The 139,215-nt window shown below is 48.3% G+C and overlaps 3 protein-coding genes across 6 annotated transcripts in view; 1 reads left to right on the top strand and 2 right to left on the bottom strand.

The window, feature by feature from the left end:
• THOC5 (THO complex 5) overlaps positions 1–12,774 on the bottom strand; it is a 35,786-nt gene extending 23,012 nt beyond the window's left edge. The window contains exons 1-8 of the mRNA XM_044920872.1: positions 12,719–12,774; positions 11,463–11,578; positions 9,850–9,981; positions 7,771–7,914; positions 6,741–6,854; positions 6,501–6,598; positions 4,097–4,243; positions 2,573–2,687 (exon numbers count right to left, since the gene is read on the bottom strand). Of these exons, the coding sequence (XP_044776807.1) occupies positions 2,573–2,687; positions 4,097–4,243; positions 6,501–6,598; positions 6,741–6,854; positions 7,771–7,914; positions 9,850–9,945 (714 nt within the window). The 5' untranslated portion in view covers positions 9,946–9,981; positions 11,463–11,578; positions 12,719–12,774. The remainder of the gene's footprint in view (positions 1–2,572; positions 2,688–4,096; positions 4,244–6,500; positions 6,599–6,740; positions 6,855–7,770; positions 7,915–9,849; positions 9,982–11,462; positions 11,579–12,718) is intronic.
• An 803-nt stretch (positions 12,775–13,577) lies between these two features.
• On the bottom strand, positions 13,578–28,164 carry NIPSNAP1 (nipsnap homolog 1). 2 transcript variants are annotated; one of them, XM_021703487.1, is made up of 10 exons: positions 28,042–28,164; positions 20,749–20,876; positions 20,509–20,554; positions 20,152–20,246; positions 18,377–18,447; positions 18,089–18,229; positions 17,742–17,773; positions 17,284–17,378; positions 16,047–16,130; positions 13,578–14,760 (listed from the first exon to the last, which is right to left on the bottom strand). In XM_021703487.1, the coding sequence occupies exons 1-10, from the start codon at positions 28,131–28,133 to the stop codon at positions 14,696–14,698; spliced, it is 849 nt and encodes a 282-aa protein (XP_021559162.1). In that variant the 5' UTR covers positions 28,134–28,164; the 3' UTR covers positions 13,578–14,695. The 2 variants fall into 2 exon arrangements, with proteins under 2 accessions (XP_021559162.1, XP_021559163.1); XM_021703488.1 differs by having other exon boundaries at positions 28,096–28,133.
• A 13,181-nt stretch (positions 28,165–41,345) lies between these two features.
• Positions 41,346–118,605, top strand: NF2 (NF2, moesin-ezrin-radixin like (MERLIN) tumor suppressor). 3 transcript variants are annotated; one of them, XM_021703615.1, is made up of 17 exons: positions 41,346–41,924; positions 66,807–66,932; positions 68,854–68,976; positions 70,976–71,059; positions 79,980–80,048; positions 80,894–80,976; positions 83,077–83,152; positions 86,797–86,931; positions 90,677–90,751; positions 93,551–93,664; positions 96,182–96,304; positions 97,033–97,250; positions 98,625–98,730; positions 101,632–101,759; positions 103,455–103,620; positions 105,240–105,284; positions 115,818–118,605. In XM_021703615.1, the coding sequence occupies exons 1-16, from the start codon at positions 41,811–41,813 to the stop codon at positions 105,273–105,275; spliced, it is 1,776 nt and encodes a 591-aa protein (XP_021559290.1). In that variant the 5' UTR covers positions 41,346–41,810; the 3' UTR covers positions 105,276–105,284; positions 115,818–118,605. The 3 variants fall into 3 exon arrangements, 2 of the variants coding, with proteins under 2 accessions (XP_021559290.1, XP_021559289.1); XM_021703614.1 differs by lacking the exon at positions 105,240–105,284; XR_006541216.1 differs by lacking the exons at positions 96,182–96,304; positions 97,033–97,250; positions 103,455–103,620; positions 105,240–105,284; positions 115,818–118,605 and having other exon boundaries at positions 101,632–101,717.
• The last annotated feature ends 20,610 nt before the right edge of the window (positions 118,606–139,215 follow it).

The raw sequence follows: 139,215 nt of genomic DNA, 5'->3' as shown, positions 1-139,215 counted from the left end.
AAAAAAAAAAAAAAAAAAGAACTTTCATATGGTGCTAGGGGAATTTTGTAAATCAATGCAATCATTTTAGAAAACTGTTTCAGTATGTGCCAAAACTAAATATATGCCTAGCATACTCTACAACCCAGCAATTTCATTCCTAGGAATATATTCAACAGAAATATGTATACAAAGGCACCAAAGGACAAAGAATGCTCATAGCAGCATTATTCATTAGCCCCAAACTAGAACCCACAATCAAATACTAAGTATCAATGAAAACAAATGAACTCCTGGTGTTCATGACAATACAGACAAATCTCACAATGTTAAGCAAAAGAAGCCAGACTCAAGTGTATATGATTCCGTTTGTGTAAATTCAAAAACGGGCCAAACTAACTTATGATGTTAGAAGTCAAGATAATGGTTACAGGGTGGGGTGGGAGGATACAGTGACTGGAAGGGGAAATAAAATTGCTTCTAAAAAATCAATACTGTTATTTTTCTTGATTTGGGTGCAAGTTACAGAGATGTGTTTACTCAGTGAATAATCACTGAGCTATACACTTATGAACTGTATGCTTTTCTATACATTATTCTTTTAAGTGTAATATATGTGCATTGTTTTAAAAAGTTGTATTCGGGGCGCCTGGGTGGCTCAGTCAGTTAAGTATTCAACTCTTGATCTCAGCTCAGGTCTTGATCTCAGGGTCATGAGTTCAAGACCTGCACTGGGCTCCACGCTGAGTGTGGCGCCTGCTTAAAAAAAAAAAAGTTGTATTCAAGTTTTTGTTGTTGTTGTTGTTGTTGTTTTTAAGATTTTATTTACTTATTTGAGAGAGAGAATGAGAGACAGAGAGCACGAGAGGGAAGAGGGTCAGAGGGAGAAGCAGACCCCCCGCTGAGCAGGGAGCCTGATGTGGGCCTCGATCCCGGGACTCCAGGATCATGACCTGAGCCGAAGGCAGTCGCTTAACCAACTGAGCCACCCAGGCGCCCTATTCAAGTTTATAAAGCAAAAACTCCCAGGGCTCAATTGGTAGAATATGTGACTCTTGATCTCGGGGTCAATGCCCCACAATGGGCGTAGACTACTTTAAAAACAAAACAAACCTCCCAGTCCCCAAACCCCAAAGTAATTGTTAAAGATTTGGTATTAATAGTAACTCTTCCAAGCATACACTGGACTCACACATGTATATATTCATATGGATACTTTATAAACAAAGGTATACAATGAAATAGTACTTTATGTCCTACAACGGGCACTGTTTTGTTTAATTATATGATAAATCTTTATTCTGTCCAATTATTTTATCAGTGTAATGATGTTCTGTATTTCCAATACAGCCGTAAGGCTGTGCCGTACAAGAATTTATTTAACCTGTACCCTACTTAGGCATGTTTAGAGAGACTGCAGTTAATAGGAAAAATTAAGGCGTGCCTGGGTGGCTCAGTCCATTAAGCGTCCAACTCTTGATTTGGGCTCAGGTCATGATCTCAGGGTCGTGAGATCGAGCCCTGCATTGGGCTCTGCACTGGGAGTAGAGCCTGGGTGTCTCCCTCCATCTGCTCCTCTTCCCACACTCTCTCTCTCAGATAAATAAACAAACAAAATCTTAAAAAAAAAAAACAACAGGAAAAATTAAGTACAACCCAAACTTTTAGCTTGTTTTCTTTCTGTCCTATTATGAAGTGCTACTGAGAATATTTGTTAACAGTTCTAATTCTATGCCTAGAGTTAAAGGGAGGAAATGTAGATCTTGCCAAATCCTAGAAAAGGGAATTTTTGATTTCTCTAGGGTCCTTTTGCAAAGTTCCTCCATGTTAACCATTTACTCTACTACATAAAACTATGAAAATTTAGAGGGCTGCCTGGTTGGCTCAGCTGGTAGAGCATGTGACTCTTGATCTCAGGGTCTTGAGTTCATGCCCCATGTTGGGCATAGTGTTTACTTAAAAAAAAAAACAAAACACAAAGCCTTAAAAAAAAAACAAAACCATAAGGATTTAGAGCAAATCTGGCCTCACAAATAAAAATCAGATCACCTACACAGAAAGACATTACATTTACATTACATTGTAAAGTGGGGACTTTTCCTCTGAAGGTACCGAACAGCTTTCAAATACGAGTGAAGTTCTCTTCAGAGAGAGTACATCTGCTGAACATCTGCCCCCAAGGTGCAGTCAGGGAGTCTAACAGACATCCACAGAAGCAGGCTTAGATGTCTGGAGGCTGTGGGGCTGGTGGAAACCATTCTGGGAGTAAATTAAACCTAGAGTTTGCAAAACTATTTTACCTGGAAGAAGCTCTGGGAGAAAAAGAAAACATCCCAGGTAAATGTGTGTCTATGTTCCTGAGCCCACACGGCAGCATCTCTTCCACCCAGGACACAATCTTACCGTACTGGCTGGGTAGAAACTGCTAACAGGACAATCCTTGCACTGGGCTCTGACACCCACTAGGGTAACACACCTGGCAAAACCCAAAGGGATACATGGCTGCTGGAGGCCTCAAGTCAGCAAGGTCTCACTGGGTGCTGAAGGCAAAGCAAAAGGCCAATGTTGGGGAGTATATGGGGGAGAGTCTCACCTGCATGATGCTATTGAGGCGAGGCTGGAGGCTGCTTAGGTACTCCTTCTTCACCTCAATCTCCTTAAGGATCTTCTCCTTGTTGGACAGGCACTCCCGGTACTTCTCTGCCAGCCTATTGGGAAAGGAGAGACCACTGTCACTCGAAGCTCCTCAGAGATCTCCCAACACACCTACTGTCACAATCCACCTAATGACAGCAGTCATGATTAACTAATGTTTACCTAGTACTTACTATGTGTCAAGCACTTGGAGAACTCTTTATAAGCATTATTGCATTTAATGCTTATAAAAATCCTGGAAGATAGGGACTCTTCTTTTCCCCAAAGGAAGAAACGAAGGCTTAAGGAGGTAGGTAACTTGCCCAAGGTCATCCAGCTAAAAGCAAGTACAGAGCTGGGCTTTGAATCCATGCCTGTCCGGCTCCAGAGGCTCTGCTCATTAACCACTAGGGAATATCTGTGTCATTTCCTGTTCCCTTTCTTACCTCTAAGGTCTAGAGCCAAAACTTTCACAAACATGTGAACCTAGCAACTATAGTACCCAAATGAGGCCCACAGACTGGCCTGAGTGGGACAGGTGGTGATGGATTCTGGACCACAGGAATACAACACTCATGGCTTAGCCTGTGCCAAGGCAAGCCATGTACTGGACAGGGGAGTGATGGGCCAGCCCCATCTGCTAACAACCTGACACCAATTCCATAAGCACCACACTTAGTGCTTATTAAATTCATAACATGGACCAAAGGCATAGAATACATTCTATAACAGGAAAAAAAAAAGGAATAAAAACACCTGCTTCTCCAGTGGAAAACAGAGCAAATGTGTCAACCAAAAGCCCTAGAATTAGTACGAAAACGTACCAATATGGGGAAGAAAGTCACTATAACGAAAGGAATGCAGCCATGAAAGATCCAGTATGAAAAATACACTACCCCCTTAAAAAGATCTAGATTAAATTACACAGTATAGATGTTCTACTTACAATTAATAAATAAAAGATCTTTATTAGTATGGAAAATTTTTATATGTAAAGGTGCTCCTTGAAGCATAAAATATGATAGCAAAAAAGTGATAACTAAAAGTCCAATCCAACAGAGGAAAGATTACGTGAATTGTAATTTGTCTATACACAGGAATGTCGTGCAGAACCTTCTAAAATAATGTCTGCAAACCTTTAAAGTACCACAGGGACAGTCTTAGAGGCAGAGGAAAAAGTAAAAGAAAAAAATTAAATTTACAATACAAAAGGTATTTAGGTCTCAGGTGTTAAAATTTTAAAGAAAAAGTTACTCCAATTTTCTTTTAACAGCCATAAGCAATTCGAGCCCCACCCATAATGCTGTTGGTCAAGTTTGAATTATCAGGTGTGAATTAATCACAAAATGGGATTTGGTCTTAAACCATTCTACTGGTTTCAGAACTTTGCTGTATGATTGTGGGTCGTGCACGACAAAGCACTGTCCTCATGGTTAAAGGTCTGTGTCTGCACAGGCTAACAAGGTCAGGAAAGATACACAACCTTTTCCGCTGTTCCAGCTCCCAGTCCAGACGTGCAAGGGTTTGCTGGTGAGGGTCTCCCATGGTGACTTCAGCCTTGCTAATATCTGGAGGAGCCTCCTTATAAAATTCCTCTAAACTGACCAGATCAATTTCTTCATGCTTTGACCTACAGGGAAAAACTAGATGTCAAGTTGCTGTTCTCAGGATCCCAAACCGTGGATTAAGTGGGCCCACAGTTCCCTCCATGTATGCTTACTTAGCCCTGCTCTACAACTACCCAGGAACCTGGAATCCAGTCTTCTCAGCAAATGCTCATTAGTAAATGTTTCATTTTGAAGAGAGGTAGTTGGTGACATACCACAGGATCCTTATCGATGGTATCCAACCTTTTTATCCATGAATTAGCTGAAGACCTGGAAGGGATGCTTTTCAAATTTACAGATGTCTCAAATTTATAGATGTCTCCAAGCTTAGCAAAAGAGGTAACTGAAAAAGTCAATAAAAACACTACAGTCTAGACCTAGGCTGCCAGGTTGAAACCAAGAATTGGAAACAGGAAAAAAAAGTAACGTCTGCACGGAACTTCAAAATATTAACTGCATGAGCATGGGATGGGGAAAAGCCAGCATAATGGTCTAGAGGCTTCATCTGTTGAATACATAGTGACTCCCAAGAAAAGGAACCCGATTCTTTTTCCTGTGTTAACATAGTAGTGCACAAGTTGTGGACAAATGATGGTAATAACAGCAGCTACCAGGTATTAAGTGCCTACTGTATGCCAGCCTCACCTCACTTATTTCTCACGATAACTCACCAAATGGGGATTTCTATCTCCATATCTCAAATGAGATGGAGACTTCCACAGTTGAGGAACTTGCCCAAGGTCACACAGCTAGTGAGTGGCAGAGCTGGGATTTGAATCCAGGCTGTCTGACCAGGGCCAAGGGTGGTCACCCGCCTCTCCATAGGCCAGGGTTCTATTGTATTCTGCATTTGTCAGCTTTCATCTGAGTGATGGTTATAGCTTGGGGCATCACTTCTTTTGTTTTTAATACCTTTTTATTTTTAAGTAGTTTAAGATACACAGGAACTTTCAGAAATAGTACTTAGAGTTTATTTCCTCTGTGTATCCTTCCCCTCGGTTCCTCCAGTGATAGTATCTACACATAGTACATTGTCAAAACCAGGAAACTGACAATGACACAATGCTATTAACTCAGGTACAAACCTGATACAGATCTCACCTCTATTAGTATTTAACTATTATGACATGATGAATTTGTAAAGCAGATAAAGATACCTCTCAAAAATCAGCATAATTATCAAAAATACACCAGACTCAATGACTGATATACCCCTCTCATCCCAAGTTTATTACAAATAAAACCTGCCTCGGGGGCCTGGGTGGCTCAAACAGCTAAGCGTCTGCCTTCAGCTCGGGTCATGATCTCAAGGTCCTGGAATCAAGTTCCGCATCGGGCTCCTTGATCAGCAGGGAGTCTGCTTCTCCCTCTTCCTCTGCTCCTCCCCCCACCGCCCCACTCGTGCGTGTTCTCTCTTTTTTTTAAGATTTTATTTATTTATTTGACAGAGAGAGAGCGCACCAGTAGGCAGAGCAGCAGGCAGAGGGAAAGGGAGAAAGCAGGCTCTCCGCTGAGCAGGGAGACCGACTCGGGGCTCGATCCCAGGACCCTGGGACCATGACCTGAGCCGAAGGCAGCTGCTTAACCGACTAAGCCACCCAGGCGCCCCTCTCTCTCAATCTCTCTCAAAAACAAAACAAAAGAAAAAACAAAACCAAAAACCAAACAACAACAACAAAACACCTGCCTCTTCTCAGTCTGCACAAGTAGGTCTTACCAAGCAAGAATACATTCCCTTCTCTTTTTCTGTCTACTTCTTTCTTCCTTCTCATCTCTCAGCTTGGATTTGCTAAGAGGCATTACATTTTAAGATGGACACTGAAAAACTACAGTTTGTTCACCCAAAGGCAGCTAAGTGGCAAGAAGTTCAGCTTCCAAAGAATAAAATCCAGTTGCAAAAATGAATGGCTGCAACTTCAGAGAGGAAAAACTGGGCCAAAAGGTTAAGATTTGACTGGAAGGGAATTGCTCCCATGCAAGGTGCCCAGGAATCAAACTGGTAATGTAAAGGCCCTTGCTAGAGAAAAACTGCTTTTGACCAGGTGCAGAGCTCAAAATTTAAAGAAGTCAGACAGGCTTCTGAGGTTCTTTGTGTAGCCTGAAAACACTGCTTCCAATTCTCCCACTCCAAGTGATCTATTCACTTTCATCCCAGATCCTGCAGTCTCCAAGCCCATCTGATTTTTTTTTTTTTTTTAGGAGCCTAACTCACACTGAACTATGTAGGAAAAAGCAGTCAGCAACACACTATTTTGCCAAAGGCTGTTCTCTAAAACTCACTTAAACTCCAGACATTTGGTGATCTCTTTCTGCAGGTGCATCACCTCATACAACAGGTTCTGCAGCTGCAGGTGATAGGCGTCTACTTTTTGCTTGGCCTGAAAGGAGGACAAGGTCAGAGGTGAGTGGGGCAAGTCAGGTCAGACAGAGCAAAAGCAAATGCAGGGAAGAGGTAAAGGGGATTAAGAAGGGAATGTGGGGAAGAGTTGGAGAAGGAGGATTAAACTTCTCAATTTCTACCTCATGGGTCTGATCTCTTCCTTTCTTCAACCTGATGTGGGCTAATCGATTAAGCTTCTTTAGAGTCATGAAATGCACACAGCTCTGGATCCTCCGATCTTCTATCTCAACTGCCTGCAGGCAAAGAAAACCGGTAAAGATCTTGTCAACAGGTGCTGGCTCAGCTTCCTTCAGCCCCTCACTGCTGACCCATCCCCAACCACAACCAAAAACAAATACTGGAAGGAGCTCAGAACCAAGAGACATGTCAGTGGGAAATGGAAGAATGACTGTATAAGGAAAATGCTTACAGTTCCCAGGCAAAAAAAAAAAAAAAAAAAAAAATTTCTACTTGGATTGAAGTAACAGGGATTGAAGATGGAGCAAGTGCAGCCAATGCACAATTAATATCTGTCCCTACGTACTGTATACAGAGATCCTAACGATAGCAACACCCTGCCATACAATTAGACCTCTGTGAATAACATTACAGAATGACTTAAATGAAAATGGCAGAATTACAGCTGTAAAGCTTGGCTACAGTAAAATACAATGGAATAATCATAACAATATTGGACAGTATAAGCACAAATAAGTGAGATTCTTGGAAATATATAGGTTTTGTTTTTAGTCACTGTTTAGTTCCTTTGTCCCAAAGTCTGGTTCATTCATTTAAAGTTAATAAGTTCATTTCTGGTCTCTATGACATACTTGTACATGTTCATCCTTAAAACAACAAAGGAATTTACACGTATCATCATTTCTCAAAACCTAGCAAAATGCCTAGCATGTAATATCAGTTAGATGAATTATCAAATTACAGTTATGAGAAAAATTGTCCTGTACTTTTGTTACTGTAATTGGTGGTTGGGTGGTGATGACATGTTCCCATAGGTTAATGGGCACATCTCTGGAGCTCCCAGACTCCAACCACCTGATCATGGCTAGGACAGAAGACCAAGATGAGGAAGGGCTCTGATGGGTACAAAACAAGTCCATCCATGCAAACCCACCAGGTTCGTGTCTGCCCAATCCCAGTCCCACTCCTTACCACATCCTTGCCTCCTCTGCTCTTCAGGTCCTGGATCTCAGCCATGAGCCTCTGTAACTCCTGGCATGTGTACTTGTACAGTTCATAGTCTCTGCCAGGGTCCCGCAGGTCCACTTCAGCCTCCTCACTGTAGTATTTACCTTCCTGTGGAGGCAAGGATACAGGCTTTGGGTGGGGAATAAGAGTCTCCCTGTTGGGACCAGGGACACTGGGCTGAAATCAGTAACAATGAAACCCCAAATCAGGTCTCTAAAAAATCTGGTCCTCAAATCAAATGTTTTTCTTCTTTTCAAAATGGAAAAGAATTCATTCCTCTTTTCTTCTTTCTAATTATAAAGTAATGAATGCTTGGTGTCAGAGACTCAGAACATAGAAGTATCAAAAACAAAATGAAAAGTTGCCTGTAATCTCACCTCCCATCCTGAAATAACTATTTTTAATACTGTGGATAAACACAAATTTTATTTTTAAACAAAATGGGATCATACTGTCCATGCTAATTTTTGCAATTTCTCATCCCAATAAATTTAAAAACCCATCACAATGGCTACATGATAACCCACTACATCAATGAACCAGGATTCATTTAACTAAATTCCTACTGATGAGTGTTTAGATGGTCAAATCAAGCTTTAGCAGAGGCTAAAATATCGTAATTGGTCACTTAGCCTTTGGAGTGAACGGAACACATTTCTTGACGAGAGAGTCCACTATAGTTAATAATACTGCATTGCATATTTAAAAGTCGCTAAGATAGTAGGTCTCAAAAGTTATAACAGGGGTGCCTGAGTGGCTCAGTGAGTTAAGTGTCCAACTCCTGATTTCAGCTCAGGTCTTAATCTCAGGGTTGTGAGTTCAAGCCCCATGTCAGGCTCCATACTAGGCGTGGAGCCTACTTAATTAAAAAAAAATAAAGTTCTTATCAGAGGAAATAAAAATTTTAACTACACACGGGGATGGATGCTAACGAGATTTTTGTGGTGATCATTTCACAATATATACAGATACCAAATGTTGTGCACCTTAAATTAATATAACGTTGTATGTCAATTATATCCCAATAAAAAAAGAACCAGTGCCTGCAATGTGTAAGATTTTTTGTTAATCTAGATTTCCTAAATCTGAGGAAAACATCATTTTCTACTTAAATTTAAGCTCTTATGTTTCTCTATTCTAGCTTTTTTCTTTTCTTTTTAAAGATTTTATTTATTTATTTGACAGAGAGAGGTGGCAAGAGCAGGAACACAAGCAGGGGGAGTGGGAGAGGGAGAAGGAGGCCTCCCACAGAGCAGGGAGCCCAATGCGGGGCTCGATCCCAGGACCCTGGGATCATGACCTGAGCCAAAGGCAGACGCTTAACAACTAAGCCACCCAGGCGCCCCTCTTTTCTAGCTTTAAAAAAAAAAAAAAAAGTAGGGTGCTTGGGTAGCTCAGTCAGTTAAGCATCTGCCTTCGGCTCAGGTCATGATCCCCAGGTCCTGGGACAGAGCCCTGAATCAGGGAGCCTGCTTCTCCCTCTCCTTCTGCCCCTCCCCTCATTTGTGCTTGCTCTCTCTCAAATAAATAAATAAAATCTTAAAAATAAATAAATAAAAAATAAAGTAACCAAATAATTAAGTCATCAATTAGCTTGACAGATTCAAGAACAGAGAAACAGTAAAAGGAAGAACCTGCTGACCACATGAGCTCTCAGGCCACAGAAGAAATTCTGTGGGGATGTCGTTCTGATACTATCTCAGTAGCAGACCAGGGATGCCACATCTCCAATCACTGGTGGTGTGCTGCAGATATTGGCTTCTTCTGACCATCAGGAAAAATGGAGACCTACACCATACTAGAACACAGTCTCTATTCAGGCACTATTTATGTCTAATATAGGCTTGTTGGTTCTTGGGATGCTGCAGCTAAACCAGATGTAAATACTCAGGTTTGTAGAACCAAGGGAAGTCCAGGCACCTGGTCAAGCAGAGGCCACCTGGGAGGTTGTCCCTGTGACCCTCAGCTGCTGCAAACTCACAGTTAGGTGCTTGGTCAAGAGCTGTAATTTCTCAGCAATGTGGCAGCCCTGGCTGATCTCACCTGCTCTGTGTCAGAACGGTTACGCTTCCCTTCAGCTGGAGCTCCATCACTTCGGATCACTTTGGGCTTCCGTTTTTTGCTTGATTCTGATGACATGGTTGTTTGGTGAGGTCAGGAGGAAAAAGCAGAGACCTGTTAAGAGGAGGAAACTTTTAAGATTTTTCAGAGTTGGGGGCGCCTGGGTGGTTCAGTCGGTTAAGTGTTGGCCTTCGGCTCAGGTCATGATCCCAGGGTCCTGGGATCGAGACCCACATGGGGCTCCCTGTTCTGTGGGGAGACTGCTTCTCCCTCTCCCAGTCCCCTTGCTTGTGTTCCCTCTCTCACTGTGTCTCTCTCTGTCAAATAGACAAAATCTTTAAAAAAAAAAAAAAGATTTTTCAGAGTTGGAATTGGGAGATGTTCCTGGAGTCAGAATACTGAAGTCTAATTAGTAGTTCTGGCCACTTATACCCTTGTTAACTCAAAAAAAATGTCACTCAACCCTCTAAAGCCTCATTTTAATCCTCTGTAAAAGTGGGGAGGGGTGCCTGGGTGTCCCAGTCAGTTAAGCCGCTGCCTTCGGCTCCGGTCATGATCCCATGATCCCAGGGTCCTGGGATCCAGCCCCTTGTTGGGCTCCCTGCTCAGCGAGGACACTGCTTCTCCCTCTCCCCCTTGCTCATACTCTCTCCCTCTCTCTCAAATGAATAAAATCTTTAAAAAAAATAAAAAAATAAAAAGAGGGAATGAGGCGCCTGGGTGGCTCATTGGTTAAGTGGCTGACTCTTGATCTCAGCCAGGTCTTGATCTCAGGGTTGTGAGTTCAAGCCCTGCATCGGGCTCTGTGCTAGGTGTGGAGCCTGCTCAAGATTCTCTCTCCCTCTGCTCTGCCACACCCCACCCCCCACCCCGCGCACCGTGAGCACACTCTCCAAGGAGGGAATCAGCCCTCAGCCTGTCAAAAAAAAACTCATCTTTTCCAGCTCCACCTCCTTTAAAGGCACCACAACCACATCCCTGACTAAACTAAGCCTAGCATATATACCCGTTCCCAATATTATTGATTGATCACTGCATGCTGGACCTGATCTAAGCACTTTAAGGGTATGTTCTCACTAGATCCTTATCAGAAACCTTCCAGATAAGAACAAGTACCATTTTATGGATGAGAACATTGAGGTTCAGAAAGGTGAATGAGGTGCCGAAGGTCACAGAGAATATGCTAAAGCTTGGGTCCATCTGATGCCACATCAGTGCTCTTGACAACTACATTATTGTGACACCAGTGTGTCTTGCTACCATCTCACTTGGCAATGCCATCAACTCTTTGGTTGGTCCTAAAATTTAAAAGAATAGAACCTACATTTCATGGGACTCGAGTCACAAAGCATCCTCCCTCTGCTACCTCTCCTGGTTGTCACCACAGCCCTGAGGTGGACAGCACTACCCCCTCACCACAACAAATCTGTCACCAACAATTACTGAAGGAACTAACAGCTCATGGTAGTGAGTCAGAGAAGTCCTGAGTTGGAGTCTCCACTCTACTATTTTACTGCTATGAATCCTGGGACAAGTTGCTTCACTGTTCTCTGGGCCTGCTTCCTCACAGATCAAATGAGAATAACAGTCCCTACCTCAGGGGTTGCTGTGGACATTGACACAGGAGGCACTCCACTGGTGAAGGTGATGGAGATGACCTAGGACTGGGGCTTTAGATGGTACATGGATGATCTGAAATAATGTTGAACACCTAAGGAGAGAGTTAATCCCCTTTCAATTCTTTTTAGAAACTTCTGATTGCTTCAAGGAGAACATCTCATTTCCCTAGTTTGTCTTTAACATCTGTGAACACCAGTGTTCCTTTGTTAACAAAAGGACTCTGGGGCGCCTGGGTGGCTCAGTTGGTTGAGCGACTGCCTTCGGCTCAGGTCATGATCCTGGAGTCCCGGGATCGAGTCCCGCATCGGGCTCCCTGCTGGGCGGGGAGCCTGCTTCTCCCTCTGACCCTCCTCCCTCTCGTGCTCTCTGTCTCTCATTCTCTCTCTCTCAAATAAATAAATAAAATCTTTTAAAAAAAAAAAAAAAAAGACTCTGTCTCAGAGCCTTAGACAATGAAATCTAGCCAGAATTAAGAATGTTTTCATGTTAAATATATTAGTTCTTATCACTATCTTCTACATAGGACAAGTCTCCATTCAGGGGAGAGACTTAAAATTTTCTCTTAAAGAAAATTTACGTTTAAGAAGTAAAAGATGACTCGATTAAAAACCTTTAGCAAAGGGGCGCCTGGGTGGCTCAGTTATTAAGCATCTGCCTTTGGCTCAGGTCATGATCCCAGAGTCCTGGGATCAAGCCGCATCCGGCTCCCTGCTCCACGGGAAGCCTGCTTCTCCCTCTCCCACTCCCCCTGCTTGTGTTCCCTCTCTCGCTGTGTCTCTCTCTGTCAAATAAATAAATAAAATCTTAAAAAAAAAAAAAAACCTTTAGCAAAGTCTTAAACAGTAAATTGGGTACAACCCACAGAGTTGGGACGCGAAAGGCTGAAATGTGGGAAATCCTGACTTCGGAAACCCAGTAAAGACAGCCTGGCACACTGGCACACGTAAGCACACAATAAATGTGAGCTATTATCACCACCACCTTCGACATCGACATCATCGTCGTCACCTAGAGGCTACCATGTGGGACCCGACGCTGCTGCAGCCAACATCATTTTCACCTGAAGAGACTGAGCGCGCGGCGCCGAGCGGCTGGGGACCCCGGAGAGTGAGCACGGAGAACTCGGGTCGGCCCCCAGCCTGGGGACGCCCTCCCGGAGGTCTGCACCTCGGTCCCCGAGCGCCCAGCCCTGCCCCTCCGACCAGCCCCGCTGTCCCGGCGCCCTCCTCACCGCTCCGACCCCGAACCGGTCGCGGCAACCTAGCCACTTCCGGCGGCGGGGAGACGTATTCCCGCACACCATAGAGAAGCGGAAGGAAAGAGCGGCTGGCCGGAAGCGAGGCGCGGAGGCCGGAAGCGAAGCGAAGAGGTCGGGGATGGCAGCGGGCGCGTGGGGCCAAGTGGCGACTGGGCGGCGAGGGAGCAGCGGCCGCGGCTCTGGGGTTGTCAGGGCGAGAACCAGCAGCCAACACCCTCACGCTGCCCTCCAAAACCAGGAAACTGAGGCTGCAAGGGCCGATTCTTTGCCTCGTTTACTCTTTCCTCAGCGCCTAAAGCAACGTCCAGCCGCTAGTAGGCGCTCTATTAATAGTTGAAGGAGTGTCATATGCCCAAGATAACACGAGAGCGTGGTAGTGTCAAGATTCGAACCCCTGTGGATTTGCCTTCATAACTTCTATATTTAACCATTGTCTTATTCACCCAAACATCCCACACTAGTGAGGGCAGCAAGTCAGGGAAGGCATTAATTCCCTTACGCTTGTTTTTTCCACGGATGCATCAACAGTTTCCCCATTTGCCTAGGGCAGAGTCACAACTCTAATGCAGCATTTGACAGCCTCAGGTGTTTTCTACCCCTGGTACGAATTCTACAGAGTTCAGGACTTTTGGTGTAAATTCTACTTATCTGGAGGTAGAAACACTGATGTCCTGAATGCCTTCTGCCATGGGGGAAGGCCCTCCCTGATTATAGCTCAGGGAACACAATACAGGGCAGGGGAAGTAAATCAGCAAGGTGGAACTAGGAAACTGGCCCTGCCTCTAGCACCTGCCTAAGTTCCTCACAGATGAAGAAAAAACATCATGATTTATAGTAAATATTTAATTGGTTCCATTAGTGAGTCCAGCACAAGTTTTCCTCAAAGGGAGATAGAATCAAGCCACCTAGAGGTTCATGAGGTGTAGAGATCACCCAGGAGGCTACCAAAGTCACTGACCCCAATCCACATACCCAGTGGCCCAGTAGAATGGGGGTTGGGCTGATAGAATATGAAGAGAGAAAAGGAATGCAGGGTGAGGGAAATACAGGCCGTGGCCCTTTACTTCGCCTGCAGGAATGAAATAGAAAGGGCAGGAGATTCTCCCTACACAGAAGGGCTGAAACTGAACAGTCAAGGTCTCAATATCATGTAGGGAGAAAGAGATGAGCCTCTTTCCAACTGTCTTGTATTAAGAACCCCTTCCCAGGTGGTCTTCTATAACCTCTGTTCTTTATTCCTGATTCCATATTCCAAATTCTGCAGTTCAAATCCAAGTTCTGAATTCTGTTCTACCTTCTAGGTTCATGTCCCATTCTGTGACCCAGATCCTTCCCAGCTCCCATCCCTTTTCCCAGCCTTTCTAAGTGGAATATGTAGGACTTCACTCTGTGCTAACTTGAAGGTTTTCCCCTTTTCTTCTTGAGGCAGTTTTAGGCTTTTCCCTGACAGGAGGGACTTGGCTCAGGAGGGACTTGGCTCAGACGATCCAGCAAGTGGGTGGCCCAGTGGAGACCAGGGAATTCCAGAGAGCCAGGCCTGGTCTGACCTCCTCCCTTCCCACCTCCTCTCTAACCACTTGACACACTACCTTTTGTACAACTAAAGCTAAACAGAGGGCTTCCATGGTGGTAACTGGGGACTGGTGGCCTTGAGATGAGGAATCTCAGGGGAAATGTGAGAAGACATAAAAGGCTGCTGTTCTTCATTCAGAGAAATTAAAAACTGCTTCTGGCACAGGGGAAGGGGTGAGCGGGGAAGGTGGGAAGGGTCTGGGCAGGGCTGCAAGTCCTCAGAACCCTGTCATCCTTCAGCTTCCCCTTGTCTGAGCTGAGCACGAACCCCCAGAGTCCTCCCAGATCCAAGAGAAAACAAAGACAGCAGGACTGGAAGCTCCTCTGTCCATGGCTGCCCTGAGGGAGAAGGGGAAGGGGGCAGGGGCAGAGGCAGCATCACTGGAGAGGCGAGATCTTCAATGGGATCATGATCCGAGACTCCATGTGTCGCACCAGTGGGACTGTGGAAAGAGAGGCAGAGGTCACAGAGGGTGCAGAGGCAAGCCAACCCCACAAGTGGACTTTGGAGGAGGAGGAGGCCTGGGATGCTGAGACAGGGAAAGCCCCACTGCCCTCCTGGAATGGAAAGCACCCAACTGTGGCTTAAGAGGGGACTTTTTTTATTTTCATAATGATATATCTATGTTCCTGTGATGTGAAAGAACAAGTAGCATAGCAAAAAGTGACTTCACAGATAATAATGCTTAGGGCTAGGTGTAGAAGAAAGTAGGGGGATTTAAAGAAAAATATCAAGAAAATAATTATAGCCCTAGTATACCGGTAGGACAAAAGCTATGAGGGTGTCCTCAAGTGGCTAAGATTTGAAAAACACTGATTTAGTTCAAATGATTCATTTTACAGATAGGGAGACTGCAGCCCATAGGAGGTCAGCCCAAGGTCACCCAGGAGGTCAGCCACTTTGCTCTTGCTCAGAGATGTTCAAACATTATTATGCATACAAATTACCTACAGTTCTTGTTAAAGTGCAGATTCTGATTCAGCAGATGGGGGCGGGAGTTGAGATTTGGCATTTCTAACGAGCTTCCAGGAGATCCTGATACGATCATTCAATATCACACTTTCAAGAGTGAGGCTCCCGCTAACTCCTTCAGGAAGCGCATTCTCCCCCACATCAGCTGGTAAGTGTGGACACTTAACTGTAAGCTCCTCAAGGGGAGGGAAAGGCTCCTGTTCATTCTGTGGCCCCTAGCCACCCACCCACTGCAGTCCCTGGCACACAGCGAGGGCTCGCTCAATCAACACCTGTTGACTCCAAGTGGTTCTCAGGGGTCCCAGCAATGTGGCAAACACAGAGAACAAAAAACTTCCTCAAAAAATTTGCTGTGTGCTTCCTCTGTGCCAGTCTGGGTGAAGCACTTTTCCTAACTTAGCTCCTAGAATCTTCCTTCCAGCCCTCTGAGGGAGGCACTATCACTGTCACCATCTTACAGATGAGGAAACAGCCTCGCCGTGGTGAAGAACCATGCCTGAGGTCACAGTGCATAGGGACCATCTGTGTTTTCATCTGTGTTTTCATCTCCTGGAGCACTCACCTAGACCACTGCTTAGATCACGTGGAGTGTGCCACCAGGACAGAACCCCACTCACTGTCTTAAAAGTAAGTTCCCCATCACTGGAGGTAATCGAGTGAGACTTGACCTCCTTGCAAAGGGGATTCCATCCTCACATTGGGCTCTTGGCAGATGACCTCCAAGGGCTAGGCTGACCCCCTAGAGGAAGCACTCACCTGTGTAGTAGACGTTTTCGTCCCAGCCCCTCTTCCTCCAGGCAGCATTTCGAGTTTCTTCCCGAGACTGTAGGTCCTTATAGGCTGTGGGAAAGGCATTGGCTCATTCCGTGGGAACAGAGGATCTGATCCTATACCTAGCACAGGGCCCTCCTGTCATTGCCCCAAACCCTGTCCTGCTGTCTCTTCCCAATGTCTCGAACTGTTTAGCAAACACTGTCTGCTTTGACAATCTCATCCCATTAGTACATTTGTTGACAACTCCCAACTTTCTATTTCCAGCCCAGAACTCTCCCTTGGGCTCCACACCCATGTATCCGGTGCCCACTTCATGTCTCCACTTGGATGTGTCAGCATCTCAAATGCAACATTTCCAAGGGCCAAAATTACACTCCTGACCCCTTCAACCTGCTCTGCCTAGGGTCTCAGTAAGAGACACACAGCTGCTCAAGCAAGAATCTGGAGTTCTCCTCTCCCTGCCTCACCCCACACAGACAATTCATCCACAAGGCCCACTGGCCACCTCCAGACTAATGAATCTATCTGTGGCCTTTTCAGCATCCTCACTGCCACCACGTTAGGCCAGGCTACCATCCTCCTGAACTCATCTGCCGGAACTAGTTTAACCATCTCCTGATGCCTCACTTCCTCTCTTGCTCCCCTACAAAGCACCCTCGGCAAAGCACATGGCAACCAGAGGAATCCTACTGGAACACAAATCAGGTCATGTCATGCTGCTTAAAATGCTGCATCAGTCTACCGTTGCATTTAGGATAAATCCCAATCCCACAGCCTGCAAGGCCCAGCCTGATCTGATATGTCCCTGTCTCCTCCCGCTCTTCACTCTCCACACTGGCCTCCTCTGCACTCTTCAAAGGCCTTTTCCCCACCGCAGGACCTTTGCACATGTTGTACCCTCTACTTAGAATGCCCTTCCCTGGCAATTCACAAGCTGGCTCTTTCTCATCCTTTAGCTTAGTTAACATTTTACCTCCTCAGAGAGGCCTTCTTTGTCTATCCAAGCCATTCCCATGTGTTTCTTTATCATTTTTTCCCTGCCTCTTTATTATTTGTAATAATTGGAAATAATGTTTTTGTGTTAGTTTATGTCGGAGGTAGTATCTCTCCCTGCTAGAACGTAAACTCCAGGAGGGCACTAATGTATTCACACTATCTATAAAGAGTGACAGTGGGGAAAGGGGACTAGCAGAGGGGCCTTGGAGGGTCCCCAGCCTACCCCAGAGGTGATGCACAACGTAGAGCTCTCCTATCTGCGAGAAGAAGCCGCCCACTGCCTCCTGGTTCTCTTGCCGGTACTTGATGGCCCGAGCCCTAGGGATGGCAAGAAGAGCGTGGAACAAGCCCAGGACCAGTGCAAAAGGCCCTCTGTGGTGTCCCCAGGCTGATTTCTCAGCCACACCTCAAGGGAGGAGCCAGAGGTAGGACCCTCAGCTCTCAGAGATGGTCAGGGAAGGGGGTGACAGAGATACAGCCAGGGGCTGGGTATTCTACTACTAGGGGAGGCTTCACAATCCTCTAGGAGATCCTCACCTCCTAGCTGGATCCTTCTCCTGGATCCATGAGGGGCAGAGGATGCCAGGCTCCCTGCCATATGGCCCTGGGAAAGGTGGCATGCCAGGGAACTAGGCAGGGCAGGTAGGCAGGGTCCCCCCAACCCCTGGCACCGCCACTCACCAGTTGTTCCCCCACTCAATCATGGTTCCTGGCTGAAAGAGAACCAGAGGAAAGAATGGAAATGAGCCCCCATCTCAGATTCCAATGTCACAGCTAGGTGGAGATGGGAAACTGTCCTGTCTCCCCAGCCCCAGGGGCCACTTGGCCTCACTCAGGGGCCCTAACTCATACCTGGGTGTGCATGGGTGCACACGTTCTGAGCCCATAGGCAGGGAGAGGCCAGAAGCCCCAGTCTAGGTGCTGGGGCACAGGATCCCCTCCCGTCCCCCCATGTCAGGGTATCTGTAAAGCAACACCACAGCAGGGAAAGCGGGGGGGCAGGCAGGCAACCAGTGAGGGGGAGGCACCTTGAGCTTGTATGTCCTCAGCTCATAGATGTTGGGGCCTGCTCTGGGCTGTGGCTCGTTCCAGAAGCTGAACTCAAGGAGCATCTGGTTTCTCCTGGACAGCAGCATCTGGCTCCGCTCCTTTCGGAACTCCAGGTACTCCTGTGGGCACGGCAGTCTGGGCATAGTGGCCATGAAGAGCCCTCCACCCTAGCACTGTGTCCCCATGGGGGAGTGGTAGCAGCTCCCCGCATAGGGCTGAGCTAGAGCCAATGTTCAGAGAGGTTTGTGGAGCAGATACTGACATACCTTATTGCTTTTGAGCTTGTTCATGCAGTCCATGAGGGCTGGGTAGCCGCCTGAGAATCGCCACAGGTGTACTGTTGTGTGGGGGAGAAAATGGGAGGTACAGGTCAAAGGGCTGCTGGGACTCTGCCCTGCTTTCCCCAAGGCTGGCTAAGGGTATAGGAAATGGGGCAGTCTCCAGCTGGGTCCCCTTAGCATCAGGACTCTCTGAGTTCCCTTTGCCTTGGTGGGGGGTAGCGCTGGGCAGGGGATAACCCCAGACACAAGCCCAGGAGGCCTAGGTTTGAGCTCCAGGTCTGCCAGGTGGCCTTTGACCCCCTCCAGGCCTCAATGTCCTCAACTTGAAAACGGGAATAATAATTGCACCTAACCTTCCTTAAATAGCACAAGAGGATCAGACGTGTCCTTGTATCCAAAGCACATGAGCACACATGAGCACCAGGCTTATAACGGATAGGCTGGACAAAAGGAGAGTAGGTCTGATAGGCTAAAATGGAATATTCTAAGACAGTGAACTAAAAAAAAAAAAAAAAAAACAAGGACCAGAACAGCATGCACAGTGTGCTAGCACATCTGTTTAAGGGTATGGGGACATATCCAGAGATGCTGGGCTATGTACCATCTCTCAATGGAGACCCAAGAGATTGTGACAGGAGATGCCTCTGGGGCAGAGAACTGAGGCCTGGGGCTCTGGGGCAGAAGGGAGGCTTGCTTTTCACTGAAAACTCTTTGTACTGTTTGAATTTTTTATCATAGCCCCTATGCTGGGTCAAATGGTGTCCCCCTTCCCCCAAAGTTCATGCCTACCCAGAACCTCAGAATAGGACCTTATTTGGAAATAGGGTCTTCACAGATGCTATCAAGCTCAGATGCCATCATACTGGGTGGGCCCAAAATTCAACGACTGGTGTCCTCATATGAAGAGGGAGATGTGGACACAGACACCAAGAGGACACCATGTGAAGACAGAGGCACACAGGGAGAACGCTCTGTGACAACAGAGGCAGAGATGAGAGGGATGCATCTACAAGCCCAGGAAAGTCAAGGATTTCCAGCAACTGCCAGAAGCTGGAAAAGGCAAGATAACATTCTACCCTAGAGTCTTTGGAGACAGCATGGCCCTGCCAACACCTAGATTTCAGGCTCCTGGGCTCCAGAACTTGAGAGAATCGATCTCTGTTGTTTTAGCAGTTGGCACTTTGTTATGGCAGTCCCAGTAAAATACTGCTCCTTCCAATAATAAAGGTGGAAGAGAAGAAAGGAAACAGTCTTGCCAACCCTGGGAGCATGGCTGGGATTGAGGGAGGAAGGTTTCCAAAGGGTAAGTCAGGCAGGCTAGAGCTGAGGGCAGTTGGCTGACCAGCAATTTGGAAGCTCAGACTTTTGATCTTTCCCATCCTCAGCCTATTCCTCACCTGCCTTCTGACTCCATCTGTGCCTTGATTTTCCTATCTGCAAAATGGTCTGACCCTCGAGTTTAAAGGCCTCTTTCCCAAGGGAAACAGCAAAAATACTGTATGGATGGAAGTCTACCAAGACCAGGAATGCTGGCCAGTAGAAAAGGGATAAATCTCATACTGAGGACCAAGAGGGAAAAGTTACAGGCAGGGTATCCCAGGCCCTCAAGAAGAAAGAGCAGCAGAGTGAGCCGATGAAGACTCCATTTAGAAAGATCCCTCTGAGTGCCGCTGGAGAGAGGGAGAGGAGGGTGGCCAGGCATGAGGGATGCCAGAGACCTGGGCTGGGTGGCAATGGCACTGGGGAGGTGGGCACCTCACCTGCCTGGTCCTGCTCCCCGTACCATGTGTTCCAGTTGCCCACGAGCGAGCAGGGGTAGTCTTCATCCAGGTGCAGTTTGGGTAGCACAGCCTCCCTGGGGTGGGGGGGAGGGGGACAGAGAGACGGGGGAGGGCTCACACCAGCCACCAGGGCCCCTGAGATAAGGGTTCCAACTCAGGCCCTCAGGGCTGGGCTTCAGTCTCCCCATCTCTAAGATGCAGAGGCTGGACAATTCATCCTTAGGACTTTTGGCTCTGAAATCTACATCTCCCAGATTTCTGCAAGGAGAACGAGGCTGGGATGGAGTCTCGCACCCAAGCAGGGGATGGGATAAGCAGATGGAGGAGGATGCTCACGTCAGGCTGTTGTAGGCATCCAGACACTCAGGCTTCACATTGTGAACTGCAATAGAGGAAAGAGAGTGGGAAGTGAAGCAAAGGGTGTGTGTATCTGTGGGAAGCTGGGATGGGGGGTCATCCCACAGGGCCAGGGCTCCCAGGACAGCTCAGGATGTCCCAGCCCCTCTCATGTCCCAGCTGAAGCCTCGCAGGCCCCCAGAGGCTCCGGGAGGGCAGGCTGGCTCAGAAGCCACTCACACTGGATCTTGTAGAGGTTGCTGGTTTCCTTCTTGGATAGCAGGGTGGAGTGGGCATCCTTCCGGGGATCCACCTTGTGCACAAAGAGGGAGCGGAACCAGCTACCTTCATTGTCCTTGGAATAGAAGCTGCAGGGCAGAGGAATTCAGGAGGACAAAAAGAGGTGGGGATAGCCCTGGCTCTTCCATCTGCTCAGCTATCCTGCTCCCCCGTCCCTCAGATATCCTGATGACCCACATCTCTAGGAAAGGGGCCATGGAATCCAGTGGCGGCTCCAGAGTGTAAAACATCACTGGAGCCAGCTGAGCAGACCTGGTCCCTTTTCGAGATCATGGCTGCCCAGTCTTTTTCTTGTAGCTTTGCAGGGCCTTGGGAGGCCGGGAGAAGCAGCCCCACCTCCCACCTCTCTCCAGCCTCCCTGCCTCTACTTATCCCCCTTCCAACGGGCTCTTTGCGGCACACATCTGCTCCACTTGGGGCATATATCTGCAGCCCTCTGCCAAGAGGATCAACCCCAAACCCACCTTGCCTGATGTCCAAAACCCCTAACAGCCCAACTTATCTTGCCAGCCTCCTTGTTGTCCCCTCCACCCAACCTGTGTACCCTACTCTCCAGATCTGCTCCTCCCCGAACATACCAGGCTCTTTTCCTCAGTGCTTTATTTGCAATTTCTGTCTCCTCTGACAGAAGCCTATACTCATCGTCTTCTCCAGTGCTCACACTACACTTGGTCTGTGCCCCTTCCCAGCCCCCACAAATGTAAAGCCAAAGAAAAATAGGGGCGCCTGGGTGGCTCAGTCGTTACGCGTCTGCCTTCGGCTCAGGTCATGATCCCAGGGTCCTGGGATTGAGCCCCGCATCGGGCTCCCTGCTCCATGGGAAGACTGCTCCTCCCTCTCCCACTCCCCGTTTGTGTTCCCTCTCTCACTGTGTCTCTCTGTCAAATAAATAAATAAAATCTTTAAAAAAAAAAAAGCCAGGGCGCCTGGGTGGCTCAGTTGGTTAAGCGACTGCCTTCGGCTCAGGTCATGATCCTGGAGTCCCTGGATCGAGTCCCGCGTCGGGCTCCCTGCTCGGCAGGGAGTCTGCTTCTCCCTCTGACCCTCCTCCCTCTCATGCTCTCTGTATCTCATTCTCTCTGTCTCAAATAAATAAATAAAATCTTTTAAAAAAAAATTAAAAAAATAAAATAAATAAAAAAATAAAAAATAAATTAAAAAAAAAAAGCCAAAGAAAAATAAACTTTGTCCTTGAGGAAGTCATAGTCCACTGGAAGAAGCAGGCTTTGGAACATAATTGTAGCCAGAGGTATTTGGGAGAGCCTAGGTGAGCAAGCCTTTGGCAGTCTGGGCAAACTCTCCAGAGGAGGTGATCTGACCAGTCTCTGAATCTCCAGGGCTGATTTAGCAGATCAAAGCAGATAGAAGGGGTGAAAAGGCATACAAGGCAAGATTCATTCATCCAGGCAACACTTAATTGACAAATATCCACCCTGTGAACCTGGATAAGGTGGAAAGAAGAAAGAAAGAAAAGAAAGGAAAGGAAAAGAAAGGAAAGGGAAAAGAAGGAAGGAAGAAAGGAAGAAAGAGAGAGAAAAAAAGAAAGAAAAAGAAAGAAAGAAAGAAAGGAAGGAAGGAAGAAAGAAAAGAAATTCTGTTCAGAGCAGGGGACCTGCCACCAGGTCCTGCCAGACCTAACTATACTTCCCACGCAAGGTCCCAGCAGGGGCGGGGCTTATTTTTAGGCTGCCAGAGGCTATAAATCTTCTTGCTTAGCAGCAGGGATACAATTTGTAGTCAGGCTTCTAGCCAGGATACAATTTCTAGCCAGGGAGCCTGGCAGTGGGGTCCTTAAATGCCAGCAAGCCCTCTCCCTTTTCAATCCTTTTCTATGACTAAAATAAAAATAATTGTCTTGCAAATCAAAGTATTATTTTTTTTCCAAAATATGGAGCAGCCCACTAGGACTGATGAAACTAAATAAAAGCATCTTAAAGTAGTAAAACATTTGTATGACCACAGAGAAAGATGAGTAAAGATTTATCCCAAACCTAATACTGCTAATCTGGGAGAGGGGAGAGGGAGATGGTTAAGTTTTTATTTATTCACTATAGTTTTTTTGTAAAGCTAAAAAAAAAATTGTTTTAAGTGTTTCTGAATTCATAGGCTTTCTGTCATTATGCATGTATTTGTTTCACTAACAAACCTAAAAGACGACTATCATCAGATCATCAGTGTGGTTCTATGAAATTTGGTGACCAGAATAAGGGAGCTTCGCTATAGATACTTCAGCTGAGGACATCCTCTGTGTCAGGGATCCATGATCAGCTTTTCAGAAGAATGATCCTGCTGCATCTATGTAGTGTTGATAACTATTAGTATCTCCATTTTTGAGATAAAATAGTCAGGAGTTTTAAGGAACCTGCCCAAGGTCACATAGTAAATCAGGGGCAGAGCTGAGGCAAGAACCAACCCAGATGGCTCAGTCGCTGGGCGTCTGCCTTCGGCTCGGGTCATGATCCCAGGGTCCTGGGATCGAGCCCCGCATCGGGCTCCCTGCGCATTGGGCTCCCTGCTCGGCGGGAAGCCTGCTTCTCCCTCTCCCACTCCCCCTGCTTGTGTTCCCTCTCTCACTGTGTCTCTCTCTGTCGAATAAATAAATAAAATCTTAAAAAAAAAAAAGAAAAGAAGAAAGAACCAACCCAGAGTTCTTTCCTCCGAAGCCAGCCCCCGCCTCGGGTTTGAGCACTGACTTGGGGGAGCATCAGACACATACTGGGAAGAACCAGGTGTTTCAACAAAGCCACTGGCAGAGAGATTTGACCTTTGGTTTGAATGTAGAGGGGATGCTTCTCTTGAAAGGGGTAGTGGCAGGGAAAACAGTGGCTCCTACTTACTGTCAGCCAAGACCTTTGTGCTCCAGGACTGGGCTTTGAGTAATTTATTAACATCAGTACTGACCAAGATAAAGAGCCAGGAGGCCAGCCCTTGGAGAGAGAGTGGGGGGCTAGAATGCTCTCCACTCCGGGGGAATGGCAGGGGGATCCAGGAGCTCTGATGGGCTCCCATCTCTTCTCCCCACTCTCTAATCTTTCATGCCTACAGGCCTCAGTTTCCCCATGTGTCAAACGAGCAAGCTGGAGTATAACCTATCTCTAAAGATCTTTTCTCCAGGTAAAACCCAAGATAAGACCTGTCCAAAATCCCAGGTCAGGGTCTGAACTCCAAGCCAGTGTCCATAGGCTCACATTCTCACGAACTCAAATTTCACTTTCACAGTGAAATCACAACATTCTCCTACCCTTGAACTCCCCAACCCCTCTCACCCTGTCCTCTATTTTTCCGTAGCTCCTCCTCCCACATTATACCTTGTTTTTTTCTTTGATTATGTGCCTTGTTTATTGTCTCCCCACTAGAAGTAGCCCCACAGGGATAGGGATCTTGTCTGCCCCTTGTATCCCAGGGCCTAGAACAGTGCTGGGCACCTAGCACGTGCTCAGTCTGCATCTGGGAAATAAATGGGGCAGGGGGGAAAAGCTAAGACAGAGCAGCTTAAAGACAATAAAAGCTGGAAGGTAAGAAATTAGAGAAAGGGTGGCTCAGAGTGTGGATGCAGGGCTCAGGACCCCTTACGCTCCCCACTATCAGCAGCAGAATTAGTGCTTAAGAGCACAGATTCTAGATGAATCCAGGTTCTGATCTCAGCTCAGCTTCATCTCTCTGAGACTTATATTCCTTATCTATAAAATAGGGGCATTGGGATGGGTCTTCTAGAGAAAGGGCCTGACATGGAGCAGCCCACTAGGACTGATGAAATTAAATAAAAGCATCTTAAAGTAGTAAAACATTTGTATGACCACAGAGAAAGATGAGTAAAGATTTATCCCAAACCTAATACTGCTAACCTGGGAGAGGGGAGAGGGAGATGGTTAAGTTTTTATTTATTCACTATAGTTTTTTTTGTAAAGCTAAAAAAAAATGTGGAAGGGGCTAAACTGGTCCATCTGGGACCAGTTTGCTAGGCCCACCCCCAGAATTTCTGCTGCCATAGGTCTAGGATGGGGCCTGAGAATTTCTCAGGTGACATTAATGCTGTGGGTTCCAGAACCACTGGGATAGTGAATCCTGGCTCTGGCTTGGCAAAGTACATGAGAGCTAGAGGAATATTAGCTAATATCACTGTTCCTACCAAACTTCCTAACTGATCTCCCGGCTCCTACTCTTTCCCCACTTTTCCTAATCTGCCCACCCATCTTTGTAAAGCACCATTTTGGTGATGCTATTGCTCTGCTCAAAAGTCTTCTATGGCTCCGCATTGTGTACAAAACGAAGGCTGGATGTCTCCACTTGGAATTCTAGCTCTCATGGACTTTGCCAAGCCAGAGCCAGGATTCACTATCCCAGTGGTTCTGAAACCCACAGCATTAATGTCACCTGAGAAATTCTCAGGCCCCATCCTAGACCTATGGCAGCAGAAATTCTGGGGGTGGGCCTAGCAATCTGGGTTTTAACAAGCCCACCACAGGATTCTGATTCCTGCTCAAGTTTAAGAATCACTGCTCTAGAGCAGTCCCCAATTTCTTTCCTTTTTTTTTTTCTTCATGTCATCTCAGGAATGCCAAAGATTCTGGTATCTCAACTATATTAAGAATGCCTCTTGGGCCTAGAAAAACACAATGCAGCTTTGTCCAATCTATGGGAAGGAGCTGCCCCAGATGGACCAGTTTAGCCCCTTCCACAAAAACACCTCTCACATTTCCCCATCAGCCTTCTCATAGTTTTCATCTGTCTTGTCTCCCCAGCCACATGGGAAGTCATTAGCCAATGTCCTCCCATCCCCCCATGGTACACAGCACAGTGCTTTTGGCATGGGAGTTGCTCAACAAATATTTGTCCCGGATGAGAACTTTTCAGTAGATGGCACATTTGCACTCTCGATAAGAGTCAACAGTCTGATGCCCCCTCCCCAACATGAAATTGCTCCAGAATGTTCTCTAGATTTATATGCTAGGAAGCTCAGCTCTATGCACATTCTGAAATACACTTCTGTTTTGAGTTGGCTGACTACAGAAAGGGACCATGTTTCTGCTTACTGTTCCAGAAGTGTATATTGAGAAGACACACAAGGAGAAATAAAAGAACTGGAGTTCTGGAGTGCCTGGCTGGCTCAGTCGATAGAGCATGTGACTCTTGATCTCAGGGTCGTGAGTTCAAGCCCCATGCTGGGCATAGAGCTTACTTAATAATAATAAAAATAAAAGAACTAAAGTTCTGTTAACAGGATTACCAGTGCAACAGTAACAACTGCTATTTATTGAGCAATTACTATGTGCTAAGAACTAATCCTCACAATATGTTTTTGAGAAAAATGAGGCTCAGAGGTTTTTCATGCCTTATTCAAGGATGGTTAATTAATGGCCAAGAGGATTCCAATCCACATCCATCTGACTTCAAAGCCCACACTCTGTCTCTACCCCAGCAGCCGCCAAACCTCAGAGGTCAGAAAGGCTGCTGCCTGCCCCTCTAGTGACTCGAGAGAGATATGGGATGGGCTAAAGGTCAACAGGTGGGGATGTTCCCAGGTACCTAAAGAGAGATCAGGGCATAAGTAACTATGAAGCAGTTCTTGAGTGACTTGATAAGTATTAATCCAAGTGCCCTCACAGCAATCCTACAAAAACGCCCAGCAGGGATTATCATCCCCACTTTACAGAAAAGGAAACCAAGGTTCACAAAGGTTCAGCGCCTCATCCAAGTGAGTTAAGTGAGGAGCATCAGGTGGCCTCTATGTCCCATGCTCCTTTTGTGGCCTCTGGATATTTGCCACAGAAATGGCTCTACCACCTACTGATTCTGTTACCGTGGGGAAGTGAGGTCTCACCCCCAGCCTCAATTTTCTCATCTGGAAAACAAGGGGCTCATAGAAGATGATCTCCCCAAGGCCATTTCAGCCCTGATATTATAAGGGGTTTATGCAGAAATTGTCTGAATGAGGGCAACATCTGTTGCATGTTCACCAGGGGCTAGAAGCCTCACATACGAGATGTGGCCTTTTAACCCTCAACAACTCTAGGAGATACATACTATTTTATCATTCTTATTTTATAAATGAGGAATCTGATACTTCAAGAGTCCAAATGACTTGCCCAAGGTCACCCCACTAAGAAAGTCTGAGTTAGATTTGCCGGTGCCAACAAACTCCAGGGTCTTTTCATGATAGGAGGGTTCTCCCCAATTATTGGGCAGTCGGGGTGGGGGCACATGTCTGGCTCCTCTTTCCCAACGGCCCAAGAGCCTCGCTGCACAGTGCTCTGGGCTCCCATGGCAAGGTCAAACAGAACTCCGCAGCTTCATGCCTGGGCTGCTGGACAGGAGGGCCCCCTGCTTCCTTTCCACAGGTGGGGAGACAGGTGTCTTACTTCATTAGCAGTATGTTCTTGAGCATACTGTCCTGAACCCTGTGGTAAGGGCTGGATTAACAGAAAAATGATGCGACATGCTAGTCGGGGAGACAGGCAAGTGTGTCTAGAGGGTGATGAGGAGATGGGTAAAGTAGAGGGCCCTGGAGACGGAGGAGGGAGGGGCCTCCCAGGCCTGGTCAGGGAAGCAAAGCCCTGCCTCAGTCCAGAGCAGCGCCCCAAAAAAGCCCAGGCTGAGTGCCTGGCCAAGCCAGCCTCCGCCTCTCAGGAGGCCACCAGTTGTGGTGCAAAGAGCACCGGTTGTCAGGAGAACTGTGTCCAGACCCAATGCCACCTCGAGACACCAAAGGGAGTGACCTTGGGCAACTCCCATCCCTTCCCAGGCCTCCTTTGTCCCACTTGCACTGTTCAGGATTGGGGCACAAAAGATCTCTGCAGCCATGGTCTTTGGGGGTCCCGCACTGCTCCCCGTATCTCTTCCACCCAGAACTTCCCAAGGGAGGAGCTGCCTCTCCTAGAAGCCCCCAGTGGGTGCTATTTCACAATCATCCCAAAGGCCTAAAGAAGGAGCCACTCCTGCCCTCTGCCCCGTTCCCACTCTCCAGGGCCCAGGACATGCCCCTCTCATTCACCCCATCTTTCATTCTGTGCCCAGAGCCAAGTACCCACTAGGACAAAGACCCTACGCATATCTTACCATCTCTCCCGTTCTTTGCCGAGAGCTCCTCCCCAGGCCTAGATCTTGCCCCCGCCTCTAACCCATAGATTCCAAGCCGGAGTATGCGCATCCCCAGACCCAGACCCAGACCCTGGCCCTCGCACCCGCACGCCCCGCGCGCGCGCGCCGCTCCCCCACCCTCGGCCCGGCTCTCACCGCGCAGCAGCCGCAATGTCCCCGGCGCCGGGCCTTGGGCCCCCCAGCAGCCGCCGCGCCGCCGCAGAGATGCTGCACAGCCGCGTAGCCATGTTGGAGCGGCGCAGGTTGGAGAAAGGTCCCGCCCCCGAACCCGGCGGCGGGGCGGGGCGTGAGTAAGCTCCACGCCCCGCCCCACCCGGCTGGCCCGCCTCCTTCCGCAAGCATTCAGGTGGGCGTTGCCGCCCGGCATCCCCCAATTCCACAAAGGCTGAGCGGAAGACAGTTTCCTGTCCTCAGAGTCCCTGCAGCTCCGGTACTCACTTGCTCTGTCACCTTGACCAAGGCTTTTGCCCACTCTGGGCCCCAGTGTCCACCTCGGTAAAATGGGAGCGTCGAACATTGATACTAGGGTTCTTAATTGGGCACTCAAGATTAGTTGGCAGAGGGTCAGTCAGTAGGCCCCCTGAAATTGTGCTTTTTTCTGGGGAGGAAGGATCCACAGGCAGTATTTAGCACATTATCAAAGGAACAAACCCCTAACAATTGAATACAGTTGGACCAGGCTCTGGGCCACCAGTACATTTCCTCTCCATCTCCTTTTCTATCTTTATACCGTTTTACCATCTCTACCTGGGCATCCTGGGCCCCATGCCTTCTCCTGGCCCTGCCCTGACTCCTTTGCCTACCTTCCAAACTAATCCCCTCTCAGTCCACAATCCCCCACGTCACAGACCTCAGCAAGAGCAGGGAGTTTGCAGATTCCATGAGGGGCCCAGGTCCCTGGGTGCATGCATAGATACTTGCATGCACACCCCCAAAGGAATATCCACCCACTGACCACTGACCGGTGGCCCCCTCCTGGTATGCTTAGCAGGGGGGAGTGGAGGGTAGGCATTAATTTTGTTAATCCTTCAGCAAATACTGAGTCAGCCTGGCTATCACCTGTGTTAAGCTCTGAGACATTAAAGGTGGACAGGACAAGCCCCCAGCCCTTTTGGGACTTGAGGTCTGGTAAGGGAGACAAAATCAAATCAACACTGACTTTGAGCCCTTTCAGACAGATGCTTTAGGCTGCTCTCCCCTCACTTCTCCTGCCTGATACATTAAATATTTACTGAATAAGTGAAAAATGTACACAAAAGTATTTTGCCAATTACAGTGCAGACTATGAAGAAATATGGGGAGGTGTGAGGACTTACAATGGGTGGGGAAGAGAAAAAGGGAGATCCTATATACACTTGAGGGTCAGTAATGACTTCTGTAAGGAAGTAAAGCTTGCATTATGATTTTTTTCCCTCTGTTTTCTAAAGGAAAATGTATTATATGTGTGATTTATTTAAAAAGGAAACTCTATCCTCATGATAAATGGAAAACCTGGATCAATTGTCGTAAATAGGCAGAACCATCAAAATAAATGTGGTGGACACAACACTGTGGCCACTGCCTTGCAGCTAAGGCAGAAGGCTGTGAGCCTGAGGCCTGCTCTCTGTGTTAACAAAGAAGAGCACAAGGGGCACCTGGGTGGCTCAGTTGGTTAAGTGTCTGCCTTTGGCTCAGGTCATGATCCAGGGTCCTGGGATCGTGCCCCGCATCGGGCTCTCTGCTCAGCAGAGAGCCTGCTTCTCTCTCTGCCTCTGCCTGCCATTCCCCTGGCTTGTGTAAGTGCTCTCTCTCTCTCTGCCAAATAAATAAATAAAATCTTAAAAAAAAAAAAAAGAAGAAAACAAAGAAGAGAAAGGCAAGGGGAACCTTAGGCAGAGAAAGCAATGTGTGCCTAGTATGTGAGAAGGCAGCCAGGAAGAAACAGGTTAGAAATGTTTAGCATAATCAAAGCTGTTGAGGCAGCTTCTCAGTACAAAGAATACCTCTCCAACAATGGAGCAGGCAGCCTTGGTGACCTGTGACTGAATTATGCCAACAGAGGCTGCAGAACAATACACTGACCATGTGGTAGAGGGCATTTGGTAATGAAACCATGGGAAGCCAGAACCTGTGGACTGGCTTATTTATTTATTTATTTATTTATTTATTTATTTATTTATTTATTTATTTATTTAATCTCTACACCCAATGTGGGGATCAAACTCACAAACCCAAGATCAAGAGTCCATGCTCTTCCAACTGAGCAAGCCAGGTGCCCCACCAAGCTGACATTCTGATGGCAGCATTGTGGGAGACCCTGAGCCAGAACCAGTCCAGTTAACTATTCACTCCTGAATTTCTGACCCATTTGGAACCATGTGAGATAATGATTGTTTATTGTTTCAAACTGCTAGATTTTGAGGGTAATTCTAGGAAGGGGCTGGCCCTCCTAGTCTAGGGTGAGCATCTTCACCAAATTCCAGATGTTTCTGGCCACCTCTGCTGGGAAAAGGAGGGAGGGCTGACCTGCAGCCTCCTCGGGCTGACATTTCCAAGAGGGTTTCCCCATCTCCACCCACTTAAGTGGGGCAAGAGGATAACACTGGGTGGTTCCAGGAGCATGCTCCCACCCCTGACCAGGAGAGATGGGAGATGGATCTTCTTCCCCATGTCATATGAACCACAGTGTGGCAGCTTACTGCAAGTGCAGCTTCGAGACCCCAAACCCAACCCTAGCTAGGGTGACCAACTCATTCCAGTTTACCCTAGACTTTCCCAGTTTTTGCACTGGAAGACCTCCCTATTCAAGAAACCCATCTATCCCAGGGAAACCAGGAGATTTGGTCATCCTAAATGTGGCCCTGTCCCTCTCCTCACAACACATACCCACTTCATCGCAGAATCTTTTCCTTGCTTAACTAACTCCACTTACCTTGCTTGAAGGAGTAGGGCACAGGGGCTCTCTTTGTGGCATTCAGTGACATGCAATCCTGGTTAACTGAGCATCTGGTATGAGTGTGTCCCTGACCCATGGACTGTGCATTCTGGGCAGCAAACCAGGTAGATGTTGGACAACAATTCTACAAATAAGGAATTAGACCATTTCCAATTACTCTGGAGTAAATTACCCTCAGAATCTAGCAGTTTGAAACAACAAACAATTATTATCTCACATGGTTCCAAATGGGTCAGAAATTCAGGAGTGAATAGTTAACTGGACTGGTTCTGGCTCAGGGTCTCCCACAATGCTGCCATCAGGATGTCAGCTTGGTGGGGCACCTGGCTTGCTCAGTTGGAAGAGCATGGACTCTTGATCTTGGGTTTGTGAGTTTGATCCCCACATTGGGTATAGAGATTATTTAAATAAGTAAATAAACTAATATATATATATATTTATCTATATATTTATTAAAATAGATATTTATCAATATATATATGTCAGCTTGGGCTGTGGTCATCTGAAGGCTTGAGTGGGGCTGTGGGATCTGCTTCCAAGTACGTTGCTCACACACCTGGCAAGTGAGTGCTGGTTGTTGGCCAGGGGCCTCAGTTCCTTCTCCATGGACTTCTCCAGGCATTGCTTGGGTGTCTTTACCACATAGCAGCGGGCTTCCCCCAAACCAAGTGATCCAAGGGAGAGTAAAGTGGAAACTTCAAGGACTCTTGTGACCTTGGAAGTCACACTTTGTCATTTCTGCATGTCCCATGGGTTACGCATGTCAGCCCTGCTCAGCGTGGGAGGGGGCTTTGCAAGGGTGTAAATACCAAGATTCGACAGTCATGGGGGCCACCTGGGAGGATGGCTACCATGATTAGGTTTTGTACTAGGCCCAGCTTAATTATTGGGATTGGACTTAGCATTCCAAACCATCTTCTGTGAGCAGGCCTCCCCAGCATCATTGTCTTCTGTCCGAAGATCTCTCCCTCCCCTTCCTCTCTGAGCTCCCTTCCTGCCCACCACTGAGTCTGTGACCACTCTTTCTCCCAGACTGTCCATCCCTCCCCTTTCTGCAGAGAGCTGACCCATCTCTTCTCCTTTCCCAAAGTTGCCTGCACAGCATTCACCTTCATAACTCATGGCCAAGGCCTGCTGCCCAATCTGTGAAATGAAATGAGAGGAGCCAGGGACAAAGACAAATGGGCAGAGCCAGGTGGAGAGGAACAGGCAGGTTCATAAGTGTAAAATATGAACAAACCTGCCATCATCTATTCTCTGGGACAAATACATCATCACCAAATGGGCTGCAGAAGAGCAAAGAGACAAATTACCCAGCTGTGACAGTGTCGCCTGTTCCTTATTGATCGGCTTTTATGCTCAGGCCCAACCCCTCTCTGAGAAATGCATCCCCTAGCTTCTTGAGACCCCAAACAAGAGGGACAGGGACAAGGAAGCTTTTATGTTTCAGCTAGGGCACGAGCCACACTGCCAAGTTCCAGCCATTCTGTAGTAGGCATCATCTGCAGATATGAATTATGTGACTCTGACACAGTACACAAAAATGTTAACAAAATGCCACTCCATGTGTAAACTGGAATTCACACAAATGCCAGAAAAAGAAAACATTTTTACTCCTTAGGTGTTGAACAACTTCAAAGCCACCAGGGATAGAATGAATGAAAAACTGTTTATGCGGGCGCCTGGGTGGCTCAGTTGGTTAGGCGACTGCCTTCAGCTCAGGTCATGATCCTGGAGTCCCGGGATCGAGTCCCGCATCGGGCTCCCTGCTCGGCAGGGAGTCTGCTTCTCCCTCTCCCGCTCCCCCCTCTTGTGCTCTTTCTCTCTCTCACTCTCTCTCTCAAATAAATAAATAAAATCTTAAAAAAAAAAACAAAAACAAAACTGTTTATGCTCCTGCCACACGGTGGCACCACTTCAGTGGGGAAAGCAAATGACCACCTTCTGCGTCATTATGGAGCAAATCACACTGTTGTTAACGTGCTTTGGACCCTAGCAACTGCTTTTTGTGCCCATTAAGCTGTTACTTTGACACTAACTGTCATTACAAACCACTTTAAAAAGCTATAACAACATCATTCAAACATTTACCAAGTAGAGATACTAGTGCTGAAAAACACACCCCAAATCAATACCTTTGGAGTAGATACCGGATGTGATAAAACAGTACAAAGAAGACTGAATCACCTCCTCGAGAGGTGGTGCTGTTAATTTAGAAGAGTCCCCACAGGTAGAGGTAATGCTGCAAAGATACAAAGCAGCATCAAAAGCAAAAATACAGTAAGACGGTTGTAGATTTATGAGCTGTGCAAGCCCATTCCATCACCTACTTTACATTCATTCCTGGGGGAAAACTGGTCTTGGAATATGAAGTTTTGAATCATGTGAAGTTTATAGAAGGCATCCTTCCTGAAAAATGTGACTTTCCTGGACCTCCCTGGCTATACTGGCATAAATGATGCTCCTCGAGCCTGCTCTTGGAAGGGAATTCTTACGGGTTGAATTGTGTCCTGTGAAGTTATAGAAAAGTATATATTTCATCTGTTCCTGGCACAAAGCTCCTAGAACCCGTGTTATTTCCTAAGTGATAAGAGTGCTACCAGCACCTTTTGTTCAAATATTTGGCCTTTGACCCTAGTTCCTGACGCAGAGCTCTTTAAATCCCTTGGAATTTCCAGGGTGATAGGAACATCTTTTGTTCTAATGAGGCAATGCCTTTTGTGGGATCCTGGATGGGGTGGGTCATCAGAAAGATGAAGCCATCATTAGAAGCTTGGAACTTTGAGCCCCAACCCCCTTCCTCCTGGAAGGGGAGAGGGACTGGGGGTTGACTTAATGACCAATCATGCCTACTTACAAGATGAAGCTGCCATAAAAATTCCAAAAGTAGTGGGTTCGGAGAGCTTCCAGGTTGGTGAACATATCCATATGTTTGGAAAGTGGTGTATCCCCAACTACATGGAAGCAGAAATTCTTGCTCCCTAGATCCTTCCTGACTTTGTCCTATATTCCTCTTCATTTTGCTGTTCATCTGTATCCTTTATTATATAATAAAACAGCTCAAGTGTTCCTCTGAATTCTGCAAGCCATTCTAACAAATTACCAAGTCTAAGGAGGAGGTCACAGGAACCGCAATTTGTAGCCAGTAAGTTAGAAGTACAGATGACAACCAGGACTTATGATTGGTGTCTGAAGGAGGAGTAGTCTCATGGGACTGTGTCCTTAACCTGTAGGGTCTGCACTAACTCTAGTTAGTGTCAGAATTGAATTGAATTGTAGGCCATCCAGCTGGTGTCCCAGAGAATTGTTTGGTGTGAAAAAGCCCCAGATACGGTGTCAGAAGCATAGAGAGTGTGACAGTAAAGAAGAAACAGAAGAGTGTTTTGCCCATTCTTGTCTCCTAAATAGGAGAGACTGAAGTCCCAATCCCAGTCCCTCAGAATGTGACCTTATTTGGAAATAAGGTCTTTACAAGGGTAATCAGGTTAAAATGAGGTCATTAGGGTGGGTCCCAATCCAACAAGACCAGTGTCGCATAGAAAAGGGAAATCTGGCACAGGACAGGCATGCACAGAGAGAAGACGATGTGCAAGGAGAAGCTGTGTACAGGCTGGAGTGATGTCGCCACCAGCCAGTGAACATCTGGGGACACTGGGAGCTGGAAGAGGCGAAGAAGGAGCCTCCCCTCCAGGATTCAGAGGGAGCTGGGCCCTGCTGACTTCTGGATCTTGGACTTCTAGACTCCAGAGCTGTGAGACAATACATTTCTGTTGTTCCAAGCCACCTGGTTTGTGTTATTTTGTTGCAGCAGCTCTAGGAAGCTAATACATACTGTTAGCTTGAGATTCGAAAGTATCTACCGCAGTGAGGAACACAGAAACAGCATCAAAGGCCAGTTAAGCAAGATTATAAATTTTAGGCCAGAAAACAGTCATTTGTCAGTACCTGCTGTAGACAAAGGCAAGTTTGCTACTGGCAGTACGCTATCATTGGAAGACTATGGGCCCAGAGCTAGAAACCTGGCTGGTCTCTCTGTTAGGCTGTGTGGCTTTGGCCAATAAGTTAGCTTTGGGTACTTCAGTTGTCTTAACTGTCTCATGGGCATAATAACCTATTTAACCATGAGAACTCAATGAGAATGCATGGGTACAGAAATGATCACTCAGTAAAAGTGCAATAAATGTGTGCTTTGAGGTTTTGCTACTTGCAATCCCATTTTCTATTCTTCCATTTTAAGTGATGATAAAATGGAGGTCCAGAGATGATAAAAAACCTTTTCAAGGCCACACAGCACCTTAGACATAAAGGGTGCTCAATAAATATCAATTCTTATTTTTAAAAGGGCTCTTAAACACGTCAAAGCATTTATTATTAATGCCCATTTTTACAGATGAGGTAACTGAAGCTCAGAGAAGCTAAGTTGCCCAAGGTCACAGAAAAGTAGAAATTCCAACTCAGGTCTGCCTGCCTCTCTAACAGCACAAGGGACATCCTGGGAAAATCCAAAGATCTTCAGTTCCAGGCCTAAAGAGAGCAGGATGAGTACTAGTGATTTCCTAAGCTGTTCTCTATTCCTTTCCCGCTCTTATTTCAGATAGGAGTTGTTCCCTGCAGGCTGCCTGCCTTCAGGTTCAGTGCCTCAGGATGGCACCTTGGAACACTGGTTCCTGGCCATGGCCTCAGAAGTCTTAGGTCCCAGATCACCTGGGCCAGGTGACCAAGAAAGGCCAGAACCTCTTAGTTTGCTCAGTTTCTTTTTAAAAAAAATATTAAATTAAATTATTTATTTATTTATTAAAAAAATATTTTATTTAAATCTCCATTCTTCGTGTGTGTGTGTGTGTGTGTGTTTTAAGATTTTATTTATCCACTTGACAGAGAGAGACACAGTGAGAGAGGGAACACAGCAGGGAGAGTGGGAGAGGGAGAAGCAGGCTTCCCGCTGAGCAGGGAGCCCGATGTGGGGCTTGATCCCAGGACCCTGGGATCATGACCTGAGCCGAAGGCAGACACTTAATGACGGAGCCACCCCGGTGCCCCTATTTTTTTATTTTTTAATTTTTATTTTTAAAAATATTTTAATTTATTTAACAGAGATAGAGAGCACAAGTAGGCAGAGTAGCAGACAGAGGGAGAGGGAGAAGCAGGCTCTCCGCCGAGCAGGGAGCCCGATGTGGGGCTCGATCCCAGGACCCTGGGATCATGACTTGAGCCGAAGGCAGCCACTTAACTGACTGAGCCACCCAGGTGCCCCTATTTTTTTATTTTGAAATAAAACATTTCATTAAATTTTGTTTGTTTCTCTCTGCCCATATTGATTTTCTACTGCTGTATTTACAAATTACCACACATTTAGTGGTAATTACATTTTTTATCTGACAGTGTTCATGGGTCTGGAATCCAGGCATGGCTTAGCGTGATCTTCTGTGCAGGGTTTCACAAGGCTGCAATCAAATTGTCAGCCATTCCATGGTTCTCCCCTGGAGCTCAGGATCCTTCTTCCTAGCTTACTCGGTTGTTGGCAGAACTAAGCTCCTTGTGGTTGTGGGACTGAAGTCCTTGTTTTCTTGCTAGCTGTCAGATGGGACCACTCTCCACTCCCTGAGGCCACCCAGAGTTCCTTGCTATGAGGTCCTATAAGCAGCTCACAGCATGGATGTTTGCTTTTTTTCCAGGTCAAGAGGAACTCATGTCTCATACTTCCTTTATCTTTGAACCCTAAATCTCCTTTTTTTTTTTTTTAAGATTTTATCCATTCATTTGACAGAGACACAGTGAGAGAGGGAACACAAGCAGGGGGAGTGGGAGAGGGAGAAGCAGGCTTCCCGACGAGCAAGGAGCCCGATGCGGGGCTTGATCCCAAGACCCTGGGACCATGACCTGAGCCGAAGGCAGACGCTTAACGACTGAGCCACCCAGGTGCCCCCCTAAATCTCCTTTTAAGAGTCCACCTGAGGGGCGCCTGAGTGGCTCAGTCAGTTAAGTGTCCGACTCTTGATTTCGGCTCAGGTCATAATCTCAGGGTCATGGAATTGAGCTCCGCATGGAGACCCTCATCGGGCTCTGTGCTCAGTGCACAGTCTACTTGTCCCTCTCCGTCTGCCCCCCCCCCCCCCCCCCTCCGTTTTCTCTCTTTTGAATAAAAAAAGAAGAGTTCACCTGGCACTATATTGTACACCTGAAACTAATATAACACTATATGTTAACTATACTGGAATTAAAAACAAAAAAAAAGAGTTCACCTGATTAGTTCCGTATCCTCCTGGGATAATCTCTCTTTTGATGAATACAACTGATTAAGGCGTTTCATCTGCAAAAATCCCCTTTGCCGTATAAAGCAACATAATCACAGGAATAATATCCCATCATATCCATGGGTCTTGCCCATGGCCAAGGGGGAGGATTGTACAAGTCTGTAGATCAATGGGGGACATTTTATTTTTTACTTTTTAAAAAAATTTTTAATTTTTTTTAAAGATTTTATTTATTTATTTGAGTGAGAGAGCTAGAGAGAGCATGAACAGGGGGAGGGGCAGAGGGAGAGGGAGAAGCAGACTGCCCACTGAGCAGGGAGCCTGACTCTGGGCTCAGCCCCAGGGTCCTGAGATCATGACCTGAGCTGAAGGCAGACACTTAACGACTGAGCTACCCATGGGGGACATTTTAGAATTATGCCCACCACACTGCTTATCTGCACTTTCTATTTCTTTTTTGTAACGCATAGGATTACTTATGAGATAAGGAAAACACAATGAACGTTATTTAAAAAATAAAAAGCAAACCAGTCTCCCATGAGAAATATAAATGCTAGAGTTAAGAGATATTTCTCTTGTGAGTCTTCATAGAAAGGATGCTGTGTGTATCTCTGTCAGCTAAATCTCTACTAAAGACAGAGTTCCACAGGGCTGTTTCTTATAACACCCTTGTGCAGGACACTGGCTTCATGCCAAATACAGTAAAAGTAGTTCCAGAAACAACAAAGTCCAATTTTTGGCAGACAGGTTATAATCTAGCATTCACATGCAGTATCTGGTATGAGTTGATTCAGTCTTGGTGATGAGATGATTTAATGTGGGGCTTACCATATGCTTTGGAGGAGTCTTTTCATGAACCTTCTAAAATTTTGTGCATGTGTATGTGTGTGTATTCCTTTGTGGAGAAAGTCCACTGGTTTCATCAGATTCTTGATAGTGTTTTTTTTTTTTTTTTAAGATTTTATTTATTTATTTGAGACAGAGAGAATGAGAGACAGAGAGCATGAGAGGGAGGAGGGTCAGAGGGAGAAGCAGACTCCCTGCCGAGCAGGGAGCCCGATGCGGGACTCGATCCCAGGACTCCAGGATCATGACCTGAGCCGAAGGCAGTCGCTTAACCAACTGAGCCACCCAGGCGCCCCTTGATAGAGTGTTTTTGACTTAAAAAAAAAAAAATCCACAAAAGCAGTTAAAGAATCATTGCCCTAGGGGCACCTTGGTGGCATAGTCAGTTAAGCACCCACTCTTGGTTTTAGCTCAGGTCGTGATCTTAGGGTTAGCTCAGCATGGAATCTGCTTGAGATTCTCTCTCCCTCTTCCTCTACCCCTCCCACTTGTACTCTCTCCCTCTCTTTCAAATAAATAAATAAATCCTTAAAAAAAAAGAATAATTGCTCTAAGAAGGATTTCTTTAGCTGGGCACTATTGATACTTTGGGCTGCATAATTCTTTGTTGTGGGAGGTTGTCTTGTGCATTGTGAGATGTTTAACAGCATCCTCAGCCTTTACCATGGAGTACAGGAACATCCCCTACTTGTGACAACCAAAAAAAATCTTTGGATATTGCCAAATGTCTCCTGGAGGGAAGGGACCTCACTTTGAGAGCCACTGATCTTCAGGAAGAATGGAGGAACAAAATGTAACTAAGGTGAAATCTAGATAAAAAACATGCTGGATGCAAATTTCATCTCTTCCGGTTATGATCTTGGGTAAATTACCTTCTTTCAGCCTTAGCCAGTTTCCTCATGTGTAAACTGGGGATATAGTACCTACCAAGTAGGGTTTTGATAAAGATCAAAAGAAATAAAGCATGCAAAGCCCTTTGCAGAGTACCTTATATGGTAAGCACATAATATATTGTAGCTATTCATACTGTTTCCATAGGTGAGACCATTCAGTATTTCCTCGTGTCCTTTATTTCTTCATTCAACAAGTATTTACTAACTGGTGTCTGTGTGTCCAGAACTTTCTTTTTTTTTGATATTTTTTTATGTAATTTCTAACCCCAACTTGGGGCTTGAACTCAGGACCCCGAGATCAAAAGTCACATGCTCCACCCACTGAGCCAGCCAGGGGCCCCTTAATTATTTAAAAAAATATATATATATTTTTAAGTACACTCTACCTCCCAATGTGGGGTTCGAACTCACAACCCCAAGATCAAGAGTTATATGCTCAGGGCGCCTGGGTGGCTTGGTTGGTTAAGCATCTACCATCAGCTCAAGTCATGACCCTGGAGTCCCAGGATCTGCCTCGCATCAGGCTCCCTGCTCAGCGGGGAGTCTGCTTCTCCCTTTGCCCCTTACCTCACTTGTGCTCTCTCTCTCCTCTCTCAAATAAATAAATAAAATCTTAAAAAAAAAAAAAAAAGAGTTGCATGCTCTGCTGACTGAGCCAGTCAGGAACCCCCAGATCTTTCTTAATGAGCTCTGCTTGAATTATTCCTTCTCAAGCCCTTATCTGGTAGGTACTATCATCATTTGTGTTTGTTTTTTATGAATGGCACTTTTAATGCCAGCATAATATTCCATTACATCTATTTTTAGTCCTCGTCCAGGCCTCCCTTCTGAGATCCAGACCCATATATCTACGTGTGTGTCTCCCCAAGAATGTTTAAATTTGGCATCTTTGGCCAATTAGCCCAGTGCCTAGCACCTAGTAAGCCTTCCATAAAAAGGAGCTATTACTGGCCATCAATGTCATTTTTACCCCCACTGTCTGATCTACAGCCTTTTCTACTCCTCAGTAGGATCCCAGAATCACTTATTTTTTGTCAGAAGTCCTGGCCCTGGTTTAAAGCCCTGATTTGTTGTCCCTGTGGGGGGCCCTTAGGAGAATACACCCTGATTCTCCCACCTACGGGGAAGAACTGAAGCAATTAAAATGAAGACATTCTCACTCCAAGCCCACACTACCCTGAACAATCATTTTGGTGGGGAGAATTTGCTAGCAGTCAGTAGACAGGATATAAAGTTCCCCCACAGCAGCTTTGCTGGGTGGGCCAGCATATGCTGGTGATTCATGGCACCACAGGGGCCTGTGGAGATCTAGATTTATACTATGGTATAGTTACAGCAACAGTGTCTGCTGAGTGCTCCAGAATGACAGTTCGTGGTTTGGGAGGGCTACACAGGGAGCAACTTGGCAGCCACACTTAGGGAAGCAGGGCAGTGAAATGGTAATGCCAGCAAGCTCTGGGTGGGATAAATCTGTGTGTTTTGAGTCCCATCTTTGCTTCTCGCTATCTACGTAGTAGTAGGTGGCTCTCTCCTGCTGAGCTTCTCATTTTTCCCATCTGTAGGGGAGGTGATGGCTAACGATGGTTAACGTTTAAGGACTGCTTACTCTTCAGTCAAAACAGAGGAAATTGTCTCTACTCAACCATTAAGAGTTATTTAAAAGTAGGATTTATTTTTTAAATACAGAAAGCTATATACTCCCCCACCTCACAACACATCCACTATAGCTTGATGACACTTAAAAAATAAAGAAAAAACATACATGGTTTGAAAATGGAAGTCAGAGTACAAAATGAGAAAAGCTTTCATTTTTCGACCATTTTTTTACCTACAAAAACAGCAATTTCATAGGATTCAATTTAGTATGTGCCAGCCACCGTTCTAAAGCTTTATATGTATTAACTTCCTTAAATTCTTCAACAACCCCACGAGGTAGGTACAATTATTATCCTTCCTTGGTAATAATACAATTTCTCCCCAAGAGAAGCAGAAGGATCTGGAGGAGAGCGCCGGCAACCTAAGCAGCCTCCACGTGATTTAAAGTTTGAAAAACACAGAGGTCAGTATATGCAATTAAGTGTCAAGGAGGATTATCCGCCGGGTGTCCGAACACCTGGGGCGCCACACCTCGGCGCGTATTTGGCCCGAAGCTCAGTCCCCCACTGACCCACCCGCAACTGGGTACCAGCCTCTAGGTGGTTCCCCGGAGGAGCGCCGGGTTCCGATTCCTCAACCAGTCTTGCTAGAGTAAGGCGTACTCCATGCGAACAAAAGCGTTTGGAGTCACTGCCGCTTTGGCCACTCAACGCCGAGCCCAGGCCCACGTCTCCAATCACAGCGGAACTTCCAATTGGTGGTGTCTTTCTGAAGTAGGGCGGAGGGAGGGAAAAGTCCTGCCTCCCTAGGGGTTCTTAGCCAATGGCAGAGTCCGGGCGGCAGCCGCCGGTTCGGTTGCGCGGTGTGTGATGATCTGGGGGCCTGAGGGCGGGGCGGGGAGCAGGCCGGGGTCTGTGGGGAGGGGACGATTCCCGCGGGCGCGCGGAGAGAGGACGGTGACAGCCACGCGCGCACGTGCGCGCCTGGCTGCAGCGCGGCCCCGAGACCTCCATCGGCCGCTGAGAGGCGCGCGGGGGCTGGGCCGCTGCCGTCGAGGGGCCCCGTCCCGGGGCGTCCCCGGCGTCCCCAGCGTCCCCGGCCCGAGTCCCTGAGCACCGGGCCGAGCCCACCCCGTCGGTCCTGGCTAGTGTTTCGTCCCCGTGGCCGTAAGGGCCCGTCCCCCAACTCCCCTTTACGCTCCCGGGGCAGGGTCCTCACGGCCCATGCTGGCCGCTGGGGGCCTGCGCCGACCAGAGAGCTCCCAGGCCGGCCAGTTGGCTACCATGGTGGCCCTGAGGCCTGTGCGGCTCCTCCAGGGGGGCTAACAGGTCCAGAGCGCAGGCCTCGGGGCGCGAGGGTCCCGGGCCTGAGCCCCGCGCCATGGCCGGGGCCATCGCTTCCCGTATGAGCTTCAGCTCGCTCAAGAGGAAGCAGCCCAAGACGTTCACCGTGCGGATCGTCACCATGGACGCCGAGATGGAGTTCAACTGCGAGGTAACCGGCTGGCAGCCCCGACGGGCTGTGGCAAGGGGGAGCCGGGCGGAATCCGTTGGAATCCCCGCTCTCCGGGTCCTGCTGTGGGTCGGGCACCAACTGGGGCGCCCCTGCCGCGGTGACAGTCAAGGTGGAAGCTTGAGGGATTCAGCTTCTACCGTCCCTGAGTATAGACAGAGCCGACCAGAACCGGAAGGAGCCATCTAGGCCCAAATCCTCATGTTAAAGATAATTGCTGCCCTTTCTTCATAGGGCTTTTGGGTTTGGAAGCACTTCCTGAAGGTTTTCATTCATTGTTACTGCAAAAGGCTGGAAGCATCCGTGGTGGCGAATTCTGCTTTTCAGTGTCAGGCTCTATGGGCTTTTTTTTTTTTTTTTTTTTCTTTATTAGATAGTATTATGTGCCCCAGGTATTAAAAGTTGCATCTTGTATATTGGAAAGGCTATACTTCCTTCCCTTTTCCAAAAGCTTTCATTTTCTGGAAGAAAAGCCTTTAAAGAAAGAGTTAATACTAATACTTACTTTTCATGCAGTTTACATCATGATGATAACAGTTATTATTTGTTGAATATATTCTAAGTGTCAGATGCTCATGCATTTAATTCTCACAACTACCCAATGAGGTAGGTACCCCAAACCATATATCAAGTAAGTGGCAAAGTGGAGTTTTAAGTCAAGCTTTTAGCCAAAATAGTACTGCCTCTCAAGTAATTTAAGTCCTTGCTAGTCCAAAGTGTGGTCTGTGAAACAGCAGCATTGGGAGCAGTGACCTAAGTCAGGGGTTGACAAACTTTTTCTGTAAAGGGCCACATAGTAAATATTTTCAGCTTTGCAGGCCATAGGATCTCTGTTACAACCACTTAGCTCTTCAGCTCAACTATTATAGCACAAAAGCAGCCTTAGGATTCACTGCCAGCATGACAGCGTGAGGAGTGTCATTGACTGTGCTCGCCTGTAAGGCTGGTGAAAATTACTTCAAAAAACTCTTAACTATTTAAACCCTCTGGAAATGGTCCCAAGGGCAAACATTCATCGAATGAATAAACATCCATTCAAGAAAATCTGTGAAAATTTGCTAAGAAAGACAAGTCTATAGTATTTGAATTAAGGCTACTACCTCCCTCCGCACTTCCAACTCCCCAAGGTGGAGATTCCACTCCAGACTGCTGCAAGCCAGAACACAGGGCTCCCTCTACCCCTAGCTCCCTGTCAGACTACTTTCTTCCCAGGAGGAGCAGGACGTCAGTGTTTCTTATCCTGTCTCAAGCCTACTTGTTGCTGAGACAGTCCCAGGTGTGTATAGTTGAAATACTGAGTCTTCCTTCTTCTATCCAGCTCCTACTCACAAAATGGGAGCTGTGCCTTGGGTATGGCACACTGAGACTACTGGGGCCCCAGTTGCTCTCGTCCCAGACACAGCTTATGCAACGGTGGTTCCATGCCAGAGGAGGCAAACTGAGAAAATCCCAGGCTGGTGTCCCCTGCCCGCCACCCCCCCCCCCCCCCCCCCTTCCACCAAGGACTCAGAGATTTTACCTGGAGGGAGAAGGCGGCTTTAAAACCTGTAGCTCCTGCTCTCTTCCCAAAGGCAGTTAATTCATTTGTAACAAAATGTGAAGTTTATGCCTAAGGGAACTTTTAAAAACTGGAGGATTTGGTGAAGGGCAATTGGGAGGAGATTATGAATTTAATGAAGATATAGCCTAAATTGTAGGCCAGCTAGTTGGCAGGAGAGAATCAAAGATAAAGACGGCTGGGAAGAGCCCTCATGGGATTGAATAAACTGTTCCCTCAAAAGAGCCACCTCTGATTGGATTATTTTGTAGAGCACGTTATGCCCCAGGCATGGTTGAAAATAATAGAACAGTAAAACACAGTTAATGGAGTTTAACAGCTGGGTGTGATCAGGGGAAGAGAAAGAGCCCTCCTACTAAAACCACTGTCAATCCAGGATGACTGTGGCCATAACCAAATTTGTGCCTCTCTGAGGAACAACATCATAGGCCTTAACACTGTGTGAAGGAAATAGATTTCACTAAAACATTCCAGCCCATCACTAAATAAACAAGCAAATACCAATAACAAGCCCTGGGCTGGGGTGGGGAGAACCAATCCGGTATCTATATTATTTAGATAATGTATTACCAAAAATGTCCAGTTTCCAGCAAAAAATTATGAGGCATGTGGGGCGCCTGGGTGGCTCAGTTGTTAAGCATCTGCCTTTGGCTCAGGTCATGATCCCAGGGTCCTGGGATCGAGCCCCACATCGGGCTCCCTGCTCAGCAGGAAGCCTGCTTCTCCCTCTCCCACTCCCCCTTCTTGTGTTCTCTCTCTCACTGTCTCTCTCTCTGTCAAATAAATAAATAAAATCTTAAAAAAAAAATTATGAGGCATGTAAAGAAACAGGGAAATGACCCATCCGATGGAAAAAAGGCTAGCAGTAGAAATTGCCTATGAGAGCGACCAGATGTCAGATTTAGCAGAAAAGGTTTCAAATAGCCATTACAAATACGTTCACAGAACTAAAGGAAAACATGATTAAAGAATGAAGGTATAATGACATTTTCACATCAAGTAGAGAAGATCAGTAAAGAGATAGGAATTATAGAAAAGAACAGAATGAAAATCCTGGAATTGGAAAGTACCATAACTGAAATAAATTCACTAGAGTGGCTCAGAGTAGATTCAAACCGGCAGAATAAAGAATTAGCCTGCTTGAAGATACAATAATAGAAATGATGCAAGCTGAAGAATAGAAAGAAAAAAACAATGAAGAAAAATGTACAGAGCCTCAGAAAAATATGGGAAATCATTAAGTGTACAGGTGTAATGGGAATACCAGGAGAGGAGAGAGAAAAAATATTTAAAAAAAATAGTAGCTGAGGGCGCCTGGGTGGCTCAGTTGGTTAAGCGACTGCCTTCGGCTCAGGTCATGATCCTGGAGTCCCTGGATCGAGTTCCGCATCGGGCTCCCTGCTCGGCAGGGAGTCTGCTTCTCCCTCTGACCCTCCCCCCTCTCATGTGCTCTCTCTCTCATTCTCTCTCTCAAATAAATAAATAAAATCTTTAAATAAAAAAAAATAGTAGCTGAAACTTTCTGGATTTGTTGAAAAACAATAGCCTGGATATTCAGGAAGCTCAATAAACTTCAAGGAGGATAAATACAAAGAGATCCACAAATAGAAACAGTAAAAATGCTGAAAGTCGAAGACAAGGAGAAAATCTTGAAAGCTGCAAGAGAAAAAGGACTTATACAAGGAAACTCCAATAAGATTAACAGCTGTCTTCTCTGCAGAAACTGTGAAGGCCAGAGGCTGTGGGATAACATACTAAGTGCTCAAAGAAAAAACTTGTCAATTAAGAATCCTGTATCCAGCACAGCTGGGTATTTCAAAGTGGCTATTTCAAATATGAAGGTGAAATAAAGACTTTCCCAGGTACATGCAAATTGGAGATGTTGTTCAAAGACCTGCCTTACAAGAAATACTAAAGAAAGTTCTTCAGGCCGAAAGCAAATGGCCTCAGACAGTAATCAAATCTACATGAAAAAAAAAAAGAGCACTGGGAAAGGTAATTATACAATTATAAAAGACAGAAATGAGTATTTTTCTCTTCTTATAACTGATTTAAAAAGCAATTGTATAAAATAACGTATATAATGTACTGTTGGGCCTATAACATACAAACGTAATGTATGTGTAGTATACTTGCCAATAACAGCACAAAGGAGGTGGATGGAAGCAAAGCTGTAATGGGCTGAGGAAATGACCACAGGTGGTAAAGTAATAACAACAATGTATTGTTGGGTTTGTAATTTTAATATATATGTATATAGTATATATATAATTTTGATATATAAAATAGTCTACAAAAAAGGTGGAAAGGGAAAGGATATGTGGGTATATATAGATATAGGATCTCTCTATATATAGATATATAGGATGTATGTATCACTGGAATTAAGCTAGTGTAAATCTGAAGCTAATTCTGATACGATTATCTGGTAAACCCTAGAGCAACCACTAAAAAAATTCCCCAAAACACTTAAAAAGTATGATGAAGAAATCATTAAATAAATGTAAATGCCTCATTAGAAAATATTCACCCAATGTAAAAACAAGTAGTAAAGGAGGAATGGAGAAACAAAAAAGACATGAAGCACATAGAAAAAAAAGTAAAATGACAGTTGTACACCAAATAATTAGATAAATTAAATGAGATGGACAAATTCCTGGAAAGACACCAACTACCAAAATTGACTCAAGAAGAAACAGACAATCTGAACAGACCTATAACCAGTAAAGAGATTAAATCAGTAATAAAAATACCCTCAAAGAAATGTCTAGGCTCTACATACCAGAGGCCCAAATGGCTTTACTACTGAATTCTACTAAACATTTCAAAAACAATTAATACTAATTCTTCACATAATCTTCCAAAAGAATAGGAGAGGAGGGAACACTTCCCAACTCATTTTATGAGGCTGGCATTACCCTGATACCACAACCAAACAAAACTATCACAAGAAAACTAGAGACTAAGATCTCTTATGAATATGGAAGCAAAACAGGGTGCCTGGCTGGCTCAGTTGGTAGGTCATGTGACTCTTGATCTCAGAGTTGTGAGTTCCAGACCCATACTGGGTATAGAGATTACTTAAAAAAACATGGAAGCAAAAATACTTATTTTTTTTAAATTTTATTTATTTGAGAGAGAGCGAAAGAGAAAGAGCACGAGCTGGGCAGGGGGCATAGGGAGAAGCAGACTCCCTGCTGAGCAGGGAGCCCAACATGGGACTGTGGGACTCAATCCCAGAACCCTGGGATCTCAACCTGAGCCAAAGGCAGATGCTTAACCGACTGAGCCATCCAGGTGCCCCTATCTTGCCCCTTCTATTTAACAATGTGCTAGAAGTTCTAGCCAGGACAATTAGGCAAGAAAATGAAATAAAAGGCGTTCATATTGGAAAGGAAGAAATAAAAAGAAATATATCCTGTGTTTGCAACTTTTCAGTAAATTTAAAATTACTTCAAAATATAAAATCTTGAAAAAAATAAAGGAGGGGTGGCACCTGCTGGCTCAGTCAGTGGAGCATTTGACTCTTGATCTTGGGGTTGTGAGTTCAAGGTCCATGTTGGTTATAGAGATTATCTAAAAATAAAATCTTTTTAAAAGATTTTATTTATTCATTTGAAACAGATAGAGCGTGAGCAGGGGGAGAGGCAGAGGGAGAGGGAGAAGCAGACTCCCCACTGAGCAGGGAGCCTGATGTGGGGCTCTATCCCAGGACCCTGGGATCATGACCTGAGCTGAAGGCAGACACCTAACTGACTGAGTGACCCAGGTGCCCCGAATTGTGCACTTTAAATAGGTGAATTTTAAGGTATGTGAATTATATCTCAGGCTATGTTAAGGAAGATGCAGCCTTTGATGAAATGGGAACAAAAGACATGACTTTGTTCCAATAAAACTGTGAACATTGAAATTTGAATGTCATACAATTTTTAGAAGTGATGAAATGTTATTTAAAAATTGATATTTAAGGGGCGCCTGGATGGCTCAGTCGGTTAAGCATCTGCCTTTGGCCCAGATCATGATCCCAGGGTCCTGGGATCCAGCCCCAAGTTGGGCTCCCTGCTCAGCTGGGAGTCTGCTTCTCCCTCTCCTTCTGCCTGCTCCCCATGCTTGTGCTGTCTCTCTCTTTCTCTCTCTCTCTCGCTCTTTCTCTTTTTTTTTTTTTTAAAGATTTTATTTATTTATTTGAGACAGAGAGAATGAGAGACAGAGAGCATGAGAGGGAGGAAGGTCAGAGGGAGAAGCAGACTCCCCGCTGAGCAGGGATCCCGTTGCGGGACTCGATCCCGGGACTCCAGGATCATGACCTGAGCCGAAGGCAGTCGCCCAACCAACTGAGCCACCCAGGTGCCCTCTCTCGCTCTTTCTCAAATAAATAAAATCTTGAAAAAAAAATTAAAAAATAAAAAACTTAAAATTTACATTTAAAAATGGAAAAATTACTCTCTCAGATCGCACAATAATAAGGGGTGAATTAGGTTTGTATTGTGGGCCGTAGTTCGCTGATCCCCTATCAAAGTTATTTATGTATGTATGTATGTATGTATTTATTCTTAAGGTAATCTCTATACCCAATGTGGGGCTCAAACTCATAACCCTGAGATCAAGACTGAGCCAGCCAGGTGCCTGCCCTGATCTAAGTTTTTCTATTTGGTAAATGTTGTGAGAGATTATGAGAGACTGACTGGTACGTAGAGGGATTTTGTATGAGATTTCTTCAGCCATAATTCTACCATGAAAATCTCTTCTTTTACTTTAAACAGACCCCAGACCTAAAGAAGATGTACAATATAATCAGCTATAGCAGGGTTTCTCAACCTTGGCACTATTGACATTTTGGCTGGATAATTCTTTGTTAGGGTGGGGGCTGGCCGGCCTATTGTAGGATGTTTAGAGGCATCTCTGGACTCTATTCATTAGATGCCAATAGCGCCTCCCCACCTTCCCAGTTGAGACAACCAAAAATGTCTTCAGACGTTGTCAAGTGTCCCTGGGGGGGGAAGCACCCTTCCTTCTCCCCCTCTCCCTGCCACCGTATTGAGAACCTGATTTATAGAAGAAGATAAGAGTAGTGATATTCAGAGAGGCAGAATGGTATAGCATAGAGTCTGTCAAACTTCAATGTGTCGGTAAATGACCTAGGATCTTGATCAAATGAGAATTCTGCTTCTGTTTTCTATGGTAGGACTGAGAATTCTGCATTTCTAACACATTCTCAAATCTCAAATGATGTCAGTGCTGCTGGTTCAGGGACCCCACTTTGAGTAGCAAAGCATTAGTAGAAAGTGCATAGGCTTTGAAATAAAATAGACCTGGGCTTGAATTCCAGCTAACTTTACTTCTGGCTTGGATAAGATACCTAAGTTCTTCGGACCTCAGTTTCCACATCAGTAAAATGGAACTAATAATACCCTGCAAGGTTTTATTTATTTTTTTTATTTACTTATTTATTTGGCCCTGCAAGGTTTTATAAGGATTCATGGAATACATAGTGCCAGGCAGAAAGGAAGAACTAGAAGGAGCTATAGTTGGCCTAAAGTAGGAGGCTCAGGTCACCATGGTTACTGCCCTGTTGTGATTTGTCAAGCCGTTGCATTTCATTGACTTTTCAGTGTAAATACCTATTTGTAAACGAGTATGTTCAAATAATCTGTTAAAAAAGTAATCGTTTTTGGGGCGCCTGGGTGGCTCAGTTGGTTAAGCGACTGCCTTCGGCTCAGGTCATGATCCTGGAGTCCTGGGATCGAGTCCCGCATTGGGCTCCCTGCTCGGCAGGGAGTCTGCTTCTCCCTCTGACCCTCCCCCCTCTCATGTGCTCTCTCTCATTCTCTCTCTCTCAAATAAATAAATAAAATCTTAAAAAAAAAAAAGTAATAGTTTGATTTATGATGATAGAGCTCTGAGAAACTATCAGTTTTTCTTGCTTTTTTATGTTGTACATTAACTGAGAAAGGTGCTAATGCAAGGAGATGGCGATGCATTTTGAAAAAAAAAAGAGGAAGAAAAAAAGGAGAGTTGGTACTTGAGGAATTCTTGACTTTTTTGAGGTTAAAGGTAGGTGGTCCAAGGGCTCAATTTCAGAATGAGTGGTAGTTAACATATGAATCATGTTACCTTATGCTAATAAGTTCAGGCCGTTTTGCTGCAGAGATGGGGAATAAATCTCTTTCTTGCACTACTTGCTGCATTGCACAATTGGCTTGCTGTTTCAGAGGATTTTTCCACTTGAAAGATTTGATATTTGTCATTTTGAGAAAGTGGGTGCTGAACGTAATTTGCCAGGAGGCTAAACGGTTATGTTATTTCTTGGCTGGAATTTTACTCTAATAATTCAATCTATCGGTGAGAAGAGCGAAATATGAAAAATTTCTCAAAATTGAGTTGTGAGAGATTCAAATACCATCTTATATTGGAAACAAAGCCTCCTTCTGTTGATTGACATCCCAAATGTTTTCACATGCCCAAGTGGGATTATGATTGGGTTAAACACCAATATTACAGATCATTCCAACATACAAGTGGACATAAAGTAGAACCTTTTGAAAGGGGAAAACAGAAAGAATGACCCTGGTGTTTTCAGTAAGATGTTACAACCCAGACACCTCAAGATTTAGGCAAATGCCTCCCTTCTAGGATGCACAGTTCCAGAGGGCGGTGGTGGTTTTTCATTGCTAGTTGTATATGGTAATGGGACTCTATATGAGGGCACTGAGAAACTTCTTTTCTTATTTCAGAAGAAAGATTGTTTCTGCCTTATCTTTGGGTTCTCCCATGGGGTTTAAGCAGTGCCCGTTGATGGCCTGGGTCTGCAGATCTAGGACGTGGGCAGTCCGGTGAATGCTGGATGCAGTTGTGCTGGTGAAGGGAGAAGGAAGCAGGGCATATATTGGCTAGTGCTGCCATCTGCTGGCCCCCATGTCTGCTCTTTTGTAGGAGGAAGGATTAGGGAGGAACAGTTACTGTGTGCCAGGTACCATGCTAAATGCTTTAAATGTACTATCTTATTCGGTACTTAACAGAGACTCATTCACTTATTCACTCAACAGGTATTTACTGAGGACCCACGTGGACCTAGCAGCGATCAAGACGTACTTAGGATGGAGGTCTTGTCATTGGCTTCATTTTCAGAGTGGGAATTGGAGGCTCCAGCAGGGTACATAGCCTGCTTAAAGTCCCGCCATTGTCTATTCTGAAAGAGAAAGAAGAGGACAGGGACTGTTAGACAGTGGGAGAATCTCAATAATGACCAATGAGGCTAGCAGTTGCTTATTTGAACCTCACAATGAGGCTTTCAAGTCAGTTGGAGAGGTCTTAGCTCAAGTTCCAGTTTACTGTCTGGGCTCTGAAGCAGCACAGCCTAGAGGTTATGAGAGTCTTGGGAGAGCTTGGTCTTGGGAGCTTGATCCCTGGCTCTGCCCTAACCAGCTCAGTGACCTTAGACAGGTTCCTTAATCCTCTTCAGGTGCCTGTTTTCTCATCTGTAAAATGGGGAGTGTAATAATTCTTCCTGCAAGGGGTTGTTACAGGGATTAAAACTGAGTCATTATTGGTAAAGTACTTAGACTAGCATCTGACACGGGTAAGTTCCACGTACAGGTTGTTACATAAAAGGAAGTAAATCCAGGGCCTCTCATCATTTGGCTCCCTTTTCCAGGCTCTCCTGCACTTCCTCACTTTCCCTTTTTGCTCTGGGTCTGTTGTCCTGGTTGCTCTTCCTGGAAACTACCAAGTTCTTTTCATACTGTTGTGCCTTTGCATAGAATGCCTTTCTCACTTGTCTGTTGGCACAGATGTTCTCATTCTCTGTCTAGGCTCTGCTCAAGTGTTCCCCTCTCTTTGTGCCCAAGACTACCACATAGCTACCAAGTGATAGGGCTGAGATTCAAACCCAGGTCATCTGTCTTCCAGCCTGGCTCTCTTTCTGTTAAGCTATGCTACCCACGTGGGAAGCTCCAAGTAGAAAAAAGGAAAGAAACAGAAACCTGGAGAGAAATTTGGTACTTGGTAAACTACAAAAAGAAAGTAGAAATAAGAGATCTTACAAAGAACTTCCTAACTCAGCCATTTGTCTATGGCATTATTTTATTTATTGCATTTGGTGTAAGATACCATTTCAAAACCATTTTGTGAACTTGCTAGTGGGCTTAAATTTTGGCTGGTGTATGATGTGACTGATGACCTCTGATGCATTGCCTCGGTGTCTAGTTTGCCTTTGAATCAAATGGACATTTTCCATAAGTGAATCCTTTTCACTTGCCATGATCCTACTTGGAATTCCTTGCCTTTGGCTTAAAATGAAGCTTATTTTGCAACAGTTAAGTATTTTCTAGTTGCATATTTAATAAGCTTTGTGTTCTGAATATTCTTCCCTATATTCAGCCTGATATTCTCTTAATATTTGGTGTGTCCACATAAATAGCAATTGATTAACCTCTCTATTCTGCGGCCTTTTCGTGTACTTTGAAAAGTTAGTGATCTAACTTCTTTGAAATCCACCTCCTTTTCCATCCCCTGTCCCCCCTGCAGTTCAGGTTTGGAACAGCCAATATTTAAGGCATTAGAGCACACAGAAAGATGTTTAAGAGGGAAGGTCCCAGATTTCCAGGATGCTCATAATCTGGTTAGAGAAATAGGATATACATGAAAAGATAATGCAAAGGAGTCTGTCTATCTGTATCTATCTAGCAGTCTATCTATATCAAATGAGGGTGTGTTCCTGTTGAGAGAGAGAGAGGGAAAAACCATGCAGTGGGGTGAATGGGGAACACCTGCCTCCAGGATTTAAAGGCAGGTTTGTGTCCACAGATGAAGGGGAAGAGTGTTCCTGTCAGTGGATCAATGGACGTGGCCTGAGCAAAGGCAGTGGATGGGAATCCTGTGGTTTGAGAAGGGAGAGAGAGATGTGTTTGAATTCACAGGTTCAGGACAGATACTGGAGGCCTTTGAAGGCCAGATTAAGGAGCTTGTATTCATCAAATGCAGTGGGGAGCTTTGAGGTTGGTTATTAGGAGAGTAATTTAAAGTGGTCTCCATGCAGAATGATTTGAAATGTGTGGGAGTGGGGTTTGGAAGAGTTTGGAAACAAGGAGCCCGATTAGAAGACAACCATTCTCAGGGGCCTGGGTGGCTCAGTTGTTAAGCGTCTGCCTTCGGCTCAGGTCATGATCCCAGGGTCCTGGGGTTGAGCCCCACATCGGGCTCCCTGCTTGGCGGGAAGCCTGCTTCTCCCTCTCCCACTCCCCCTGTGTTCCCTCTCTCGCTGTGTCTCTCTCTGTCAAATAAATAAATAAATAAAATCTTAACCACTCTCGGCCAGGTATCTTGCCTAAATTTGAATTAGTTGGGGCCTGGGACAAAACTAGACTGAATCCAAAGGCCTGGGCAGTAGGAGGATGAGGCCAGGGATCAGGGTCTTCTGTGACAAAGAATGAGCAGGGAACTACTAGGCCCAAGATTCAGGAGGTACCAAGGTCTAGAGCCAGTCCTCAGGCCGCAAGGCCAGCCAAGCAGCAGTTTGGGTCAAGCCTGGCCAGCATTGGGCTCAGGAGGTCAGCGCACTTTCCTGTGTCTGGTCCAGGTGTATAGTCAGGGTGTTACTTGTATAAAACCATTGAGAGCCCTGAGCTGGTGTTTGAACAACCCCTGGCTTCTAGGCAGAGCTCCTCTGTGTGATCTTGGGCATGTCTCTTCTTTCCCCCCCTTCAGGCCTTAGTTCTTAGTCTGAAAAATGAGAGGAAAGAACTTGATTTCAAAGGCCCTTTGCATTAACATCCTATTTTAGGTGATCTGCGCAGAAGAAGCTCATTGCACAACTCCCCCTTTCATATTTCCTTCTTAGGTAAGAAACCATCTCAGGATTTGAGCTTTTAGGTGTGAAAAAAATCTGCTCGAGGACAGGAAGGATATTGCTTAGGGAACAAGAGCTGGTACCCCGGTAGAAGGGGTAAGTTGGTGTGGGTGAAAGTCCTACCGCTGCCACCTGTGGCCTGAGTGATCTTGGACTTACTTCTCGAAGCCTCAGTTGCCACATCTATAAAATAAGGAGAATAATAGTATTTTTCATATAGAATTGTTTTAAGGTGTGAATGAAGTGGACCTTTAATGGGCACTTAGCCCAGGGCCTAACCCTAGTGAGCACTTGGTAAATACTATCTTCTCATGTTATCATGAGATGGGAGTATGGGAGTAAAGCAGAAGGGTCTCATGCTAGAAGGCACTATGAATTTTCTTCTTTAATCATCTTCGTTTTCGGGCGCCTGGGTGGCTCAGTTGGTTAAGCGACTGCCTTCGGCTCAGGTCATGATCCTGGAGTCCCTGGATCGAGTCCCGCATCTGGCTCCCTGCTCGGCAGGGAGCCTGCTTCTGCCTCTGACCCTCCCCCCTCTCATGTGCTCTCTCTCTCTCTCATTCTCTCTGTCTCAAATAAATAAATAAAATCTTAAAAAAAAAAAAATCATCTTCGTTTTCTTTGATTCCTCTTCAGTTTATCCATGCCTTTGCAATTGTAGGCTCTTGGACTCTCTAGTTAGTCTAAATATAATGAGCTGTATCTTACACCATATTTCTGTTTAAGGATCTTCTTTGTAATTGATGTCTGTTTAGCTTGATGTCCACTGTGACAGCAGGATTTTCTTCTGAGTTCTGCCATTTTCATTCCCTATTTTTTTGTCCCCAGTGTGTCATTTTTCTCTTTTCTTTGTTTTTGATGGCTTCTCCCAATTATTCATGCTAGTTTTGCATTCTTGTCCAAGAACATTTTTGGTGCTTGTTTATTTTTAATTTTAGAAGTTAAAGGCATTTGAGGTCTTAAAAACCCAGAATTGAGTTTTCTCAGAGCTGCTAATCTTTTTAGCCAGCTGGTGTTGAGGCTTCTCTGGTTTGTTACAGGATGATGTGTTCCATCCTCCTGTCTGTGCTTTGTCTAATTTAGATTCTAAATCCACATGTTTTAGTACATTTTTAGCACGTAAAAATTTATTACCAAACTAGTGCTGACCTCAGGTGAAAAAAATCTCGAATCAAATCTTCAGTCACTAGAGTGTACTCAAGGTGTTTAGAAATCACTCCAGCCGCCACTAGGTGGGGTCAGAGCACATCATTTCTAAAGGCACTGGGTCCTTTTCCTCTTCCAGCCCTCACTACCGTTCGACTTTTTGCTTCTTTGCCAAATTTGGACTGAGCGTTGGAAAATTCACAAAAGTTCTCTTTTAGGGAGTTACGTTACTTATGGTTTCTCGGTCCACCTTGCCAGTTTTAATCTCCTGGTTTTAGTTGTTTTGATAATTTGACTTTCAGATAAAACTTAAAACTGAAGCCCAGAGTCATTACTAAACTTATCTGAACTGATCTGGAGTTTTAAATTCAGCAACAGTGTCTTTATCTAGTGTATTGACTGGAGATTGACTGGAGATTAAATCAGTCTCATAAATATGTTAAAGAAACCTACAACCCACAGTAGTTCTCATCCATCTGCAGACATGTTTACCAGCCCTGTGCACTCATACCTAATCCTTCCAGTGTTGTTAAACCAGTGTCATCATCACTGATGACTATGAAACTGAATTAAAAGGTCAGGCTAGAAACAGAACCCTAATGTTTATTTCATTCCAGGCTAGAGTTGGGGTTCTTCATAAGCTGGTTTGCATGAATGGAGTAATGCTCTAGCTCTGTTTTGCTGGGAATTTTTTTGAAACAATGTGCTTTTAAATACAAACTAATTTTTGTGATGTCCAGGGCAGGAGGGGTTAATCAATTGCATAATACTTAGTCATGGGTTGTATTTCGGTCTGCTAGTTACCTCATATTTAGACATTTAAAATTTAGCTCTCTGTCTACCTGCACTGAATTTACAATTGTTTCCTATTTGTAGCTCTCTGTGGAATTATTATTTCAACATTTGTGATTATTATTTGCTGAATATCAACAGTGTGCTAGGTGCTAAAGAAGATTATTTCTCAGCAACATTACAATGACCACTTTTGTTACATTAGAGAGTTTATTATTAATACAGTCAGCTCCTGATTATTGGGAGTAAGGAACACAGTAGCAGTAGCAGGACCTGAGTAAGGAAGAAGCAGGTAGAAAGCACACATAAATTAGATGTTAAGTGTTATTTACATGCCTGAAAATCATTTTAAGATACAGAATGGAATGTTAAAGGATTAAAAGAAAATTATTGGGGCGCCTGGGTGGCTCAGTCGGTTAAGCGTCTGCCTTCGGCTCGGGTCATGTCCTGGGATCCAGCCCCACATCAGGCTCCCTGCTCAGCGGGGAATCTGCTTCTCCCTCTCCCCCTCCCCCTGCTTTTGCTTTCTCTCTCACTTGCTCTCTCTCTCTCAAATAAATGAATAAAATCTTAAAAGAGAAAGTTATTATAGCAGTAGAAAAAGTGCTACATGGCTTATACAAAACCATCTCAAGCTCATAGACTCAGAGGGTGTTAATCCTCAAAGACCACTTGATGATTGTGGAAGCTGAGACCCAGAGAGGTTAAGTGACTTTCCCAACACAGCAGGTTTGGGTGTTTTATAGCTATTTGACAAGGCTATGATTGCTCTCATGTTGTGAGCTAAATTCCAAAGACAGAGATTGTCTTCTTTGCTTTGGGGGACTGTATTGCTTTTATAGCTTCATAACTGTATGGTTTCTTTTTGCTCTGTCATCTGTCAGCTGACTTTGAAACGCCTCATCTTTTTTCATAGCATCATAAAATCGGGGCCTTGCACGGGGCATAAGAGATTGACAGAAGAAGAAACCGAGGCCCAGTGGAGTTGTGTGGCTCACTCAGGGTTATATATAGGCTTGTGTGTGCAGTAGAGGGAGGGAGTTTAGGATCCAGATCCCCTCTCTGGATTCACTGCTCTCTCCACTGTGGCAGAAAACATGCCAGAAGCTACAAAAATAAGGACTTCTTTTTTCCCCCTAGAAAACTATCATTCATTTAGTTTTGAAAGACTGAGTTTAAAACCTCCATTTTGTGGCTTCCTGAGGTGTTGTGATTTGTTTCTTACCAGTTTCTTTTGTTCTGTGGAAGTTTTTCTTGGTTGGTTCCCTGAGATTTGGATTTCCTTGCCAAGGAATTTTTAGAGAGAAGAAATCAGTGTGTGTCACCAAAGGGGGAAAATACATACCTTAAGACCCAATTATGCAATTAGAATTTTAATACGGACTGTCATATATTCTTGCTTCTTCATTGCAATCGTTACTTAGACGACTAGAATCTACCCAGAATCCTCATCTGGTCATCATCATCATCATCATCATCATCACCATCAACATCATCAGCCAACCAGAAGCACTTACAGAGTGGCCACAGGTTATGCAGCACCTGCTCGGATTCTGGGAGACTTAAAAGTGGTGTGTGTGTCTGTGTGGTGTGTGCATAGTAATCCTTGCCTTCAAGGACTTTGTGATCTGCAAGATTGGAGGAAAGACAGGAATCTTGGGGAAAGACAAACACATTTCCTGTGTATGTAAAGTACCTACTGACTCACTTACCTGAATGTGGACGGGGGAAGGGGACAGTGGTGAGGTAAAGGAACGGACTTTAGAAGGATCTGGTTCTGGATAAATGGAAGCACGATGGTTTGCTGACTTGGGAAGGCACAGGCTGGGTTGTGACAAGCAGGGTAGTTGGTTGGAGGGAGGAAGTAATTGGTGGAGGGCCTTGAAACCAGTAATTTAAATAGATTTGGCAAACAACAGATGATTGGAGGACTGGGAGAGGAAATTTACTGGCTGTGGTTGATTAAGGCAGAAACTGACAGGCAAGAGGTTGGAGGTGGGGTTTTTTGCAAAGAGAAGGTTTTTGCCCAGATTTAGATGAGGGATGTAGGGGTTGTGATTGGTAGAGTAGAGAAGTTTCTTTTTTTGGAGGATCCCCTTTTCCCCTGTGTTGGGAAATAATGGCTGACTAGGCTTGGGGTGTCCTTTACCTGTGACAGGACACGGCTTGATAGTTTTGCAATTTTGGCTCATGAGACACCGCTTCTGTGGTGTGGGGATACCACACCCTGAGTTGGGGCATGTCGGCTTTACCCCTGCGTTACTATACTTTTTTATCCTCTTTGATTACCAGAATAGATTTTAATGGAGCTCATTATTCACTTACTGCACAGCAAAATCCTTTTTGTAACTTTTTCCATTGTGTTTATCTTGTAAATAGAAGTATTTGGCATCTAGGTTTTTTGTTTTTTTTCCCAAAATGGTTAAATAAAAGTTGTATTTAGGTTAACATCTTAAATTTTCTAGACTTTTGTAAACCAGTTCTTGTAGGCCAGCCATGACTGTAGAAGTCAGTCAGGGATAAATACTGAGAAGGGAAATCACAGTCATCCTTGGTTTTCCGTTTCTGACATAGTGGTAAACATGTGGCACATGTCCTGAGCCCAGAGAGACACTGTTCCTTCATTGCTGTATCTGTAAGGGGGCTAACCTCTTGACAATTTTTATGGCAAATGCTAGGGCAGCTTGTGAGCTAAATGCTAATAAGTGAATGCTGGGTTTGTCTGTTCTCTTTCATCTTCTGTGGAGTGACAGCTAATCGAATAGCATTCCTTGTGTGGCTGAAAAATCTAGTCCCCCAGACCTCTATGAAATGGAATGTTGTTTCTCTGGTAGCTTTTTCCAGATTTGAGTCTCCTCTGTAAAGTCGAAGTTTCTCTGTGGTCTAATTCGTGGGCATTTCACATATGGTGGCCAAAGGTGATTCTCTTTTTTCAACAACGTTGTCATTTAGTCTAGTTGTTCTAGCTATGGCCTTTTCCCGTCATGTGGCTGGCTGGTTTCCTACTGACCCTCCCTGGTTCTATCAGTAAGGGGGAGGGATTCGATTGTTGATGGCTGCATGGCCCAAGGAAAGCAGTGGGAGAAATGCAGTGTGAAGGCTCGGAAGTAAAAAAAAAACAAATGGTAGTTTTGGGGCTGTGAGTCTAAACGTGGCCAACTGTAAGATGACTGTTGTGGATGTTATTCATAACGTTTCCCCGGTTAATAGACCCCAATCAGCACTCTAGTTTATTGGTGCCAGTTGCTTCCTACAACAGAAAAGTGCTCTGTTCCTGCTGCGGACGGTGAGTGCTTAGTGCTATTTACTTAAAACATTCTAGGTTGATAAATTACAAGCACTTCACTTTGGGTAAAGCTCATAAATCCAGCCCCTACGAAAAATAACAAGCTGACAACACTTAGTCCTGTTTATAAAGTTCAGACGCATCTATCTTTGATAGAGGCTCGAGTATATATCTATGAAATGGCACTGCGGCCTGTTAAAGTAAGAGCCACAAAGCGAGAAGCATTGTACTTCCAGGCTCCCCACCATTAGCCCCCTCCTGCTTGAAGGGCACCTCGAGGACGAGGCCTGCAGAGCAGGAGCTTACACACCGTGGAGTCCAGATTTGCGCCCCCTCCTGCTTTTCTTCTTCCCGCAAATCACCTTTCTCACTCCCGGCACCTCTCTTTTCCTGTCTGCAAAATGATCATCTGCCTGTGAGCATCCCTCCTCTCCGGTAGGTTGAGATGAGGTGTGGAGCCGTGGTGGTGTGTGCGGAGCAGTTTGAACACTCGGGCCAGGTGGAGAGACATGGGCCTCAGTGACACTTAAGCAGAACCAGAAGTGGTTCTATTTTTGGCAGTCTGTTCAGGAAAAATGACAAACCCTAACAAAAAGTCCTTTAAGTAGTTTAAGTGCCAAGCCCGAAAGGCTTACGTGCTAACAGGTATCAGAAAAGGAAATATTTTAATAAAAAAATAAACATGAGACTCATCCCCCTGGCCTGGCTCCTTGGAGATCTGGCAGGTGTTGTCAGGGGATGCATGACCGCTCGGAAGCTGGGACCGAGCGGCGTGGTTCCCCGTCAACTTGTGGAGAGTCCGAAGCGTCACATGCATCGGGCTGAAGCTGCGTTTTCAGTACCGCATTGAACATTCAGTACTGCAGATAGGGTAATTATGCTGCTTGTCAGATACTAGAAAAATGCAAAGAACATTCCTTCACTTTGCAACAGCTTGGACCCGAGCGGCAGACATGCTGTTCCCTCCGGCTGGCATGACCTCCCTTTCTTTAGCCCCTTCACCAGGGTACCAACTGCTGCCTGGCTTCCAAAACCCGGCTCAGACAGTGTCTCCTCTTTGAAGCCCCTGACCCCACCCCCCAGGCCTGAGCTGTGTTCCCGCAGCACTCTATTCTGTTACCATTTACCAGGGTGCGTTTTCGTGATCCATTTACCTACCTGTCTTCCCTGTCAGACATGAATGGGGACAGTGTCTTGTCCTGAACTCATCATTTATCTCTTGTGCCGAGCACAATGACTAGGACGTAGTGGGTGCTCAATAAATGTTTGTCAAATGAGTGATAGCATGGTTAGCTCGATGAGAATTGATGGTGTCCTTTCTGATCTGTCATCCATCATCCATGGAGTGAAACAGGACCGGGAGGCTTTACACGGCACCACTTGAGAATGTAAGGAGAGGAGGAGGGGTTCGAATGAATAATAACCACCCTTTATTGAATATTTACCGTGGGCTGGGCACTATATTTACTAAAGTATTTAGGCTTTTATTTTATTTTATTTTTTTTATTAAAGATTTTTATTTATTGAGAGAGAGAGAATGATAGAGAGAGAGCATGAGAGGGTCAGAGGGAGAAGCAGAAGCCCTGCTGAGCAGGGAGCCCGACGTGGGACTTGATCCCGGGACTCCAGGATCATGACCTGAGCCGAAGGCAGTCGCCTAACCAACTGAGCCACCCAGGCGCCCCGTATTTAGGCTTTTAAAATATATTAATGCACTTAATCCTTAGATCAGTCTGCTAAGACAGGGTCTGTTTATCATCCCCTTTGCGAAGCACAAGGAAGTTCAATAACTTGCCCAAGGTCACACAGTGACAGTGCTGAGATTCATACTGATGTTTAGGTAACTGTCACCTATCTATGCCTCTTAGACTAGTTCCTGGAAAGAATTAAACCCTAGTGTACAGAGGTAGCCACCTTAGGTAATTATTTTTCTCTCCCTTGTATCTAGAATAGATATGGTTATATTCCATCCTTGGGAAGAAAAAAGGAGAAAACAATCACCTGAATAACTTTTTGGTAGATAACTACTTTCTGTGGTTAAAATGAGAGAGGTGGAGTTTGTTGACAAAGAATTGGTTTTAGGTGGTAGTTTTGGTCCTTTTGGAAGCACGGCAATATTCACCAAACTTAATTATAAATGCTTTCATTTCCTACAAGGACCATCTAAGCTGTTTTTTTCCTTTAAGTTTATTTAAGTGATCTCTGCACCCAACGTGGGGCTCAGACTCACAACCCTGAGATCAAGAGTCGCATGCTCCACTGACTGAGCCAGCCAGGCACCCCCATCTGAGCTTTTTTGCCTCTAGACCTTTGCATACACTATTGCCTGTGCTTGGAACACACTACCCTGCTCGCTCCTTCCTCAAGCCTGGTCTTCACTTGGCTCCTCTTTCCCACCATGAGTAGATTTAGATACCATTTCCCACCCCTCCAGGATAGAGGGTCCCTTCTGAGGGGTCCCTACAGCCTCTGAGGGTCCCTGTGTGGCACTCACAAGTGTTGTAGCACTGGAAACCACACGTGGAGTTGATTATTGTGTGTAGGGTGAGGGAGGTGATTATCTGTTCCTGATTGACTAATGCCCTAGTCCTGTTCTGTAAGAGCAGAAACCGTCTTCTTTCTCTCTTTCTCCTGCACCTTGGGTGGTGCTTGGACACAATGTGTGTTCACGAAGTATTTGTTGAAGGATTTTTTTTTAAATCCTTTTTTAAAAAAAGATTTTATTTATTTATTTGACAGCACAAGCAGGGGGAAGGGCAGAGGGAGAGGGAGAGGCAGGCCCCCCACTGAACAGGGAGCCTGATGTGGGGCTTGATCCTAGGACCCTGGGATCATGACCTGAGCCGAAGGCGACACTTAACCGACTGAGCCACCCAGGCGCCCCAGATTATTATTATTATTATTTTAAAGCTTTTATTTATTTATTTGACAGAGAGAGATAGTGAGAGAGGGAACACAAGCAGGGAGAGTGTGAGGGAGAAGCAGGCTTCACGCCGAGCTGGGAGCCCGATATGGGGCTTGGTCCCAGGACCCTGGGATCATGACCTGAGCCGAAGGCAGATGGTTAACGGCTGAGCCACCCAGGTGCCCTGTCCCGGATTATTTTTTTTGAGAGAGAGCAAGAGCGTGTGCGAGCTGGGAAGGAGGGGGATGGGGGGAGGGGCAAGGGGAGAGGGAGAGAGAGAATCCTAAGCAGGTCCACGCCCAGCATGGAGCCCGATATAGAGCTCAATCTCATGACCCTGAAATCAAGACCTGAGCCAAAATCAAGAGTTGGACACCTAACCGACTACATCACCCAGGCACCCATAATGGGGGCTAATTTTGCTTAAAGTTTTTGAGACTTGGGTTTTTGAAGTAGGCAAGTCTTCTGTTAGACGGCCATTGTTTGCTGTGTCTTGTATGTTCAAAGTCACCTGGGCACTGTGGGCAACAGAGATGACCGATACCGCTCTTGCTCTGTGGCGCCTACAATCTTGGGAGACATTCAGACGTTCAGGTCACATCACAGCATCAGCACAATGCAGTGAGTCACTGATAAAACTATAAAGATGGGCATGGTCACATTCTGGTGAGTCAGCTGGCACCAGAGAAGCCCATTCACAACCCAAGACCTCCCTTCACAGAGTGTCATGGGAACCACCTGGAGCAACTGTGACCAGTGGTTCTTGTTTGTAAAGAAGCAGAGGCCCAAATTAGGAGGACGAAGCAAGCCTCATACACTTGGGGAAGGGCATGTTGAAAAATAGAACCTCATGTAGGTACACAACATGCTGGAGGTTAGATTTAACCCAAAAGAAAAACTTCTTAATTACTTAATGTTAGAGCATCTTCTTTTATAAATAGAGCTAATAAGAGTTTAAATCAAATGTATTTAGAACATCTCTACCTGGTTTCCTCCAGCACTTTAACTTATCCTAACACTTAGTTGCTCATCTATTCCTCCTGTCTGCCATCTCTCCTCTAGTGGAACCACCTGGTGCTCAAGCCAGAAATGCAGGTGGCACTCTTCATTCTTGCTCCTCAGTCCCTACCAGCACTCAGGAGTCAGCTCTGTGACTGCCTCCTTTCCAATTCTCAGGCTGTCTTCTCTCTCTCCCACTGCCTTCTTCAAGGTGGGAGTTGGCCTCCTTTCTGCTTTTCTTGATTCCAGGCTCCTTTTCTCCAACCCATTCTCTGCCCTGTTGATGGAAACATATTCTAGAATGTTGATCTGATCCCATCACTCCTCTTCCCAAGAGTCTTCAAGGACTCCATGGCGAGCCCCCTGGCCCCCACATGGCGCCACATTCCCACCACACCCCATCCTGAGGTTCAGGGTGTTTGTCTCAGCTCTACCAGATGACTTGCATTTCACTGTAGATATCATGATTTTCTTTCTTTTTTTTTTTTTTTTAAAGATTTTGTTTATTTATTTGACAGAGAGAGAGAGACAGTGAGAGCAGGAACACAAGCAGGGGGAGTGGGAGAGGGAGAAGCAGACCTCCCACCAAGCAGAGAGCCCGATGCGGGACTCGATCCCAGGACCCTGGGATCATGACCTGAGCCGAAGGCAGATGCTCAACGACTGAGCCACCCAGGCGCCCATGATTTTCTTTTTTAGAATTCTTTCTTTCCCTCCTTCATCTAACTCTCACTTGTTCTCTAAAGCCTTTTCTTTTTTTTTTTTAAAGATTTTATTTATTTATTTGACAGAGAGAGACACAGAGGGAACACAAGCAGGGGGAGTGGGAGAGGGAGAAGCAGGCTCCCCACTGAGCAGGGAGCCCGATGCGGGGCTCGATCCCAGGACCCTGGGATCATGACCTGAGCCGAAGGCAGATGCTCAACGACTGAGCCACCCAGGTGCCCCTAAAGCCTTTTCTGACTTAGGTCCTTGCTTGTGTCTCCCACAGGGACCACGAGTCCACCATTTTGCATTCTCCGTGTCTGACATTGGGCACATAGGATGTGCTCTGTAGTGCTTATTGAAAGAGAGGGAGCAGAGGCTTTAATTCACATTGAGCTGTAAAGGAGCAATATCTGGCTCTTCCAAGAATGGGTTTGGTTTCAGGGCAAGAGAAGTATTATGACATCAGTTTCTTACTGGAAAAGTTGGTTGGGGAGTGCTGGTATAGAGCAAGACAAATGGAAGCCCTCAGAGCAGGAAAAGAGGCCACTGAGGAACTGAAGGGGTTGCCTACCTTAGATCACCAGGACAGTGTCTGATTCAGAAAGCTGCCAAAGAATCTGTGACTCAGTTTCCTTATTTATACTTAAAGGGAAGGGTCTACAGTAGGTAGTTACTCTGGCTCACATCTGACTCTGACATTCTATGATCCTTACAGACAAAGTTAAGAATCTTTTTTTTTTTTTTTTAAGATTTTATTTATTTATTTGAGACAGAGAGAATGAGATACAGAGAGCATGAGAGGGAGGAGGGTCAGAGGGAGAAGCAGACTCCCCGCCAAGCAGGGAGCCTGATGCGGGACTCGATCCCGGGACTCCAGGATCATGACCTGAGCTGAAGGCAGTCGCTTAACCAACTGAGCCACCCAGGCGCCCCAAAGTTAAGAATCTTGAATAGAGCATTCTGAATTGGTTTGAGACTTTTTCCCCCCCTCCTCACTTTATTGCAAGCTTCTTGGGAACCAAAGACATTGTCTATTCATTGTTTTGCCAGAAAGGAGGCCAACTCCCGCCTTGAAGAAGGCAGTGGGAGAGAGAGAAGACAGCCTGAGAATTGGAAAGGAGGCAGTCACAGAGCTGACTCCTGAGTGCTGGTAGGGACTGAGGAGCAAGAATGAAGAGTGCCACCTGCATTTCTGGCTTGAGCACCAGGTGGTTCCACTAGAGGAGAGATGGCAGACAGGAGGAATCGTTTTGCATTTTAAAAACGAAGAAGTAGAAAGGAATACAGGAAAACTGCATTAATATGATACTATGCTTGAGAATTTAAACTCCCCCAAAGTCAAGAAATTCGCTCATCATCCTCTTCGCAGCTTTGGTTCAGATGCACTGCACGTCCAGCTTGTGGACGGCCCCTCCATGGCCGGGCCCGGCCCCGCTGTGGCTGGGAGTTAGGGCAGCCTGGGAATCGATGCTGTGATCTTCCTGGCCCTTGGGTATTTCACTTCTCCAAGTTAATATCTGTTCTTTAGCGTTACATTATCTTGTAGAAAGGTAGTCATTTATAATTTATATACTGTGTACTGGCTTAAAATAGAGACAGGAGGATAATCAGCATCCCGAAGCTTCTAGTTTTCCAAAGTAACATTTCTTCAGTGAAGTCTGCCTGTAGGAATTAAAAACCTGCCTTGAATTAAAAAACCCTTTGTGGGGCGCCTGGGTGGCTCAGTCGTTAAGCGTCTGCCTTCGGCTCAGGTCATGATCCCAGGGTCCAGGGATCGAGCCCCGCATCGGACTCCCTGCTCTGCGGGAGGCCTGCTTCTCCCTCTCCCACTCCCCCTGCTTGTGTTCCCTCTCTCACTGTGTCTCTCTCTCTCAAATAAGTAAATAAAATCTTAAAAAAAAAAAACAACAACATGATCTCCTTCCCCTTCTGTAAGGCTTACTAAATGTTTGTCGGCACACGCATTTCTCCAGTCTGACAATAGCACAAAGGGTTTTTTACTTTATTTTTTTTTTTAATAAAACTTGTCATTTAATTTTATTCTACTCAAAATCATTTCTGAAGACCTCAACCTTTGGAGTGTTCCAGGGGCCTCACCAAAGTCCCGGAGAGGTGATGGGGCAGAGCTGGAAGGGCAGACAGAAGAAATGGCCCCAGTAAAGGACAAAAGCCAATTCATATCTCAGCCACTTGTCTGCTGCGGTTTTGGTGCCCTTCCATCTAGCTTGCTACTTTGCTCTTTGACTGTAAACACAGAGAAGGGTTGGGCTTTCCTGTTGAGTACCTCGTAGAGAACACACTGTTCGTTCATATATATTAAAAATAGAAGGCCTAGTTGAAAAATCCTCTGTACAATCAGGTTTTAGCAAAAGCCAATCAGTTATCACAGGTCTAACTTAGTTTTTCCTTCTTGCTTTTATAACATGTCTCTAAACCCTAAATTTTCTCCCTTTCCTTTTCATTATGCATCTTCCGTGTGCCAGGACATTGGGAGAAGATTTCTAATGAGGGCAGGAGAAGGACAGATGCTTCTGCAGTTGAGTGGTCTTGCCCTTCCTGTGTCTGGCGATTTTGCATTTGAATCCCCAAATTATTCTTACTTTGACCTCCATCTCTGGGATGTGTCTCATGTGCTCACAACTGTGCCCGGTGTATATCTGAATGTCCACCAGATGCGGGGGGGAGGGGGTGATGAGCCTGGGGGGTGAGCCCAGCTAGGGGACTAGTGTGGGACATCCTGGGTGATTTAACTTGGAAGCCACAAGGTGGCAACATTTACTAAGCGGCTGGGCATTTTCTTCTCTCATTAAGATGTTGAACTTGCTTTTCTATTTTCTCAGATTGAAAAGCTGAGAAAAGGGTTTAGCAGCCATTGCTTTAGGTCCTTTCAGAAAGTGAAACTGTAGGATAAGCGTGCTGCAGTATATTGGTGTCTGTTCATCCCCTGGGTTTAGATACCAAGAGTTTGAAATTGCTCTGTGTGACTGTGGCTGAGTCACCTCTCCTTTGGCCTCAGTTACGCATCAGGATAGGAGAGATGTGTGGTTGGGCTGACTGGTAGCTAATGGTTCTTTTTGTGCGTGATTTATGACTTCAGTTACAAGTTACTCCCCTCTTTTGCTTTTTAAAAAAAACTTCCAGTAAAACTAGTCTTTAAAACAGAACAAAACAAAACAAAAACCCAGTAGCTTTTTATCAAAGGACAGTGTCATGATTAAAAAAAAAAAAACAAACGACAAAGTCTCAAAGAAATTAATGTCCTAGAAGCTAGCCATCTCCCTGGGTTAACTCAAGAGGCTAGACTCTCCTAAATGAGGATGCTTATTTACCAGCTTTCCTAAATTAGCAGCTTTGGGGATATCAAGATCTGTAAGGAACTGTCCAAGGGAGGTATTGTGTATGCTTTGCAGTGATTAAGCCATTAAGCTCTAATTGGTATTTTCCCACTCACGGTTTGTGTAGGAAGCTTTAAAATTATTTAGGAATTCTGTGCTCATCAGCCATCTTAGTGTCATCCCCACATTTTAGAACCCAAGAGCAGGAAGTGCAGAGAAAAGGTTTTTGTTCAAGCGGATTATGACTTTTGCTCACAATACCCTCCCTGTTGGTCTGTTATATTGCAGATGAAGTGGAAAGGGAAGGACCTGTTTGACTTGGTGTGCCGGACCCTGGGGCTTCGGGAAACTTGGTTCTTTGGACTGCAGTACACGATCAAGGACACCGTGGCCTGGCTCAAAATGGACAAGAAGGTTGGGCTGGAACTTGATGAGACCAGTGAGGCTGGTGTGTGCTCTGGTTTTTCCCTGAGCATGTGCCTAGCTACTTTGCTCATCATGGGGCACTAAGGACACCCAGTAGAGAAGGGGGCAAGTCCTGAAGTAAGTCGTGTAGAGAACAGGTCCCAGAGATGCCATAGGCTTTCTGCTCCTCCTAGGCCAGCAGAACCAACCAGGATGAAGCTGTTGCCCTCCCTGGCTTCTTTACTCATCGTCACCAGGCTGATTGCTTCTGGCTTTATGCTATTCAATTTATTGAACCACTAGTCAGGCTTTATGAATAAAAATTACTATTACATTATTATCCTTTTTTTTTTTTAAATAGTTTATGTCTTTGAAAGATTTGCCTGGGACTCATGTTCTTTACGGAATGTTTAAGTCTTTTTTGAGAAACACTGTGGCCCAATTCAATTTAGTCATTAACATAATCCAAGGAATAGAGAGTGCCCCACTTCCTTTGGTGAAGAAACAATGTCCGTTTTTTCTTTATGATTCTCTGGGCCTTCTGAGGTTTGGAAGACAAGTTGGGGCTCCCGGCAGTTCTAATGTGGTTTAGAAATGGATATTACCTAAGGAAACTGCTGTCTGCATGGATTCATGTGTGCACACACATGAAGGCACACTTACCTACTTACCTGCCTACCTAACCATGAAGACGTTTGGGAACAGGGCCTTTTTTTTTTGTTAGTAGCCCCTAAAAGACCCCTAGATCTCAAAGTAAGTCAATACCCTCTGCAATTGATTTTATCATCTGCTGCATGGCGTGATAGACAATGAACGCCTCCTGTTTGTTTTTTTTTTTTTATAAGTTTGACTCTAAGCTCAAGTGTTCAAATTGTGTTTCCATCTGTACACAGTAATCTGAATCTTCGTGTTGGAATCTCCGCTGGTTATGAATTTCGTATGGTAATTCCCAGTGGTCATGAGCATCAGAGTGCCACCATGTGCCGATATCAGTGAGAGAGTCCTAGATCTGGTTTATTTTGGGTCTCCTGGACGTTGCCACCTGGAATTTGGGCAGGAGCACAAAGAATTATCTGCCTAAGACAGCAAAACTTTCTGTATCTTTTTGTGATTCTCCGCAAAGTAAATTTTAAATCATACCTGAGTATTGGCCAAATGGATATTAGATTGGGGGCATCAGGAGCCAAGGAACCTTGCTGCTCAAAGGAAATAAATTATGACACATGTTAATGGAGCCTTGTAGCCTGTCACATGGCATGTTTATGTCCTGAAATGAAATTCATTCTGGAGAGCAGATGGTTCAGGCTTTTCAGTGGGTGGATGAAATTGTTCGAAGATTAAAGCCAGTGTGGTTTACTGACTGTGCTCAAGTATTTTGTAGGGCATCTCTGGAGGTTCCTTGAAACAAAGGGTTGCCACCATGGACACATTTCACTTTTGTTGCTCAGTTAATATTTAGAGGATTTCACAAAGATGAGGTTCATCATCTCTAAGCTCCCTCCCAATATGGACCTAAACGTTGGGGGTTGGCAGGAAGAAAAAAGAATAAAGGAAGATTCCCACGAGTTCAGAAAATTAAAAAAACCTTCAGCCTACTGTAAAGGATAGTGCCCAAGACCTTTGAGCTATAAATTTCTAGTTTTTAACTATCTCTGTGGCCTTGAGAACATCTGTGCCTTAATAATCTTAGCTCCACTCACCCCTTGAGGATATTGATTAATTTGGTTCAGAAACACCATGTGAGGTGAACATTACCCCATGTTATAGATGGCTTTGTGAATGCTTCAAACTGTAAGATCGTAACCTTTGGGAAATGTGATGAATTTGGAGAGGGAAAAATATTTATATGTCCCTGAAAAAGGTTCTTTGGTGGTGGCAGGGGAGGAATAGGTGCCAACATAGCTTGTTCTTTTGCTCTATAATTGTGCAGGTACTGGATCATGATGTTTCAAAGGAAGAGCCAGTCACCTTTCACTTCCTGGCCAAATTTTACCCTGAGAATGCCGAGGAGGAGCTGGTTCAGGAGATCACGCAACATTTATTCTTCTTGCAGGTACACCAGTCCGTGCTAGCCCCGCTTGTTCTGAGAGAACTCACCCAGGCCTGGTTGCCAAGGCAGCCTGGATGACCCCCTCAGAGTTGACCACAGATGCCTTCGCATTGTGAAAATGTTCTGCCTCTGGGAAGTCAGTCCCTTTGGTTCCGTAATGGAGGGGAAAAATCTTCAGAATAGAACTATACTTGAGAGATGTGAATTGATGTCATATGAAATGGCAAAACTTTGGTAGTGTAAGAAGGGGTACCTGACTTGAAGCCTCTTTGAAGATGGATCCTGTTTTCTTGTCGCTGAGTGGAAAGTACCTAGTAGTTACAAAGGAAGTCCAAAGAGAGAGTCTTAGAAAGAGTACTTATTCCAAAAGTTTGAAATCTGCTGTCGTTAAGACAGGACTTCAGAACTCCAGTGAGTTGGAGTTTAACTCCATGTGGCTAATCCTACACATGTGGAACTTCAGACATGGTGCTTCATGCTGCCCATTGTCTATAAATGTCTTATTCATCTCCCGCTCCTTCATTAGAGTGTAAGCCCCTTACAGGCAAGGCTCACCGAGTGCCCAGTCGGCATTCCAAAAGTAACTGCTCAACCGAGTTGAAGAAATGAGGAGCTCTATAATTGTGGGTTCAAAGACCGCTAGTTGGCCGTCTGGGGGCACAGTGAGTCCAGGTCAATTTTGCTGGTGTTCTTATTGCTTGATCAGAGTTCTGCCCCAGTTTCGTGGTTAGTTGCAGTGACTGGTGCTGGAGCTGCTTGTGTGCCCAGTGGTGCTTACTGTCAGTAACAGAGAAGATTGCACAGGGGCATTAGTGACGTGATTTCCCGGAAGTAGATGTATGTATGTTGTCACATAGTCCTCGTCTAATTAGTTTGAGCTTCAGATTGGTATGTTCAGTAAATATTAAGTTAAATGTAGTAAAACCCCCAAATAATTTACTTTACAAAAAAGTGTATGTATATATTTACATATATATATGTATATATCCCCATCCCTAACATTTTCCTTCAAAGGGAAACCCCCTCAGTTTTTCTGTAGTGTGGATTTTTCCCCCTTTGCAAAGAAACCAAGGGATTAGAAAGTTGCGCTGCTTTGAATAAAACCGCATAATGATCTCCGAGGCCCCAGAATGTGCTAGCGTTACCGAGATGGCGCTTAGAAGCAGTGCCCATCCCTCATGTGACTTTGGCTTAATTTTCCCTCATACTGAAAAATTGGAGTGTTTCGTGGCTGAGCAAGGCAACATTTACTACGTCTATGAATCTGGTGAGTGTTGATATCTGTGAAAAGAAAGTTGGCTTTCCTGTTCTGTTTATTTCAGTGTGCCCTGCTTGGTGAGGCCCTCTTGCCTCAGTGTCCGCAACATCACACGCTGCATCATTCTAAGAAGTTAAATGCAATGAGATATGTTAATTCGACATTATGGCTTAAGAATTATATTTCCTGGACCTCACATGTACTTAAAAGTTTAATCGATCAAACTTTATTGCTTCCTTTTCCCTTAGAGCAGGCATTTTGAACGTGATGGGTTTTTTTCCTGCAGTCATAACTCAGTGGCCTTGCTGACTTTTGTCTTGTGTAAAGACTTTAAAGTAGACTCCATTTCCTCTAGTGCTGTGTGTGCTCAGCAGGGGCTGAGGCCCCAATCACCAGCAGAGCTGCTCCTCACACTTCCGGAATTCACAGCTCCCCTCTGTCACAGTCCAGATAGCAGTCTCTGTTTTAACCATGAAAAGTGTTTTTCCCCTTCAGGAAAAGGATCGTGAACAGAAGAGATAAGGGTTTTTTTTTTAATGCATAGTCATCTTACCAATAACTTCTCAGCCCCTGTACTCCCAACCTGGCTGCAACAATAAAAAAAATTGTACCCTTTGTCAGAAAATTATTAACAGGCTGGTTTGGCAGCCCTCATTAGAACACCCTGCAGCCATCTGCTGTGACCAGCATGCACAGCTCACTTCCGCGCACACAGTGTCATGTCTCCCTTGTTGCCCCTTTTAGGTAAAGAAGCAGATTTTAGATGAAAAGATCTACTGCCCTCCCGAGGCTTCTGTGCTCCTGGCTTCTTACGCCGTCCAGGCCAAGGTAGGCTCAAAGAAGGAGAGTGCCTTCCTCCTTGGCATTAATGTGTGTCATGGGAATCACTCCAGTCTTTGGTTTCTTTGGGTTTTCTAGGCTTCAGAGAGACTTTCCCCAGGAGGGAGATGTTTAGGACTTGTGGGCTGGGGAAACCATAATCACTGTCCCAGATTCTGTATAATCTTGTGAGAATTATGGTGAATTGTCTGTCTTTGTAATCTCATTACACACATGTGGTTAATTACAGTCACTGGACTTTTTATTAGCCCAGGAAAATGAACTTATGGTCTCCAGTTTGAGCCAGACTATAGCCTTTAGGTCAAAAAGGCCCCAAACTCATCTTCTGAGGACCAGCCACCGTGTGTGTGGGAACCACACTGCTACCTAGAGCATGCCTTCCTTCATCCACCCCTGATGGGCATGCTTGCTGTGCTCATGGCTCGGTACGGCAGGCCCTTTGGCACCCTGAGCCCAGTTGAGCTGCCGGTGAGTCATTCATAGAGAAGTCACTGCAGATTGGGAGTGGTGGTGAGGGAGACCACCGCTCTTGTGTTTTGTCCTCTCTGTTTTCATAAGACCAACTAAAAAAATAAATAAATAAATAAAACATAAAAAAAAAAAAAAGACCAACTACAGGGTCAGTCAGGGGTGCTTCGTGTCCCTCAGATACCCCCCCTGTATTTGGTCCTGCTGCTTCCTACCTCCCACGGCAGCATAAGGAAAAGTCCCCAGAATTGGGGCACTTTCCTTACTTTTGTGATTTTGCATAATCTTTTCCATTTTTTTCCTTTTTCGTTAGAGGTGTCCACAAAGCCATTTCCCTGTGGTGTTATAAAAATTAATAAGACACTCTGAACTTCTTAGCCCACTTTTTTTGGGTAGCTTAATACAATTTCAGATCAAAGCCAGGAAATGACTGGCCTGTCACTTGGCGGGGGGGGGGGGGGGGGGTGGCAGAGAAAAAGTCTGTTCATGCTGGTTAGACTAACAGAAGCACCAGAATCAATTCTATCATTTGATGACTCGTCTAATATTTGCTGAGTATCCATCAGGCCTGAGGAGGGATTGTTGACTCTGTCACAGATACAGACACGAAAGCGAGTATCTGCTCTTAGCAATTTGCCCAAGGTCATTTGGACAATCTTGGGTAAAGCTAAGGGCAGAATTCATGGCTTTGGGATTGTGTTTTGTGCCTCCCCTATTCCACTGCCCAGAAAAATGAGTAATTGAAAAAAACAGAAAATGGGCCTTGATTCAACTAAAACATATGCTTCCTTTTATGCCTTGATTAAGAATATTAATAACAGGAAAAATGTGTCCTTTCAGTCAGTATTGCCCTGACAGTGATGAAGCGGTCATTGTCACTCTCATCAAATCCGAGCACTTCCTGGCCCAGAACCGAGTTCCTTTTTAGCAGGCTTTCTCCCCAGCTGAGAGGAGACCCAAGCTCTCAAGGACATTACCTCCCTTTGAAGGGCTTCAGTCTCAAAGGCTACATTTCCTTTGCATGGATTTTGGGCCACAAATTCAAAGGCCACCTGTGGAAAAAAACACAACTTTTCAGGGAACCAGCAGATGTTTGCTTAAACAGATTTCACTGTAGGAAAGCCCTACTAATTTGGATCCGACTAATTTAGAGATGAAAGTGATTCACAGACAGCATATGTGGTTCATATGGAGGAGGATGTTCTGTTTTTTCCGGAGTAAATTTTCAGAATCTTACAAATCAAGGTAATCTATGGCTTCAGGTCTGCATTGGAGAAACTAAGGATTATTATAACATGCTTCCAGTTGCTAGGACTGTTGGTTAATATTAAAAAAGGATCTCTGATTACGGTATTAATAAGATCTTACACACCTATGATGTTTTACAGTTTCACAAAGTGTTACACATGAACATTTCGTGCGGTACTCAGTATAGTCTTTTCCATGAGCCACAGCTTGAGACTATTATGCCCGTTTTGCAGATGAGGAATTTAAGGCTCAGAAAGGATTAGTAATTTGTCTAAAGTCGTAAATACTTTATGTTAATTCTTTTTTAATGGAATTTATAGCCCACTTCTTGATGGACAGGATTTGAGCAGAATGGAATGAGAGAGTAGAGCCAGGATGAGAACCCTAGGGTCTGGGTTGCCTAACTCAGTACTCTGCTCTTGCCCTCCCTGTGTAGCGTGTGAGGGAGGTCTCTGGGTAGCATGCACTGCCTTTCACCAAATTCCAGATTCATTTATAGGGTCACATAAGTCCAGACTTTTCAGCAAACCATACTGGTTTCCTTCCGTCATATTCAGTTTGTTTTCTTCCACAACCCTTCTGAAACAGAAAGGAACTTTAGAAGAGTGGTTACGGAAAGGGACTCAGGCTCATTAACACATGGAATATAATTATGCACAAATGTATTCATTACAGTATTTCAGCTGTTCGAATGATACAGACACAGCTAATTCCAAAGCATAAAGAAACAATTACCCTCAAAGTGTAAATACAAATATTAATCACATGGTTCAGTTAACAAGAGCCATATTTCTTGGTTAGAGTTTGAGTTATGTTTGAATGTTTGAATCAAAAGTCTGAGCTGAGTTTGGTGGTTTTTTTTTTTTTTAGTCCAGTCACATGGCATACCAAACCATTTTGCAATGTTTTAAACCACCTGTTGGATTTTGGTGTTTGAAATGTGTTCTTATTAAAAGTGACTTTGGGAGAGAATGGTATGTAATTTACCAGTCTTGCAGCACTGGCCTATAGACTCCTAGTTTTCAGAGAGAGAAACGAATGGTGGGAGAAGAGGCTTAGTGTTTCTTGGTGCTCTTTGATGCAAGTTAGGGACAGAGTGCTAAAAAGCAATTAAGAAGTTGGGTATATGTAAAGTATAGGTGAAGAGTGGCAAGTGTTGAGGCTCGAGAGGTCTATAAGGGGCCAGATCATAAAGGGTCTTAACTTTATTGTGTGGGTGGTGCAGAGCCAGTGAAGGGTTTATATTTTAGACAGATCCTTTGGTGGCTGTGTGAAGGACAGATTGGAGTGAGGCAGGTTTGGAAGCAGGGAGACCTGTTGAGGGCTATGTGGTAGTCTTGGTGAGAGGCTCTTAGGGTCACACCTTGGGCATTGGTCATTTGGATGGGAGGAGACCAACTTGAAAATATCCAGGGGGTAAAAGTTGAATATAAATGGTGCTGTACTTTGCATACCCCCCCCCATTTTTGGCTTATACTTTTAGACGTTGATATTTTTTCCCACTCAACATCGATTTTGAGATGTATCATGTTGTATGTGTAGATGTCGCTCATTGATCCTAATTGCTATGTGATGGCCATTGATGAGTAAACCTAATTTACTGATCCATCCCCCTTTTAAGGGAGAGATAAGTTTAGTTTCTCCTTTTTCCTCCTATCAGAAACAGTGCTTTACCGAAAATCCTTTTATATGAGTCCTTGTGTACATGTGCAAAAGATTTTTCCACTTAAGGTAGATTTCTATGAGCAGCATTGCAGATATATCCCTGAATGTAAAGATCTCTTGAGTATATGAGAAAAAGATAGCAAAAAAAGTGGGTACAAAGGGCATGCATAACAGGCACTTTATAGAAGAGAACGTGAGAATGGTCAATAAATACAAAAAGATGTTCAATCTCACTGGTGCTCAAGAAAAAGTTAAAGCAACACCGACGTACCATTTCAAACCCATAAGGTTGACAAGGATTAATAGTAAATAGGAGAGAAGTGTTGTTTGAGTTCATGTGCTGGTGGAAAAGGACTATGAACTGGCATGACCTTTGTAGAGCGTTGGATGCGGTAAGAGCCCGTCAGGTGAGGGGACACCGCATCCCCGAGTCCCCGAAATTCCACTTCTAGGTGGTTACTCCAGAGGAACTCCCATACGGTGTGTCTGTTTTACTTAAAACTATCAGAACAGACCGTCCCACTTCATTTTTAAACTACCGAACCGTACTTCCTGAAAAGGAGGGACTGTGGATTATTTAAATGTCTCTTTATCGATAGATATGTAGGTTTGTTTTTTTTTTCTATTATTTAAACGAATGCAGTGCACATCTTTGAATACGCCTCTTTGGGCACATATGAACAGTCTTTCTGTTCTGATAAATACCAAGAAATGGCATAACTGGGCTGAAGGATAAGAACCTTTAAAATTTAAATAATGCCGAGTGAAAGAAGCCAGGCACAAAAGGCTGCCTATTGTGTGATTCCACTTACATGAAATGTCCAGAATAGGCAAATCCATAGAGACAGAAAGTAGATTTAGTGGTTGCTAGGGGCTGGAAGGAGGAGGAAATCAGGACTTAACTGTTAAGGGGTATGGGATTTCTTTTTGGGGTGATGGAAATATTCTGGAATTAGATAGTGTTGATGGTTGTACAACATTTTGAATATCCTAAAAACCACGGAATTGTATGCTTAAAACGGTGAATTTTTTAATTTATCGGAATAAAAAACATTATGTTTGGCCAAATTGTCCTCTGAAAGTTTTGTCCTAATTTAACACCATGTGAGAATACCTGTTTTACTATATCCTCATCAACAGTGGATGCTATCAGTCCTTCAAAATTTTTGCTAATCTGACAGAAAAAGAGTTTTTTTTGTTGTTGTTTTTTTAAGTTTTCATTTCCTGATTACCATGCGGGCTGAGAATCTTTTCACAGATTTACTGGTGATTTGTATTTCTTTCCTCTGTGAATCAAGTGTTTACAGCTTGCCCATTTTTCTAGTGTATTGTTTATCTTTTTCTAATTGATTTATAGGAGCTCCATGTAGTATGGGTGTTAACCTTTTATCTTTTGTTACACATACCAGACTTGTCAATCTTTTTATGTTTTGAGTGATTTTAGAATGGCTTCACCAACTCTTGTTATACACATGTCCTATATTTTGTTCTGGTAGTTTTGTGGATTTTCATTTATAGGTTTGAATTTTTAATCCACCTGGAATTTAGTGGACTGGTGTGTAAGTAGGAATCTATTTATTCTATGTATGTATTGGTCAAATCTTTTAAGTTTTGAGAAATCCTGTTCAGAGCATTTGGTCTAATTTTCCTCGTAGTTGGCGGAGGATAGTATTTCATATCCAGAAAAAGCCTCTGTTTAACCTAAGAATTGACCTCAAGAGTCCTTTAAATGGTGAACTCCCTTCTTGAATTTAAATTCAATTGGTTTATATCAGGGGTGGATCCAGGTTTTGTGGGGCCTGAAGTTGATATAACTTACAGGGCTTCTTTTCAATGCAAGAATACCAAATTGTGAATATAAAATTAGGGTCAAGCCCATGCAGGTGCAGAGACCTAAACCCGAACTTCATTAGCTTCAAAGTAAATTCAGTGCTGGTTATGTTATCAGACTGCATCTGTACATAGAGGATGAGGAACAGTCATCTCCATCTATGGAATGGTATGACTTTCTTTTATATTAACCAACTGCCACCCCTTAAGGATTTTCTCCTTCTTGGGGCACCTGGGTGGTTCAGCCGTTGGGCGTCTGCCTTCGGCTCAGGTCATGATCCCAGGGTCCTGGGATCGAGCCCCACATCAGGCTCCCTGCTCTGCAGGAAGCCTGCTTCTCCCTCTCCCACTCCCCCTGCTTGTGTTCCCTCTCTCGCTGTCTCTCTCCGTCAAATAAATAAATAAAATCTTTAAAAAAAAAAAAGGATTTTCTCCTTCTTTTGTTTTTTAAAGAGACATTTGAGAGCAGACACACACAACAAGGTGGCTTTAAAGTTGTAAGTGGAGTTAGTCCAGTGGCAAAGTTCTTTAAGCAGGGTCTTTGCTGCCTCTGCATTGCTCAGATGTGTAACATTTGATCACTGAAGTAGCTGGGAGCTCAGTATGATAATGTGGGTCATTAATCTCCTAAGCCTTTGAAACCTGAATTTACAACTTTAACTTTGCATATCTGCTTACTTCTGCATTTAGAGTTTGGTCAGCACCATTAAGAGGTTTGCAAATGCAACTAACAGGGCTTGCTTTAGCATCCTACCCCTTCAGAAATCACAGATGCAAACAGTAACCAATGTCATAAATAATGCAGAGGATAACACTAACACTGACATTTATAGTAAGCCAGGCAGTACGTAAAATGCTTCTCCAGATCATCTTCATCCTTGTCACCCCCTTACGAGGCAGGCACTTTTATGACCCTGGCTTTCCAGATGAGAAAGCTGAAGTTGAGAGAGAGGAATCCTTACTCAAGGCCTCAGAGGGATACCAGAGCAGGCCCCCCATTCAAAATCCTCTAGGACCAAAGTTCTCATGTGACAAATTAGGAAACAGACTCAGAGGTAATACAATCTGAGTTTTTGTCTTTTGGTATCAGGTTGTATTGAGTGCTATGTGTCAAGCATACTTTTACAGTTTTTGTGGATATTATTTCATTTAATCCCCTAAAAGTCCTGTAAGACAAATGCTGTTATTATCCCCCATTTAACAGATGAGAAAACCGAGACACAAAAATTTCCAAGGTCACAGCTAATAAGTGGAAGAGCTGGGACTGAACCTTTAGCAGCCTGTTCCGGAGTCAGGCTCCTACCTGTGTTCTGCAGCTACCTCCTGAGAGAGTGCCCATAAAACTCAGTCCAGGGGCGCCTGGGTGGCTTAGATGGTTAAGCGTCTGCCTTGGGCTCAGGTCATGATCTCAGGGTCCTGGGATTGAGCCCCATGTCGTAGGGCTCCCTGCTCAGCAGGGAGTCTGCTTCTCCCTCTCCTTTTGCCCCTCTCCCTGCTTGTGCTCTGTCTCTCAAGTAAATAAATGAAATCTTTAAAAAAAACCGAAAAAACTCAGTCCAGTTACTGACTCTTCACATCCTCAGGCCTTTGGGAGATCAAGAGAGGCCAGGTTCCTTCAGATTTTTTTTTTTTAAGATTTTATTTATTTATTTGTTTAATTGACAGGGAGAGAGAGCGAGCGACAGCGTGAGAGGGAACACAAGCAGGCAGAGTGGGAGAGGAAGAAGCAGGCTTCCCGCTGAGCAGAGAGCCCGATGCGGGGCTCGATCCCAGAACTCTGGGATCATGACCTGAGCTGAAGGCAGTCGCTTAATCAACTGAGCCACTCAGGCGCCCCTCCTTCGGATTTTTTTAAATGAAGACATGCCTAGACAGGGTTATAGAAACTGTGGCATATTTTAAATATTTAAATTTGATGAATTAATTGCTTTAACACAAAAAATGATGTGGTACAGTTCCGCCATTTGAAAAATAATGATGAGATTTTTAAAAAAATATTATAAAGATTTTATTTGTTTGTCAGAGAGAGACAGAGAGAGCAGGAGAGCACAAGCAGGGGGAGTGGCAAGCAGAGGGAGAAGCAGACTCCCTGCTGAGCAGGGAACCCGATGCGGGACGGATCCCAGGACCCTGGGATCATGAGCTGAGCCGAAGGCAGATGCTTAACCAACTGAGCCACCCTGGCGTCCCTTTTTTTTTTTTTTTAAGATTTTATTTATTTATTTGACAGAGAGAGAAGAAGAGAGAGCACAAGCAGGGGGAGCAGGAGAGGGAGAAGCAGAATCCCCGCTGAGCAGGGAGCCCCATACAGGGCTCCATCCCCGAACCCCGGGATCCTGACCTGAGCCGAAGGCAGATGCTTAACCGACTGAGCCACCCAGGTGCCCCTAATGATGAGATTCTTAAAAAACATTAATTCATAGTGCTCTTTTAGTAGGGTGGTATGGAAATGAGGCACAGTTTAAAGTTGCTGATGAACATTGTTCAATCCCAAGAGACAGGCTTTGATTTTATATGTTTATAGTTTCTTCTAAAAAATGCCTTCATTTTTGGGGGTACCTGGGAAGCTAAATCGGTTAAGCATCTGACTCTGAATTTTGGCTCAGGTCATGGTCTCAGGGTCGTGAGATTGAGCCCCGTGTTGGGCTCAGTGCTGGGCGTGGGGCCTGCATAAGATTCCCTCCCTCTCCCTCTGCCCCTCCTCACCTCGCGCTCATGCACACACTCTCCCTCTTTCTGAGAAAAAAAAAAAAAGGATATAAAAATGCCTTCATTTTTTATTATTTCCTGGTCAGACTTAAGTTTTCTCGGAAAGAAAGGGATATTTTTTTCTTAAATCAGAAAGTGAATTTCCAGGTTACTATCCATGAACGGATACATTAAAATACAGGGCCCATTTCTGGCCCCACTAGTCACTTGCTCTGTAGCAAAAATCCGTTAACCTTTTACTCGTTTCTTTGTCTGTGCAATGGGAATGACAACGTTGGCATCAGATTTCTCCAAAGTACTTTTCAGAGCCTGAATGAAAGGTATTAAAACTATTGCCTGCATTATTCCCAGCTCCCAACCTAGCAATTGGCTCCAATTACCAGCCACTTAGAAGGATTTGTAGGTAAGACTCTTATCACACATTGCTAATTACAACTTTCACAGTTGTGTTTTGTTATTTCTTTTTAAAAGCTAATGTTTTGGTAGTGACTGCTTTCTTCGGGGTTAGAAAACACAGCTACGTTTCCATACAAACGTCACATTCTTTTTTTTTTTTTAAAGATTATATCCATTTATTTGAGAGACACAGCGAGAGAGGGAACACAGGCAGGGGGAGTGGGAGAGGGAGAAGCAGGCTTCCCGCTGAGCAGGGAGCCCGTCGCGGGGCTCAATCCCAGGACCCCGGGACCGTGACCTGAGCCTAACGACTGAGCCACCTAGGTGCCCACAAACGTCACATTCTTATTAGCACATCACCCATCCATCCCTCACGGGATTATGCAGCTCTGTTCATAGATATAATCAGCTTTGTATTTTCATTCAAGGATAACAAACTAGCAAGGTTGAAATCTTGACTTGTCATTGGAACTGAATTGGAACTGAATTGCTCCCCAAGCTGGGAGGGGAGAAGACAGAGTCAAGCTCTGTTCAGCAATGGCGGTTGTCTCTAGAATTTCAATCGCTTGCCCTCCCTTTCTTCTCCTTCCAGTACGGTGACTATGACCCCTCTGTTCACAAGCGTGGATTTTTGGCCCAAGAGGAATTGCTTCCAAAAAGGGTAAGAAATCAATCCCCTGTTTGGGAAAACACAGCAGAGATGTGGTCTATGAAAAAGCTAACTGAGGGACTTGAAGGAATATTGGAAGTACGCGGCGAAATCATTTAAATAAATATTTTGTAATCAATCTTGAGTAAAGAATGTAGAATCTCTGTTAAACGTATTAGAAAGCAAAGGTACGTGGAGTTCGTTCACGGCTGCCAGAGCTAGCATGGCCTTGAATGTTCGTTTCCTTCAAGGTGGGTGAGTGCCAGTGAGTCCCAGGAAAGAGTGTGGAGCAACATGTGTTCAGCCCGGGGAGCTGAGCTGTTTGCAGCGGGGCAGGGTGGATAGAGATGAATTGGGGTGGACATTGTAGTTTTTAATCCTTGGTGGTGTTCATCTTGTTCATTAGTCACAGAAGCAGGCCTTCCCTCCCTTTGGCTGCTCCCGATTTTATAGCTCCACTCATCTGTCATGTGTAATAAAGGCCTGCTTCTCACCTTTGCCTGACTTCCCCTGCTCCTTTGATGGCTTTTGTGCAGGAGGAAGCAGCAGCACACGCCGCTTGGCCGAGCTCCTCCCGCTGGGACATGCAGCCCAGGAAAGAGGGGCCGCAGCTGGGCGAGGGGTGCACCCTTCTAAGTTGTGACTCAAATGGAATGGTGCTTGTTTACACGCCAACCCCTGCAATGTGACTGGCTCTCCCTGTATGTGGCTTTTTAAAAATAGCTTTGTTGTTTTAGTCTGATCTCGGAAGCTAAGCTTTGCTGTTTTGTAAAAATGAGGCGTAATTATAAAAATGGCAAACAATATCCAAACTTTCTTTGTGTGTGGGTTTTTTATTTTGCTCTATTTTTTGGTAGGTAATAAATCTGTATCAAATGACTCCAGAAATGTGGGAGGAGAGAATTACAGCCTGGTACGCAGAGCACCGGGGCCGAGCCAGGTGAGGCTGCTTTATTATCGGTTTACATTTCCGTATGGGCTTTTTTTTTTTTTAAAGAACTACAAATTAGGACATGCTTGTTGAACAAAAGGCAGTACTGAGGTAGATAGAAGGAAAAGGGAGAGCTGGGAGTAGCTGGTCTTCAGTTTTGCGTGTATCCTTCTTCCAGTGCGTGCAGTATGAGGAAGGCAGGAGCCAGCCTGTCCGGATGTACAGCCCCACTGCCTTCATTGGTAATTCAGTTTCATGTTAAGGATTAGAGTGTATGGATATCCCATAGCTTTTGTGTCCATTCCTCTACTGATGACATTTGGAGTAGCTATGGATTTTTGCTTCCTGCAGTATACAGTCTAATATTGTTATATAATTACATGAGTAGTTCTGAGGATTCATTCTTTGCAGGAGTTGCTGAGTCAAAGGATGTGAGCATTTTGCGTTGACAGGTGCCACTAAAGCGCCCTCCATAAGGATTGTACCTATCTCCCTGCCTACCAGCAGTGTATGCACATGTCTTCCCCCCCCATTTCTCTCCCCAACACTCATTTTTATCAGTCTGATTTTTGTAATCTAAAAGATGAAATATTGTGTCTTAAGTATTTGTTAGCATTTTCCTGATCACTGTAGGAATTAATCATCTTTTCGTTAGTCTTTAAAATATTGTCCTCTTCGGGCGCCTGGGTGGCTCAGTCGTTAAGCGTCTGCCTTCGGCTCAGGTCATGATCTCAGGGTCCTGGGATCGAGCCCCGCATTGGGCTCCCTGCTCCACGGGGAGCCTGCTTCTCGCTCTCCCACTCCCCCTGCTTGTGTTCCTGCTCTTGCTATCTCTCTCTCTGTCAAATAAATAAATAAAATCTTTAAAAAAAAAAAAAATATTGTCCTCTTCTTCACATCAACTTCCTATCATGTGCTTTTTTAAAATTTGAATAATATGTATACTGAAAAGTGGACAGGTCATAAACGTACCGCTCAATGAATTATCACAAAGTGAAAACACCGTGTAACACCAGGTGACAAGATAGCACGTGACTCCCGCCTGCCATAACTCCCCATCCTTCCTCCCCAAAGCTAACCACTTTCTGATCCCCAATTTCATAGAGTAGTGGTGCCGGTTTTAAGCTTTACATAAATGCAGTGGGACAGTCTCTAGTTTTTGTGTCTCACTTCTTTTACTCAGCATCATATTGTGAGATTTGGGTTTGTGGTATGTAACAGCAGTGAAATTTTCATTTTCATTGCTGTGCAGAACTCCACTATATTAATAAAGCATGAATTATCCATTACACTGTTGATGGACATTGAGGGCATCGGGGTGTCTCTTGGTTTTTGCTATTACAAATAATGTCAATTTTTCAGAGTAATTGTACCAGTTTACATCAGCAGGGTGTGTGTTTTCTAGTTACTCCACATGCTTGCCAACACTGTGTGTTCTCTCGGGTTGAATTTTTTAAAATTCATTTGAGAGCATTTTGAGATTGGAGAGAGGGAAGAGGCAAGGTCATAGGGAGATCGAGTTAAAATATTTCAATAGTATATCTATTTGGGAGTTTTCTGCAAGTCATTGCTGCTTTAAGAGCTTACTTTAAATTTGACTCACAGCTTAGAAGTAGTTTTGGCTTGGGTTTTACAGCCCAGATAGCTCTTGGCCTAACCCCCGACAACACCCAAAGAAATAAAATCAGGAAGGTAGAGCTCTCAGGTAGCTTGCAGAGAGAATTGTTTCAATACCAAAACCTAGGTGAAGAAAGTTCACAAGCAGATAAAGCAACAACTTAAATCTGCATATCCAAATCCATTTGAGGGGAGAAGATAACATATCACGTCCTTTTCTTGAATTCCTTGAGCTGGGTGACATTATTTACCAAGGGCAAAGCGTGAAATTGAAGGCAAGAGACACTGTAATGAATCTATTCTCTGGCTTTTGTGGGGATGGGAAATTCTGCTTGACCTCGGGGTGTTTCATAGACTCAAGGCTGGGAAGAGCCGTGTTGGTATCTTGCCTGGCTGGTGACTTCCGGCGGGTTCCTACGCGCAGGTGGGTGTGCGCCCGGCCTCCATTTTCTCACTTAGCTCTGGTGACAGTGTCTTTCATTCTCCTCACAGGGATGAAGCTGAAATGGAATATTTGAAGATAGCTCAGGACCTGGAGATGTACGGTGTGAACTACTTTGCAATCCGGGTGTGTTGAATCCTCTTTGAGTTCCCTGTGTATAAACAGAGACTGAATCAGAGGCAGACAGCTAAAATGGGTTACTTCCTTATTCCAGATTGGCAGTCTCTTTAATGGTTCAGTGGAGGAGAAGAGAAGAGGAAGGGGAGAGGGTCTTATAGCCTCATTTTCTATTTTTGGACTTCAATTAGATCCTTGGTAATGAAGTGTCAGTTGAGCCCCCAGGGGGACTTGGGCCTGGTTCTGTGCTCAGCAGAAATCTGTTCGAATACTCTGAGTGTAATGTTTGATTATTTCTGGCTCTATGAGATCTGGCCCACAGGGAGTGCATGTAAATACTCTTCCCCCAGGGCACAAGGAGAGTAAAGCTACTTTTATAGATTCCTGATTTGTTTGGGTGGGTCTCTTGGTCTCACTAGCAGGCTAATTAGTTTTCTATTCAGACCATTAATAGTCCCACTGTCCTCTGGGAACCCACTGCTTCTGCACCAGAGGCTTCTGTTTTCAGTCTTGGCTGGGTGGGCCTCTTGAGCATCTTTCTCCTGAGGTTCTGCGGCTAGATGCCGCACCTAGGAGCTCCATCCAAAGGAATTCATGCCATTGGCTCAGGTATTCCACTGCTGGTTCCAAACTGCAGATAGGTAGATGTTAAACAATACCCACAGTGGCCCATCTTTTTTGGGCGGGGCGGTGGGAGGGGGAGAGAGAATCTTAAGCAGACTCCACGCCCAGCCTAGAGACACAGGGGGGAGGGGGGAACTTGATCCCAGGACCCTGAGATCATGACCTGAGCCAAAAACAAAAGTCAGAAGCTTAACCAACTGAGCCACCCAGGTGCCTCAGTGGTCCACCTTTCACGGTTTGCTTTCCTTTTTTGGGTTCCTATAAATTTTGTATGAGGGGCACCTGGGTGGCTCAGTTGGTTAAGCATCTGCCTTCAGCCCAGGTCATGATCCCAGGGTCCTGGGATCAAGCCCTACATTGAGCTCCCTGCTCAGCTGGGAGCCTGCTTCTCCCTCTCCCTCTTCCTGTTGCTCCCCTTGCTTGTGCTATCTCTCTCTCTGACAAATAAATAAATAAAATCTTTAAAAACAAAAAGATTTTCTATAATAATTCAAAAGGTTATTTTCTTAAGTTTTACTAATTTCTATTTGCTAATTGTCTGGTTTGTTTAAGGTCAGGCTAGTTTAACACATTTCTGTGGTTTTGGCAACATAACTCCTCTTGGCCCATATGCCCACCATCTAGATTCTAGAAAAGTAGTATTTTACAGTCCTTAAAAAACAGTTTCTTACTAGGAAATATTTCTGCAGCAGTCAGACTAAAATACACAATTGTGTGTGTGTTTTGTGTTACACAGTAGACACAGATAATGGATATTTTAGTGTCTTTTGTGTTCGAGTTCCATCAGCTAAGGAAATTATGTGCTTAAAACAATTTAAAAGAGACTGCTTGAGTCCCGCCGCTCTCTGTTTATTCTCTAGAAGTCATGATAGGAAGCAGAGGGTAGAATCCTTTCTTTTTTTTTTTTAATTTAAACTAGTCACAAACGTAATGAAATATCTCGTTTTCCAAAATGTACTGTAGCACTTAAAAGTACAAAGCCTCACTTATGTTAATGCAGTAATTTTAAGAGCTTTGCAGACAAACAGAGGAATCTCTCTCAGGGTTTGGTAATAGCGCCTGACTTGGGAAGTGTTCAAGGGACTAAGAAGATTTATCTTGGAGCACTCACTTGTCCACCTGACACCTGCTGTTAGATTGGTCCTTCTCATCACAGTCTGAGCACCTTCTCGGTTTGCAGACCTGTTTTGCTGCCCTCGAATCTGGTTCGATTTCCTAGTTGTCAGCAACGGGTCAGGTGCTTTGGGTCCTTGTGCAGGGAGTTTCCTTCCACCACTGCACAAGCGCAGGGGCATGGGCCTCCAGCCTGAAGATGTAGCTCTAGGCCCTTAGCTGGGTCAGTGACCTGAGGGCCAAGGGCACTTTGCCCTCTGTCTACTCTGACTGCCAACCAACATATGTGCAATCAATTAAATTTTCAGACAGTTTTATTGAGGTATAATTTATTTTTTTAAAGATTATTTATTAGAGAGAGAGTGGGGGGGTGGTGGGGAGGGCAGAGGGAGAGGGAGAGAATCTCAAGCAGCTCCCCACTGAGCACAGAGCCCGAACTGTGGCTTGATCCCAGGACCCTGAGATCAGACCTGAGCTGAAACCAAGAGTCGGATGCTTAACCAACTGAGCCACCCAAGCACTCCTAGGTATAATTTATATACAATTCATTTTGGTATATTTTTTCCAACATCCTATTATAATAATTTCAAACATATAAGAAAGTTGAATTTCACAGTGAATATCCATATATACCCACTGTCTAAGTTCTATAATTAACATTTTACTATATTTGCTTTATCACACTGAGAATACATTTTAACATAAAATAAAACCATTTGATCGCAGCACTTGGAATTTTCTTTCTGGTGGGGTACCTGGGTGGCTCAGTCGGTTAAGCATCTGACTCTTGATCTCAGCTCAGGTCTTGATTTCAGGGTTATGAGTTATAAGCCCTGTGTTGGGCTCCACTCTGGGCATGGAGCCTACTTAAAAAAAAAAAAAAAAAAAGAACTTTCTGGTAGTACAACTACATTTTCTTTTAATGTAAGAGATGTTTAATTCTACAGGTCTTTTTTCTTTCTTTTTTTTTAAGATTTTTATTTATTTGACAGAGACAGAGAGCGAGAGCAGGAACACAAGCAGCGGGAGTGGGAGAGGGAGAACAGGCTTCCCGCTGAGCAGGGAGTCTGATGTGGGACTCGATCCCAGGACCCTGGGATCATGACCTGAGCCGAAGGCAGACGCTTAATGACTGAGCCACTCAGGCACCCTAATTCTACAGGTCTTTTTTCTACGTGTATGATAACTCTTATCCGCAGGAGTACCTTTCCAAGGCCCCCCATGGATGCCTGAAACCATGAATAGTACCAAACCCTGTATATACTATGTTTTTTTTCTTATATATGTGTACCTGTGATACGTTTAATTTATAAATTAGGCACACTGTAAGAGATTAACAATAACAATAAAAAAGAAATTGTAACAGTATAAAAGTCACATGAACATGTTCTTTCTCTCTCAAAACATCTTATTGTACTACTCACCCTTCTTAGAATGATGTGAGATGATAAAATGTCTATATGATGAGATGAAGTGAGGTGAATGACTTAGGTGTTGTGATGTAGGGTTAGGCTACACTAGGGACCTGACAGTAGTTCAGAAGGAGGATCGACTGCTCCCAGACCTTGGTAACTGAAACCATAGAAAGCAAAACCACAGATAAGGGGGGCGGGGGACAACTACTGTATTTAATTGGAGGTAACAGTGCTTAGATTGCTGCTACTTTAGCCACTGAGCCAGTAACAGAAAGCCCCAGTGATCCCTCTGGGACACGAGTCATGAGAATGGTATTTTGCCTCTGCCTGCCCCAATTCAGGAAGCTGGAGGCCCCCTGGGTTACATAGCCACTGTGACTTCTGTTGGGACCTACTGGAACTTGTCACATGTAATAGTGTGTGCTAGGTTCTTTGGGAAGTTGAATAAAATCTCAAACCTCCGCTGGAGCTGACGGTGGCTGATCTTTGTTGAATCTACAGAATAAAAAGGGCACAGAGTTGCTGCTTGGAGTGGATGCTCTGGGCCTTCACATCTATGACCCTGAGAACAGGCTGACCCCCAAGATCTCCTTCCCGTGGAATGAAATCCGAAACATCTCATACAGCGACAAGGAGGTAGGACGTGCTTCGCATGCAGACCCACCAGCAGCGCAGCTTGCGGGCTTTCCCTGTCTCTCCTCCTTGCTGTAGTGGTCCCCAGCCAGACTGCTCCTTGTTACCAGTAAAATCCTTTAATCCCCAGGCTTTGGGTTTGGGGTTGTTGTTTTCCGTTTACAGAACAGTATTGGCAGCCTATTTTCAGATGGCATCGCTAACCAACCCCCCGCTGACTAACAAGAGGCTGGGGAGCTCAGCTTGTCCAGACGAACCTCCAAAGAATAGTAAACAAACCAGAAAGTAACCTTTTCCTATTACTTGCCTTTCTATTTCTAGTGAGAAATTCTCTTTGTATTTTTTTTTTTTTAAAGATTTTATTTATTTGACAGAGAGAGCAAGACAGTGAGAGAGGGAACACAAGCAGGGGGAGTGGGAGAGGGAGAAGCAGGCTTCCCGCTGAGCAGAGAGCCCAATGTGGGGCTCGATCCCAGGACCCTGGGATCATGACCTGAGCCGAAGGCAGATGCCTAACGACTGAGCCACCCAGGCACCCCTCTCTTTGTATTTTTAAGTGTGGTGGATATTAAGCCCTCTCTCAGTATCCAGTGCTTGATACGTGTGGTGAGGATATCTATCTATTTATCTCCCTGTGTGTGTGTGTGTGTCTCTCACGGTGATGACATAAATAAGGATATCAGAACTAACTACTTGTGAGAATTTGAGAATAACTAAGTTTGAATAACTTGGCTGAACACTCTTAAGTTAGAAGTCAGATATTTCTAGGGATGCCTGGGTGGCTCAGTCGGTTAAGCGTCTGCCTTTGGCTCAGGTCATGATCCCAGGGTCCTGGGATCGAGTCCTGCGTCAGGCTCCTTGCTCCGGGGGGAGCCTGCTTCTCCCTTTGCCTGCCGCTCCCCCTGCTTGTGCTTGCTCACTCTCTCTGACAAATAAATAAATAAAATCTTAAAAAAAAAAAGAAGAAGTAGTCAGATATTTCTATACAGGATGGTGATCTTTCCCAAACACTAATCTTACGTTCATTCGTTCACTCGTTTGTTCTTTGTTAATTTTTTTTTTTTTTAAAGATTTTATTTATTTGACAGAGACACAGTGAGAGAGGGAACACAAGCAGGGGGAGTGGGAGAGGGAGAAGCAGGCTTCCCGCCGAGCAGGGAGCCCAATGCGGGGCTCGACCCCAGGACCCTGGGACCACGATCTGAGCCGAAGGCAGACGCTTAACGACTGAGCCACCCAGGCACCCCTGTTTGTTAATTTTAAAGGAATTATCAAGCATCTGCTTTGTGTTAGGTTTTGTGGGGGAAACAAAGATGTAGAAAATCCAGTCTCACCCCTCAGGGAAGTTATAGTCAAGCAAGGCCCCGACTGCTGTAAGACAGGCCTACAGTGCAAGGGACTGATGATGCACGTGATGATGACCCATTGCATTTCCGCTTTTCCACATAGGAATGCTCTCACCCCAACTCTGATTCCCTCCTCCCGAGAACATGCAGCAAGAGTAGGGGCCAGGTTTGAGGTATCTGTGCCACATCAGGAAGTGGAGATGCAGAGGAATCAGGTTAGCTGTGATCGGTGAGGGGAGCTCCACGTTCCCTGAAGTCATAGCTGGGGCGGCGGGGGGAGCTTTTACGGTAGCGGGTACAGAGGGTGAGTCCTGAGAGCACAGGGCACCGGGCAGAGGGCAGAGGGCAGCGGGCCCAGACGGCGCTCAGTGACGTACTGGTGCCCACACAGTTGGGATGCTGAGTGTCGAGTAAGGAACAGTGACAGCTCATGTGGTTGTCTGCAGAGCCCCCACCTGGAGCAGATTTCCTGTTTTCCCTTCCCAAATAGCAACTTGAGAAAGGGAACCCCAAGCTCCTGGTTTCCAATAATGTGGTTGAGATCTCCTTGGCCATGCTTGATGAGACAGATTGAGCTTCTTAATTCAAAACATTCTGGCTCTCAAAGTTTCTATAGCCCAGAAGAGGAGCACTTAGGTATTTCTTTTTTAAAGTACTTCAGTTGAAAGCTCCACATGACTTAAAGCAGTAGGTGTGCTGTGGCATGGTAGTTTGTCATCTCTAATTTCATAAAGTCTGTTTATTGCATATTCGTGTATTTTTGTGTGCTAAAGGCTCCCCAAACATTCATTTTTCACAGAACTCAAGGATTAGTCTCCCCTAGTATGGCCTGACACAATAAACTCTAATATACCCTCTCCAGGGGCAGGGCACCGTCATGTTCCATCATGTCAATAACTCATGCAGTAAGAGGACCTCAAGCTGACTTGACATAATAGGAAGTAGTCTTAGTAGTTATGCATGACAGCCGTGCTGTCAAAACAGAAATGTTGGTTTATTTTAAGTGATCCATTGATTCTTTGTGCGCGTCCCGGCACAGCACAGAGCCTGTGGTTTCCCCACTACTTGTGGTTTCCCACTGACAGCTCCAGGGTTTGACTTAAGAGCCAAAAATAAGTTCATGAAATTCACAAGTAGCAGCCTACACAAGAGCAATAGTGCTTCTAAGTTAGCTTGACCAAAAGCTAACTGAAGGATCATTTTCCTCATTGTGCTAACTCCTCCTCGGACAAAATAACATGCAAAAGAAATACCCAAGAATTTATCTTCCCAGATGTATTTATCTGCTTAGCACGTCTTTCTCGGGAATGGGTACCCCATTTTTTAAGTGCATCTTTGAAATGGAGGATCTGTCTGGTCTGATCAGGAATGGTTGAGAACAGCAGTTTCCATTTGCTCTTTATATGCTTCCCTGCCTAGCGGTCTGGCCCTGGGATCTCCTACTTCGCTACCACCCTGTCCTTATTCAGCTTTCTCTCCCCTTTGATTTCAGGAACTGTTTCCCTCTTCTACCACAGTCTGTTCTTCTTCACACTTTATTCCTTTTATTAACAGCTTTCAGCTGATAACCCCCATGTTCAGAACCCGGAGTGATGATCTATATGCTGCCACATCAAACCCCAGCCCCTCTGACTGTCCACCCCCAGCCCACCCCTGCCTTCCTCCCAGTCTGAGCGCATGATATCATCTTAGTCGTCAGAGGGTTAATAATGTCAAATACACACACACACACACACACACACACACCCCTCATTTCTGTTGCTTGCCCTGTCCTAAATCAGAGGGTTAATAACGTCAAACACACACACACACACACACACACACACACACACACACACCCGCTCATTTCTGTTGCTTGCCCTCCGGAATGGCCCTCCGTCCAACCTTTTAGCTTCCCTGTCGTACTCTTTGTCTATGACCAGCTGAAGTTCCTCTCCTACTTACGGTAGATCGATGCTGAACCCCCATGACATTTGTGATTTGTTCCGCCCAGTGAGGCACTAATAGATGATGTAATTTCTCAAGTAACTGACTGTCATTAATCTAGTTCCGGCTAGGTGGTGAGCTTCCTGAAGGCAGAACTGGGCCTGTGTCTTTGCAGCGGGCTTCCCAGTGTTGGCCTCACTGTGGGGCCCATTGAAGGCTGGCATTTCAGGTTTCCAAGCCTAAGATGGTACTGACAACACACCTTCCTGGATCCTGAACCTCCACAGCCCGAGACTTGGCGCTCTCAGCCACTTATAATTCACTGTGGTTTAGTGCCCGGGCACCAGGAAGCCAGGACAAGGCACAGCCTCGTGCTGGATCTTTGTCAGTGTGGTTGCTGCTTTTGTGGAATTTCCCGGCTGGTGCTCACACTCTAGGCTGTCAGACTGAAACTGTTTTCTGCTTCCTTCTTTCAGTTTACTATTAAACCATTGGATAAGAAAATCGACGTCTTCAAATTCAACTCCTCAAAGCTTCGTGTTAATAAGCTGGTAAGTTGAGATCCTGATTTTTGTAACTGATAACTGTAGTTTTTCTGAGAAACTGAGCGCCTTTTTTGAGAGAGTATCAGAGTAATTTCTTGTGAGGTGTAGAATGATAGCTCACCTGCTACACGCTTTGCCAATAGACCTTGAAAGACTCTTCCCTTTAGCTTAACCTAGCGAGTCAAACCTAAATTTTGTGATGTGGAATTAAAAAACCTAGCGAGTCAAACCTAAATTTTGTGATGTGGAATTAAAAAAAAATTATTTTTATGGAGGTACCTTATACATACAAAAGGATAAGGATAATGTGTATTAGGTATAAAGAAGGGCAAAAATAAACATCTACGTACCCACTACCCAGCTTTAAGAAATAGCACACTTCCAATACTATTAGAACACCTCATGTTAGCATTCTGCTGGCTTCCCCCACCCGCCTCCCCAAGGGTGATCACCATTCTGAGCTGTGTGCCTATAATTCCCTTGCTTTTCCTCACAACTTGACTTCATATATAGCAAAATGAATATACTATTAAGTTTTGTGAACTTTTGGAATTTACCAAGTGCTGTCAACTGTCTGTGTTCTTCTTTTTTTTTTAAGACATTATTTTCTTTTTTTTAATATTTTATTTATTTATTTGACAGAGAGAGACACAGTGAGAGAGGGAACACAAACAGGGGGAGTGGGAGAGGTAGAAGCAGGGTTCCCGCTGAGCAGGGAGCCCAACGGAAGCTCAATCCCAGGACCCTGGGATCATGACCTGAGCCGAAGGCAGACGCTTAACGGCTGAGCCACCCAGGAGCCCCAGGACATTATTTTCTGAGATGTAGCTATGTTGATGCTTCAAGATATGATCCCTTTATTTTTATTGCTGTATAGTATTCCTTTTGTGGATATGTGTGTGTGTGTGTGTGTGTGTACTTGTCATTTTCCTATTAATGAATAATTGAGTGCTTTCTACTTCTCTGCCATTTTAACAAGGCTGTTGTGAACATTCTTGTACCTGCCTCCGGCTGCACACATGTAATAGGTTCTCTCGAGAGTATCTGCTTAGGAGTACAGGTACAGGGCTGTAGTGTATGTCCAGATTCAAGATTACACCGTGTTGTTTTCCAAAAAAAGGTGAGTTAATTGGGCGCCTGGGTGGCTCAGTTGGTTAAGCGACTGCCTTCGGCTCAGGTCATGATCCTGGAGTCCCTGGATCGAGTCCCGCATCGGGCTCCCTGCTCGGCAGGGAGTCTGCTTCTCCCTCTGACCCTCCCCCCTCTCATGTACTCGCTCTCTCTCGTTCTTTCTCTCTCAAATAAATAAATAAAATCTTTAAAAAAAAAAAAAAAAGGTGAGTTAATTGACAGAGCCAATGCAGTGGGTACAGCTTCCTTTTGTTTGATATCTTCCACGCTTTTATCATCAGCCTTTAAAATTTTCTGTCACTCTTGTGCGTATGAAATGGTATGTCGGGGTGCCTGGGTGGCTCAGTCGTTAAGCGTCTGCCTTCGGCTCAGGTCATGATCTCAGGGTCCTGGGATCGAGCCCCGCATCGGGCTCCCTGCTCCGCCCGAAGCCTGCTTCTCCCTCTGCCACTCCCCCTGCTTGTGTTCCCTCTCTCGCTGTGTCTCTCTCTGTCAAATAAATAAATAAAATCTTTATTAAAAAAAAAAAGAAATGGTATCTCAGTGTCATATTAATGTGCATCTTTATATTTACTAATGAAGTTGAACATCTTTTTAAATTTTTTTTTTTTTTTAAAGATTTTATTTATTTATTTGACAGAGACAGAGATAGCGAGAGCAGGAGCACAAGCAGCGGGAGTGGGAGAGGGAGATCAGGCTTCCCGCCGAGGAGGGAACCCGATGTGGGACTCGATCCCAGGACCCTGGGATCATGACCTGAGCCGAAGGCAGACGCTTAACGACTGAGCCACCCAGGCGCCCTTAAATATTTTTGACCAAGCTTATTGTCTCTCTTTTTTTAAAATTTAAATTCAATTAATTAACATAAAATGTATTATTTGTTTCAGGGGTACAGGTCTGTGATTCATCAGTCTTATATAATACCCAGTGCTCATTACAACACATACCCTCTCGAAACTTATTGTCTCTTTTGTCAAACACTTGTTTCATTTCCTTTGGTTAGTATTTTCTGGGTGGTTTGTATTCTTTATTAGTTATATCTTCTCCCAGCTTGTGGCTTATTTTTCCTCCCTTTTTAATGTCTTAACAAAGAATGTTTGATTTTAATATAGGCAAATATATACATCTTTTCCTTCATCCTTTGTACTGTTTGTGTCTTGTTTGGCAGTTTTTTAATCCTATGATCATAAAGATATTCTTCTATATTCTCTTCTAAAAATTTCAAGGGTTCAATCTTCGCATTTAAATCTTTAATCCTTCTGATTTTTGTGTACAGTGTAAGGGAGGGATCCAGTTTCTTTTTTTCCACGTGAATAACCTGTCGTCCCAGCCTAACCTATTGAACAAGCTTTCCTAGCCTCTCTGATCTGCAGAGCCACATCTTAACTTAGGAGAATGAGATGCATCCAGAAGACATGCCGAAGTGTCATCTGTTTCTCTCCTCACGTGTAATTTTTGCCCCCCCGGCACACTTGAGGCACCTCGTTTTGCCTGTCTTTGGGGGAGCACTGGAGGACGTTAGTAGAGAGGGCCTTGGTGTTTCACGCTGTGCTTTACTTCTCAGGTTTCCTGCTGCCCCCAAGAGCCCTGAGACCAAGATGCCGTAGCGCTGGTGAGCTGGTAGGCAGTGAAGTAAATTTGTGGGTTTAACATTTCCACTGCTTCCGACCACAGATTCTCCAGCTCTGTATCGGGAACCATGACCTTTTTATGAGGAGAAGGAAGGCTGATTCTTTGGAAGTTCAGCAGATGAAAGCCCAAGCCAGGGAGGAGAAGGCTAGAAAGCAGGTGAGCAAGACCATGTCAGAACCACCGTTGTCGCTGAGTCGTGGTCTTGGCCTTGGAGGTAAGCAGCGATCGTGGGCTGACAGGTGTCGTTTGGCTATGGATACACCTTCTCTTATTTTATCTCTGTTGGATCTTTACTGGCTGATGCCCAGCCGGTGGGGTGTCCGCTGTGGAAATGAGTAATAAACTCCAATAGCATATGTAAAAGAAACATCTCTAGTTATTTCCCCATCTAAGTAAGTGGAGTGTGATTAATGCAGGCTTGGGAAGTGATAGACAAGCCTGTGTCCATCCATCTGTCCATCTGTCTGTCCATCCATCCATCCATCCGTCCGTCTGTCTGTCTACCTAGCTAGCTCGCTTTCTTTTTGCCTGCCTGTCTCCTTTGCCTGGCCTTGTCCTTTTCCTAATTAGATGGTGATAGAATGCACGGCAGCGTCTCGTGCTTGCTGTGGGAATGCTAATTAGACTCCGGCCGCACTTCCCCGCCACAGGTCAGCCCAGGCGGCACAGTGCCTGCGGTGGGAGGTGCCGCGTGCGCTCATCAGCAGACTGGACAGTCCGCATCGTTGTTTTCTACTCATAAACCATGTCGACTCACCAAAACTCACACAACTAATCTGAGCCTCGCTGCTGAGACTATCCACTGTGGTTTTGGACCAATTCCTAGACGGAGTAGCAGCAGTTGCCCTCAGGACTTGCAGGCTCAGAGGTGTAATCATTAGTCTGTGTGCAGCTCTCTGATGTGGGGACTCCCTGAGATTTGGAATGAAATGCCGTTTGATCCAGCATGCTTTCAGCATTCCGTCCCTTTGCTCTCTGAGACAGCAGACTCTTTGGGCTGCTTTGGGGGCCACGGTGGTGGAATGGGTTTTCTTGGACAAAGAAATACTCCTGAGCCAGCACAAGTCTAAGTGGCAACTTCAAGAAGAGCCTTCTTTGACCTCTTTTCAGCTGAGCAAAACTTAGAAGTGAGAGATCTGAAAACGGCAATGAGCGCGTCAGCCTCGGGGCTGTGGCAGAGAACAGCATGCGCACACCCCAGACCTGCACTGCCTATAGAACAGCAGAGACAGGTCCCTGGCATCTGGCAGGCCAGTGGCTTCATGGCCCAGTAGTAGTACAGACACTGACCTTAGAGCCAGATGTGAAACTTAGTATGTGACATTAGTAAGTGACTTACCTTCCAGACCTCAGTTTTCTCATCTGTCCAGTGGAGCTAATGGTATGTCTTCTCTGTCTCAGATCAAAGGACACATTGCTCCTGAAAGCCTTTGTGAACTGAAACCACCTTGCAAACAGGAGGCCCCTTATTTAGTGGGTGGAGGTCTCAGGGAAAGTGCAGTGCTGGAAACAGAAGGTGGTTGCCTGGGCTTTTTTCAAGTGGAGAATAATGGAGATACAGTAATCTTCTTAATGGAAATTGTAATGCAGTGGAAATTAGAGAACAAATTGGCCAAGCTTTTCACTGACCTGTAAGAGGAAAATTGGAGAAGAATTTACAGTATTTTATTGCTTGTCTTTGCATTATTCCTTCGAGGCCCAATGCCTTTTTTTTTTTCTTTTTTGGCTCAGTATTTAGAAAAGGCAGCAGTCTTAAAAATCTTTTGTTTGGGAGAAGATTGAAGCAAGAAGTAATTAAGTGTGCTCTATTTAAGGAAGAAAATAGTGCAGTGGTCACTTCTGGCTTCTGCTTTCTGAACTCAGTTAATACCTGAAGATCACAGAGAATAGCACTTGTCCTATGCTTGTTCCCCTTATTAAGCTCTGCATGTGGCCCAATTAATACAGTGATCCAGAAGGCAGGGCCGGTGGCGGCGGCTCTGTACTGATGCCTTAAGGACGGGAGGAGGAGGGGGCTGCGTTCCCTGCTCAGCTCCCTCCTGTCGCTGGCCTGGCCGGGAGTCGCCTCTGCGTGAGGCTGGGTCCCTGTGCAGTGGTGCTGCAGTCCCCGCTCCCCGTGACACACAGTGCGTGAACCCCTGACGCCTCGCAGAGAGCCGTTCCATCTATCTCTGTGGGTCAGAGGCAGGAGCAATTGTGGAGGAAAGTGGAGATGTGGGAGGGGTCCGCGTGGATGGGAAATGGCAAGGTGGCTCGTCCAAGCAGAAGAGAGCTGTCTGTTTCTGGGGCTGCATCTCAGGGAGAAGGAACCTGCATTGTGTGCAGTCAGCCGCAGGGCAGAGGCACGTGAGGTCTTGCAACGCAAAGGGTTATGGCAGGGTGGCCATTTCAGCACACAGTGTGTAAGAACGCCTCCTTCGATCCAGGTAGACTTGGCAGGGCTTGCTTTTTTGTTGTTTTGTTTGTTACCTCACCTCTAGATGTTTTTTCACGGGACACAGCTGGTTTCGGAGGGCAGAGGGAGGCGGGTGACAAGAATGACACTGGCAACCTAAAGTAAAGGGGAGAAAAGAGGGTCTCCTTGCGGGACTCAGGACACTGGGCGTTCTTGGGCCCCCGTGGCACTGTAGGCCATGGGCCCCATGACTCAGTGGCCGCTGTTGTTGCCCCCAGATGGAGCGACAGCGCCTTGCTCGAGAGAAGCAGATGAGGGAGGAGGCAGAGCGCACGAGGGATGAGCTGGAGAGGAGGCTACTGCAGATGAAAGAAGAAGCGACAATGGCCAATGAAGCTCTGGTGATTGCTGGGGGCGGTGCCGGGCCCCTGGAGGCTACACGGGCACTTGCATGGATTTCAGGATTTAGGCCTCCCGACGACCTCAGATTAGTAACATACGCTTTGACATTTCAGTTTAAAAAAAAAAAAAAACAGTGCCTTTTCTTTCCACCTGTGTTGGCGGAGGCAGACTCTGGTGGAGTTCATGTGCAGCCAAGCCCCACTTTCACGGGGGCTCGCCTTTAAAGCAGGACTTCTCAGCTGGCACTGGGGCCAGATCACCCTTTGTGGTGGGAGCCGTCCTGTGCATCGGAGGATGTTTAGCAGTGTCCCTGACCCCTACCCGCTAGATGCCAGTAGCACCACCTCCCCCCCCATTTGTGACAATCAAAAATGTCTCCAGGCATTGTTACCTGTCTCCCAGGGGGCAAAGTCTCCGCTGGTTTAAACCACTGATTTAAAAGGAAAGAAGATAAAGTTGGTTTTCTCCCTCATAAAGCATTCCCCTCAGCTCAAGTGGATAGTCAGAGAAGTGCTTTCTTCTTGCTTCCCATGGGCAGAACCCAAAGGGCCTTTCCAAAAAGTTGAGGGTGTGGCTTGTCATCCCTTGCCCGAGTGTCATCTACGGGACATTCAGGGCCCCAGGGAGTCCGAGATTCTGGTTCTCGCTGACTTGAGTATCTGAGGCCAGATCTCGGTGGGAAGATGGGCATGTGATCCCCATCCCAGCTGACAGCACTCTTCTGCAGATGCGGTCTGAGGAGACAGCTGACCTGTTGGCAGAAAAGGCCCAAATCACGGAGGAGGAGGCAAAACTCTTGGCACAGAAGGCCGCAGAGGCTGAACAGGAAATGCAGCGCATCAAGGCCACAGCCATTCGGACAGAGGAAGAGAAGCGCCTGATGGAGCAGAAGGTGCTGGAGGCCGAGGTGCTGGCACTGAAGATGGCGGAGGAGTCAGAGAGGAGGTTAGAGGTGGGGAGTCCTGGGCACTGGGGGCTCAGGTGAGGGGCCGTTCAGTCGTAACCTGGCTCCGAGGCAGAGCTTGACTGCATGTGTCCGCAAGCTTCTTCCCCATCTTCTGGGGCAGCGGGGAGGCTCTTCCTTTGACAGGTTGGTGGTGAGGACTGGTACTTAAGCCAGTGTGGGGTTTGGGGGCTGGAATTAGTGGAAAGGCTCAGGAACACAGTTCTCTTGTTGAGTGGACCTCTGGTCATGCTTGTGCCTGTGATAAACCGCCGTCCCTCTGATAGCCGTGTTTGCAGGAAAGCCATCAAGCCCGGCCGCAGACTGCTCTTAGCTGAGGAGCTTTAAGGAGACTCTTCTTACGTTTAAAAAATATGGTTCTTTTCCCTTTTCATTTAGGGGATATGTGGGGAGACAGCAGCTATTTACCTTTAACGAAGTAAGGAGGAACTGCTTCCCTGCAGCCCTTCTTGGCGCTAAGGCTCCTGAGGCAGATAGGAGGGGAGGGCCAGGATCCTCTTTGTGGCCAGCTCACGATCAGGTTGAAGGATGGAACTGTAGGCTGTACTTTCCAAAGACTATTCTAGGCTTGGGATTGTTCTGGTCCTGCAGCCTTCAGATAAACACTGGCACATTCCCCACAGCATTTGGCTCTGTTGATTTAGAACACTTGAATTTGCTTTTTGCTACCAAGGTGCATTCACTATAGTTTCCTCTCTGCTTTTTGCATGTCATTCTGGGAATATGGTTCTTTGTTTCCTGCCCTGTCTTGGGCCCCTTTCTTTCTGTGTGCAGGTCACTTCCCCTGCTGACTGATGCATGTTGGGCCGGGCCCCCTGGGTCCTGTGTCTTGCAGGGTGAAGTGCGAGGCCCTCAGCGTTGGTGCTCGTCTTCTTGCCTGAGGTTGGCCCCAGGCCTGCAGTTGTTTTACTTGGGGGCTGTGAAGAATCAGTTCTCTCACATCCTGCCCTTCATGATCCAATATAAGACCTTTGATCCACCGTACTGTACCTCTGCCCAGCCCACTCTCACCCAGAAGTGAAGCAGAGGAAGCTGCTAGCCCCTCCCCCACTTTTCCTCCCCATCTACCAACTGCAAAGGTTTGAACTTGACTCCTGCCCATTGGCTTCCCTGCTCTTCCGGTTTAGATTTACCATTGCAATGAACAGCACTCAGGAATGTTGTCCTTGCTTTGGAAGTTCTGATTTTCACATAAATGCCCCCCCCCCCCCAGCCACTGGCCTTGTTTGCCTGATCTGGTGCCATCCTCAGGGTTAACCCACGTCCCTCCTGTCTTGGGGGATAGTGGGGAAGAGGGCTCTCTTTCCTCTACCTGTCACCTTCGTGGAGCTAACTGGCTCCTTCTTTCCTTGCAGGGCCAAGGAGGCAGATCAGCTGAAGCAGGACCTGCAGGAAGCCCGTGAGGCAGAACGAAGAGCCAAGCAAAAGCTCCTGGAAATCACCACCAAGCCCACATACCCGGTGAGCCTGGCTGGGGGCTGCTGGCCTGCAGCTGCTTCAGACCTCATAGCCTTCCCTTCCCTCCCAGCCCTTCCGTTCCCTTGGTGGTGCCACGGCAGAGTGAGTGCTGCTTAGGGCCTGTGGCTGGGGACTGGATAGAATGCTGGTCTGCCATTTGGCCTCGGACAAGTCACTTCTCCAGTTGCCTAGATAATAGACAGCAGGGCCTTTCCCAGCTCTGAAATGTTTTTCTTATTCTAAGTAATAATAGTCCCAAATTATCCTCAAGAGAGGATAGCCTCTTGATGCCAAGCTGAATGTAATCTTCAACTACCTGTGTATACCATATACCGTCATTATAGTTCTGGCAGGGGTACCCCGTGTCCCTCAGAGTGAACTATTGCCACAGAAGAACCAGCTTCCAAACTCAATTTTGGGACGAGGAGGCAGACTTCAATTACACAGGGTCACACAGTGAATAGAAAAGTCTCTTTCCTTCCCTTCCTCTGTGCATTCAGTTCAGCAAACCGTTTTGGTCCATGTAATACCAGGCAGATGCAGAGTCTGTATTCAGAGAGGGTGCACAGGGGCCTAGAGGAGAATGTAGCCCAGCCTGCGGGGGCAGGAGAGGCATAGGATGGCACCTGAGCTGGCTCTTAAAGGGTAAGTCGGAACTAGCTAGGTGGGAAAGAGACTGTGGGGTATTCTCAGCCAACCCACAGATGTGCGCCTGGCGCAAACACACGCAGTACACACTCGTACAGCAGAGGCAGCTAAGAGGTGCACGAGGCACAGAGACAGAAGCAGCCCAGGGTTTGAGGTGGAGGGAAGTGTGAGCAGTTTGCTATCGTCATCTGTGCCGGTCCTCGGTGACTGTGTGACAGGCCACCCCAAGCCAGCCGTGTGGCTCAAAACAGCCATTCCTTCTCTCTCATGGCTCGGTGGGCTGAGTGGGCCGATGGTCCTGCCTCAGGATCTCTGCGGTGGTCGCAGAGCAGCCGGGACTGGAGTCGTCTGGGGGCTCATCTGGGTTGGGCACCGGAGATGTGTGTGGTTTTAAAACATACACTGGAGCGGGGTTCCTGGCTGGCTCAGTCGGTAGAGCATGCGACTCTTGATCTCGCGATTGCGGGTTCGAGTCACGTGTTGGGTGTAGCGATCACTCAAAAATAAAATCTTTAAAAATATAGAAATAAGTAAAATAAAACATAACACTGGAGCAAACTTTATATGCTCTTCAAACAGTAAATAAATAAATAAGTCCTGGAGGAGATCATCCGTATCAGCCTTTTAATCCTATTTCGTGGTATGGATGGATTGTAATTCATTTAAGCAGTCCCCTATGGATGGGTATTTAGTCTGTTTTCATCTGCAGTTGTGAACAAAACTGCGGAAAATATCCCTGAGCACAAATCTTCGCACATACGGTGAATATACTGGTAGAATAAATTCTCATAAACAGAGCCGTGGGGTCAGGTTTTCCATCGAGATGCTCTCCACAGAGGTCGTACCAGTGTCTGTTCTCACCCACAGCACGGCACTCAGCGCCCATCTTTTCAGAAATTTTGATGAGGTATAACATACATACAGAGAAGTGCCCAGATTATAACTGTACAGCTTGATGAATTCTCACAAACTCAACACACCCATGCACCCAGCACCCAAATCAGAAAACAGAACGTTCCAGTACCCCAGAAGCCCCCTCACAGCGCCACCTTCTAACGCCCACGCAGACAGTCTGCCTCAGGCCTTGTCATCATGTCAGATGAATGCTCTGGGCCTCTCCCCTTTCCCAGACACCGTCCCAGACTCAGCCAAGGATCCAAGGGTGAGAGAGGCAGATCCTGCCCTTAGGAAACTTGCCAACAGGAAAAGAAGAAGACACAGCCAGAAAGGAGTTTTTACAGGGTGGAGTTAGGGAAGTGCCGCAACAGAACCAGAAACACCATGTTAATGCATAGCAAAGAAAAGAGTTGCCATCTGGCCGAGAGGGATCTAGAAAGGCTTTGGTGAGAAATCCTAGTATTTGAGAAGGGCCTTGAAAGAGAGATGACCTATAGGGAGAGGAATGGCTGAAGCAAAGGAACAGAAATGGTACTGTTCACAATTTGTTAGGGCAAACGGTAGGAGAAGCTAGACTAGATTGGGGCCATATTTTAGGTGACCCTTTGCTCTGGGATGAGAAAGTCCTCAAATCTAATCTCTTCATCTTCTGCTTCAAGCCCTGCTTTGGCTCCATCTTCTGAATCCAGACCCCTCAGCATTCAGGGGAGCTCTTTATGGTCTGGTCCCGGTCTCCCACCCCCCTCCCTCAGCTTTCTCGCTGAGCCTTCTCTGCCTGCCCTGCCCAGTACCATGCCTCTTGCCTGGCAAGCCTTTTCCTCTGGCACATCCTCTGATGCCGGCAGAAGCAGCATCCCTTCTAGCATGCCTTTCCCAGCATCCTCGGCCACTGTTCACTCTCTGGCTACAGTGTCTACCTTACGTAGCCATGATGATCTGTGAGCACCTCTGTTTACTGAATAATACTTTCAGCTGTTCAGAGCTAGGGACTCTGCCTTGTTCTCTGCATCTCCAGCTCCTAGCCCAGAGCCGGAGGGCTTCCTCAACGAAGAAGTGAGTGGGAGTCTGTGTTTAATTTGGTGAGCATGAAGAGCTAGTAAAGGTTTGAAGGGAGAGAAATGATTTACCTGGATTTGAGATCTTTGGGGTTGATCATCGGGCAGCAGCCAATGTAGGTAGATTGGAGGAGGAGAGAGAGGGCTGACAGCTGTGACGTGAGGCCATGGTGGTGCTGGGAGGGAGGCAGGGCCCGAGCTGTGCCTGTTGCCTCTATGGCTGTTGGAGGGTGGGTGGTTAACACAGCAGTGCCCCCGTTCTCACAGAACCTGGCCCCCCTAACTGGAGATTTCTCATTCATAGCCCATGAACCCAATTCCAGCACCGTTGCCTCCCGACATACCAAGCTTCAACCTCATTGGTGACAGCCTGTCTTTCGACTTCAAGGATACTGACATGAAGCGGCTTTCCATGGAGATAGAGAAAGAAAAGTACGTAGTCCCCCTGACTTTGTGCCCCCAGTCCGCGAGCTAGAGTGGGGCCATCTGAGCCTGGGGAAACTGGAGGGTCACTGCGGGAGCTTGTCACTAGCTCCTGCAGGGGTTGCTCTGTTCCCACCCTCCGGAGAAAGAATTTCCTCATCAGAAGTGAAGGACACGGGCAATCAGTTTTGCAGGATAACAATGATTCTTGATTGGTGACCTGGAGTTTACGGTGGCTCAAAACCTCATCTACAGTCTAGGACTGGTTGTCAGGGATCTCCGAGCAGTCAGACTGCGGTTCACGTGGGGATAGAGCCTGTGATAATGTCCAAACACAGTAACAGAACAGGTTTCCTGGTTGTGTTCTCTGGCGGTTGAGACCCGCAGCACTTCCCATGTCTAGAGCAAGGGTAAAGGGAGAGACTCGGGCTCAAGGCCATGGAAAGCAAATGTCTGAGTCAGGCTAGCCCTGCTGCATGGGGCAGCCCTGAGCTGAGCCCCGCATGCCCTGTTCATAGCAGCTTCTGCTGTGCGCTCCTCCTTCCTTTCATGGTTGGTGGAACTGAGGTGGCAGGGAGTCTCACTGCAGAAGAAATCTGACTGCAGTCCCCCCAGTTCCCAGCCGTAGGTAAATTGGCCACTTGTGCCACGGCTTGATGGAGAACCATGTACTGAGTGCCTGGGCGGCAGGGCTTTCTAGCTTTGTCTCATTTCATTCCCACTAACTAACATCAGGCTGACATCAGGGGTGGGTTTTAGTGTGCCATTTATAAATGAAATCTACAGCGTTTGATGGACTCACCCAGCATTACACGGCTGATGAGGAGCAGAATGAGGATTCAGCTCCAAGCCCGTGTGAGGCCCTGTGCTCTCACCTTGTCCAATATCCTTGGGATAGCTCTCTTGGGACAGTGTCTCCTTGGGGTCCAGGGTGAGCAACCATGAGCCTCTTTATCTATGGTGTCTGCTGTCCGAGTTGCCCTTCCAGCCTTTCTCCATTGACCAGGCATGTGAGCATTTCATGGTTGTGACAGGGGTGAGGCTACATCCTGTTTCTGGGTCCTGCTTTTTTAGTTTGTGTTTTCCTATTACCCGTGCACATGACAGACTCCACATACCAGCAGCCATGGGCATCACTGCAGAATGTTCCTGGTATTTGTGTTGCGTGGTTCGCCTGATGCCCTTAGAGGTGGACACTTTGAGGATGATTTCCAGATTTTCACTGTCATAGATACAGAATATCTATTTGCAGGCAATGGTGGGGATCTTTTTCTTCCTGGTGTTGGCTGCGCGAACTTCCACTGAACTCTTTAGGAGATGACATCACGTAGGGATGTGGCCAGGGCCTAGCAGAAGAGGTCACTTGAATAGAATCACTTATCCAAGAAGGGTTGAGACAAGGAGATTGTTTTGGCTGCCAGGAGTCTTGATTCATATGTCATTACTTGTGCAGAACTAAAAGCTATCTGCGGTAATGGGTATTTGTAGAGCACTTTATGAGAGTTTACCAGGGGCCTTTCCTATGCTTTATTTTACTTAATTCTGACCATAGCTCTGTGAGCGTTATCCCGAGGAAACAGATTCAGACCTGTTAGGTGACAGACCCAGGCTCCCAGGCAGAGACGTGGACCCTAGGCTGCAGACCCTGGATTCCATGTCTCACTTTCGCCATAGCCGTGATGCACGATGTCCTCTTGCCGGCAGAGTGGAGTACATGGAGAAGAGCAAGCATTTGCAGGAGCAGCTCAATGAGCTCAAGACTGAGATCGAGGCCCTGAAACTCAAAGAGAGGGAGACAGCCTTGGATATTCTGCACAACGAAAACTCTGACCGGGGTGGCACCAGCAGCAAGCACAATACCATCAAAAAGGTACCGAGTCTCCTGTCCTTCGCTGATCAGGACAGTCATTAATGAAATGTGAGGTTGGCATCTGGTTTCCTGAGTAGCCGAGTTGTTAGACTGTTAACATTTTTATGTGTACTCAGTTGAGGAAATGACTGTGAACCCACTGGCTTGATAGAAAGGGAGCCTGTGTTAAAAGCTCTGATGAAATGAATCACTGTTACGATATGGGTTTTGATCCATCATTTAGCAGTAAAGCGATTCTGTCTTTTAAGCCAAGGGGAGTTCTGCCCAGGGAGCTGCCTTACTTCATGAGAAAGCAAAATGAAATGGAGGCTGTTGAGAATGGACTCTCCCTCTAGTCTTTTTGGGGTTTTAAGCAGCAAGGACTATAAAAAAAAATTCTGTTCTTGCTTTAAAGAAACCCAAATTCTGAATTTTTAACGTTTTTTCATACTTACACAGAAGTGTCTAGAAGAACCTTAATGTTTTAAAAAGTGAGATTTCATTTATGTTGCTAGCAGTTTCAGATCGTTCTCTACTGATATTTTGAGCTTTCAGGATTTTAGAGAAGGTTATATCCCATATACGTGTCAGCCCAAGAGTGCACTTCTCTCACGTCCGGCAAAGCAGAAATGGCCTGTCCCGCCAGTCATCTGCTCCTGACTGATAGCCCAGGGTCAGGCTCATACCTGTAAAAGAGGTGTCATTAAAATTAGACTGTTCATTGAGTTTTGATCATGATGGTTTAGATAGGTTTAATTTTTTATTCTTTACCTTAGTCTTTAAAGTGGTGTTCCAGGTTAAGGAGTATCTGTTCTTTTTTTTTTTTTTAAAGATTTTATTTAAAAAATTTTTTTATTTATTTATTAGAGAGAGAGATAGAGAGAGCATGAGCAGGGGGTGGGAAGAGGGAGAAGCAGGCCCCCTGCTGAGCAGGGAGCCCGCCGTGGGACTCAATCCCAGGACCCCGGGATCAAGACCTGAGCCGAAGGCAGACGCTTAACCGACTGAACCACCCAGGCGCCTCAGGAGTATCTGTTTTCAGTAGTTGAGCTCTCCAAGGGCTCCGTAGCTCCTTGCCATTGTTGATGGGTACAGTCGGGAGCCCTAAACTCTCTCTCCATACTCCAGTTTAGTATTGGCAGCCGGTAGAGAATTCCTTTTACTAGCATAACCGAAGAGGAAAGGCCATTCCCCGTTCCACATTCTTCTTTCCTCTGGCTCCCGTCATTTACTGGGTTTCCCTTCCAAAATGAAATTACTAAACCGTTAGCAAAAGGGGAGGTAAAGTGAGGCCTCAGCCAGGAGCCGAGACGTAAAATGACAGCTGGGCTAGTGAGCCAGTCAGCCCTCGAAGGAGTTGCCTCAGGCCTCCCCCCCCCACCCCCCCCGGCCCCCCGTTCCTCATCTGGGCACCCCAAGCAGTCTCATCTTTGCAGCTGCTGCGGTGAGCTGGGCCCTCAGCCATGGGAACCTGGAGTGCTGAGAGCCGGAGAGACCTGTTCCCAAGCCATAAAAACAAACAAATGAAGTCACTTGTCACAATTTCAGGTCTTTCTGAGCATTTTGCAAATGGCACATGTGGCATTGTTGATATCACAGGGTATGTTTTTGTTTTTCTTCATTTTATTTTGCTGGTTTAGCCTCAAGCCCAAGGCAGAAGACCTATCTGCATTTGAGCCCTGAAAGTAGGTTATTCCCAGGTACTCTATGTGGTGATGGTACTACCCTCTGTGATACTAACCCGTGCATGAGCTTGCCTGTCTCTGTCCCTGGGCCATGCTGAGCCCTCCCGAGGGCAGGTGGAGCCTGGGGACTGGCCGCAGCATGCTTTGAGTCTGAGAGCAGGCGTCCACCCTGTGGGGCCAGACCAGCCTCCAGGGGTCCAGAAGCCTGCCTCGTTCTGAAGAGCATGTCATGGGGCTGTAGGACCGGCTGTCCTTCACATCTTGTGTCATTGTTGGGCTGGGGATGGTCATGGCTTCTTGTCCAGTGAGGTCTGTCTAAAAGTCCTTTGTCTCAGTGGTGTAGTCCTTAGATAAATAGCCCTAGCATGGAAACGGGATACATTTGGGTGTCCTTAACTCAAGATCAAGACCTTTCATGTGGTGACAGCCTCTGAAGACCCATGGTCATACCCAGCCACTTCTGCTGGTGGAACGAAGGGGCTGCCCGCACTCCCTCGTTTTCCTGTAGATCCTCCCCTTTCTGTACACACCCGTCTTCTTTCCAAGTAAAGCAAACCACTAGCACAGCGGTCTGATTTGTAGTCCGTCTAAGTGCACCGTCTGTCCGTTGGCGCTCTAAAGGCTGTCTATTGCTTAAGCTCTGTCACAGCCTGGGGCAGAGTTGTGGTCAGCGTGAACTCACATTGGGACAGTCGCCGGCACCCGGTAGATGAACAGTCAGTGGTTGTTGAGTGAATTAATGGAATGATTGCTGCTTTCCTTCTGCAACAGTTCATCATCCTCCCAACATGCCTCGGCAGTGGGGAGAATTTATTATGCCCAGTAATAACAACATCCTCCCTCTGCTCCTCAGCTGATCCCCAGTGGTACACAAGCCAGTGAGCCCACCGACACCTGACGGTCGTGTGGGATGTGTCCTTTGGTGTCCTCAGCACAGTTTCTGCTATTAGAATAAAATAAGCTTATTGGAAGCCCTCTACCAAAAAGTGAGATCTGGCATAAGATAGATCTTATTTGCAGTCATTATCCAAGCAAGAGAGGTTAGCTATTAAAGTCCCAGATGGGTCCCATTACAAGATGGATTCTATTTGTCAGTGGTTCCAAGAACCCATAGCATGAACCCCGACTTGTGTGTTTGAGTTAGCAGGCTCCTATTTCTTCAGTTTTCATACCACACGTTGGCATCGAACGGCCCAACACTAAGCAGTGCATGCTCTGAGCAGGGCAGTATGACCAACCCCAGAATTGGGCAGGCCAGGTGGATCATCTGTTCAAGTCACTACTTGAGTTTTGATCATGATGGTTTAGATAGGTTCCTGAGTAGCCGAGTTGTTAGACTGTTAACATTTTTATGTGTACTCAGTTGAGGAAATGACTGTGAACCCACTGGCCCCAGGGTGCCCAGAAGACCGTGGGGTGGGTCCACTGTGGGTTCCTGGACTTTGTGGCCAGCACAGGGTCCAGCAGAAAGTCCCTTTTTGTCTCAGCCTGCCCTCTCAGCTCTGCCTGCATATGACCATACCATTCCACCTCGAGAGGATTTCATCTTTCTTCTTTCTGTAATGATTCAGAATGTTTAGATTCTTCGGGGGCCTGATTTTGACCGTCAGTTCTCACTGAGCTCTTATTATAGACAAATGAGGTTTGATTTGTAGTCAAATTTGTACTGCTCCTAGGACATTCACAGAAGCCTTTTTTTTTTAAGCATCTTGATGTGAACTTGTTCTCAAAGCAGGCTGCCATGTTCCAGTTAATCAAGAATTCTGATTGCTGGAGGTTTAATAAAAGCATGGACTTGGCTTTTAATACAGCTGGACTTATCCCAGGATTACTAGATGAAATCATGGAGTTTTTGCTACACATGAAGTTTGATACCCTTTGCATTGTCTGGACTTTGTGTGGTCGCTGGGGCCAGTGACCACGCTTGCCAAGCAGCCATCTGCCTGTGTGGGGGTCGCTCTGGGGTTGTGCCTGCTCCTGTCTGGGCCAAAGTCAGCCTAACTGAAGAGAAACACCACGGTGGGCTTTGTAAGTGTGGCCACCCAGAATGTGAAGGGCAGAGCTCCATCTCCAAAGTCCCGGACGAGATATGGGAAGGCTGATGGTGAACTGGACAGTCTCACTCATTAGTCTTGGTTCAAACCAGCCTGCCCTGCTTTTTATTTTGTTTTTAATATTTTCTGATCATAGATTTCTTCAAAAAAAGAATGGGTCTACCTACCTACCATGACCCGGGCGTGTTCCTTCTCCTCCTCGCCTTCGGTACTCTTCTGCCTGACCGTGAGGCCTCCGCGCCTGACACTGTCTACATAGTACCCTTGGGGGCTGAGGAGCACTTAAGCTAATTCCAAGGGTTTACCCTTCGGTTTAGGGGTTACCATATTCCCTTGGAAATGCCAAGAGGCTGTCTGGTCTGGTTAACTGAGTTTACCACTGCTCTGCCACTTACTTTGTCCATAATTCTTACTTTCTCATAAAGCCCAGTGTCCTCACCTGTAAAAAGTGAATAAAACAGTCCTTAACCCCCAGGATTGTTATGAGGATTAAATGAGGTAATACGCAGGAAATAGTTCACCGTAAGAGCTCAGCAATTAATTTCCATGTGTTTGGAGTTTAAAACTGAAAAAGCCAGAATTAACTTCCCTGGTTCTTTTACTATCTGATTTGAGTTTGCAAGGGTATATTTTGCTCCTCCTGCTTATCTTAGCTCCCCACATTTTTCCCCCCAATTGATAATCAGTGCAACTGGATTGGCATTTGTACTGACTCAGAGTGGCACCTAGTGATCAAAAGCCGCCCCTAAGAACCTAGATACATTTCATTCTCAGGGAGAGCGACAGTGACACATATTCCTGGCCTCTGAGTCTTTCGAGTGAGGGCGTGAGGTCCGACAGTGAGGCTGGGGTGTCGTGGGCTTCAGAGCCATAGTGCTGATGAGGTGAGCAGTGGCCAGCTGTGCCGCACACTTGGGAGGTGAAAATCCAGTCTGGGAGCTTGCACATTTCAGGGTCTTGCTTTCATTCCCTCTCAAGGGACAGGTTTCACTCCCCGATCCTGAGCTGGTCTGAGTACCCCTGATCTCCAAGGAAGCACGGGATTTCAAAGGAAATCGACAGATGAGAAATCCTGGGGGTCGTAGAGCTTAGAGAGCTTGTTTTATTAGTAAATGGTTTGAGCCATCAAGGTCCAGCTGTGGTTTACGCTGGTGGAGGAACAGGAATGGAGTCTTGACAGTTCTCTTAAGCCGTAGCCGCCTCTTGGATCAGGAAGACATAAAAATCCAACGTCATCTTCAATTTTGTGCGGACTCCCCTTGGAGATGCAGGGCTGGCGAAGTGAAGTAGAACACTTAAAACACCCAGGGGAGTGATAAATCACCGGGCGAGATTGAATATGCGTGAAAGGCGTCTCCCACAATTAAAACAAATGGCCAGAGCCTCCCTGGTGACCTCTGGTCCTCTGCCTCTGAACAATTTCTGTCGCTTGTGTGTGGTTCATGTGTTCAAGCCTTTGGTGACCCCGGTTGCTCGATCCGAGTGGCTCCGCCTGCTTTGGAAACTGGGCGCTGCCTGGTGCAGCATCCTCTGGCTCCCCAGCTCCAGAACCTTTCTTTTGTTGTTGTTGAAAGGTGGCAGAGGCCGGAGGGGGGGGGCCAGAGAAGAAAGGGGGATGGGCACAGGGTGGGAGCAAGGATTAGCAAGGAACGACAGCAAGGTAGGTGTGGATAGAAAACACAGGGAAGAGAGAGAGGGCAGTGGCGAACTCTCCCCGCTCTGTGGGAAGCCCAGGGAAGGCGTTGGGAGGCTGGTCTCAGGGAGCGTGGTCTTCCTGGACCTGACGCCTGGGCTCATCCCCGAAGGCCACTCCTACCTCCCATACGCCACGGGCCTCTCCACTGGGGAGGGCTTACTGTTCTCTTGCTTGTTTCTGGTAGCTCTCTAGATAGGAGGTTCTGTCAGCCTCTTTTCCGAAAGACCACGACCTAGTTCCTCTTTTTGGTTGGGAGACTTTACCCAGTCAAGCAGTTGCCCTTTGGGGAGGCGTTGAGGAGCCTACGGAACCTGCTTTGCCCTCCTAGGATATTTTACAACCATTTGGAAGTGCCTGAGGACATTATTGGGCCTTATTTGATGCAGTAAAACATCCCATTTGGTCCCTCAGCACTGAAGATGTGTTTCAGTGCAGCTTTCCTCCGGCACCTGATTTGTTACTGCAACAGTGGGAGGGAAGAGACGAGATGCAAACTCATTCTGCGGGCTGGAGGTTCTGTTCTTGCGGTCCTTGCTGTGATTTCCCTTCTGATATTGGCAGTTTGAAAATAACATCAGTATAATCTGCACCTTTTTGCTGGGGTCCTTGGCGCTCAGAGCACGCCGTAGCTGTGAGTTAGCTTCTACCTGCCCAGTGAGGTGAATCAGGCTGATTAGTCCATTTTCCAGGCGGAGGAACGGGGTAGCAAAGGGCCCTTCCAGCATCACACGGGCACCTCAAGACACAGGCACACATCAGTTTCCAGGCATCTTCCTGCTTTCGGTCCCTGAAGGATTAATGTTACGAAAGAAACCCTCTGGGTTTTCCCTGGCCATTTTCTTTCCAGAGCAGATAAAGAATGAATGTGTTAATTGGGATGGACTTGGCCTTTCATCCCACCTCTGCTTAGGGATAAGTGTGCGCACAGCTCTCTCCCCGCGTACATCACCAGATGGCATTTGGGTGCAAGCCGTCACTAGCAAGATGGCAGAAATGCTTAATCTGGCCACTTTACAGCAACTGTCCCCCTTCCCTGGCCCTGCCCCCTCACCTCTGATTTGGAAGGGGGAATGTTGATTACACCCAAAACCAAAGATTATGTTGGAATTGCCGCTGCTGGATTTGGCTGTCACCTTTCTGCTCCAGAGTTGGCTTTCTCCTGGTAGATCCCAGCGCCAGAGAATCTGCATGTCCTTTTGAATCTGTGCCTTCCCCCACTCCTTCATTTTCAATATGTAGTGGCGGAGAGGAAGTATAACAGGATTTTAGGGCTTGCGTTTCAATTCCACTGCATTTTTATGGGACAAGCAGAGTCTCTGAGCCTAGAGTTATTAGGTTAGTATCTAAAATGGGTTCATTTTAGTTTTATTGTCTTATTGTTTAAAATGAATTAGACGGTCCCCCTCCCACCTTCCTCTCTCCTCCCTGGGGATGAGTGGATCGAGGCAAGGCCTCCAGAGACTAGTTGGAGGAATCCTGGCGCTCTGATTAGTTTTGTTCTCCCAGCTTAACTGCAGAGCTTCCTTTCTCTCGTCACTGATAGCCGAAGTGGCTCTGTGTCCTGCCCACCCCCACGCCACCCCTTTTTGCTTTAGGAACAAGATTATCACAATGTGGCCTTGTGAATCAATTTTCTCCATGTGCTGATGAAAGTGTAATTCATTCTTAATCAAGCAGCCTTGCTGCTGCAGGCTCCGTGCCGGAATACATTTCGTTACCCTCCCATCACTTTGGGAAATGATTCCCCCAAAAGGACTTTTAGAGGAGAGCTGGAAGGAGAGTTGGCAGCCCGCCTCATGTTGTGTTTTTCCAGCAGGGGGCACTCTTGGGAATGATGCCAGGAGATCCTTTGTAGCAGGCCGCCTTCCGGGGTGGGGGGGTGGGGCAGGCTGGGAAGGGTTGGTGAGCCTGGTGCTTGTCACAGGTGACTTTCCAGGCTTGCTGTCCCCAGACCCCGGAGCCATTTCTCAGAAGTGGGCAAGTGCCAGATCATTGTATCTTGATGGGCTGCCTGAAATGCTTACCCAGTGAGCAGGAACCAGTTGAGTCTGCATCTGACATGCATGCCTGGGTTAGGTAGAACCTGCTGGGCACCTGGTCCTGCTGAGGCTTGAGAGGAGCCAGCCTCCTCTGTCTTTTTCAGGAGACATATATGTCTCCCGAATCTGAAGTTGTTGAGATTAGATGGATGTGTCCATGTGGTGATACCACACACGGTTGTGATTGCTTGAAGAGGTGTAGCTCTCCAAGTGGCTCCTTCTCCTGCCCTTTCACAGCCTGGCGGTTTGACGGACAAATGGGCAGGAGGAGAGGGGACTCTGCCAGGCTGTCGAGGCTGAGCAGGAAGAAGGGTCCAGGCCCAACAGGTGGATCAGAGCCCCTGTAAGATAAAAACCAAGCCGTATAGATCTGCAGCAGGGAAAGCAAAGGAACTTTGTCTCCTCAGAATGGAATTGGATTAGTGACAGACTTGAACAGCCGGTTCAGTCAAGAGAGAACTTAATTCCTCCTGTATTATTCACACGGCTGATTTTAATCAGATGTGAAGAGACAGCTGGAAGAGAGAAGCGGGTCAGCCCAGTGCCTGGTGAGGAAACTTCATGTTCTTTTAGTCATCTTTAGGGAACTGGCAAGAGCACTGCGGGTTGGGGGCCTTGTGCAGGGCCTCTGTGGTTTACAGCTTCCCAAAGGAGCTGGGAATGACCTCTGGGAGCCCCAGGGCTGGCCCTTGTCTGGATTCAGTGTGACTTTTGAACGGTGCGTGGCAGACACGGTCACTAGTTGTGTTCAGGCAGAGCTCTAGCCGCTTGTCCTCAGAAGGACTCTGAGAAGGCGGACCAGATTCAGCAGGTCCCAGAATGATGCAGCCATTGGCCTTGAGGCATCCTGAGGCTTTTCTGCTTCACCACCTACTGAATTTCGGAGGAGACCTCTTCCTGGTCAAGCGCGGAGATAAGCCATGGCAGTGTGGTCATTGAGCCCACACCTCGAGGACTTGGGGAGTTGCCCTTGCTCCTAGAGGCAGTGGCCCCCCTCCCCCAGCAGCTCAGGCTGGAGGGTGAGGAGGGGTATTGCTGGGCCGCCAGAGAGAGCGCAGGGTGGCAGTGGGGGGCTCGTGAGACTGGCTTCAGTTCTCACAGTGTGACCCGCGAGAGGGAGGTGAGGGCCTTCTTCAGGCCATCTCCGTGGCGCTGTGAGGAGAGAGCCGGGCCAGTCGCTGAGCGTGAAGGCCGACCGAACACTGACATGGGCTCGGACACCTTAGGGCGTGGGCGGGTGGCGGGGAACCAGGCTGCTTGGTAGCCAGTTCTCATGAGCACACAAAGATCCACAGAGGCAGTTTGTTTTCTGAAGGGCTTGCTTTGTGCCATGACCCTCTGAGCCCTCCCCTCCTCTCTTATGAATACCTCCTGCCTGTAGCCTAACAGTGAACGTGACAGGCAGTGAGCTTTCTAGAAACAGCAGGTGGTGACAGATCCCAGGTGAGAGGAACCAGGCCGGAGCGCAGCTGGGAGCTGGTGTTGGCAGTGCCCGGGAGGCCCTCCTGACCTCTGCCCCTGGGCGTCTGAGTCCCCGCCCAGAGGAAAGAAGCCCAAGGCTTCTCCTTGCAGACCCTCCTCTCACCACCTGCTTTCCTGCACGAGCACAGGGAGAGCTGCCTGGCTCCGGAGGAGGACATTCTGATGTCTAAGCTAAAGGCTGCTGCTGAAGGGGGAGCAGGCAGAGGCCGGGGTGGTGACTGGATGGGTTCCAGCAGCAGATAAGTGCGCTTGTGGAGGTAATTTCCTCAGGCGGCGGGGTCCCTAATGGAATTAGGACCGCCAGGAATCACACAACAGTCAGGTCTGCCTGTGGGCCGATGCTGGAGGCTCCCAGTGTCCTCAGTGGCAGCAGTCCTGTCAGCCGCCTCCGTCTGGTGGGTCCGCCTGTCCCTGTAGCAGCCTAGTGCCTTATGGGAGACCATGGTACACTCTCCTCTTGCCGAGGCCACGTGTCTACAGTGCTTTCCTACTTCTGTATGGCCAGAGTATTGGACTTTGCTCCAAACCTTTCCTCAGGCGTGCAGTGTCGGGTAGGGATCCAGGGAAGCATCTTACCCACCCGAAGAGGGCTTTGCATCCCAACAAACACATGCTTGAGTAACTGGAATCTGGCGCTGCCGGAGCTGCCAAAACCTTCCTCTGGCACCTCGAGGGGACAGCCAGCACGCAACTCGGGTAGAGGATCCAGGAATTCTTGGAGCCAACATTGTACAAATGGGCGGAAGGCTCTCGGAGGCCCCCACAGCCTGGGCTTCCTGCCTGGGGAAGTGGCCAGGCCTCTCGGGGGCATCCTCTTGCCCTGCCTCGGAGGCCGTGAAGGCCAGCACAGTGCGTGACCCTGCCTTCTCCTGCACCGCCTCTAACCTGCATTCTGCCCACTCCCCCACTGGAAGGAGAGGAGCCAGAACTGGGGCTAGGGGGGAGAAAATGGTGCTGTGATTACTAATAACAGCTGTTGAGTTCTCCGCGCACATCACGCATGGTGCTGAGTGCCTCACAGTGCTTCCCAGTAACTCTGCGTGTCCCCCTGTGAGGAAGGGGTGCCACCACCCCCACTTCACGGCGGGCAGCTGGGACCACAGCGAGTAAGTGACCTGCCCAGGGCCACCCAGCCGGTCAGTGGCTTTGGATCAGGCAGCCTGGCTGTGCCTGTGTGTGACTCAGTGTGGGGGAGGGCTGTGGGCATCTCCCTGTCCCCCTGAGGAGCCCACCTAGGTCTTCCCTGGGAGCGTGGAGGAAACCTGAGTGAAGACACTGGGTTTCACACCTTTCTTAAAAAAAAAAAAAAAAAAAGATTTATTTATTTATTTTCGCGAAATCATTATTTTGAGGGAGGGGGCGCGTGTTAGCGAACATGAGTGGGGGTGGGGGGGCAGAGGCAGAGGGAGAGAGAATCTCAAGCAGAGTCTAACACGGGGCTTGATCCCAGGACACAGATCATGACCCAGGCTGAAACCAAGTTGGACTCTTTACCAGCTGTGCCATCCAGGTGCCCCTGGGTTTCACAGCTTTTGATTTAAATTCTCCCCCAAAAGGATTTTGTCCCAGTGATTCTCGGGTTCTCTTTCTTCTTTCCCGGTTACCATTGTGAGTCCCATTATCACGGAGCACATAACTCCTGGACGTTCTCTTCTGACTGCATTTAGGGAGAAACCCATCCAAACTTGGCTCCCTTCTAGAGGGAGTTCCATTTAAGCAAAGAAATGAAAGTTCTCTCCGTTCCTATTAGAGCTGGGTCTTCCAGAGGGCTTCTGAAATTGGTTCCACTGAAGAAGACAGCTCAGACGCCTCCCTACACTCAGCTTGTTAGTGAGGAACTTCAAGGCCACGAGACTTGGCAGGGTTTAAAGAGCCGGCTCTCAAGCTGTCTCATTTGAGCACACTGCCGCTGCTTGTGTTTGATGGAGAAGCGATGGGTTTCCAGCCTCCCTCCCGCACCCTTTAGGGAGCTGAGATAGTACCAAGGGCTTTTTACATTTAGAGACTGCCAGGGGTCGAGGAAATGAGCCGGACCGTCCAGCCGGCTTCCGTGGTTTAACTCCAGAGGGAAGAGGCTCAGAGAGGTCAAGGGTGTCCACTGAAGCCACACAGCAAGCTGGTGAGAGGAGAATTAGTGCCTGGACCTTCTCAGCCCCATGTGGAGCTCCTGCCTTTTCCATGCATCCCACCATTTCTCTCTAGCCTACATCTGATTCACTCAACAAACGTTGTCAGAGCTGCTACTAGGTATGAAGCAGTAGGCTAAGTGGGTTTGGGGGATATGAAGATGGACGGTATGTACCCCGTGTCCCCCTTCCCTGAAGACCCTCCTCTGTGAAGTCCAGGGGCTGGATGTAGAACACACAGTCTCCCCCAAGTGGGTGATGTCAGGAGGGGAGCCGGGAGCAGGGCACTGCAAGAGGCCCGAGCCAGATGCTTCTGTTGGGAGAGATCCTGGGAAGTGGCCTCCTGAGTCGGGATTGGGGCTCAGCAGTTCAGGGGGTCACAAATTCTAGTGCCTTTGCCACCACGCCAGGAGCTCAACCCCTGATCCTCTGCCCTCCCTTCTGCTGCTTCCCCGCCCTGTGCTTCTCAGGGGAGCAGCCTTCCTGGGAAGGCCTGGTTGTTTCCAGACAGAGCACTGCCCCGCCGGCACCATCCTCCTTGCCCGAGCCGGCCCCAACTAGAAAGCTCATTGCCTCCCAGCTTGTAGATGGAAACCCCCTCTGAGCTGCCAGGTCACTGGCAAGTCTGCTTTGGGGCCACCGGGAGAACCAGCAGTGGAAGGGGGGACACACTCCTCCTCGTCTGACACAGGCCTGCCTTGCCTGGGGCTTGTACTACCAAGCTGGTCCTCTGAGCCCTGGAGAGGATGAGCATCCCAGGCTGACTCGACCACAGGCAGGGCCCTACAGAGGCACATTAGAGACTCTTGTAAAGACGGGAACGTGAGACTCTATTACAGTGTCTGGGGATCTCCTGCCCTCTTCGAAAAGATGACATTGATGACATTTTCCTGCTGACATGCTTCTGTCCACCAGCCATCCCTCCTGGCATGTCCTCATTTGTCACTTCCTAATTTGAGTTCCTGGGCAAATCTGGAAACTTACTTAGGATTGGCCGCCAGCTTCTTCAGCATCTGTCTGAGCAGTCTTCCCTTCCACTCCAAACCAGCCCTGAGGTTAGTTCCTAAGGCAGGACGGCACCTGTCGCGAAAGCAGAAATCCAGCCCCCTTTTAACTTCTTCTCTGCTTCTTTGCAGCTCACCTTGCAGAGCGCCAAGTCCCGAGTGGCCTTCTTTGAAGAGCTCTAGCAGGTGCCCAGCCACCCCAGGATCTGTCACATCTGCTGCTTCCCGGCACCAGAGGGATGGGTCAGACACCGTGGGAGTCATCGTAGGTGGGCTGGCTGGGAGCTTCCGTGGGAGCTCTGGAACTTTCCCCAGCTGAGTGGAGAGCCCAACCCCCTTCATGTGCAATTGCCTTGAACTGTGACCTGCAGAGAGCTCTCTCGTGGGGTTCTAGTTCTTTTTAAAATTTTTAAAAGAAGTATTTGTCTTTCCTCATCTGACATGGGGTTTCACACTTCCTTTGTCAAAGGCACCCTGGGGTGTGTGTCTCACTGTCCAGTGCTGACCTTCCCAGCCCAGGGAAGTGGTTGTAGGGAGTGAAGTGCACAGGAGCCCTGGAGACAGGGAGGCTGGCGCCACTGCCCCCGCCCTATGCTGGGTCCTAGAACATTCATCTCCACTGGTGAGGAATCGGCATGCGAAGAAGTGTGGCCCGCCCAAGCCCAGGCCCGGAGCGGCCTGCCTGCTGGCCTGCCTGCTGCACATCATCGCTGAGCTGGCCTGTGGCTCATGACAGGCCACGCGATGGGTCTTCAGCCCAGGCGCCCCCGAGGCCGCGCGCTGGCTGCCGGCTGGTGGGGAATGGGAAAGGCAGCTGTGAAGGGGGAAGACTCTAGGCAGAAGCTGTGATGACGGGCTGGCTGCCAGCAGAGGGGCAGGGAGGCCAGCAGAGCTGTGTAGGAATCTGCTCCACACAGAACACTCACTCCCCTTCTGCTGCCTCAGACCAGGGTCCAAGCGGCAGGCGGGAGCTGCGTCTTCCTCACCCCCTCAGCCTTGGTCTTTCCTGCCTGTGGCGGGCTGGGGAACTCCCCGGGCTCTTGTAGTCAGCACCTGAGCCCCGCCAGGCTCTGTTAGGGCTCTGAGGCCCCTCAGGTACTTCTTCTTGCTGAGGCCTCCGTCTGTGTGGCTGACCTGAATCCCCTCTCCCTCTGGCCACGTGCCAGCAAGCCCTTCCTAAGCCTTGATTGTATTGGGCCTCCTTCTGGTGTTGCCCTTGTACCCCAGCCGGCCCTTTATTTTATATGCCCCCTTGGGCCATGTGGGGTCCCTCGTGCCCCTCCCAGCACAAGCCAGGTGTCCCCTCCCTGTTGGTGCTCTGCCACTCGGGCAGCAGCAGGCCACAGAGCCACCCCCGTGGCACCAGCCGCCTTAGTTTGGGGCTGCTTTGTTTGCTCTGTGGTTTGGTGGTGCTTCTGTGACCCACTGGCCATTTAGATCCTTCCAACGGGGCTGGTATACAGAGCAGGAGTTAAGTCTGAACCAGCGAAAAGAGGCTTACCAAGTGAAGACATGTGAAGGCCTGGAGATTTCCTGAGAGTGGGGGTAGCTCTGGCTGTCCTGTGTGGTTTTGAGAAACTCATAAAGATCCTGCCTTTCCACACTCAGGCCGACCTGACAGTGTCCCAGGCTGGCCACCCTGCTATTTGGGGCCACCTTGCCCTGAGGAAGGCAGCCCTGTGGGTACCCAAGCCCCTTAGGGCCCCTTAGGGCATGCAGGGTGGGATGGCTGTGGCTGAAAGAGCTTCCTTGTGTCTCCCCGTCCCTCAAATGCCTCTTCCCCCGAGATGTGTTCCCAGGCAGGCATTTGTAATGTAGGGCCTGGCTCTTGTGTTGAGGCTCTGTCTCCCCAGGCTCACCAGCCATCCCTGAATTTCCATGACAAGTTACTCTTCTCCTGACCTGTAAATTGAATCTGTAACAGTGGCTGTGGGCACAGGAGCATGGTAGTGGTTTATATAAATGTTGTCGGGCTTTGTTGTTTTTATTATTTAACTGCTGTGTGTGTGTTCCAAGTCCGGGAACTGCCAAGCCATGTGGCCACAAGGGAGCCAGCTAGCATCTGAGCTGTGGCAGGAGCACCCTGGGGCCCGAGAGCAGACTGGGGGAGGGGGGCAGCAGAGCCTCGCTCACCCAGGAACACTTCAGCTCTCCTTGGAGGCTGGAGAGGGTGGTGGCCCTCAGAAAGGCCTTGAGCCACAGTGGAAGGAAAAGGAATGAAAGAGGAGCTGTTTTCAGGGACTCGTGCCTGTGGCTCAGGTGACTGTGCTCTTTTCAAGTGAACATTTTGGGGGCACAGGAGCTTATTAGGTAAGGAAGCCTCTGTGCCCCCCCTGAGAGCAGGGCCCTAGCCACAGCAATTTCATTACGGGCACTTCTGAGGGTTCTTGGGCTGCCCAGCTGGTGACACCCCGTGCGGCTGCGCTGTTGGCCCTTCGCTGTTGTGCACAGACCACCTCGTTCATCCTGACTGGGGCCCTGCCTCAGCCCCAGCCACGCTCTGACCTGTGGCGTCTGCTCAGTTATCCCTGTACCTGCCAGGCCACGCTAGACAACACCCCGTGGCATTACGTAACACTTCTTAAGTGACTGTGTTTTGTAATCTTGGGGACAGGCTTCTCTCTCCCTCTCTTTTCTCTTACAAATCAAAACAGCAAATCCAGAGGCTGACAACCAGGATGGGGACGAAGTGCTGCTCGCTGACAGGGCTGGGGCCTTGCAGCCCCCGGAGGGGCCGCCTCAGTGGGGAGACAGCCCCTCCCGGCTGCCCGGGGGCCAGGGCGGCCCCCGTGGGCTTCCAGGGAAGCTCCATCCCTTTCCGAGATGTCAAACCGCATTTGTTCCAAGGCTATTTTCTATTCCAGGGGATTGCTGTAATTTAAATGATTGTTTTAATAAAAATTCTAAGCCGTCAGAAGTATCTCGGGCTTCTTTGGTTTGCTTGCCGCCCCAGCCATGGAGGCAGCAGGATGGGCTGGGTGGTAGGGCTCGCTCACTCTTGCGGGCGCTGAGGAGACGGGGCCTCCACCCTCCCTAACTGCCCTGGGACCTCAACTCCAGCCCCATGTCACCAGTAACAGAAGGATCACCTTTTCCAGGCTGATGACAGCACCCCTTACTACACTTTCCCCTGGGAACGCCCTTCCTCCCCCCGCCCCCGGGGCACTTGGTGCATTTCCTTTCCGTGCCCCCTGCCTGCCCTCAGTGCCAGACCTGAAAACTAGGGTGCCAGACTGGGCAAAGTGCTTCTGCTTCCAGGTGTCCCCATTCTGGGCTCTGGAGGAGGGGTTTGGGTGGGGGCTTGCAGAGGGTCCTGGGCACGGTCCACAGGACAGATGAGGCCTGCTGTTGTCACAGGCCACGTGGCATTCACACTTCAAGTTGGGAAGCATTGCTGCAGAGCTTATGGTTTTCTGTTTTCTTCAATCAATAAAAATCCTTTAGGACCACAACTCCTATAGGACATCTCTGTCTCAAATCATGCAGCCTAAAATGAAAAATTCAGGCGGCACAATGCGTTATCAGGACTTCTCAGGGGCCTGCCACATGTCAGAATACATTTCAGGTCTCCATTGTACGGGCCAATCACGAAAATAACCTATCAGAATACACACAAATTTCCAGGAGTTGGAGGTAAATATAAAGTTTTAAAATATATCTTGGAGGGCGCCTGGGTGGCTCAGTTGGTTAAGCGACTGCCTTCGGCTCAGGTCATGATCCTGGAGTCCCGGGATCGAGTCCCGCATCGGGCTCCCTGCTCAGCAGGGAGTCTGCTTCTCCCTCTGACCCTCCCCACTCTCATGCTCTCTCTATCTCATTCTCTCTCTCAAAATAAAAATAAATAAAATCTTTAAAAAAAATAAAAAAATAAAAAAAAATAAAATATATCTTGGAAAGATATGTTTGAAGTTAGAGAATTAGGAAATTGCAAAATTTGTAGACAATATTTTGTTGGTTTTAAATTTATAAAACCGGTAGCTAATTAAACTTAGATAGGGGCGCCTGGGTGGCTCAGATGGTTAAGCGTCTGCCTTCGGCTCAGGTCATGATCCCAGGGTCCTGGGATCGAGTCCCGCATCGGGCTCCCTGCTCCTTGGGAGCCTGCTTCTCCCTCTGCCTCTCTCTCTCTCTCTGTCTCTCATGAATAAATAAATAAAATCTTTAAAAAAAAAAAAAACTTAGATAAACAATACGAAAGTGCTTCACTTTTTAAAAATGTAGATTGTTATTTTCAGTGATTGGAAATAGTTTGGTTTCCCCTGTAGTGTGACCCAGAAAAAGTACTTCATAAATACTGGTTATTTGAAGCTGCCCAGACAATATTTTTACCTGACCTTTTAAAGCCAACCCCCAACAGATAGTAATATGCCCATACAGATCCTGAGAGCTCCGTTAAGTGGGATGAGAACTAATATATTACCCGGTATTTTGGTACTGGGGAGACCGGTTGAGTTCTACTCTGCTTTTTTTTTTTTAAGTTTGTTTTGACCGTGCTATAAACCCAAAGCTGCTGGCCAGACCTCAGGACTTAATGGTAGGACTTAATGGGGGTCCCTCAGTGGCTCCTTCTGACCTCCCCACCAGCAGTTGATCCTTTTCCCTTGGTCCTCGCCTGAGGACGGAGTGCCTGGTGGCTGCTCCCGGGGCTGCCCACCCCAGAAGCCTTGGCTTCGGAGGAATGGATAGGGAGCCACCCACGTACGATGGTGAATTCTGGCCGCAGGACTCTGGGAGGAAAGGTGTTGGTGCAACCACGTTGAATCCAATTTCTTGCACGTCTGGGGGAAGAGAAAGTTGAGCCATCCGCTTATCCTCTGTCTCCCTCTCACCCCAGGCCGCCGGGAGGCCAAGGGCCCGTCTCCCCTCTCGGCCGGCCGCCGCGACGGGGCTCCCTGGCAGCGTGTCATGACTGCATTATGGCAGGTTGCTGCCGGCTCTGGGGGGAGTCAGGAGCTCGCTTACAGGGAGCGGGCTCGGGCCGTTCATCAGCACTGCGAGCCCCTGAGCTGACTCAGAGCAGAACCCTCGCCGCGTCCTCTCCCGGTGCCCACTTGATGCCCATCTCACTGGGGCGGCAGCCCCAGAATAGCACCTGGCATGTTGCCTCTGAGCCAGAGAAATCAAGACCCATGAGGACTGCTGCAGTCAGAGCGGGGAGAGGCTCCCCCTTAACTGCCGGCCAGGAGCTTTGCTTCCCTAACCCCTGTTTCCCCCTCTGAAAAGAGGGTTGATAATGACCTCTCTGGGTACCTCTGGAATGTTGTCAGAATAACGTCAAGAGCAGACGCAAAAAGTACTCAGATTTCTAAGAAAAAGGGTGCGGATGTGGGGCAGTGTCACCATTATTTACAAGTAATAGGAGCGGCGTTCATGAAGAAACACATTTTTTTCTTTACGCCCAGCGGGGGAGAGGGCTGAGGAGACCACAGAGCTGAAGGGCTCAGCCCTTTCTGACTTGGAACTCAGACCTGGGTTCCAATCCCCCCTCAGCAACTTGCCAGCCGTGTGACCCCGGGCAAGTTACAGGGTTTTGTGGGGATTAATAAGAGAGCTCCAAGCACGGTGCCACTTGGTGAAGGGTGGCTCTTTAGCTGGACGCTTCTTTGTGGGGGTCGGGGTGGGCATTGCAGGAGGAAGCAGTGGTGACCCAGAGGAAGCCGTGACTCCGAAGGGTCAAGTCCACCAGCGGCCCCCACGGGGGGGGCCCCATCCCTCCACCTGCAGCGGGAACTTAATGAACCTGCATCTGGCCTGTTTGTCTTCGCTGTGTTTGCCCAGTGCCAGTTGCAAAGGAGATGATAGATAACCCAGGCTGGGGCTGCATGGAAAGGATGTTCTGGTGTTGTCACATTAATACCCGCTGCTCCGGTCAATAATTTACCGGAGGCTCAGGGTGACACAGGGGCTGGGTGGGCAGTGCCGGCTCTGCACCTGGTGCTCTTCCTGAGCCTGTGGGTGCCTGGGCTGTGAGAACCCAGCCCGCAGACACCAGGGAGGCATGGCAGTGACCTGATTTTCTCTTATCAGGCATAAGGAAGAAGTCCCCACGGACTCTTGCCCATTTCCAATATAAATAATGTAATTCCCCCACCTGCCTGCTAGGGGAGGAGGGGGCAGTCTTTGATCTGAAGGAATTAAGTCAGTAAACAAAAGGGAAGAGGCTGCGGAGGTGTCTCCTTAGGGCACCTGCTGTGCCATTTGCCCTGAAAGACATGCAGACAAGAGAAATGGATCGGTGGGGGCAGCCGCGCTCCCGCCCTCTGTCCCCCTGGATCTCCCTGAAGTCGCCCTTTGTCCTCAGCTGAGCCCGGAGACACCTTTCAGGGTCCCAGCTGCAGGCCAGCCCCTGCGTGGTGTCCCCCTCCCCCTCCTTGGACTGGCCCAGCGGGGACCGCAGGCAATTTTCAATGGAGGATAATTCTGGGGGAAATATGTGTGCCAAATCTGCTTGGTCTGGGATAGGCAGTTTAGCCCAGGGACCCCGGGGTTGGAGAAGGACACCCCCACCCTCCCGCCCTCTGTCATGGGATGAAGGGGCCTGTGGCTGGCAGAGCCACCCAGACTGTGTCCCACAGAGGGCCACTCAGGCTTCCAGGAGAGCAGGCCCTGCGGTATGGTCGTTCAGAAGCTCTCTGCTTGCAGCTGTGTGGCCTTGAGTAAGTCCCTCTACTCTCTGGGCTTCCAAGTCCTTGGCTATACAAGGTCAGGTTTGGGCCAGAGGAACTCTGAGGCCCTTTCTTGTTCCAATAGTCTTCAAATCTCATGTTTTAAAGGAATTCCTCAGGGGCGCCTGGGTGGCTCAGTTGGTTAAGCGACTGCCTTCGGCTCAGGTCATGATCCCAGGGTCCTGGGATTGAGCCCCTCATCTGGCTTCTTGCCTCTCCCTCTACCTGCTGCTCCACCTGCTTGTGCTCTCTCTCTGTCAAATAAATAAATAAAAATTCTTTAAAAAAAAAAATAAAGGAATTCCTCAGGCCTGGCCTCCCCAGGCCCTGTCAAACCAGTTTCACCCTCCCAGGGAGCCCAATGGGAAGTGAGTGACCCACTCTCCTACAGAGGCACTCACGGCTGCGAGCTGGACTGGAACCGGGTACCCCGGTCATTCCCTTCTCCGAGCTCCACGCTCCTCTGGCACCAACGAGGGACTGGCAATTGTGGCCTCAGACCCCAAGTTAATGTGAAGGGCAGCGCGCACCAGGACAGGGGGCTGACATTGCCCCCCTGGGCTTTCCCACTGCCTCCTCCCGAGCAGTGCCCCAGCTCCTGTCAGTCTGGGGGCAGGGAGGAGGCAGCTCTGTGGCAGCTGCCTTGTGCCCTGAAGCCCGTGGGGACCTCCCTTCTCTGCCCACGCCTCCACCCCCCCCCACCCCAAGCCTCCTGCTCCCAGCCCGAAGTTCCCAAAGCTGAATCTATTAAGTCCTTCATATTAGCCAGCAAAGGGGGAAACAACCCTCTTTCATCTTAACTGGAGTGAATTTGCATTAACACCTGGGGAGTTCTGTTTGCCTTGAGAAAGCACATTGCTATTCTGAGCTGCACACGCTGCGGAGTTAGTCGCAGTATCCTATTCTTTTATTAATACGGCTTTTCTCTCCTCCCTCCTCTTTCCCATGGAAGAGAGAGAGTGGCTGGGGATGCCAGGGCTCCCCGCCCCGCGTAGGAACGTCCAGGGAAGCTCTGGAAGGGGGCGCAGGGAGCAGCCTCCAGGTGGAGCGGGCACCGTGTCCCCACAGGGCAGGCCTGAGAGCTGCCCCCGCCCCATGCTCTGAGAGGCCACCCCGCTCCAGGGACAGCCCCCTCCCCAGTCCAGACCCAGGACCCCATCTGCCACTCTCTGCTGGGGCCAGTCCGTGCTGGGCATAGGGTGGAGAGGCCCGGTAAGGCAGTGGGTGTCCACACAAGGGGGAGCTCCTTGGGCAGGGATGGGGGCCAGGAGATGCAGAGAACTCGGGGTTGGCTCCCACTGGGCTGAAGGGCCCCAGCAGGGACGCTGTGGAAGTCACAGCATTACAGGCAGGCCTGACTCAGTGGCTGCCGTGTGTCTGCCCCAGGGGCACTGGCGTCAGCCGCCCTCACAGCCTGTCCGCCAGGAACTCGTCTGTGCAACTTAGGGTGGGTGCACCTAGGAAATGTTGGGTCTAGGTTGGGTGTGGGTTGGACAGATCTTGGTTTTCAAAGGAGGTTCTAGAAGGAGAGAAAGGGGACCCGGTGGGGGGGGGGGCGGGCAGAGAACAGTAAGTGGTGACACACCTGCCCTCGGCCCTTCTTGCTCTCTAGTCTTTCAGGAGGCCCAGCTCCTCCTCGGGTCCAGACCTGGAAGGCACTTGCGCCCGTCTCCCTCCGCACAGCACTCACTGGCCCGGATTCCAAGGCTGAGGGCTGCTGAGGGCCTAAGACCAGCAGTAGAACAGCCAGCCACCGGCAGATGACCTCCCGTCCCACCTCCTGCTTCCTGGCAATCCCAGGAGACGGGGAAGGGGAAGACGATGCAGGGCAGACAGGTGGGCCAGGCCCCATCTCCTCTGGGGTGGAGGCTGAGCAGAGGGAGGGTCCCTTGAGGACTCTAGGTGGCATAGCCCATCTGGAGGGGCCGGCAGGATGGGGAGGGGTTTTTCTTCCAGCGCTGCTTGGAGGAGAGGGCTTGGCCTCTTGACCCTCACATTCCTCCCCTGACCGATGGAATCAGTTCCCACTGACCACAGGGTCATCGTGGGGGATGAATGGGGTCACGGATACCAGGTTCTGAGCCAGTGCCTGCTGCAGCGAGAGTTTATTAAGCACGACCGGTCACTGTGTGGTTATAGCTATTTACTATTAGCTTGTTCTGGACTCAGTTATCAAAGCAGACAGCTCAGGGCAGCGCGGGCCGTCATGGGCCAGGAGGGGATCTCCCAGAGGTCAGCCTCCCACTTGTGTGTCCTGGGCAGCTGTGCCTCCCTCCAGACCTCCCTGAGCTTACCCCAGTGAAGTGGCAGGGTGGGGATGTGGCCAATGGCGGGGGGCGGGGAGCCCTCCCAGTGCTGGGGCTCAGGCCCTTTGTGGATTGATGCAGGAGAGGGGCTGGTGGTGGCAAAGGTCCCTGAGTGGGTGACAGCTGCAGCTGGTTGGCACAGCCCCTTGGAACCTAGAGGGGTGTCTGGAGGGCCTGGGAACCCTGAGCCAGCATCAGCATTCCATGGGCATCCCTGGCCCCTCTGGCGGCCTGTCCGCCCCCACCCTCGAATGGGCCCATGCCAAGTGCCACGGCTGCTCTCTCCAGTGACATTTACCGGCTGGGAAGTGGCCACCGAGACGTGAAAACAGTGGCAGCCTGGGGCTAGCCCACTTCATTACAGCCAGCTCTGCTCCACTGGGTAGGTCAGCACAGGCCAAGCACGGCCCCCTCCCAGAGCCCCCCACCTCCTTCCGGCCGGCCCAGCACCAGGCCTGGCTCAGGAGAGCAGGCTCTAAAACTCCACCCCAGCAGCGATCCTGTCTGCCGGCGGTCAGGGCCACAGGGTCCCCTGAGCACCTGCTCTGGCCGGGCACCAAGGAGTGTGAAAAGAATAGCACTGATCTGTGTTTGCCTTGGCGTACTTGGTCTCTCTCTTTAATCCTCACCACGGCGCACAGCAGGGCCCAGTCCACGGCAGCAGCTCCCCAGTAAGTCCCTCCCTGGTGGCATCATGAGGCCCCATGAGAGCCTTGTGCAGTCACCACTGCCCCCACGTGAGATGGGAGGAGCCTGAGGCTCAAGGGTGCCCATCCTACCCCCACCCCCAGCCTGGGGCCGTTCTGCTTCTCAGCTTCAGAGGAGAGTTCCTCCCCCTGGCCCAGCTCAGAGTGAATGGACCAGAGCCCCGCCCCGCAACTTACATTACCTGTGGGTGGCCATGTGCTTTCTGAAGGGGCTCAGCAGTGGCGCCAAGCCCAGGACAGGACAGGTGTGGGAGGGGCTGTCTGGGGGTGGGATCAGATTCCGGGAGGAGAGGCTCTAGCCCTGGCCATGGCCCCCATGGCACAGGAGGAATTGAGGGTTCTGGGCTGGGCTTAGCTCTGCTGGGGTAGCTGTGCTTGTTCATTCCTGGGCCCCCCACTTGGCAGCTCCTCGTTGACCCATGCCTGGCCAAGTTACATGGCCCCAGGAGGGTGGAAAGAACCCAAGTCCTGGGTGCACAGGTGGGCTCTGCCTCATCCCAGCTGGGGGGCTCCAAGCCAGTCACATCAGCGCTTTGCGCTCCAGTTCTTGAGGCTGGAAAACAGGATCACTGATGCCTGCCTTGGATGAGTAATGAGACAAGACACCTCAAGTGCTCAGCACGGCGCCTGGCACTGAGTGCGCCCTGTGACTGCCCGGGAGCGTGCGCCACCCGAACGGATGCTCTGCTCCCACATCCTCATGGATGTAGCGCGTGGGATGCAAAACTCAGTCCCGGTCCACCTGTAACTTCTAGAATACCTGGGGGCAAGCAGGTGGCCAAAATCTTCTTGTCTGATTTCCCTGTGCCTAGCACAGAGCCTGGCGCTGAGAAGGTGCTCGGTACATATTTGCTGAGTGAAGGAAAGGGTCTCAGTTTCCCCATCTGTGGAATGGGGATCTTAATGCCCCAGGATCTTATCTCCCTAGGCGGCTGTGCAATTCAGGTGAAATGCTAGCTCAGAAAGCGTTTGCTTTTATAATTAAAATGCTGAGGAGGAGGGAGGCTGTGACTTCCCAGCAAACCAGCTGGGGGACTGGCAGAGAGTCTGGGGCGTGCTGTCCCCCTGGCCAGCTGGTCGGGTCAGCTGAGCTGTAATCACTAGAGACCTGGCCATCACTCAGCGCCCCCCTCCCCCAACCCCTCTGGCCCAGAGGAGCATCCATCAGTGTCGCCTTCCCCCTGATGCCCAGACAATGAGCTGGTCCCACCTGAATCTGGTGGGCCTGTCACTTGCAGCCACCGCTGCCTCCTCCTCCATCAGCTGGAGGAGCAGGGCTCAGCTGGGTAAGGGGCGAGAGGATTCCTCCCCTCTTCTGGGTGAGGGGGCACTGCTGTGCCCCCACTTTACAGATGAAGACATTGGCCCTGAGAGGCCAGAGACTTACCCAGGGTCGCAGACCTGAGTCCCAGAGCTGTCACTCAAACACTGGTCAGTCTGGCCCCAGGCTCCCTGCTTTTAATTTCGGCCACCCTCTTCCAGACCTCAATTTCCCCATGAAATGGGGAAGTCAGAGAGCTGCTGACTTCCTGAAGGTTCGGGCCCCACAGAGCCTGCCAGAGGGGGTGCCGCCTGCTCGTCCCATCCCAGCATCCCAGGGACAGCATGATGAATGCGGATCTCGTTGGGGGCAGGGGTGACACACCCACACACCCGCAGACCAACTGGTTGGGTGATGGATCTTTTCTTCCTCTCCCCTCCCCAGGGGCTCCGCGCCATCTGGTCAGGCGCAGAGCCAGGCTGACGGACAGGCCACCCGCTGGGCCGCGATCACTGCAGCCACCACCCGCACCCTCGCTGCTGCATGCCAGGGGCAGGAGGGCAGCTCGGCCCCTCCAGTCGTTAAACAAACACACAGTTATCGAGGGCTTACTATGTGCTGGGACATGGGGCAGGCAAGACAGACTGGGAAACTAGCTGTCACCCTCCAATGTGGCAAATGTGGCCAGGGGACAAAAAGAGGGTGGCTGTGAGAGCCAGAGGAGGCCTCTGACTAGACCTGAGGGACCCGGGTGATGGCAGAGGCAGCAGCTTACACAAAGACCTGGAAGCGAGGGAGGGGAAGGCACTCTCAGGCCTCCGGGACACGTACAGAATGCCGGAGGCCTGGAGCTGGGATGGAGCAGGGAGCCAAGGGAGGCCGGGGGGTGGGGGAGCCAAGCCAGGTCAGCACTTCCAAAAAACCCTGTCGTCCCAGAGAAGGGGGCCTACCGAGGGTCTGCAGAAATGCAGGCGCAGCAGAGAGGGTCCGGGTGGTGGGACCGGACGAGACAGCAAACGGGAGGATGTGAAAGCTGCCGACAGTGGTCAGTGTCGGAAGCCAGGGGCGACGGTACTGGCCCCACTTCATAGATGAGGAAACCGAGCCTCGGAAATGGGGAAGGGCTCACCCAATGTCACCCAGGGAGGGAGAAGCAGAGCTGGACCAGAGATGCGGTCGTGTGACAGCCAGTGGTCCCCAAGCCCCCGGCATCCAGGCCTTGTCCCCAGGCCCAGCCTGGCCGAGCACCGGAGCCCGAGGACACCCTCCACCAATACAGGCGCCTCCTCATTCATGGAGGCAGCTGGCCCCTTCGTGCTGCCACGGCCCAGAGCCAGGCAAGAAATATCACATCATTAAAATGACAAATCCCTTCACTAACTGAACTGGAAGGCCTGCCTCCCTGCCTCAGATCCCTTTGGTCTCCTTCTTCCTGCCTCCCCGCCCCACCAGCTAATCTCCCCTCCCAGACTGGCAGGAGAGCACGCTAGGACCACCCGCTTGTCCCTCAGCTGACCTTCGGTCTCAGCCCTCCAGCACGGCATCCCCTCCCAAAGGAGTAGAGGGGGCACTCCATTCTGCAGGTGAGGAAGCAGCCCCCGAGGAGGAGGGGGGGCAAGGCCCTCCAGCTGGGGCTCCCTCCTCTGCAAGGGTCCTGACCATCAGCCCCCACGTTAGCAGCAGAGGGCTGCCTCAGGTGACCCCAAAGGCCCATCCAACCCTGGGATTCCATGGCCCCCGCCCTGTCCCTACTCAGAAGAACAAGTCCAAAGCAAGCCTCACATTCCAGAATAGGGCCTGTGATCTGGGCAGAGCCTTTCTTTGGGGCCAAACCCGTTTCCCACTTGGGTGGGACATTTTCTTGTCTGAGCCCCACCTGGAGGACAGAGCAAGGGTTGTTCTCCTGGATTTACAGGCAGGAACCCCGGTGGCCTTAGACAGGCTGCTGTCCTTGGTTTCCGCACTGACAATGGGGGCCTGACACCGCTCCTTTTGACCGAAGCTGAGGCCGAGCTTGTACAGGACTTGGTGGGTATTGACTGAGCACACGTCTTATCTCATACCCACTGATATATGTCATCATGTCATCTACACCTGAGTAGCCGTAGATGCCCGCACGTGCAAAGTGCAATGCTCACATAGGTACGTGCAATGCCCACACCACCCTGCCCCGGCCCTGGGTTCTTGGGGCCCGGGCATTAAGACCCCTGCACGTGCATATCAACCCCCACACGTGCACAAACCCAGCCACCGATGCACACGTCTGTGCTGACATGCCCACATGCACCCATGCACGCCCACACCCCCTCACACGTCCACCGGACCTGTCCGTGTACATCTGGGTCACATGCCCACAACTGCTGGGAGAACCACGTGAGGCCCGGGCTCCTCTGGGGAGCAGGGCAGGTGAACAGATGCTGGGAGACGCCGCCTGGTCCTGCAGGCAGCCCTGGTTCCCAGAATGACCCCTCCCCCCACTCCCCATCCCTCCTCCAGGACCAGCCAGCAAGGACATGCCGTCCGTCAGCCCAATGTCCTGGTCTCCTTGGACGCAGACAGAGCCCATGGCAGCGTCTGGCGCATCCTGACTTGGCCGAAGCAACGGCACTGCTCCCCTCCCCCCCGTCCCAGCCCCCTTCCCTGTGCCCAGCACTGTCCTGCCTGCCCTTTCTCATCTACTGGCAGCAACATGAGCCCCCCGCTCACCACCCTCCTGGGGCCATGGTGGGGAAGGTATTTCTTTCAGGAATCACCGAAGGGGTGGTGAATCTTACAAGCCCTCCTAACTGACCTTGAGCAGGTTCTTTTTCTCTCAAGACCTCAGTTTTCCCCTCTGGAAAATGGGAGGGAAGTTGAACTAGAAATTTACCAAGATCCTGTCCATCTCTGTCTGTGCAATTCTTCTAAAGGCCAGGAGAGAGAAGATGGGGGAAGGGGTCAGGTGGAGAGATACAGGGAGAAGGAAGCAGAGCTTTAGGCACAACCCCACCCTGGCCCAGCACCAAGCCTAACAGGGTGGGTGGTTGGTGATTGGAGCAACCCTGAGTCTGGGGACTGAGTTTGGTGTGCGTTCTCTTGGTGTGCCTGACACCTCCCAGGGGGTGCTTCGTTGCCATCTTACAGATGAGGAAACTGAGGCCTGTAGAGACACCCTGAGGTGCCGAGAGCCCCCCAGCTTCCTGCACTTCCTCACACGAAGGGCCCCTGTGTGGGAGCCATGCCTGAGATGACTCTGGTACTCCCCTTCCTGCCCTCGGCCAGGGAGGGTGGCATTCCGGGAATGGCTTTCTCTGGAGCCAGGCACTTCCCCCCCGCCTGCTCCCTGCTCCTGGCTCTGAGCCCACCCTTCGGCACTGCCCATCCATCTACTGTCACTTCCTGGCAGGGCCAGTGGGCCATACATCACCTGATGATGCCTGAGGCAGCCGGGCCAGGCGGGCGGGCAGGGCATTGCTGAGAGTTCTGGACCCCAGTGCTTGGCCCAAGTGCGAGCCACCCCGGCGCCGGTGGTGGCCTTTCAGGCACCATCTCCTGCCTGGGAACAGGGAGCTGGGGCCAGCAGAGGAGGGGTCTCCTGGGAGTCCCTGAGTGCTCCCCCCCAGAGTTAGCCGCTTCTTGTGGGGAAAGCAGAACAGAGGCGGTCAGAGGCCACGGGATGACCTGGCAGCAGGGGACTGGAGGCTGAGCGGACGGCCGTCAGATGGAGGGCACAGAGGTAGAGCATTTGGCAGGAGGACAGAGATTTTTGTCTCCCCCGCCCCCACCTGTCTCATTTGCTGATGTAGGTCGATGGGGCGCCATCTCCTAACTGAGCTACTGCGGGGGTTGGGGGGGTCAGCCAGAGGGAAGGGCTCACAGCTCCAGGGTACCTCAGCCACCATCCCTACCTGGCATCAGCCTCCTGCCCCTTCAACTGGCACGCTTCGCACAACCTGCCTCACCTCCCAGGGCCGCATCTGTAGGGAGGCTCCCATTATTCATTCATTCATTCATTCGTTCATTCATCCAACAACTATGTATGCGTGCCTACTGTATGTCACAACGATAGGGATGCAGCAGTGAGCAGAATCCGGTATCAGGCAAGAAGGAAGAGTTACACTGTGGTACGTGCAAGCCCGGACAAGCAGGGCAGTGGAGGATAGGGGCCGTTTGTCTTTCTGTGTGTGTGTGTGTTTTTAAATGTTTTAAGCTAGAGTGGTCAGGGAAGGCCCACTGGGAAGGTGATTTTTGAGTAAAGAGTTTAAGGCGCGAGCGATGAAGATGTCAAGGGGGAGTGCGCCTTCCCGGCAAACAACATGGCCAGTGCAAAGGCTCTGGGGTAGGAGTGTGCCTGGCACTCTGCCAGGAGCCGCCAGGTAAGGCAGTTGGAGCAGGGGAGCAGGTGGGGGCGGAGAGGTAAAGAGGGAGGTATTTGGGGCCCCTTGTGACTTTGATTCTCCCCTGGAATAAGGTGGATGCCATTGCAGGGCTGTGAGGGAACCATGCCTGAGTTTAGAAGGACAACCAGTGGTAGGTTAGGGGACCAAGGAGAGGGGCATGTGACAGAGGCCCTTGGCCCATGATCTCCCTGTCCTCCCTCCATCCCTCCCTCTCTTTTCTGTTTTTCTTTCTTTTCTTTATTAATTAAGACAGCAAATATTTGTGGAGTGCCGGGCATGGTTCGAGGCTTTTGTGAATTCAATCCAAAGGATGCTCCACCCTGCCTCCCCTGCACGCTTCACCCTGTCTGCCCCAGGCGCCTGGAGTGGGGGCTGGGCCCGCGTGTCAGCCCACGTGCCCCCTCCCCAGGTGCAGAACGGCAGCTGCACGTGTGCAGAAAACCTACCAAACACTGGTGTTCAGGGCTGGTAAGCCTCACACACACAGATGAGACTAGCACAGAACACACTCCCTGGGCCTCAGTTTCCCCCATGAGAAAAGAGCAGGGTGGGAGGACCTAAGACCCTTTCCTATTTTAAATGAGGACACTTTGTGGTTACCCAGAGCCCAGGGGGCCAGACCTCGAGGACACAGGGCTGAGGTCTACCTGCGCAGACAGGGACATCAGTGCATGCAGTAAGCACACGGGTAAGGCTGCCCAGAGCCGCGGGAGCCCCCATGAGCACAGGGGACACGCATATGAGGATACGGGGAAGGACTGGGCTTGTGGGAACCCCTCCACCCTGTTCTATGGGGAGCTGGGGTGTGAGTTTTGGGGTCTTTTTGTGGAGTGGTCTCCAAGGCCTCCTCCTCCTGACATGTTGGGACTCTAGGTCTGGGAGGGGCGCAAGTCCCTCACACTGGGACTGCCCTCAGTTGCCCCAGGGGCCCTGCTGGGAAGGAGCAGATGAGTAGGAGTAAGACCCAGATGAGTAGGACCCAGCCCCAGCTTTGGAAGGGGCCCTGCCTGATGCTTCCTGCTCCTGGCCCCACATGGCCCCCCAGTTCACCCCGGCCCCCCACAGCTCCTCTAATTACACAGCCATAAAGCACAAATCTCTAACGATCCAATTAGTAACGCCATTACAGCTCTGTCCAGGATTAAAATTACCAATTAAACTGCTGTCGATTTTATCATCACTTAGGCTCAACACGACCAGGGCACTGTGGGCCGCAGAGGCCCATTAGCGGGCCTTTGGGTGGGGGGCTGGCTGGGGCCGGGGCAGGAGGCTTAGTTCAGCCTTGGAGGACAGAGACTCAGAAGGAAGTCTTCCATCCACCACCCCTGGCATCCTGGGACCCTGCCCCAGCCCCATCTCTCAACATCAGGGACTCCAAAGGATCATAGCCTGGTTCCCTCTAGAACTAGTGGTGGCTAGGGCAGAAGGGGCTCCCGCAAGGTGTTCATCTGAAAGACTGGTCCCCACTTCCCTTGCTCCTTCTCTGCCACCATAGAGCCCTCTTCTTGGCCCATAGGCTTGATATGCTGTTCTTACTCCATGTCCCCAATGTGGGGGGGCGGGGCGCCACTCTAATAAGCTGCTCAGAGGTCAGTACTGTCTCCCAGATGACATGCAGGGCCCCCCCCCCCTTTTTTTTTAAAGATTTTATTTATTTATTTGAGACAGAGAGAATGAGAGAGAGAGAGCACATGAGAGGGGGGAGGGTCAGAGGGAGAAGCAGACTCCCTGCCGAGCAGGGAGCCCGATGCGGGACTCAATCCAGGGACTCCAGGATCATGACCTGAGCCAAAGGCAGTCGCTTAACCAACTGAGCCACCCAGGCGCCCGCAGGGGCCCCTTTTGGGGGCCCTGAGTGCCTTGTCTCAGAACAAGGGGGATTTTGGAGGACAAAGAGCCCAGGGAATAGGCAAGTGTTGGCTTTGCCCCAGAGAGCGGGGTGTGAGTTTCCCATCCTTGGAGGTGTGCAAACACATGGCAACAGGTGGAGACAGCAGCTCACACATGGGGAAGGGTAACCCTTGGGCTAGATCACCGAAACCAGGTAAATAACTTGGTCCTCCTGAGAAAGAATTGGAGATGTCAGGGTCTGAGAATCCCCACAAGGTTCAGTCCTCTGCTCTCCACATCTTGCCCTGGAGGTGCTTCCACAGAATGAGAAGGCCAGGGGCCAGGGGAGGGGGCGGTTGTGGGGGGGGGGTCCTGGCAACCAGAGAGAGAGGCAGGCACGAACTGAAAACTCAGCCCAAGGGGGTGTGCTGAAGGCTGCCGGTCTGCAGCATCTCGAGGATCCCTCTGCAACACTGATGGGACAGTGATGCTGAGCCCCGGGCCCTGGGCTCGGCACCTTCCATGCCTTCCTCTGTCCATGCTCATCCTCAGACACAAACACACCAAGACCAAGACTCCAAGTTCCAATGACTTGCCTGAGGTCACACAGTTCTTCACACAAAGGCCCAAAGGGGACAAGGGACAGGGATCTCTGTCATTTCCTGGATGGGACATCCCCAAGTTCCTCTTACCCCTGCTCAGGCTGTTCCCCCTCCAGGCCTTCTTCCCCTGGAGCATGGCTCTAACCATGGCTATACCTTAGAAGCTTCCAGGGAGCATTTTCCAAATACCCTTGCCCAGAGGACATGCTCCAGCCCCCTGGAGGGGTCAGGGTATGCCAGATGAGGCCCCAGAGCCCACCCACAGGGTCTGCACATCTCAGCACCTGTGTAGCTGCTTGTTCAAAGGGAAGTTTACACACACCTCTTTATGTCACACAGAGAGATGCAGAGAGGAGGGGGCAGGCCCATGGGGGATTGCAGGGTCCCAGCCTCACCCTGCTCCGGAGGTGGCAAGACCTTGCAAGGAGAGGCAACTTCCCCCACCCACCCCCATGATGCCAGGGCCAGCCGGAGACATGGCCTCTTCTGGGCAAGCAGCCGCCCTGGGCAGGTCAGTTGAGTGTCTCATCAGAGGCAACAGACTGAGGCAGGGATCTGGGAGCCCAGAGCAATTAGGAGCTGGCTCGCGCCTTGTCTCCTGCCGGCTGCCACGGCTGTCACTCAGGAAGTAGGGCTGGAGCAGGGGCTGGGCTAGAGGCACCCACGATCCCACTCCCAGCTGGCAGCCTAGCCATACCCTGCGCATAGGCTCCCACTTCCCAGAAGGGGAGACAAAGGCCCAAAGGGCACGAGGGACAGGGATCTGTCATTTCCTGGATGGGACATCCCCAAGTTCTTCTTACCCCTGCTCAGGCTGTTTCCCCCTCCAGGCCTTCTTCCCCTGGAGGAGTGGCTCTAACCAGGGCTATACCTTAGAAGCTCCCGGGGAGCATTTTCCAAATACCCTTGCCCAGGCCCGAGCCCAGCCCAGTGGGAGCTGACTCTCTGGGGTAGGGGGGGGCCTGGGTGAGTGCACGTGCGCGTCTCTCCTGGGCTAGGTTTTTGCACTTACAGACAGCAAACCCTGCCCTGAGGACTAGAAGCTTCTCTACCTGTGTGGCCATGCCTCTCTCTGCCTTCTAGACCACTCCTGGGCTCAGGAGAGTCTGGGGGCCAGAGAAAGAGGCTCTAAAGGCCCAGCCTTTCTGCAACAGGTCGCAGCACTGTGTGTGCCAGGGACAGAGGCACCAGGTACTGTCACTTTCTTCACTTCATCAGATCTCAGCAACCCTAGTTGTGTGGTGGCTGCATCAACCCATTTCACAGGGGAGAAAACTGAGGCAGAACTGACATACTCAGGACATAGAACTGGTAACAGCAGTCAGGATTCATCCCAGCCACACTGGACTCTTGAGTCCAGTGCTCTTTTTTTCCATCACCAAGTTTCTTCTCAAGGAGCAACAAATTCAAGGACCGTCCCCTTTGCTCTGTGTCCTTCTGATGGGCTCTGTCTCCTGCTCTGTCGTGTCTACCCCTGTCACCTACGGGAGCTGGAGATCTGAAGGCTTAGACGGGGTGCCCATGGCAGGGTGGGATCAGAGCCGACAGGGGCCTCTAGATTCTGGCCCACACACCCTCCCAGCTGGGTCGGCCTCTGCAAGTCTATAAATTCCATTATTCATCAAGTGACTGTGTGAGTTTGCCTAGACGATGAATATTTTATTCACCTCCAGACACTGTCCCCAGAGGGTTCTTGGAACAATATTGTTCCCTAGCCAAGGAGCAGAGGCCAGAGCCTCTGCCCTCCCTGGACACCCCCTTTCCCTCAGCAGCACCCTGTGTCCCCCAGCAGGCCCCCCGGCTTGGACAGGGCTGTGGTTAGCAGTCCTGGATTGACCTTGAGCTTGGCACTTGCCCTCCCTCCACTTTGATATCCTCTTCTGGACAGTGGGCTCATTTATTGCCTTGTCAGCCTCTCCATCCCTCCACAACTGCACCCTATGTGGCTGGGCCCAGGGCTGTGCCAGGAGCTCTCCCTGGTGCTGAATGTGGGTGGCAGGAGAATGCCGGCATTGGAGGAGTGGTTTCCAGCCTGCCAGGGCGCGGCAAGCCTGCTAGTTTTGAGAGGAGAGGGCCCCACTCTCTGGGAGGGAGGCACCCAGCCTTTGGACAGGGTGATCTCCATTCCTCTCCCCTTCCTCCCTGCCACTTGGTGGATTCTCCCAGGGTCACAGGTGGCTCACCTCTCCCAGTGTCTCTAGCACCCTGAGTCAAAGACTAGTGGGCAAAGTCTGTGGAGACCCCTCTCCGGAGGGGCCCACGAGTTGAGTCTCCCGATGGCACCCCAGGGGGTGTAGTGTGATGGCGGCAGCACCTTCCCCAGATGGGGGAGCGACAGACATAATTCACACCCTGCAATCACGCCATCTGCTCCCTGGTGACGTGCAGAGGAGAGGACTGGGCTGCAATGCCGAAGGGCTGGTGGGTTGGTGGGTGATCATTCATTCATTCATTCTCTCACTCATTCATCCAGCAGAGGTTCATCCAACCCTGCCAATTTCCCAAGCCCAGCCCAGCCCTGTGCCAGGCGGCAGATCTGGGGCATACAGATTTAGAGCCCGCCCTCCGGAGCTAAGGGTGGTCCTCTCACACTTCTGAGCTTTTGCTTACCCTGGTTTTTCCTCCTGGAGTTCCCCTGACTCATAGTAAGAACTACCATGTCCTGCACACTGAACACTTCACATGCAGGATCTAAGAATTCATTCTGGGAGCTAGATCTGTTGCTATTTAACAGGTGAGTAAGCTGAGGCTCAGAGAGGTGAGTGTAGCCACCCAAATGCATATGCCCAGCTCTAGGTTCTCCCTGCAGAGCTCTTGGCACTGCCTCACCCACCCCACGTCCGAGACTTTTCAAGCTGGTTTCATGACCGTCCTCTACAAAAGCTGCCCCCCCACCCCGCCCTTCACCAGACAGTGAGCTGCCACCTCAACCGTGCTGCTCAGCCTTCTGATGCTTGTTCTGTGAGCCCCAGGTACGAGCAGCTCCCTCTCATCCTCTGACTCCTGGCCTGACTTGCTTTTAGGACCTAGCGCTGAGGGGCTGCCCCGTGACCTGAGGTGCACGGTGCTGGAGGGCTGAGGAGGTCTATGATGGTTCCCGGAGGAGGCAGCATTCCTCTGAGCCTGGAAGGATGAGACCAGAATGGCCCAGAGTCTGGCTCCTGAAGCCCTCCCCCCATCCCAACCCAGCTCCTGCCTTGGACTCGAACCCCAGCCCTGCCTCACAGTGATACATGACCCAACCTGGTCCCTAAGCAGGGGTGCCCTCAACCACGAATGGAGGCAATGACAAACTGCTTTCAGAAGTTCGGGGAATGCCGTTCAGGTTACACACACAGCCCAAGTACCCATGGGCAGATCAAGAAGGGGGAACAGGTAAGGCTGGTGACACGTGGAAGTCCCCTAGGCCCGCAGTCAGCTCTGTGGGTCATGGCTTTGCATCAGGGGAGAGACAGGGACTGGCCTGAGTCTCCAGAGGCAGGGGTGTCAGGGATGGCCCAAGCAGTGGGGTGTACTGTGACCTTGGGGCTATATACCCCATCAGGTCCTGTCCCTCTGGCCCGGTGGGAGCCTGCCCCAGGGAGCAGCCCAGTCACAAGATGTAGAACCTGACCCCTTGGCCACAGACTGGAGGGAGGCCTGTGTCTCCACGGACACTCATGCCCTCCCTCAGCACAGACCCTCAGGGCCTGGCTATGTTGAGTAGGCCCATTTACTTGATTTTAGCTTAAATTACCCATGGACTGTTTCTGCCTTGTCCTTTGAAAATTCTCCACCGCCCAGGCTGGGAGCTACAGAGGATATAGAAGGAGCTGCCCCTCTGTCAGGCGAGCGGCAACACGCTCTGTAGCAGCCTCTCTAGACGCCACTGGGAGCCCAGTTTCCCATCAGACCCTTAGCAAGCTCCAGCCCAGCCTCCCTTGGTGAAGGGGTCCTGATTTAGAACTGGTTGGCCTGGGCTGGTGCAGCCTGGTCACTCAGCAGACGGCGAAAGAGCTGCTATAGCTCAAGTTCTCAATCAGTACATAGCAGCTATAATTATTATTAATTCATATTCCTTGGGGGAATTTTCATGCTAATAGGAAACTCCCAAGAGATACAGGGATACACTGCTGGGCACCTCTCCCACGTTACATCCCTCCATCCTCACCACTGCCTGGGACGTGTCATTGCCTTCACTTCATGAGGGGGAAACCAAGGCCCCAGGAGGTTAGGGGAGGAGACTAAGGTCCAATGGCAGCAAGGAGGTGGTAGATGCGGGAGCCCCAGGTCTGCCCGGCTCCAAGTTCTGGGTTCTTTCCTCCCCACTCCTCTGCTGCACCAGAAGACCCGAGGGAGCTCAAAACACTCCACTCCGATGGTACATCGTCAGACCAGGAGACAGGTGGATGAGGAGGGCTTTGGGGTAGGGCTTTTCGGGGGTCTCTCCCACCCCTGGCCCTTGGTTCTAATGGGCACCCAGCTGATCCCTAGAGGCTGGGGAGACAAATAGCTGGGGTCTTTCCTGGCCTCTCTGCAGGTTGTGGACGCTGCTGAGATGCCCCTCCCGAGCCATGCCTGAGAAGCACTGGGGCCCAGGTATGGCCCAGCCGAGCTCGGCCAGAGCTGGAGTCTCTCCCTGAGCCCCCTCTCCCCAGGCCCCAAGATAGAGCTGTGATTAATCAACGATAAAAGCAGAAACAAACAGAAAAACTGTAATCAGCTTGGGAAGGGCAGGGCCGGGTAGGGCCGTGGCAATCAGCTTTCCCGCTGGGGCTGTTGGCTAATTGAAAGTGGTTCCGGTAGGGCCTCCAGGGACAGGTCCAGCAGCTGGGGCCATGGAGAGGCCAGGAGGTCAACCCCTCCCCCCATATATACGCACGCACATCTGTGCACCCATGCCCATGCCACTCCTAGCCCATGGGCCTGCACACCGCCCCCCGCCCACCCATAGGCTCCCGCCCAGAAGCTCCTGCCCTCCCCTCCCCTGCCAGCTCACAACCTTGGCACACACAGGTTCCCATACACACTCCCAACATGCATCCATCTGCGTGTGGACTCAAAAACACACGAACACACCCTCCTGGGTAACAGATATATGCACACACATGCTGCTCCCACAAACACCAGCCCCCTCACTCTAATGTGCACACATGCCTTGGGGCCTGGGTGAGCCTTGCACACACATTAGGTCTAACCAGCCATGTGAACTGACAGGCTCTCACACCAGTCTCTACAGGCACCCAGCCACCTCTCTGTTCTTCAGTGCCCTGAATTGGGGGTGGGGAGAGGCATGAGAGGGACCCTTGGCAGCTCCCCAGGCAGAGTGGCGGGGGCTTGGAAAGGAGCCAGGACTGGGGCTCTACTGTGGGGCGCAAGGTCAGCTGCCAGGTCTCAGCCACGGGCAGGGGAGCCTGCCCCAGATTTGTCCCAAGCTCCTGCCTGCCGCCAGCGCCTTATGACCTTGGTCAACGCCCTTCTTTCTCAGCCTCAGTTTCCCCACCTTGGAGCCCCTGCTGGCACCAATACTGTATGATTCTCCTCCAGGACCCAGGCGCCTGGGGCCCATCTCACCTCGCTGCCAGGTCTCTGGTCCTCAGTTCCCTGCTCTGTTCGTGCGGGGGTGGGGGCGGGCCAAGGGGCAGGGAGGAAGGGCCCCACCCCCACCTTGGTCCCGGTGGCTGCGGACTTGGGGCGAGAGACAAGTGATCCAACGCTGGGGGAAAGGGGAACCTGGGGCGAAGGGGAGAAAGAGCCCGGGGCGGGCCAGGGGCGACCGCGCAGGGGCCGGCGGCGGGAAG

The sequence above is a fragment of the Neomonachus schauinslandi genome, chromosome 14 (genome assembly GCF_002201575.2).
Source record: "Neomonachus schauinslandi chromosome 14, ASM220157v2, whole genome shotgun sequence".
NCBI classification, from domain to species: Eukaryota; Metazoa; Chordata; class Mammalia; order Carnivora; family Phocidae; genus Neomonachus; species Neomonachus schauinslandi.
This window is presented reverse-complemented; position numbering and strand designations above follow the sequence as displayed.

Bases quoted from the DNA above. Each gene is read 5' to 3' on its own strand.
- NIPSNAP1 (XM_021703487.1), bottom strand. From the start codon at position 28,133: ATGGCTACGCGGCTGTGCAGCATCTCTGCGGCGGCGCGGCGGCTGCTG. The intron at 18,448-20,151 runs GTGAGGTGCCCA...CCCACACAACAG, and splicing joins CGGGGAGCAGGACCAGGCAG to TACACCTGTGGCGATTCTCA. The intron at 16,131-17,283 runs GTAGGCTGGGGA...CCTTTCCCACAG, and splicing joins CGTTGTGCATCACCTCTGGG to CCTATAAGGACCTACAGTCT.
- NF2 (XM_021703614.1), top strand. From the start codon at position 41,811: ATGGCCGGGGCCATCGCTTCCCGTATGAGCTTCAGCTCGCTCAAGAGG. The intron at 98,731-101,631 runs GTGAGCCTGGCT...TCTCATTCATAG, and splicing joins CCACCAAGCCCACATACCCG to CCCATGAACCCAATTCCAGC. The intron at 103,621-115,817 runs GTACCGAGTCTC...GCTTCTTTGCAG, and splicing joins AGCACAATACCATCAAAAAG to CTCACCTTGCAGAGCGCCAA.